The 144,179-nt window shown below is 39.8% G+C and overlaps 1 protein-coding gene across 15 annotated transcripts; it reads left to right on the plus strand.

Moving 5' to 3' along the window:
* The first annotated feature begins 2,748 nt into the window (after window positions 1-2,748).
* On the plus strand, window positions 2,749-99,543 carry adgrl2a (adhesion G protein-coupled receptor L2a). 15 transcript variants are annotated; one of them, XM_078258854.1, is made up of 23 exons: window positions 2,762-3,668; window positions 24,850-25,035; window positions 41,881-42,094; window positions 55,824-55,933; window positions 62,564-63,364; window positions 74,069-74,365; window positions 75,104-75,207; window positions 75,784-75,969; window positions 76,566-76,604; window positions 78,594-78,777; window positions 79,527-79,649; window positions 80,094-80,329; window positions 80,953-81,126; window positions 82,311-82,517; window positions 83,247-83,467; window positions 84,222-84,288; window positions 88,123-88,214; window positions 90,667-90,835; window positions 91,053-91,181; window positions 91,940-92,036; window positions 95,063-95,080; window positions 96,320-96,358; window positions 96,999-97,090. In XM_078258854.1, exons 2-22 carry the CDS (start codon window positions 24,960-24,962, stop codon window positions 96,355-96,357), a joined length of 3,582 nt encoding a protein of 1,193 aa, XP_078114980.1. In that variant the 5' UTR covers window positions 2,762-3,668; window positions 24,850-24,959; the 3' UTR covers window position 96,358; window positions 96,999-97,090. The 15 variants fall into 15 exon arrangements, with proteins under 15 accessions (XP_078114984.1, XP_078114980.1, XP_078114981.1 ...); XM_078258855.1 differs by having other exon boundaries at window positions 96,320-96,372; window positions 96,999-97,089; XM_078258852.1 differs by having other exon boundaries at window positions 95,063-95,114; window positions 96,999-97,059.
* The last annotated feature ends 44,636 nt before the right edge of the window (window positions 99,544-144,179 follow it).

Consider the following 144,179-nt stretch of genomic DNA (forward strand, 5'->3'; position numbering starts at 1 on the left):
AAAGTATTAAAAGTCTCCATTAATAAAGCCTATTGAATGAAGGTAGTATTCAGATGTTAAAATCCATATAATCCATATAAGAAAGACAAAGAATTAAATTAGAGTAGAGAGCTTTAAATTCTATAGTATTTATTGCCAACCACAGGTTGAAATGCAACACCCTCATACACAACTTACAGAAAAACAGTAGTATTCAAACGTCCGAAAATAACATTATGCACAATGATACCTCTTTTTCTTTAATAAGCCCCGTTGCTTCTCTCAATAAGCTCTGTACCCAGTTCAACCAGTGCAGGAACAGGGCCGCGCCTCGAGGTGCTGCAGAAGTGAGGTAAAAACTCCACGCTACATGGTTGCCCATGGCTACATAAATATTAACCAAGTCTCCACTGTGTAGAGAGGCCTTTGATTATGACTCTACTCCGAGAGTTTGATATCCAAGGAGACCACTACAGCCAGCTTTACTAAATTGATGAGAGAATACGGAGTGAGTCGGTGTAGTTGTGATGTTGCGGAGTTTCACTCAGTTTGGAACAGATCAAGCTGCTGGGTTTCATGAAAGAAGAAGCAGGGAAAGAAACATTACTAGTTCGCAGTTCACATACTTGAAGCTTCACTTTGAACTTTTGCTCTGGTGGCTGGGAAAGATGTGACAAGAAGAAAATAGGAAAAGTGGATTCTCTGCGATTTGCACAGTACAGTTGCGTAAACCATAAGCTTAAATGACATGAATTACAGTTCAACACATTTTGATTATTTTGGTCACGTCAATAACATAAGTACATGACACAAGCAAACTCTGTTGGTGTATGGCTAGGTCAAAGCCCAGTAAAATTGAATAGAACTTCAAAATAAAGTTCAAAAACACTTAATGAACAAATGATTGAGTGATCAAGTTTGACGTGGCTTTGTTAATTGTGCTCTGAAGCATATAACCTGGCCAAATCTTTGTCCATCATCAAGCGAAAGGATGATTTGTTGGAGGTCAGCAGCAGTCCTGTGACTGGTCATGTGTGCCTGAAATGTCAATCATGTGCAAATATTTTGGGAAGGAACCAATAAGCATTGTTAGGCGAACAATTGAAGGTTAAGAGGCAGGCTCAGAGCCACATGGGAAATGGGGAGACATGTTTGCTCTCACCATGGATGACTGAGGTCTGTCCAAAGCATCTGCCATCTGTTTTAACTGGTATGAACACAGAAAAACACTGCGGTAACATCTTCACTATCCTGCAAACACACATTTGAAATTGTAAAAATGTTGGAGTATATATTTATTTTAAATGCTGCCATAATTTCTGTCCTTGTTTTTCACCTTCTGAATGTTTTTCGGGCTGCGCAAAGGAGCCAGCATTTGTCATGCACCATTTGGTAAATGATTACGTGCAATAATGTACCGCCTTTGCAAGATATGATATCACAGTTTATCATAAACACTTGCACATAAACAATTTATGTGCCACTGCTGTGATTCGTCAAAGAAATGACTGCACAAGCTGGGGTCATACACACAAGGTGGCCTTTAATTAGCAAAATAATTTTATTCACTGAACTGATATCTCTGTCTTCACCTGTTTATATTGAATGTGCCTATGGTTTTTACAGTTTACTGTTTTTGTTCATTAACAAGAATTGCAATACAAGTCTAATGCCCTCTGTTGACAATCTGAGGAAGCAGATTCAAATGAATTCATGCAAAATGGCAGTTTAAGCTGTTCAACGCTGCAGCCATAGAGACACCACATGTGTTTTTAGTCTCGGCTTATAAATAAACATTTCTACAGATATGGATGCCTGCCACTGGGTGACCTTTTATTACATCTGTTTTCTCTTTTTTGTCCCTTGCAAAATCTGTATTATTATGTAAAATTATGCTTATGAAAACATAAGTCTGCCCCTCTGCTGCGTTCACCTTCACCTGGCAAGCATGACTCAACTTCACATTTCCACATCGTGAGTAAAAGACCGTTTTTATTGAAGCCAGGTGTGTACCCACGTCCTGCCTGATAATGTCTCTGGACAGAATTCCTCAACTAGATCCTAACATGTTCCAAGTCTTTACCAAATACAGAAAGAAACCTGCATGGTTTGTTTATTTCTAGATATTCTGATTTTAAAGATAGAGGCCCGGATGAATATATGAAAAAAAGCAGCTGTGTTGAAAATGAGATTTCTAACTTGGAGAAAAAATATTTCATGAGGGTTTTATAAAACTTTAAACCATATATTACAACTGGGAATGTCCCGTCAAAATCTTACCCAGTGCACGTACAGTGAATATGAATTGTGGACCACCAATATAACATGCGGCTTACAGTAATGAGTCAAAGGGTCAAATCCACAGCAGCCTGACAAAAATCCCCTTGACTGCCGAATGGTGTCATGAATCATGTAGAAGAAAAGTGCAGGGGGAAAAACACACACACACACACACACACACACACACACACACACACACACACACACACACCCATACACCCATAATTGAGGAGAAATTCTCGGTTTGAAAAACATACACTTGGCTCCACACACCACCAGCACCAGCAGCAGCAGCTTGACCACTGCTGCCCGGGCCAGCGTTTTACCCTGTGGGGCCAGTTGGAGTGAGGAGAGGGGGAGAGAAAACAAAAAGTCTGCGTGTACTTCCATGTTCCTTTTGATGCTTGATAGTATTACAGTAGAATAAGTCCTCTGTCATTGGTCGAATAGGCTGGACTGCCTACTGTGACAGTGTGGGCCTTGCATGCCCAAGAGGAAGGCAGTGTTGCATCTCTAAGCGGAAAGGGGTTAAAAATGAGGGCACATATATTGATAACCTTTATTTCTGTATGACGTAGCTGAATCGTCTCTTAGTTAAAAAATAAATAAAAAAAATAAAAGCTGAGCTGATTCCTGTCGGGCATGATAATAAGTTGATTTGATTAGTCTCCTGCAGAGAACTCGACTCCGAGTCAGCGCGGATGCGGAGTCCATGTCAGGTTTTAGTGGACCCCTCCGCTCAGACAGCTCGTGCAGACGGCAGCCTGCTCTCCACTGCACTGGCGCTGTTTACTGGAAGCTCGCTCCGCGCTGCTTCCACCAAGTGTCTCAACACTGTGAGCGGTATCTTTTCCAGAGGCGAGCCGCTGAAACTTGCCCAGTCTTCACAGTCTCATTCAGAGGAGCCAGGAGAGCAGCACAGGCGGTTAAAGTAGCGGAGATCGGTCTTCTCCCCTTCAACAGACACTGAAAGCCCCACACTCTGTCCCTCTCAGTCACTCTGTCTTTTCTTTCTTCTTTTTCTTCGGGTCCCCGAGCTCCGCTTCTCTTCTTCTTGTTTGTTGTCGCTGCATCGGGCGCGTGAAAGGCGCCTAGGAGAGCCGAGAATAGACGAGCCGCTCCGAGGTGCACGAGGTGTTGATGAGTCAGGACAGCGCAGAGCAACACCTTGCTTGCCATGGAAGTGTGTGTCCGGTGCAGGGGAATGTACGGGCTGAGAGGGGGACCTGCCGCCTGATAGCCAGCCTCTGTCCCAGATAAGGGGAGCATGCAGCAGACCCGCAGACTCATTCTCTTCGCTGCAGAGGAGTTCTCATCAGACTGTCTTTCCATAATCTGACATTTTTACAATTCACATCCATACTGACTTCATTTCAGCCAGTTTGTTGCTTCACTGCTTTTTAACAAAGGTAAGAGTAGTTTTTTTTTCCTTTCTTTTGCAACGTATTAGTCTCATCACCACTTTTATAAATCAGACCCTATGCAGTATTCTTGACATGTTGTGGAGCGTAAGAACTTTTCTTCATTGCTCGGTCACTTCAGAGCCTTGTATTTGCTTTCGGCACTCGTTTTAAATAATACCAATACATTACTCAAGTCTCGCGGTGTAGTTTAGCTACTTTTTAAAAGTAGGAAAGGTCAGATTTCATTCGGAGAAAAATAATTTGGTTTGATCAGTGGTTAAGGCTTTAAAGCGCGACACCTGCTTTTGTAGTAATTTAAAAGGTCCGAGAGGTACTGTGCTTAATTGAAAAATGGTTAATTAAAACATAACCAGATGTGGATTGATTTGTTCGGTTGCCGAGTTTGGCTGAATGGAAACTATTAAAAAGTGGGGGAGCAGCGCATTTATGCGAACCAGAACATGTAAAGCACCATTTAATTGGAATGTATGCCTCCAGAGTTTAGTTTGTTGGTGGTGCTGGTCACCGAGGCTTTTTATTGTAATCCACTGATGGTCTTGTTGGCTTGAATAGGGATTTATGCTGGAAGCTGTGACCTGAAAAGCGACGTGTGATTCTTGAGAGCATTCACAAGCTAATCCATTATAATTGGGGCTAGGCTATTTGTCCAAAGAAAGAAGAAAAACAGTCAAAGCTCGCCTACCAATGTAATAATTAGGCTACTTTTAGCCAAAAAGAGAGCTTGTGATACAACGGGGCTAGACGCGTAGGACATGTCATGGAAATCAATCAAAGGGAGAAATAGAAATGAAATGGAAACAAAAAAGGGGGGATATTTGGCTGCTTAGACTTAACTCAAACCCAGTTGGCGCAAAGTGGCAGTAAAATTAGATCCTTTTACTGCGCATTTATTATTTAGGCCTACCTTCCGAACGCGTCTTGTCAACCATGTGTTAAAGAGGAGGCAGTAGGAGCGCACATGCGGTGCGGTGTGTGTGTCTCCTGGCCCGAGAAACGCACCGCGGCCAGTCGGTGATGCATGGCAGCCCGGAGCACAACAGTAATCTTCAGTGATCGATCAGAGGATTGGGATAAATTTAGCCCCAGTCTTCACACCCTTTGGTTGTGTCTGATTTTAAGAGAGAGGGAGCTAGGAATTCCTGTCTGCATTACAGTCCATGAATGTGTCTCATTTGTCTCTAATATCTCTGTAGAACACATTCATCATAGCTGTTCATCAGAGGAATATATAGATACTGTAAAATGTTTTTAATCAAATATGCATTTAGATGCAGGCCAGATTGAATGGGCACAATCTTAGAAGATACAAAACAAAAGATTAGTGTGTGGAGTATAAAGTGGCGTTATCTCCCTAGCCATACATAAAAATAAAGTGACATTCAGCTAAATACAAAGGTGGCCTATTTGTGAGTAAGTTGAGTTTTCAGGAATGGGTTGGAAACAAGCTAATACACGCTTTAATCAGGCTTCAGGAGCTACACTTCTTATTCAAGCTTCTTCAGGGGAATAGGGAACTCTATTTTCATGTGTTTTTGCATTAAAAAAAAGTTTGAATTAATGCAAGTGCAAATTCCAGTTGTTTGGAAGGAACACATTAGCATATCAAAGTGGTCAGAGGAGCCCTTACACAATGGAAGGAGTCGTATTTTCTGCCACTGGTTTTGGCTGAGCCTGAAAGGCTTGAGAATGAGTGTGTGAGCTGGTAAAACTGAAAGACTTGTGTATCTCCCCCTTTTCTTGTAAGTAGGTCCGTATGACATCTTGTGTATAACATAATCTCAATTGTATTTGTTGGTGTGTGCTGTGTGGTATAACATAATCTTACTTGTATTTGTTGGTGTGAGAGAATATGTCAAAGCTTTCACACAACAGGATAATTATACAGTGACTCAAAATCGTAAGTAGTGCAATGTTCGGGAAAAAAACATTTGGATCTTAGAGGAAAAATACATTCTTAAACATATTGGAAAGCAAAACATTTTTGAATTCTTAATACAGTAGCACATTTTTTAGTTTGTCAGCGCCTGTAAAAACAGATGCTCATTGGAAATAATACAACTTGTGAATGCGGAAGCTATCTTCTCGGATGTCTCAGTATTTGATATCTTCAGCTCGAGCATACCATTATGAGCATTTTACCGTTGAGTCTAGAGAGAGTACCTTTTTCAGTCTTTAGCCTTGTTTCAGTGGAAGTGCGTCCGGTTTCAAAGAACTGCAGCTGCTCTTGATCTGCCAAAACACCAGATTGCCCCTCTTTGCTTCTGCTTTCACCTCTCCTCGCAGATCAATACAGCCCAGCACACTTATATATGAGTTTGGGGGAGATAGAGTGCTATATATAACTCTATTTTCAACTCTTTATGTGACAATCTTGCAGCACATGAGACTCCTAAGGCTCAGTGAGTGTGATTGGGTGAGTGGGTTTTGAACGCATCAAAATTTGTGACATTACGGACTGTTGCTACATTTTCTGCTGCCATATTTTTCCCCCAACCAGAACTGCAGGTGAGGTTTTGTTGTGCTGTCTACTGATATCCGACTGGTGCATTAAACAGATCATAATGCTGCTTTCATGGTTAAATTATAACAACAAGTCTGGCACTTCCACCCTGGCTTTATTAAGGTAATTTGTTATTGATTTAATTCAATAAGAGCGCGCACACACACTGACCAGTGGCAACTCACTTTGTTTTTGTGTCGCACTCTCTCACAAGCATAGATCTGCCTGTTGTCTTTGTCTGAGCAGCGATGGCAAGTCCATATGACTGATTTAAAGGTTGCACTGTGGCTGAATGGATTGTCTGTGTTAGCGTTACACTATAGGGATGTGGTGCCTTTATTCACGGTGAACACCACCCTAGCTACTCCATAGCAAAATCAAGCAAATGGTGTAGGGTTGTGAATACGTCAGAAGTAGAGGATTGCAGGGAGCTAAATCATATAGATTTACATCCAATTGCTTATTTGGCGTGTAAATTGTGGGTTTGTGTTTTCAGATGCAATCTTTGCTGTTGCTAAATCACCTACATGGGGCCATACTGTGCGGATAACTGCTCGCCATTAAAGGGAAGAAACAAGGCTGTAAAAGAAAACTATGGCAAATTTGATATAACATGCAGGCCTTTGGTGGGCCAAGAAACCTCCCCTTTCATGACTGATTTTATTTTACGATTGGCAATCAGTAAAACGCTGTGCGCCAGCGTGTTCCCCTCCCTGCCATTTTGTGAAACATTTGTTTCCACTTGCCAAAGGCCTCTGGTGCAGCGGGGGATTTGGTGCCCCTGAAATGGCAGGTGAAACTTTCTGCTTGCCTAAATAATTTCCTAGCAGAACATTACACTGCAAGGACATAGGCGGTGGAACGTGAGGGTCAATTCAAGAAACAACATGGATATTAGCCGATGGCTTTCACATAGCATTCTGTGCACTAGTTAAGTGGCAGCCTCCCTGAGCCTATCTGGCATCTTGTTTTTGTGCTTCATTCATTTTGTGTTTTATTGAAAGATATTGAGAAGAAAAGGAAGTGCAAAGTGCAAAACTGGGTCGTAAAAACTGTCCTCTGGTCATAAAACGATTGGGTGCAACATATTGGCCTGGTTTCTCATGGTAGCTTGTGTATTTTGTCATCATGTTGAAACATCGGATAAGATATGCTGTGTGCTATTAGCAGTCTGTGTTTAGGTCACTCCCAATACATCTGTCAATAAAGCGTTGTGCAAAACACAAATATGTTTTTTTACATATTATTATTTTATAGATTCAAATTAGAGAAGTCACATCGGTTATAATTAGTTTGTATCGCTTGGATAATAAGGAAATTACAAAACATTTGTAATTATTGAAAATGTTATTTTTTATAATTATAATAAAATATAATGTATAATTATATTTTATACATGATAGGTGTTTTTTTTGCTCTCATTTAATTTGTTACATTTATTCTTTTTATAATTAAGACTAACAATACACACACACACACACACACACACACACACACGCACACACACACGCGCATATACGTATACACAATTACCCTGTCTCATTCTTTGTGCTATGTGAACATAACTTATCTGTGCACAGCTGCAACACTATTTGGGAAAATATTCAATTTCTGTGTGACAGAGGAGAACCTGGGAGGCAAGGCTCTGAGCAAACAGCAGTTATTGCGGCTCTGCCATAGCAGCCGAGAGCAAGGCCTGGCTGGGAGAGAGGGGGATCTGCGGACGTCTGCCAGGGGAAGGAGTAATGTCTCGGCTGGATTATAGGAGAGCGAAGCACTTTCACACTTAAAAGCTCCTTTTTTCAACAAGACAGGGCTGTTATTTAGGGATGGTGTGGGTAAACACACCAGAGCAATATATTTCCTCTATATAGGCTGCTGTTGTCCTTGACAATTGTGACTCAATGCAAGTGAGATAAGTTTTACTCCTTGTGCTTTTGTCTTTTCTTTTTTTTCCAAAAATAATTTCATTTTGGACTGTGGGCAATCTTCAGTATAAGCAGTGTTCTACATTAGAATATAATTTTACTTTTGTTATTTTTAATAATTCATGTTTTATATGTCTTTACCGGTCCTGTACTTCAGATGTAGCTGTGGCTGTCTATCAAATGATTTACATATCTATTGTGTTGAGTGCTATTTAGCAATTAAGTGGACTATGACACTCTACCATAATACTGAATGCAAAAGGAGGAAGTAGCAACCAACTAAATCTATTAAAAAACAAAACAAAAAAACATCAGTAGTATGTCTTCCAATAGGTGACATTGAAACGGGTTATGGTTCGCTAGTTCTTCTTATGTGTATGCATATTGATATACTGAGAGCACTTTAATTCAGAACGCTACAGTAGATGCCCACCTAAATGGAAGACTAGATCTTGAAATGCCGATTTCAAAGCAACATTTTGAATGATTAAATACACCAAACGGTGAAGTCAAACTGTAAGAAAAAAATATGAGACATGCAAGTAAATGCAGTGTGTACTTTGCAGTTGATATCCTGCCAGATACATATTACATCTAACATTTGTGCTCACTTTTTTAAGTGTATGCATCGTTGCTTATTTCATTCTATATGCTTATTTAGTTATTTGGTTAGTTTGGAAGTCTGAGGCTTTGATAAATGATATTTTACCGTACAGTGTTTAGTTGTGGGAGTGTGGAAGCTTTGTTCTTGTAATGTAGTTGCCAAGTCAGATGGAGTTGAGCGTCTGGTCTGGGAGTTTCAGAGGAATATCACAGGCATGGTAAGTTGCTAAAAACTAAGCTAATCAACAAAATAATTGTCTGTTCAATTGCTACCATGCCAGAGACATCAAACACAGCCGAGGTTGAAAAAACAATCAAATTATCTCCTAATGATTGCTCACGCTGACAGATGAGCGCTTGTGAGTTGGTTTTGTTTGTAGGCGACATATGTGAGGAAAAATGAACTTTGTGGTCGCTTGCTCATAAATTCTCTGCACATTTTCATAATCTCCATAGATATCCATCATCACCTGTAATGAAAACAATTGTATCTTATTATGTGGTTTTTGGCATTGGTACAGAGAGAACTGTATTAGTCTATTAATTTCCTGCAGTTAATCATGAATCCTGCTGCTTTTATCCTCGCGGTACCCTCCATGTGTGGTCCACAAAAAAAATTTTCCGCTTCCTCTACAGACTAAAGTTTGGCCCCTATGTCTACACTCTCTCTCTCTCTCTCTCTCTCTCTCTCCCTCTCCCTCTCCCTCTCCCTCCCTCCATCTCTTTGCCCCTCTCTCTTTCTCTGTCTTTCTCTCTCTGCGTAGATAATGTCTCTGCAAATGATTTAACCGCCCTCGTTGAGGCTCCTTCCAGTAATTGAACAAGCAGAGACTGGGTGCTTTACAGGAAAACAATGGTCATATAATCTCAGATCTCCACTACTCTGAGATTCAACAAAACACTACCTTGGATTGGACTTTGCGGACTACTTTGAGGGTCTGAATTGAAGAGAGGAATCAGGTTTGCTTTCTCTCCCTATACACACAAAAAAATACAAATGGATGCCATTCATTCTCTGTAGACGCGATGTATTGAAAGTGTCGCGTGATTGGAATGCATGTCTTGCAATATGCACCTGGGGGTAAAGTGCATTCCTGGGTGGTACTTGGTTGACTTAAGAAGCATGCGAGCGAGAGAGGCTTGGTAATAATTAACCACAAATTTGTTTTTGACAAACGGTGATAATGCTTGTAGCAATAATTAGTACGAAAATGTGTGCTAATTATATTATTGGAATTATTAGATAATTTTAAATAAAAACATGCGGAATTTACACACAACTATTATTATTGATATTATTATGCTTTGGACAGACACTTTACACGGACATATGGCTCAAACCCCCATATATTTCAGATTGCTCCAGGTTGGAATTAGTTTTGTTTTTTGGCAGAGTAAGGGGAGCTTTGATTGTGTTGCTGTGGAGCAGAATTGACATTGTGTGTCAGAATGAGGTTTTTCTACGCCTTGTTTCATACAGAGCAGTCTTAGACTGAAATGGCCTTTAGGAGGAGTTGTTCTTGACAGAGATGCATTGTTTCAGGCAGCCAATAAACCACTGCACTGAGTGGCTACATCTGTGAACCTCATCTTGACTACAGTGTGGGGCTAGCAACAACACGGCAACTGTCACAGCTGCACCTGCTGCTGTCTCAGTACAGAGCCTCCCTCTCTGTTGCCCATAGAACCACGTCACTCTCCTCTCTGACAAGCCAGAGGCAATGATCTCCGCTTGGGTCAACTGGAGAGAATCTTCTTGGGAAAACATTTCAAAACAGGGGACGGAATGTCAGTCCCGAAAAGAGATGTTAAAATAGTTGGTGGTTCAGTTGGAGCTTGGGTATAACATTTCTGTCTGTGAAACATAGTGGGGGTTTAAGTGCGCTGGCTCAGTAAAAACCACCACCACTTGAGTGTTCATTCTCCAGCACATTTGTCCAGCTACAGTAACAGTCTGGGGTTAGATATGACAGCAAGTTCTTTCTCCCTAATATTGTAAATGATGAATAGAGATTAATGGAGCGGACTCTTCTGTACACACACCGATCTGCTTGTGTATTGAGGCCATTCAGAAGATGATCTGATCAGCTAAAAAGAGATTCAGTAGCATTAAAGGCTTTTAAATCTCATATGGACTCATATTTGCTACGCTGCTGTTAGAAGTCACAGAGCTAGGATCTAGTATTGGAATTACTAAACCTCCATTTTTGCACACACTTTATTTGTTTGGGGGCAGTAGCTGAGTCAGTAGGGGCTGGTAGCTGGAGAGGTGCCAGTTCACCTCCTGGGCACTGCCAAGGTGCTCTTGGGCACCGAACCCCCAACTGCTCGGGGCGCCTTTCCATGGGCAGCCCCCTCACGCTGACATCTCTCCATTAGTACATGTAGAGGTACTGAGCATGTGTGTGTAATTCAGGCCTGTGTGTAATGTGTATAATAACAGAGTGAAAACATTGTAATTTTCCTTGTGGAATTAATAGAGTATAAATTATTATTATTATTATTATTATTTGGTTCAGGGAATACCTGAAAGAGAAAACAAGAAATATCTTGCAGGAAAAAGGACTATTGAAATATCATGCTGTCTCAGAAAAAGATTATTAGAGGAGAACAATGCCGAGAGCATTTTTAGCCAGCCGAAGTGATGCAACATGTCCACTTTCCTGCCAAATTGAACTTAAAAGTGTGAAAAGCAATGCAGGGACACGAGGAGTGGGGCTGACGAGAATGCAGATAGTGTGGGATTAACACAGGGGAAGATTGAGCGACAGTGGCCGCTGACATCTCTTTACAGCTTTGCTTGTACAGCTGTGCCAGGCCTGGCATTCACTGCTGCCTGTTGGATCCAACTCCTCCTCCACTGCCGGCAGGTTAGGTAATGAACATCTTAAATACTGCAGATAAGATGAGCTCCTGTATGTGTATGTGTGTGTGTCGATGGAGACATCAAATTAGTCATGTATTATAATGCTTAATATTGACACCTCAGTGTGCCAGTATGATTTGATCTTATTGGCATTTACACAGGAAAAATACCATATACCGGCTGCCCTATTAATTCATTATGCCTCTTTCTAAATGAGGTGTGAGGCGGCTCTTCTGTTGTGAATTCTGCCATAAATCACGCATACCCTGACTGCTTTATCCATTAGACTGACCTGTTTGTCTAATTCAGCTTCTCAGTCCCTCGCTAACTGGTTTTAGTAATTAAGACGAGTGTGAGAACTGTCGCTTCTACATCACACCTGATATGTTACATAGATGTAGAGAAGTAAGAAAATATGGAATTGGACACAAAATGACAATGCAGTTGAGTATAAGCTTCATTATGGATTCCACCAAATCAGGGCTAAAATCATTATGGTTATTATTTTAAGTCTTGAATCGCTGGTCACCTTTATTTAAAGTAATGGTAAGAATTTAAATGATATTCAATATCATTATTGCGTCAATATCCTATGAAGACCACGTATCTCCAAAACTTTTCTTTGAAAGCGTCATATCAATCAAGTCACAAAATCAGCCTTCTACCATCTTAAAAATATTTCTAAATTAAGGGGCTTTCTGTCAAAGGAAGACTCTGAAAAATTGATACACGCATTTATAACAAGTAGATTAGATTACTGTAACGGTGTTTTCACCGGCAGTCCGAAATCAACTGTGCAGCGATTACAATTAATTCAAAATGCGGCTGCATGCGTTCTGACTGGAACAAAGAAGTTTGAACATATTACACCTGTCCTTAGACTTTTACACTGGCTCCCAGTAAAGGCTAGAATTGATTTTAAGATTCTGCTCCTAGTATATAAAGCTCTCAATGGCCTTGCACCTCATTATATTAGAGACATGCTCATTATATATGAACCAGCAAGAACCCTCAAATCCACAGGCAGTGGTCTTTTAACCATCCCTTGCTGTAACTCCAGAGCAGGGGAGGCTGCTTTTTGTGTCTATGTCCCAAAGATATGGAACACCCTGCCAGTGGAACTGAGAGAGGCATCCACACTGAACACTTTTAAAAAAAGGATAAAAACCTTTCTTTTTACAAAAGTTTATGAATAACTGAGTTTGTCGCTGTTAAATGTTGATCTATTAAGTGTGTGTGTGTGTGTGTGTGTGTGTGTGTGTGTGTATATATATATATTTTACTCTGTATAACTCTGTACGAAGTGTTTTATTTATGTCGCTTTTGTACGAAGCACATTGTGTTATATTAACTTATATGAAATGTGCTATAGAAATAAAGTTTGATTTGATTTGAAAAGTGACAATGCATTTTTTCAGCTTAACCAATCCAATTAAATTGTTTGTTTTCAGTCCATAAAGGAAATCTTTGCTTTACATGTATCTGAAAAAGTCAGAATCACCAAATATTTAGAGACATGGTTTTCCTTGGACAGCTTCCTTGGATTTTTTTTTTTTTAGCTCATCACTGTTTATCAAACTATTTTTAATAATGATTTTAGGTGGCCAGGATAGCTCAGTCGGTAGAGCGGGCGCACATACACAGAGGTTCATGCCTCGACGCAGAAGGTCCAGGGTTTCGAGTCCGACCTGGGACGATTTCCTGCATGTCTTCCACCTCTCTTTCCCGCTTTCATTGCTTTACTATCATTAAAGGTGGAAAAATGCCTCAAAAATAATCTTAAAAAATAAATAATGATTTTAGGTTTGTAATCGCTGTGTTACGCCGTGACCCATCTATTTAGCAATAGACAAAGTTCCTGGATTTACTCGGACTGTGAGAGTGTAATTGTAATTTGTTAAGAAAAAGTCAGGTTTTACGGACTGTTTAATGTAGCTGACTACAACTACATAAAAACAGTCTATAAAACCCCAAATAACCTTCTGAAGAACCTTCCTAATTTGGAGATAGAGGACACTGCTTGGCCGACATTGACAAATAAATCACAAACCGAAAAACCAAAATCAGCAAGCAAATATAATTTATATAAAATGTTTTTTATTTATTTATTTATTAATTTACAATATTTTTGTTTGTGCTCTCATAACAAACAACAGCGCATTAAGCCAGACATGTCCCCTCACACACGCCACCCCCCCGTTCATGGATCAATAAAGTAAATAAAAGCAAGTTTAAATGATAACCAGACAGAAAGCTCTGAGCAAGCTGCACAAATTCTCAAGTACTGCATCTATGCCCGGCAACACGTTTCATTTTTAGCTTCAGCCTCAGCAGCTGAACCAATGTGATGAGTGCTATTCTGTAGTAGTTGATGGAAATAGAAAAAAAGCAGCGTAAAGAGGACAGTCAAATGGGGGACAGAAACGTTTGCAAAAAGTGGAGCTAGTGGCATTTCCATCATTCATCAGCCCGAGCTGATTACTAGTGAGTCTTGAGTGAGCTGACAGGATGCGGCTCCTGCAGCCATCGACATCACAAATAGGTCCAGCAGGCCCAGGGGTAGGCGTGGAGCTGCAGCTCCAAGAGGCCGAGACCTGCCTCAAGGATGGAAAAGTTTGCCATGTTTTGCCCGATAACATCGATCTAGTCATTTTTTTTTAGGATATTTAGCATGGATCTAAAAGTTTTGTCGATGATGAGCCCCGGGAACCTTTGCTCTGTAAACGGTGGTGTTGAAATGGAGCTACCAGAAACTGAAGCTGAGTCTAACAATCAGCGAGAGATAACAACGCCTACTCACTTTACTGCAAGGGCCAAAAATTTATCGTTTATGGTCTCACCTGAAAGGGCTCGTAGGCTCCTGTGCATAATGGAAGCAGTGTAGCAAAGGAAGGAGTGTGCTGAAATCACTCGGGGACAATATTCTAGAAGTCGCTGCAACAATACTCTCAGCTGAATACTTGAACAGAAGTTAAGCATTTTTGTGCCAGGACAGACATGTGTAATGAAGCTTTCACGATTCATACAACTGGAGCATGCAGTGATAGCCCCAAACAAAAGTGCTAATTGACACTGAAGATATTTTGGTATATAAAACATCGAAGAATGACAGAGATGGAAAATATTCACGGGACACGGCTGAATAATTATTAGCTAGACAAGAATATCTCCTTTTGAAGTTACAGTAAATCACTGCGTTATTCACACGCTTTCTTTTTTGTTTAGTCACATTTTAGTGAGATTTGTGGAATGCAAATCAAGACATTGCTTTTAAGTGAATCATTAGTGTATGCATTTGTGTTAGAGAGTATAGTAATACACATAACAATTCCACTTAACAAGCTGGTGCTTTTCTGTGTTTTGCAATGATATATTTTTTTAAAATGTTGCAGCAGAGGGCAGCGATAGCAACAGATTCAAATCTAAGGCTGCATTCAAACCAAATTAGGCATTGTGGCGATTAGCGCACAGCGCAGGGTTGTGCGGCGGTGTGGGAGTGTCACCTAATTGGCCCATTTGTGTCTCCGTTGTGTTCCCCACTCCATTGTGTTTTGTCTGGTTGTCGGTAGGTTACAGGATTGGTCACTGCAGCGGGATGTCGGGTTTCGTTTCTCTAAAAGTTGATTCTGTTTCAACTTTTTGCCGCAGGGACACTGCATTATTTTTTCCGGCATCGCCTGTCGGTTTTATGCTGTTTCATACTCCGATTACGACAGCTCATACAGGACAATAATTGTTGATTATGTAGTGCAATATGTACAGAAAAAGGTCAAGGAAAGGTAAAATATATTATATACTGTAATCCACTAGCCATTTTTGTCAAATAAAACATAATCTTTGATCTACACTCTCTGAATGGTACATAATGTTAGAGAAACAACCTCACAGAGACGCTTGTTGTTCAGAGGAGAATTTTCCTCCCCAGCTAGAGCCCTTGTCAAAGTATTACCTTCTCTCCCGACATGGGACTTTGTTATCACACTCACTTCATATTCATAGTGGATCTTATTCTCCTGTCATTATTTTGTGTAACATAGAGCTGTAGCAATTACACTTCAGTGGATTACCTATGCAGAGATACAGAGATTAAAATCTCTGCTCCATACTACCTCCAGCGCGGCGGTTCAAAGGTGCGACCCGTACTGCAATCTGCTATCGTTTGGCAGAGCACGAAATTGGTCAACCTTTCAGAATTTGTTTGGGAATTTGAATCCCTTTGGTATTCAAAACAGGAGAGTCTTATGACAGGGAGATAATTTCCTAGTGAATGTTTTATCGCAGTCCGCTTGACAGTCTCCTGTATCTGTCTGCATGCTCTCTCTCTCCTTGTGTTTTTAGTTTCCCTGACTTTGGTCCAGCTATTCAGAGAGAGGAGAAAAAAAAGAACAAAAAAAGAAACCCCTGTTTGTTTCCCCCCTCCTCCTGTTTTGTTATCACAAAAGAGCAAACACATATTAAACATACACAAGGTGTAGAAGCAGTGATTGCTGTATCTGCTGTCCTACTGTGGGTTGGCAGGGGACGATAACATAAGCCACATCCATTTACATACAGTGTATTTTTTAATCATGTCCAGCCTGAACCATGTTCAGCTGGAACCAGGGCATATTCTTAAGAAGAGATATTTTTGCCTATAATTAACAAACCATTATATTTTTTTAACCTACTGTTTTAATCATCTTTCTCCTGTGGTATGGCGTAGCACTGAAATATCCCAATTTGGGATCACTAAAGCCTAATCTAATCTAATCTAATATGCTTTGATTTGGGAAAAGGCAAAATACAGCAGCTTTCACTCTTATCTATTGAATGCAAGCCAAGTGTTTGCTTGATAACATCTCTGACATTGAAATTGAAGTTGAAACTTATTTAAAAATCTACTCTCTTTCTCTTTGTCTCAGTCCCAAAGAGGCTAATCCATTGTACAGTGAGCAGGCAGGAGTGAGATCCTGTAGCACCTTAGTTATTATAAGAGGGGTTTGGAATGAGCCAATCTGAGCTTGTTTGCATCACAATCCCCGCACAGTGATGATGTTATGCTAATGAACCCTGTGGAGAAGGCTCAGCCCTAAAACTGTCCTCTCTCTTTCACAGCTGAAAGTGGGGAGAGGGCAGTGACACTGAAACTGCACAAGGAAATCTAATGATGCAGCCTAAAAATTCAACGCAACTTAAATGAGTCTATTTTCTCATGTTGCTGTGTATAAATGTGGTATTAGATGCTTGCCTTTTTTTCTTCTTTTTTTTCATGTTTTTGTGCAGCCGAGCGTGTAAAGCATTCATTTCTGAGCAGCAGCTAAATGCCTTTTAGACATTTACTCTGTCTTTGAAAAAAAACCAATGTCAATATAGCATCATCAGGTTGAACAAGGACCATTACCTGTCAGGGCAGTACTGAGTGAAGATTTAGGGCTGACAAGTGATTGCATTCAAGAAAAGACTACACCCACTTCTTTTGTCTGCGCTTCCTGACAAGACACAGTGCTTTACCTTGTTTTAGGTTGACATACGCCGCTTCCCCTGTCTGACAAAAGACATTCATGCCATCTTTTAGATTGAAAATAGATACGGCAGCGCTGGGATAGAAATGCGCTAGGATCAAGTAGGCTACAGTAGATCCACTTCACTGCGGAAATAATTTGTGTAGTATTGCTTCTGCTGTAAGGATAAGGTCCTTGTGCTGTTTTCTATTTTGGTGAGGACTGAGATTATGTGGTGTCCCTTATTTTGGCTGTGTTTGTCCTTCCTCTGAGCCACAGAAAGGTTAAAAGCCTCAATTAGACACTGAGCCAAGGTCGGCCACATAATGCACACTGCCTCTAATCTGAAAGAATTAGCACCCTTCAAAAATTGAAATATCCAGCACTTTAGAAAACGCAATGACTGTTTTCCAAGCTTGCACATTTTAAGCATTCCCACGTGATTTAAAGACGGAGCCTCTTTCTTGATGCTTTCTTAAACAAATGTGTACAGAGAGAAAAATATATTACGGGTGCTCAAGTGCAATGATGTGAATCCAGGTAAAAGCTAGTATTTAGCCATTGTTAAATATACCAGTCACAAAGGAGGAGATATAGCTCAACAAGCATGGCAAACAAAGTAGAGAAGGAGCTTTTAGACAATTGAGATGTGGATTGTGCAAGGTAGACTATGACTCAATATCAGGATTGTGCATTCTGTGTAAGCCAGGGATTTAATGACACCTATTTAATTCAAGGTGGAGTTAAAACATGTTTGGTCCCAGAGATAATTGCTCTCTTTATTTTTTGTTTCTCATTTTTACAACGAGTAAAGACATGAGTAAATGGCTTGTTTTTCTTCTTGCTCCGCTCCCATTTCCAACGTGTCTCTCACAAGTCATCTTCTCTGTTACCTTCATGTTGTGTGTTGCTGCCCACTACCTTAAAAATTAATCATCCTGTTTTAATAACGCCTCACGATCACAGTGCATTATTGATGGTGAGGTCCTTAATAGAAGGATGGAGCAGGGTTTTAACCATTCAGCTGCTCACTTTGAAGGGAGGGGGAGAAATGAGGCTCACAAAAGCTGCTTAGTGGTGCGTATCTGAGTAAATACAGCACATTATTATTATTATTATAGACCAAAACCAGGCCCTGTGCATTCAAAAGGACTCTGCCCTTTTTCTGCAAACAAACATGTTGTTTTTAGATGAGTGGCAACACTAAAAGTAAATAAGTGACACAAGCTGCCACACTAAATAACAGTGTTCAATGAATGTGACCGCAATGAGCAAATCTCTGACCTCAACTGTTTATATGTTCACCAGTTTCAAGCATGCAAGCAACATGAATGACACTTTTTACCGGACACTTGTTAGTTGTGTTTTGCTGTGAATGTGCAGTTGTTCATTGTCCCCACTGCTTGACTTTGCCGGGCCACATTGTATTATTTTTGCATGAACGCAACACTGATCATACTCGTACTGAAATTGAGAAGATGATTTTGGGAGTCTGTGTGGGCCAACTGCCGTGCTCATTTTGTATAATCCCTAATTTGTTTTGTGTAATTTAGCCATGGCAAACTGGATCACACAACAAATGTTTCTTTTCTGGTGTCCAAATGTGCTCTCCCCGACCAACAACCCTGCAAAGTATTTTTGTGCACGTACTAATTGGATTGGGTTTCTGGACTGGGGAGTATACACACTACATATTGCATGCGCTCAGTGTATTGCAAGGTGAACCGTGCCGTGTCAAGGACTTATTGGACTTGATTGGCAGGTACTATCACCATGAGATGCCCATATAATGGCAGGGCTCCCATTCCTGGCCTTCCTATTTATCTAGCTGTATTAATGTCAGCCTATTAATTCCTAAGCGGAGGAACATTTGGCAAAGACACCGTTTAACGGCCCAGGCTGAATCATTCTTATCTCAACAGACCTGAAAGGAATAGTTTTGTGCTATCAGCAAGTGGAAATGACATTTTGAAATTTCATTTGAGATAATCCACTTCACTTCCCAGTAAAACATCAAAATTACAACTAAAAATGTATGGAACCTGTATTAAAACTTTGTTACCGGTGCAAATCATCTGGCTATAATCCATGTGGACAGACAGGTGTCGGTATCTTTCAGCACTAATAGGATTTTTGTGCATTGGTAAAGTGATTATAAGGCTATGGATTTAATAAACATTCAGTCAGAGGGCAATGTAGCACTGTGCGCCTAGGGATACAGTTGAAATTAATATGTAAGACTTTCAAAAAAAAACATTATATATTGACATTTTAAAATTAGTGAATACTCACTGATAAACGTGGGTTTCTCACATTTAAAACTCAACCTGCAATATTTTTTTCATCTCATATTTTTTTTTATTTTTTTTTTTTACAATGCTTCCATCTTTGTCTCCATAACTCTATTGATGAGTTGGAGTGTTCCATCGTTTGGCTCGTGATTACTTTATTTAGTAGCCATATGTCCTGACCAGTGGGGAGTACTCTAATCGATTAATTGAGTTAATTTTTATGGCTCATAAAAATGATTAATGGTGCAAACGCTAAGAGCAATGAGCATGACAAGCGCCATGCTTACTGTATGTCACACGCTCCGGCTCCCTTGCATGCTAGTGTATTTTCTGTGGAATTGTGGCTTGCATAAGATCTAGCTAATGATTAATTTAATCCACACATTATGATCTACAGATTTAAAAACAAATTTTTTTTATGTACTCTCAGATGATGAAATGGGTTGGGTAATACATGAAAATGATCAGTAACTGTGAGCCTGCAATACAGTGTAACTACAAGGGATGTTCACCCTAATCTCTGGCCATACTATGTTTAAACTATCTGAGATATTATTTTTTGCAGATGATGTTCTGATAAAATTTTATGTAACAGCTTTAACAGAGAAGCCCTCCCACCAGAAAAACCCCTCATGCAATGCTTTGTTTGCCTCTTCTCCGTCCTTTACCCCCTACATTACCACACCCTCAGCTCCCCCCAACTCCCAAACTAGCTGAGCCATCCTGTTGCGCAGCATGCATGTTTGACCTGGTATTTCTCTGGTTGATCTCCCTTCAGGGTCAGGGTCTGCGTTTGGGGCACCAGCAGTCACACAGTTTGGTTGGGTGTCATTCAGCTCCTCTGGCCCTGTGCTGCTCTCAATCATTCCCTCAGCAGAGGGGTCTCCCTGCCCCACATCTGACTCAGTGGGGCTCCATGCTCATCCGATCACTAGCCCAATCTCTCCCCTCTGGAGTGTGATTTACGCTTGCAAATTGTACATATTCAGCAGTGTCAAAGCAGGAACACAATGTCTTTTGGGAATATATTTCTTCCACAGCTGAGGCTGTGTGTTCTGTGACTGAGCCCTGTGTCCCCAGGTATTTCAGTTTTCCCCTTAAAAGTGGGTAAAAGAAACAGAGATAAGAGGAGTCTTATAGTATGTATGAATTCATGTATGAGGATGCTGTTGGGAAAACCCAATAGGAACCAAATGTGTTCCCTCCATTCAACATGTGGTGGTCTGTTGGTTCTGATTTACATTTCAGTGAATCTCCGGCCCCATATTTCCCTTCCTTTGCATCCCTGTGATGTTCCGTGACAATTAACATCCCAACTCTTTCTTGAGGTTTGTTGAAAGCATAGGGGCTAATTCAAGGGTCAAGCAAGACTTGCAAGCTGTCAATCTTTCATTGTAACTGGACGCCCCTCCCCCACTCAGGTTCTTTATTCTTGTCCCCCCCTTCATTCCCCCAGACCTTGTTTTATAGAATGGCCCAACTCTTCTTCTATTCTCCTGTGGCCTTCTAACAGCTAGAGAGGGACAACCAGAAGCTTTGTCTAAGGAGCCCGGCATTCTTTGACATCTGCCTCTTGTTTTCAGACCCCCGCTGCATTCAAATTTCAAACTGTCCTTTTCAATCAGCCCCCCTCCCCTCCGTTCTAATAACCCCCTTCCTCCCAGCTCTTAAGCCTTTTTTCTTTTCTTAAGAAGGCCGACTGGGATCCTGCAATTCACAGTTTTGTCACTCAGTTGTCGATTATAAAGCATTCTGTTGTATTGTGAATATATCAAGCACACATATGTTTAAAGCCTCTGGGCCCACGCCACTGTGGCTTCCCATTTCTCAGAGTACTTAAACACATGTCTGCAATGACTTCATATTTAGTCAAAACAGTGTGATGCCTGTTGACATTTAAGCAATCTGTGCTTAACAATCACAGAAAATTGCCGTGTCTGGTTCATTAGAAGCAGCCATGTTGATCATGATGCTCTTCATCATCTATCCACCCCCACTGTATAAACTCCAAACCCCAGCACAACAACACTTTGTAGCAGATGCTAAAACCTGTTCTGAGATCACACCCAAGTCGAGGGCTATTTAAGAAAACATTCAAGGTATGATCGCCCTCGGTTTCTGTTTCAAGGCGGAGAGAGAAAAGAAACCCCCAGCTGAGAGGGGAGACCTCAGCACATTTAATGAGAACGGCAGTCTCCCTCTACTCTGCGCCTTTGGTGTCTCAGCATGTTAAACACTCACAGCATGATACAAAATATATTAAAGTATAGGACTGTTATCATCGATTTACAGAACACCCATGTACTAGGGATCTACATTCTACTTTTTTTTTCGTGGCAGGGGATCTCGACTGCCTTGGAGGCAAAACTGTAAATTCTGTCTTTGTCTCCACATTCTGACACAGGAGGTCTGTTGAGCCTGCTGCCTCTTTTTTACACTAAGCAATGATGACAGGGAAGCAAGAATAATCATATTGATTCAACACTGTTATCTCAGGCTCTGAGACTTATAATAGTTTGTTTACATATGTAAGCAAAAGCACCTGCAGCCACTAAAGAGACACAAATATACTGAAATGCACACGCTTAACCTGTTCCAGATGTAATTAATGTTGTACTCAGGTATATGGTTCATTTGCAAAACTGAGGACTAAAATGCGACCCTGTGTTAATAGGTTTTGGGTTAAGGAGATGTGTGGTTTGACAGAAGACTTTTAAGTGTTTAACAGGTTTTGGGTCCACCACTGCATTCATCTGAACTGGGACAATCAGTGTGTGCATGTGCACTCCAATCATTATATTACAACCAAAGTAAGGCAACACACTGCAACTACCATGTAAAGACCATAACCAGGTTATCTTACTTGCGTCAAGGTCGTAAGCCGAGTAGGCATGGCATCAGTCTTTAAAATTGCACTTGGCAGGTGTATCCCATAGTGTCTGTGTTATGATTCTGTGCACGCACCACAGAGGTCACGGAGTGAACCAGATGCAAAGTGGGACTATATTTGATAAATAAGTGACAAGGCTAGGGATGGTGGGAAAATAAAACTAATATTTTTGAGTGACAGTGAAACAAATTTAATGCTGCAACTCACACCTCAAGTGATAGTGCCTGTGGGAATCTGCTTTGTAAAAATTTGATGTTAAAACAATTATCACCAAAGATGTCTCTCCATTTTTCTGCTATATTACTATTACTGTGGAAATTAGGTTGAGCCACACAAATACCGTTGTCAAACTGTTACTTTAAACAGATTTTTTACAGTAAATAATTTTGTGCATGACAATATAATGATTGAATGGGATTATCATCACTCATATGTAAATGTGTGTGTGTGTGTGTGTGTGTGTGTGTGTGTGTGATCAAAGTATTGTCTGTCTCACTAAGAGGACAAAACAATAAGAGCTAAGAATGAAGCCTATATGCTTACTATACAGCTTTATTGTGGAGACAATCTGCTTAAGGCCTTGTAATACTGTATGGACCTTGAGTTTAGGCTGATTATTTGTAGCCACTTACCCGCATAAACTTAATTGGTTCCACATATACTGATCAGCTCAAAGACAAGGGTTAGGGTTTTATTGGAATCCAATATGTTTGGTCTCCATGATCAACTTCTGTTTGTCAAGTCTCATGACTGCATATTATTCCATTGAAACTAAATACACTGTGGCTGCGTGTAGTCTGCTCCTGTTAACCTCTTTTAAATGGCTCTAAAATTAGAGGTCTCAGGTGAGGCGTAATGTCATACTAGATGAGCTGATTATGGCTGGCTTAATTATAACTTTGTTGGCTAATGTGTGCGCGCTGCATGTTTTCTCCGGGATGAATTATTACACTGTCTGAATACTCAGACAAAACAGATCAAAGACTCTTCAGGCTGTGGATACTCTCCAGAGTGGAGAAGCCAGCCTAAGCTGATTTGTGCAGCTCTGACTGTATATGACACAACAGAATTCCTCACCGTCTTTTCAGAGTTCTCTTGTTAGCTGCTGGTATGATGGATAACACTCTGTTCCTTGAATCTTAACAAACAATTGCAGGCTGTCTACGCAGAAGAAAATGGCATGTTGTTTTTGAATGTCTTAAAAAAGAAAAAGAAAAAAGTTTTCTAATGGGCTCCTATGTGCCTTGTTGCCAGAGTGATGCCGTGTCCCATGGTGAATGTGCTAATGGTTCATGGGAGTGAGAGGACTGGAGTTTAGCCCAGCAGTGTAAACACACAGACAAAAGGGAGCCGTTAGTAGTGTGAAACGCATGCCTGGGCTCACAGGTAGGCATTAGGTTTCACCCTACACAGCCCCAGCACTGTATCCATGACAGGGAGGAGGCCATTTGCTTTTGTAGCGAAAAGAGAGCAAAAACAAACATTCAAACAGACTAGTACTAGAGGGACAGGTACGGATGAGGTGGGAAGACAGGAATTTGTAGAGATGTAAGGGAGAGGGAGGGGGTGAGGAGGGAAGGGGTGAGGGAGATAAGGCTGTTTGTGGTCAGTCACAGCAGAGAGAAATGACCATTTGCTTGGTAGTGTTTCTTTATTTGTTTGTTTGGCTAGGGCGCGGGGGTGGAAAGAGTCACAAAACATCAGTGAAATAGAAGTACTGTTACATTTGAACCTCTGCTGAACTAGAAGTGAAACGCCAGTGGGAGGACATTCTACTTAAAAAACACTATATTGTAGCCAATAAAAATGTGGGCGTTCTAAAAAATAACTAAACTACTGAAATGCCATCCCTATATGACCAAACAAGACATAGTTTACATCCATGTCTATTATAAAATAGTTTTTCCATTTATTACTCAGACACCAACCAAGCTAATGCAAACCAATATGACCTTAGCAGGATGAAAAGCTTTTTGGCTAATGTTCACCAAGCTATTACCATGGATATTTTTAGTATTTAATGTTACTGTCAGTTAATTTAACATTTCCGCCATGTGGTTGCAGAGTTTTAATGCCGTGTCAATTTACAGTTGGTCAGTTCCTGTTGCAACTCTTCTGGAGAGTCAACATAATTTTTTTTAATGTAGGGCGGATTCGAATTTTCAATCTGTGGAAAGTTTTGTTCCACAATAGAGTGAATCTTTGGAAATGACAAGTCTCAGCACAAAAGGTTTATAAATATGGTCTTTGTAATAGGTACAGAAAATATAATTTGACACAGCACTGATAAGGTTAGCAATCACGAGGAGATGGACAGGGTGGGCCTTATCTGATTGATGACAGCGCTTGTCCCACCCCTCCCTGCCAGTGAAATGGTTAGCATTCAGCAGCCATTAAGGGATTTCCCTTCTCAGGATTATTGACCTTTTGGGGTTATTTTTAGTGGCTTTGCGTGGTTTTGTAGCATTTCACAGTTTAAGGTTTGTCACATTTCTGCTGTGGAATGTAAATGCAGCATCAAGTGTCTTGTGGCAAGAGTGTGACAGAGCTCACCACGTGGAATACATTTCATCCCTGAACTGAACATCTCTCTTGGTGTGCTCCACAGGTGAGAGGATCAATGATGAGCATCTCTGAGACCAGTTGGCTTGGACTTTTTTAATCCAAACCTTTTTAGTCGCAACACAAACCTGCCACAAATCATCAACACTGGGCGCCATGGCATGCTCCCTGCGGAAACTTCACACCTTCTGCTGGTTTCTCATCACACTAGCCCAAGTGCACTCCACAGAGGGTAAGTACAAATGAAACGTTTTTGTTTTCTCTAAAAACTGATTTATTCTCATGCCAGTTTTCGTATAGGATATTTTGAATGAGTACTGTCTCAATGACAGCCAGAGCCAGGAAATACTTTTCACTATTGTCTGATTCAGGAGTAAAGCATGAGCAGTGACATTGTGACTTAAGCCAGAGCTACTCCTCTGAGTGCAGGCAGTGCTTGTGTAAGTAATGCAGCTCTGAGGACAGTGGGCACAGGCGGATGGGGGATAATCTTGAGTGGTTTCATTAGTTGGTAAATTGTGATTTGTCTGAGATTTTCTGCTTGAGAGCGTCTGTTGTTCCCAGTGGCATCAGAGCTGGATCCATTTGTAAATTCCCTGCTAAAATGTTCTGTGTCATGGCAGACACACACAGATTTCACACCTCAAAAAATATAAAGCTTGAATGTGTTTTAATCATAGTGCATTTAGCTTTGATTAAATCACTCTCAGCTGTCTCGTAATTACAAGATTTGATGCATCCAAACCGTATCTCATAAACTGTATCCTGTACATGTTAGTGTTTAATCACGTGAAAAGAAGTGCATCAATTTTGATGTTTGATGATTGGAATTAGAATAAACTGAAATTGGCATCGTTGCAGTGCAATATATCAAAAGAGCCACTGCGGATTTTGTTTGTTGGTGCCAACTGTTGAAGCTGTAGCCAAATATTCACTATACCTGCTTTACTAATTTTTTAAACACTCAATAATGTAGGATTAGTAGTATTCAAGTTTGGAAGGTAATGATATATCAAGATGCTTAATTTACACTGTACTGAGTCACACAACCACAACATATGTTACCATGTGTGTTGCTCATATATCATCTGGCTTGGATTTGATCTTATAAGAAGTGTGAGCGTGTGTTCTCTAGAGGCTGAGAGTCAAAGAAAATCCCTTAGAAGTGGCTACACATAATCATATGTCTTACATATATGGCGGGTCTCTGACATAGCGTTTCAGAAACCTCATGCAAAGATAAGAGTTTGCAATTTCAAGGCCTAGGTTATAGAAGTAAACCTATTCAGGGGATGGGAAAGATAGTCGCCACCCCAGAGAGTTTCTGTTACCGGTTGCGGCGAATCTGGTTTCACCAGGCGCACCACAGAACTCAGTAATGTGTTTGAAAGGTGGGAAGCTTAGTAAGGGATCTTGATGCTCCGCTACCAACTGCTAATAGTTGGTCAGGCTGCATCTGCCAAAGGGAATATAATAAAGGGAATCTTATGCCGTGTTCTCCCTGTATGGCACAGCTCTGCTTGACTACTCTTTTGGTACCAGTACTCTTCTCTTTTTTTGTTTTTCCACTGCTGCTAGTACTCCCTTAGTGTAGGCCAGATTCTCAGCTGATCACTGGCTGAATCCTTTCATTGGCAACCCAACAGAATATCTGTAGGTTTGCGCGCTGCCATATGAAAAAAAAATCTGAGTAAAGTGAATTAAAAAAATGTGGTTGTTACTGGCGGTAGCTTGGCTTTTTAAATATTGCGGGTTAGTGCAGGATGTCCCATGTGACCCAGTGAGGGTTATCTCTGACCAATCAGTGGCCTGCAGTGTTTCAACTTAACCTTTTAGTATTGGCTCAGCTCACTTGGAACATCGGCTGAGATGGTACCAAAAAAGTACCAGGTACATTTGCTAATGGAAAACCAAAAAAGAGAGAGTCGACTTGAGTAGAGCCCTATCATGCAGTGGAAAAGCAGCATTAGTACATGTTATGACTCTTGCTGACAGGTGACTCAGTGACACTGTGATTCAGAGGTGACACTCCCCAGGCAAACAGAGAGAGTAAGCAGTGACTGTAGATTAGATTCAACTTTATTGACATTGCAGAGAGTGTAGTACATGAGGAAAGGCTTATTCCAAATCAGGTAAAGGAGTGAATGCAACAAATGAATACAGCCATTTAATGATGATATTTGTGATTCACCTTTTCCTCTTGTTGTTTCCCCTCTGCCCTCACCTCCCATTTCCCATCCCAACCGCACAGATCAGACCAGAAACAGTTCATTACAAACAATATCCCCAAGTAAACATGCTTCATTAAACTGCGTCTATCCCTAATATCTTTTTAATGCATTTTTATAATTGATATAAAGACATGATGCAACTGTTTTAACAGGCTGGGTGAAACTGAACTTGACCCCTTAAAACTGGGCATAAAGCTTTGTAGGATTACGGACATACTCCAAGAGCACTGGCTCAAATTTTTGTTCCAAGATCGTATATATATATATGTAAGATCATATGTATATAGTATGTGTGTGTGTGTATATATATATATATATATATATATATTTATTAATAAGAATTAAATGGGTTAGTGGAATGCTGTAAATAGTCTTAAGTTTGGTTCCTTTTCCCCTTATATCTGTGTGTTTGAAGGAAGTGATACCCACAGCCAAGATTGAAACTGTAGCTGTGGGGCTGTGTGACCTCCTTCTGTACAATACATGTTCCATCCTCCACATTTTACTCCATCAGTTCCACAAGTATACATAACTGTGATCTGTATTTGCTCCGCTGACTCACTGCCATTCCAGGCCTTTCATCTCACATTTCCCTTATTTTATTCACATCTGAAAAAATGTCACTGAAAAAGTCAGTGACATCCGTTTCTGAAATTGATTTGGCTTATTATTTTAATTATGCTGTGTGTGTGTATATATATATATATATATATATATATGTATATATATATATATATATATATATATATATATATATATATATATATATATATATATATATATATATATATATATATACACACGATCTTGGAACAAAAATTTGAGCCAGTGCTCTTGGAGTATGTCCGTAATCCTACAAAACCCCAGGAGGGCCTTGTTGTGACATAGATACTGTAATCAATGTCAGTATGGACATAATGATACCAGACTAAAAATCATCTGGGAAGCTTTATGCCCAGTTTTAAGGGGTCAAGTTCAGTTTACTCCTCACATGGAGTTCCACCCAGCCTGTTAAAACAGTTGCATCATGTCTTCTGTGGCTCTGGAGTGAGATTTTCAAAGTCTGATGATGCCATCAGGGGTTATCTCAACTTGGGCTTGAGACTTTATTCTTTTCATAAGACTCTTTTCTTGGCCATTTTTGTAACAGAGTTAAGTCTGCATTGCAAACTGGGATTGTGGAGTTTGAAAGAAATGGGTATTTACCAGCAAGCAGGGTCTAACAAAAGATATTAATGAGTTGCATTAGGAAAGGGGTATGAGCCTGTGATGGAGGAGCTGTACTAGGGACTAAAAGACACGATATATTGGCCTCTGCTGCATCGATTTTACCTTCTTCTTTTTTTAAACAGTGTCAAGCTTCTCAAATGTATGGATGTGAAATGGAAAAAATTGCTGATCTCAGTACACAACATTCATGTATTGAGTGATTTTTCACACACATTTTGAGGTAGGTGAGGGAAGTGCCAGACATCTCTGTCTTTCATTTTAATCAGTATCCTTTCCTCTGACCTTACCTCCTTTTTTTCCTACTGGTGTCCTCTGCGGATGTCACCATAGCAACCCACCAGAAATGAGTAATAATGTTTTTTTGCTAAATGTAAAAAAACTTTGATTCCTCCCTTGCAACACATGGGTTAAATTGGCTCACATGTCTTCCAAAATAATAGTCTGGTGGGGTTGAAGGGATTTGTCTGTATCAGCGACAGAATAACAATTCACACCTAGCTCAGCCACACGCTCTCTTCAAAAGCTTTGCCGAAGAGTGTTAGAATTACAGTGCGGCAGAATTAGAGAGCAGAGCAAGGATTCTGTGTCAAGAGGTAGGAATGGCAAAGTTTGCAACATGCAAGACAGAGTGGCAAGTATATATCGGTAGAAAATGTGTCTGTTACATTTTCTGGTTTTGATGCACCCCACCTTATTGTGATCAACTGTTTTGAAATGGCCAATGTTAAGTAGGTCATGGAGACTTTATGTAACAATGATTCAACAACAGTTGTGTGGTCTCCAGATGTTATCATTCCATTACTATGGGGCCTGTGGTGGTTGTGTCTGTGAGGTTAAGGGTACATAAAGAGTTGGCCATGATGTAAACGCTGCGTTTCACTGGCAGAACTTGTTTGAACAAGTCTGACACAGAGAATTTCTGTTCCCTCCGTACACCCTGAAACCACACTATTGTTTCTCCTCAAAGCTTGAAATGTTTGAAGTACTTGAGATTTATCAAGGGCAACAGGGAAGGGCACCTTTTAAAAGTCGTCTTTTTGTACCATGTGAAAGGAAAAGAGAAAAGACTTAAAACCTTCATCTCAAAGTGAATGGAGTGAAATAGACAATCAAGGTGTTCTGAAATGTAATTATGGGAAGTAAAAGCCCAGGGCTTATTGTGAGACAGGACCTACAAGAACAGGATCCATCACCTCCCAGTGCTGTGCCACCACCTATTTGCTCAGGTTAGCCTCTTTTTGTAACCATTAAAGCATATTTATATAATTTAAAAAAATTCTGAAAATGGCCATTCCTTCTTTCCTTTTTTACACACTTTTCCTGCCCTCATGTCACACTTAACTGTATTAGGGCAGGCTGTTAGGGGCCATGGGAAGCAGATTAGTATCTAGCAGGCAAATCCAATCAGATAAACATTTGTTTTTTGTGCATGTTATCTTAAAAAGAAAAACTTCAAAATACTATCTGTCAATGTGTGAAGCCGCGGACAGTAGGCCTGTTCTTTTGAAGTACTAATTTGTTACAGAGTTGTGTCCATGGAAAATATTAGTACCCCACTGTGGCGCCACACTCCAGTTCCCTGACTACTTAATTTGGTAATTAAGATACTTTGAAAAGGCTGGCCCTTAGCTAATTTGTTAAAAGAAACAAATCATTTCTTAGGTAATTACTATATGAAACACTTATTTGCCTATTAAGCTTGGTTTTTACAGCTTCCAATTTATTTCATTTTGGAGACAGCACTAAAACAGTTAAGGCTAAAGGGGCGAATCTATCCTTTGTCTCGTGTGTCTTTTGTAAACAACTTCTGTCGGTTTTGTCTTTCCACCTCGCGCTTGATGTCATCCTGGTTGTTTGCGGCAGACTGTGGAATCTGGCTTCCCATGGAGCCAGGCAGGCGTGGGGCCTGTGTACGAAGTCCCACCATGCTGTCATGTCTCTTTCATCGCCAGCCAGGCTTGGCCAATAAGGAGATAAGGAGACAATGACTGGGAGAGCAAGCAGTGGCGAGGTGTAACCACAGCCCCTGGGTCTCCTCCCTGCCGAGCACTTCAAATCCTCATTAGGATTTTCAGCAAAGGAAGGAGGGATTTTCTGGATTAGGGCTGTGTCACTGGTGGCTCCAGGTTGGTGTTTGTCATGCAAGAGCATAGCGGCGCTCTTGACATCTTGCCACCCTCCTCCCTCCACCCAAACACAGACCCTTCCTTCACCTGGCTACTGAAGCATTTAAAAGATGTTCCACTAACCCAGAATGAATGAAGCTCATAATTATTAACTCACTGCCCTTGCCAAAGGTTTTTAACGCCATCCTAGTGGCCTATGTTAGGTGTCTGTGGGTTTGGGCTGCTGCATCAGCATTCTTTATTTATGCAGAGATAACCTTGAGAAGCATCATTAGTTTGTTGTGTGCTGTCGCCTTCCATAACTCATGCTGGGATCTCGGCCGTGACACCGATGCGGCAGTTCAGACAGGAGATACGGTGCGGGTTTAAACTCCACCTGCTCTCCTCCATGTTTTAGTTATAGCAGGGACACTGTATATAGTATATAGTATTTGATGAGGCTATTTATCCCTTAACTTCTAACCTCTTTAAGGTTCCTGAGCTGTATGTTTTTTTTTTTTCTCTTGCAAGGATGTGGCTATTTGTTTAATTAAGTCATGAGTTTTGCAGACTGTGTTGCTTGACATGGTGCTTAACCTCTAACATGGTCCTTAATTGGGTTTCAGACATGTCTAGGAGAGTGGTTCAGCGTGACAGAGCCTCAGACTTAGTGTGAAACCTACCTTCTCCCATCATTCTCGGTGCTGATCTTTGTGGATAATGGGCATTCACATGGATCTCACGAGGCCCTTGTTGGGTGGGATCTCAGGCACCCTAGATTAGTCATCTACCCACATGTCCCTGTCTGCCTTGTATTTTACCGTCATGCTTTGTCTCACTTTGTTCTTGCTCAGGTAAAAACATGTGGGCCCCTAACAAGTATATCCCAAACAATCTACAAAATATGTTCTGATAACCCATCGAGTCTTTTCTCTGAATCACAAATACGGGAAAACTTATCAATCTCCAGTTCAGTGGTCTATAACCAAAGACGTAATATTCATGGAACATTTGTGTTGTTCTTTTGTTGGGTGTCTCTGATCGGGCCATGGCAGATGCGACTAGCAGTATGTGGGCATCTTTGTATAAGAGGCTTCAATTTGTCAGAGATATGCCTCCAGTTTTAAAGTTGTAGTTTGCTCCTGTGTTCTATATTTGTTACTCATTGTGGAATGAAAAAGTGTCTTTAACTTGCTGCAGGATCAGATTTTAAAGGTTCTGATACATGTAGCGCAAAAGGCATGTGGATTGAGAATATACAGTACCTGTATGAAAACAGAAATAGCACAGGCTCTTTAGTTGTGTAATATTTTTATGTTGCTAAAGCCTGTGTAGTGGACATCAAGGACTGCAGACAGACCTCACGCAAGGACTGCTGATGAAGTCTGCAAGGGGCAGACGAGGAGAATGTTTTTGATTATCCAGTCTAGATGGTATTTCAAACAGGAACCAGCATGTGCACCTCGCGCCAGACGAATGAGCCAGCTCAGCTGGTCAAAGGGCAAATGTAGCTTGGTTTCCTGTTTGCTACTGTAATACTGTGGAATTTTAAGGTGATTAGACTGCAGTGTTCAGGTCACATGGAGTGCAGCATTGCAATATTTACTAGTTACCTAAATAGGCCTCAGCCTTTTCTGTGAATTAAACTATAGACTGATGTCAACTGTTATGAATGAACTGTTACTGTGCATGCCGTGTCATACTGTGAATAACATGTTTTTATCAATGTGAGCAATTTAGTCCTTCTGCATCATGAATGCATTAAAGTGGTCTTACGAGAACAGCTATTTATGAAACCATTGAATCATGCCTGTGAGTTTTCCATCCCATATCAGGTGAAATACCTTATGTAAACAACAACAATCTGCAGGTGTTCAAGGGGTATGTAATCACGTTTTCATTGTGAGGATGCTGTTGAAAGGCATGTTCACTGAAGCACAGGAATGTGTGGTTATAGTTCGGATGTCATGCAATGAAAACTGATTGCAGAACTAGTAATGACAGATTCTGTTAAGAGAACATAATTTATCCAAAGGCTCAAGATTTCACAGATTTTACAGTTCACGCCCGAGAGTCAGATGCAAGATATCCCTGCTTGCCCTTAGCAGAATCCTCTTTGTCCTCTTGCTTCCAGTCCTGATTTAAAGCAGCTATAAATCCTGAAGAGGCTTCTGTAAACGAGGGGTGGTGAAACTACGCCCATAAATAAAAAGGATTTAGAACCATGGCCTTTTGAAGGAACTCTGAGTGCCCATTTATGAAGCTTGTTAACTTACAGAGTTTCACTGGTACATTTAATATTTTCCCCTTTTGTTCAAACTTCTTATAGCCTTTTCATTGTAGTGAAGATTGTCCAAAACCTGCTTGACCAAAGCCAGGCTGCTAAAATATGCTTTGAGTCAATAATAAAGTTGTTTTGGCTCATTAGGTCATTAGAGCGAAGAAGTTATTAAGTGCGGGTTTACTTGGCTATCAAACATAACACACGTCAGGTCAGGCCATCTGTGCTCTGGTAGATCACTACGACTTGACCGCGTGTGGCTCGGTTTTTGACCTTCTGAGTCATAATGACCCCTGAGTGCGTCCGTATGTCAAGGGTGTGGGCCTCTGCTCTTAAGTCCCCCTCTCAAGGGAATGATGGGCTGAAGAAAATAGTCATCAAAGACAGATTTCCCACGTGGAGAGGTTGCAAATCAAACATTAAATGACATAAGTCATTTTGAATCAACCCCAGCGTTCTTTATAATACTGACTCAGCCCAGCTGGACCATTGCCTCTTGCTTAATAGTTGCTCTTGTACCCTAATTTCCATCACACACATACACACGAACCAACAAGTCTCCAAATTGTTTTTAAATAGCCAACAAGCAATAATTAAGGCTGAGATGCATGAGAGACCTCTGATAAATCCTTAAATGAGAACTTCAAAGTGCCCCTGCTGTGACATGTAAGGACTGGAAACATATGGAGGAGTGAAGCATTAGTCTGTGGACTTGATTCAAAGGAGGTTAATCCAAAAAAAAAATGTTGCGGGGGGAACCTTCTTTTAAATGTTATAACAATCAGTTCACTGAAGGAAAAAAATATACATATGAGATGGAAGGTCATCGAGATAATATTCAGCTCTAGAGTATAATGAATAGCAGCCAATAAATCCTTGGAACGAGTAAAATTCAATTTTCGCTTGGCCAGCTTTCTCTTATGAGATTGAATCCTTGAATAGCAGGAAATCTAAAGATAATAGTCCCTTGATTAAAAAAAAATCCTTTATCAAAATAAATAAATACTACTGTTTCCTTTGTGTTGCATTTGTCAGAGAAGTACTCTGTAGGTGTGCAGAATATGTGCATAACCTTGAGTGAGTGTGTTGAAGAGACAAAAGCCTTGGAGGCCAGTGCGAGTAAAATAGCATTCTGCCACTTAACAATCCACCTAACCAAGAAGACAGCAAGTCTGCAGTCTAGTCTGAATAAGCGCTGCATAAAGAATTCAGTTGGAGCAGCAGTTGTGTCATCAGGGCATGACTACCCGGTTGGTCAGGGAATTTAAATGCCAGGTGGGGGTCAGTTGAAGCACTAGCTGAATAATGTGGCACAAATGCACACACATGAGAGCCGAGTCTCGGGAAGAGGAACCACTGCTGTGGTCTGCTTGAGGAAGTGCACTTTGGGAATGCAAACCAAGCAGATGGACCCTTCTCATTTGTGTGTGCACTGCCACTGGTGACCCATTGGGAAATGCTTCCTTATTGAATCGAGGAGCATCAAATGCTTCATTGGAGCAGAGAAGGAAGTCTATCAAATGTATCTGAGTCCATCTTTTTTTCATTGTTTGTAATGGAAGCTGTGAACATAATATGGACCAAAGGAAGAGCTGACAAGCACATAGCAAATCCAGTCTGAAATGTCTTTGGCAACAAAAGAAATATGACTCACATCTTTATCATGTTTAAACTCTGGATCTTTTGATATCTTCTGAAAAAATGTCACTGATAAGGCTGAGTAATGAGGTCCAAAGAGCTCACTGCGCCTAAAAGGCGCCATGACTCTTAGCAGAAACTGCACTTTATCCATTTTCCTTGGTAATGACTCATAGGATCAGTCCACTACTAATTAAACAAAACACATTTAAAGTGCAGCCAGCCCACTTTCAATTTGCACAATTTAAACTGTAGGGTTATATCATTTCTTAATTTAGTGTGGGTTTGAAAGATGCTCACTTCCTGAATTTTTGGATAGGAACCAAATTTATCGCTAAACGCTAAAATGAGCACAAAGCCTTGACCTATTCTTGAAAATTTTAAAATGTATTGTAATTTAAGACTCAAATTTACCAGTGACCATTTGTTAACTGAATTTACTGTTTGATGGTGATTGCAGCCATTTCATTACCAGAATATGTCCTTGCTTTTTTGTGTGACCTAAAAAAAAGCACTCCCCCATTCTCTCTCTCACGTACACAAATACACACACACGCCGCCTGGCCCCAGGGCTATCCGATATTAGACAGTGAGATGACATTGTGTGCTTGTGCGAGTGCAGTCAGCCGACATGTGCAGATGATATGAAGTCAATAATGCATTATGAAAAAAAAGTGGTTTTATGACCTTGATGAGCCCCATAGAGCTTAATTAGGCCTTAAGGTTGATTTACATACAAGTGTACATGGAATTTGATGAGGCTGTGTTTTCCTGCTGGTGCAGTGCATTTTCATTTTGTCTTACAGCACCACTTGATGCCTTGTATTTGTTCAAATATTTCCAGATTAGAAAGAAAAAACATAAACCTTTCTTGGCTACCAGACTTTTCTGGTGTCCATGTTTTTTTGTTTTTTCTGAACACAGTAAAATCAAGTACTAAGCTACAGGATCATATTTCTTTTTTGTGCAGTGATGGCATTTCCTGTGCAGTCTTATGTGTCTACAAGTGCTGGTTGAGGATGAGGAATAGAGAGAAGGTTAAGAAAAAGTCTCTGACAGGGTGAAAAAGGCTTTAAGAAGCTCTCTTTTATACCAAAAGGCTGGAATAAAATCTCCTTTTTTATGGCGTCTATTCAGAGAGAAATGGCAAGATCTTTTCCAGTCATGTACCTATATCAAAGATGCTCCTGATAGCCCCCCTGCTGTTGCTATGGAAGTAGCGGAGATGTAAATGAATTGGATGGTGGAGAATACAAATGAGGTTGGAATGCTCGTTCCCCTGCTGCTCTTTGCCTCTTCTTCTTCTCCCAATATCTCTCTCTCTCTCTCTCTCTCTCTCTCTCTGTTCCTGTCTCCCTCTCTCTGTGCAAGTTGGTTTCAAAGACCTAACATTAACTAGTATTTCACATATTTTGACACAACATAATGATATGGGATCTTATTTTTTATTTTTATCTTTTTTTTTTAATGGCTTCAGATCATTTTTCTTTAAAAATATTTTTTTAAGCAAGACCTCTATGGCTTTGTGCAAATTCCTTTTTTTCAGTCTGGCACTGTGCATTGTGCTGATGGATGGATGAAATAAGAACAGAGAAATCAATAATTTTTCCCTACAGAATAACTTTTCCCCTACAGAATAACACACTGATCATCTCTGATGTAAATACAAGCTAAGATGTCATGTCAGTGTAATCGGCGCCACATAAGTCATAGTTTCAACATCAGTTGTCAAAGAGTTTAATAATCTACAGATGTTATGGGCTGAATTACAGAGGAGAAACAAACCTCTACATAAGTGACTGTTGTATGCTGTTAGCCATGCCCAAACAATGACATCAGCTTTCAACACACAAAGTGGAAAAAAATAGAAACACAGTATTCAGTTAAAGTTAAAGTTAAGAAATTCAAAAGAATAATATCTGTCAAACCAGTAGTGTAATTCCTTTTCAAAATGGCCACACAAAGTCAGCAGTCTACCTCGTACCCTGCTGTTTGCAGGATATATGCAATATTTTCTTTTTTCTCCTCCTCTGTGTAGACCCGACTTCTTAAGAATACATGCTGTTGTAAAGGATATCTCTGGATTATAGAATCAGCACTGTGGGAAGAGTCTTGACTTAAAGGTTTCTTTTCCTTCACAGACTTCCTTTGCTTGTACCATAGCAGGGAGAGGGGGGTGGGAGGGGTGGGGGTGGCAGAACCTGGAGGACTCGAGCTGCGTTTCCTGTGGCTCCAAGCTAATGCTATAGGCCACACTTTTCTTTCACCCTAAATCCCCCCAGCAAGCGACCTTGTCGGCTCAGGAGTGCATAATAATGGCGGGCCAAACATAGATGCTAGCTCATTTACAAGCAGCTGTTTAGCTCTCGTCAGAACAAAGGAAAATCAAAGGGCTGCGTTAATGGTAGTCGACAAGCATTGGGAGCATCCCCGTCACATTTCTCATCAGCTCTCGACATAAAAATTATCTGGTTTCACATCAAAATAATCTGGATACCTCTTTTGTGCTCTGGCCACAATGATGGCAGCATGAGTGGCTGAATAGGCCTTTTGATCAGCCTCTGCTTTGCCCCTGGACTAACTCTGGAAGATGTGTAACTCAAGTTACAAAGAAGAGTCATTTTAATATGAAAACCATTTACTGGAGGCAAGACAGTTCTGATGAAAAGCAGAATAGTTTTTTATGCTGCATAATCAACAGACAACAGTGAAGTACTTTTATTTAATTGAGAAAGACTCAAGTTTGTTTCCCTCATTAAACATACGGCTGTTTCAAAAGCTGCATTTAGCTGTGTATACTCTACATTTTCTTTATGTCTGTAGTATGTATGTTACTTTGTGGTTTGATCATGGTAATGGCTAGTTTCATGGACTACATGGGAGAAGCTCCCTACCTACATGGCTCATGAAGATCCTAATGACTCCTCGTTTGTGTGAAATAGGAAGACATTTTGTTCATTACCTCTGCTTCAGTGGCACTAATATCCTACCAGATGGTCACTTTCCAATTGATTTGGCTCATCTGTGGAAAAAAATGAATTAAAACATTACAGCACCAAAGAGACGGCGCATAATGGGTCCACTTTACATATGGGAGTTTCTTGCAGTACTTCAGCTGCAGATTCTGTATGGGCCTAATGTAATCACAAATGTTACATATGGTAGTAAATGCCAGTCTGGGAAGCCTTGAATAGAGGTTCCTCATTGGTGTAATAAAGTGTTATAACCCATGGAAATAGAGGTCCTGTGTACCGATCAATGTCAATTACGACCACGTGATAACAGCATGTACAAGAAGCACGTGTCAAAAGGTTGAATAGTAATGTGCTTTAAAGAAACCCAACAGCTGCTGTCTAGCGGACAAAACAAAAATTGTCTCTAATTTTAATTTCAGCGTGTAGGTTGTAAAATATGCAGTGTTTTTCTTTCAATGTAATTTTAGTCTGTGGGTGGAAATAAAGAAAATGGGCCTGACGGCTTTGCTTTTGTGCAATGGCACTGATCATTGCTCAGCTCAATGCTTGCTACATAGCTGATGAAGAGGAATTGAAATGCTTTTCTGGTGGTTATGGTGATAGTGGGTGGGATGGGTGACCAGAATGCCTGATAAGTGTCAGTATGGCCATGATAAGGATCTGACCAGTAATGTCTCCATTGCACCATGTTGCCATTGTCACAAGATTGAGCTTTCCACATGATATTGTATTGACCATGCCTTGATCTTTTGATCCATGGCGTTTAATTAGTGCAGAGAATGTAAAACTCCTTATTTTCTGGGTGTTTGACGCATCTGTCTTTCCAGCCCTTGTCATTGGTTTGGATGTATCATCACAGAGTGAAGGTACATCAAAGCTAGTAAAATAACATCTCATATTTCGAGGAGATGTCTGAAGTATGTGCTACCTGCGATGAGGAGGGTGCTGAGTTTCCCTTTGAGTCCGTGTGCATGTGTGAGACAACCTCAAACGAACACAAGTAAAAAATCCTCTCAGTTGCAGGCATGTGGTTCTGTTTTTACACCCATGCACCAGTGGTGTGCTCTATGTGTGGTGCCATTTTGTTTGCTCAGCAGCCTTTTCCCAATGGTAGAAAGCTCAGAAGTAAAAAGGCTCCCTGAAACACTGCAACAAGTGCTCCAATAAACTGTTGAGATCTTTCTCGGTGAGATTTTAGAAGACTTATCAGGAAAAGTGAAAAGGAACATCCATCACATATTGATATTCTCGACATAGTTTATTGTTACCATATGGAAAGCAAATAATTTTCATATCATGCATTCCCTAAATAATTATGCTAATGACCCCATAAGCATGATAATGATTACTTTTCTGGCTCATCTGAATAATGAATTTATGTAGTTAACTGAGACAGTAAACATTGAATTTTGTCTATGTTAGATTCACTGTGATCACATTATTCTGTTGTAATTGCAATGCATCACTGTGCCAGAACATGATCAATGGTGTTTTGGTGGCTTCATAATATCTTAATGGCAACTGAAGAAGAGGATTTATTTGAAGTAGTCACATAAACCCTCCATTATACATTCTGGAAGAGCTTATACAAGAAGCAGATTTTGATTTGTCAGTATAGCAGTGTAAATCATTCTTTTCTTTAGCCTGTTTTGACCAATGGATATGTCTGTACATGAATGTTGCAGATGAAACTACATTTTTTGGGTATCACAAAATATTTTCTAATCAATCTGCAAAATGAAATTGAATACTTGTACAAAACATTAGAGAAAACACCCAAACATTGCTGACATTGAAATAAGGACTTGCATCTATTGTTTAATGGACTATTGTGTGTCCCTGTATAGATTTGTCTGTCACTCATCTCCCCATGTACCAAAAATACCATCCGACACCAGGGTGAAAAGTAGTCCAGCCTCGGGCCTAATCAATGGAGAGAGGCTTTTTGGAGGTTGTTTACGAGCGTGCTTTTGGTCCATGATGCACAAACCCAGCTGGCGAATAAAGTGTGCTAAGAGGATGGCAATTTTGTTTGATTTCCAGATATTTGAACACGAAAATGTACCGTATTACACGGTCTGTCATCAGCATGGTTGAAAAGTTGCTAGTGCATTTCAGTAGGAGTCTTACAGTATTCTTGAGCATACATGTATCTCCTCATTGCTCCAGTCTCTGTTTTCCTACTTAAGCTTAAATCATAAACTCAGAAACTGAGATTGCAATGGCTCTGCAGAGGGATTTCAGTGTTATAACAGTGTTCCTGGGACACAGAGCATCAGTGGGGTTGGCTGCGGATTTGGAGATCAAACTCGGAGGTCTTGCACATGGCCAAAAAAACAGTTCACTTCCAGCCACAAAATAAGCCAGTGCAAGAAAATGTATCCCACCTAGCCATAAGTAAAGGCTACCCAACTGATCCATGTGAGGTCTATTTTTCCTCTGTAGTAAGTCGAGCTCGGATTCAGTCGATTTAATAGAAAGAAATGTACTTTTTTTCAAGAGTTGAAGATACTCGTATATGAATAATATATGCAATGGATGTGTCTCCATTATAAATCTGCCATTTTCACGTCATGTTTTGAGAATAGAAATTGTAATGTGGCATTGACTGATGTTTTACATAGATTCTTATAGCTACTACACATTGTATGGCTGACTTTTGATGGAGCTATGCTGAAATGCACTGACATGAACTCAAGATTGGCTGCCAAGTCCTGTTCCTAACATGCCATGTTTTCATTTTTTTCCCCCACTTGGGCTTTTTCTTTCAAGCCAACATCACTGATAAATTGTTTATCACCTTAAGCATTTCTTTTTGACTCCAGAGAGAAAAGGGGCTGCAAAAATGAAATATGGCTGAAACCTATCATAATTGAAAGCCTTTCTTTTTCATGCTTATTGGTCACATGAGAAAGTTTGCTGTCAAAAAGAGCAAGTAGAGGAAAAAAGATTTGTCCCTGATGATTGTATGCTCCCAAACAACTAAATTCTTATTATAGAGGTTAGATAGGCAAGCTGCCCTCCTCCATACAGATATATCCTTTGTTTACCCTGAGCTCCTTAGAAGTCGGACTTTCACCTGATTGGTGCACAAACGGAGGATCAAGCAATACAAACTGACATTTATCTTTCTTTGTAAAATACCACAGAAGTATTTGCTGGCGAGGGACACAATACAGAATGCAAATTTCTTGCCATTATAGCATAGCATTTAATCAGACAAAGATAATTATATTGGTAGTTAATTGATGAAGCATCCAATAGGGTAAAATGAACTTGGCCTTTCCAGGCCAATTTAACAGAGCTGATGTCAGTGGCTTTAAGTAAACTGTTGCCACACAAAGAACATTTCACAGGATGACTCATGAAAAGAAAAAGTGCTTTGTAATTATTAACAACTCTGCATATGGATTGGTCCGACTTGTCCAGTTGCCAAACAAATTAGCGCATGAAAAGTAGGAGCGACACTCTTTTTTCTTCTTCTTTCTCCTGTGACTGTGAACTAAACCTCATTAGGGAAATAGAGGCTTTGGAAACACTAACAACAGCCATCAAACAAGTTGCAGGTAGCAACACCATTATTTAAGAGGCTCAAAGAGGTGACACAGTGAGCACTGCATGCAAGGAAGCTGTGGTTATTATTCAGTGCCGCCAGTGGTTTAGTCAAAGTCCACAGAGAGGCAGCTGGCAATATTTTTAAGGTCTATGCCGTTCTTGCCAATACTTGCCATGTCGCTCTGACCAAAAATATCCCGTATTGGGATTGCTAAAGTGTATGTATGTAGTTCACTTTACTTTTGGCATCGCAGAAAGCCACAACATTGATTTATTTTCTTTTTTCCCTACCCCCACACCCTCTGACAGACACACACCCTCCCTCAAACACACACACACACACACACACACACACACACACACACACACACACACACACACACACACACACATCTCTCTCTCTCCCCCCCAAGTGGATTAAATTACATTCATGTTGTACAGATGCTTGTTGTACTTTTTCATTTTGGGTAGAAAAATGAGTCACCACAAGGCGCTAGTAATAGACTGTTCCTATACTGAAATAATACACAGGACAGCAGTATGACAAAGAAAAAACAAAAAAGCATTACATAATGAGTCCTTAATGGAGTTATATTTTTTTCAGCTGTTGGTTTTTAGTGTATCAGTGTGCTTACTGTACATAGACAGTCATGAGGGGTTACCATGCTCCAGACATTTTAGCTGACAAACTAGACTTTTATGACAATTATTGATTTTCTGCAGGACCGGTTAGGCAAGAGATGACATACTAACACCATTAGCCCACTGGTGCGGTGGAGATCTGAAATGTTCACTCAATATACTGATCTATGTCAGGATAGTAATCCAATCCTCAGTTCACTATCCACATATCAGCGTGATTCATCTTGCTAAACAGTTACAGACTTTTCAATAAAAAGGAATGAACATGCACATAAATGCTGCTTTTATGTATATCCAGCACATCCAGCTCTGATATCCTGTGTCTTCTGCCTTCATACCGTCTTCCTCTGGTTCAGCTCAACTACACATCTCCCTTCGATTTGAACTGATAGAGCTCTTTCTTTTTCTCTTCTTCCTCAGGGTTTAGTCGAGCCGCCCTGCCATTTGGCTTAGTACGGAGAGAGCTGTCTTGTGAGGGTTATCCCATCGATCTGCGGTGCCCAGGAAGTGATGTCATAATGATCGAAAGTGCCAACTATGGCCGAACAGATGACAAGATCTGCGACGCTGACCCTTTCCAGATGGAGAACATCAACTGCTATCTTCCAGATGCCTACAAGATCATGTCACAAAGGTAAAACTGCAGACATCTCTGTGCAGCACCAAAACAAATGATTACAAAATGGGGTAGCTGCCAAAGTTACATGACCCTTAGAAAATAATTGACAGGGCTCAATAGTAGCGGTTGCCTAGTTGCCCTGAGCAACCAGATAGACCTCTGTCAACCATTTCATTTTTTTTATTGCCCCTGTTGGCACCTATTTTTCTTGTGCTTAAAAAATCCTCTGCATCCTTTGGCTTTGGACTAAAATCTTCCACCAAGGAAAATAACACGGCTGCAGTCGGATTGATTTACTCCATCGAATGTAGCAAAAGTGAATCTAAGAAAAAGGCAATAGTAGCCTGCCAGCATCAATAACCTACATGACATTAATGTAAGCACCTACTGAGACAGTCAAACCTGAATAAAAGAAAATGAGAAACTTCACCAGAACTTGGGAGGTAAGCAGGGCTGATAAATAGAAGAAAGCAGATTAAGAAAACTAAAGTAATCAGGGTCAAAGAGCAAAGCAAAAAGATCACTATGGACACCAAATTCATATTACAAGATATGAAAATAACAAATTAACCTTTCAGTGACATTCACAAAAACAAAAAAACTATTGACTGACATGACAAACTGATTTAGTGTGTGTGTGTGTGTGTGTGTGTGTGTGTGTGTGTGTGTGTGTGTGTGTGTGTGTGTGTGCGTGCGTGTGACACAAAGACAAAGAGGAAAAAAACAAGTTTGTGTAAAATATGTTTAACCATTTTTGGTATGATTAGTTAATATCTTATCAATCCAATCATAAATTATTATAATACAGCAACCATCCTCTCAAATTTGGCCACCAGAAACTAATGGCTGTGTGCCAGCTGCACGTACCTTCTGGCTTCTGATATAAAAAGTTGACTTATTGTGGTCATGTTGAAAGGATAGGTGGCAATCTGCTCTAGCTTTTATAGATTAGTAGATCAGACTCAGAGGAATACATTTTAGCCATTGTCTTGTTTAATGCAGAACATTTACAAAAAAATTGTAGTTTTATTAAACATCAACTATTTGGATTCCAGATGCAGTGTCATACCTACATCTTGCCGTTCAGTGCAAAATGTGCTTCCATCAGAGCGTTTACCTGTGGTGGTAAAAATAATTACAATAATAAGTACATTGACTCAAATACTGTAGATAAGTACAATTGTAAGTAATTTTACCGTTACTCCACGGCAATTTGGTATTCAAGTATTTTACTTTTTCCTACTAATTATTTAAAAGCTATAGTTCTTTTTCATATTTAGATTTGACTTACAAAGCTTTGGATCATTTTATAAAATACATTGCACTGTTAAAGATTAAACTACCCTGCAGTGTATAAAATAATAAAGATAAACTTGCTCCAGCTCGACCGACTACAACATTAGTTGTAGTCCTGATTACATGTTAATGCATTAATTATAATATGTAATGATATGATGTAATTTTTTTTTTTTTTTTTAATCAGCACGACTACTTTTAAATTTGAGACTTCAAATAAATGATGTTGAGAAAACTTCTGTACTTTGACAGTACTTGATTGAGTACTTTTGTCCTTTTTGTTTAAGTAAAAATCGGAATACTTCTTCCACTACTGGCATTTCCTTAACTTTAAGATACTTACCTTTGGTAAATCCTGTTGGTCAGATTAGGGGAATGCCTGATTTACAGATTGATCAATGTCACTCACCACCGAGATGTCCCACATTTTAAAGCCACTGTCTCTGTAGCTATCATCCATGTGCAAAGAAGGATGATTTATTGTGGAAAACAAACCCACGGAGGTGCATGGCACACACGCAACTCCGTAGGGTTCCACTGGTAACACTGTATACATGAGACCAGTTGTCACATAGGGATGCCATGTGAGCTGGTGCAGTGTACGGGATGGAATGACATATGAATGCCAGAGAGAGAGAAATTGGATGGTATGAGGCCGTCAGCAACTCTGGCAAGCCGCCTTGGGAAATAAAAAATAAAAAAAATGAAATAAAACAGTGGAGCCCTTGTATTCAGGGGGTTTATTGTCAAGCCCTGTTTGATGAATTCAGATAGCTGACTCACATTGTCTGTCTTGAAAGGCTGCAGCCTGCCTGCTCCCCGCTTGTGGCCCTGTGTATTACGCTGCCCAGCCTAGCTAGTACAAAAACAGTCCACTGGAGCACAAATACTGACCCAGCAGGAGCCACCTGACAACAATCCAAAACAGTCTCGTAGAAACGCACTCCACCAGCGTCTGTAGAGGACTCTGGTTCATTCCTCATATGCATATCCTGAGAGTGCCAAAGGCCATAGTTCAGATGTTATTTTAAATGTGTTTTTAGCATTTCAGTCACTGCTGAGCTATTGTACTCAGAGCAAAGAGAGAAATATGTGTGTTCCAAGATAACGTCTTGTGATACAAAAGTCAGAAGTGTGGGTTAAAAAATCTAACAAAAAAGAAACTGACATGAGTTCACATCCGAACCACAGAAATAAATCCAAAAGGCATCTACTGATAAAAAAAAGTGATTGACATATATTTACATAAAGTGGCATACATAGATAATTTCTTTGTCAGTGTAAAGTTCTTGTGATATATATCACCAAGTGTGAGAGCAGATTAATGTTATTATTTATGTGAACTTATAGATGTTAGATATTTTACATATATAATATATAGATATGTTATGTATAGGTCTATATCATAAAAGCACTGTTTTTGTAATCAGTGCAGAAATTTAAAACGGTCCACTGTCATGGAAATAGATTCAAGGACAGCTTGACAAATGTCCAAGATTGCATATGGGACTAATTAGGGATTTTTTTCATCATCTCTTGTCCATTTATTTACAGAAATAGACTAAATAGGAAGCAAATGTAATGCCTCTGCTGCCAAAAATAATTATCCTCAAACGAGAAATGTGGTGAACTTTTTTTTGTGCCTATTTGGAATGTAATGTTTGTCTCAAGGTCTGAGCCCTTCACTTCTCCACAAGTCAAAATTCATGGTCTGCGCTCTGGCTGCTGCTGTGGCTAACCCAGCTGAAAATTTCCATATGTGGGGCAACCCACTACACACACTATGTAAGGAGGGAAAAAAAGTAGTTCCTCCTGTACAGTCCACTAAGAAAGGATTGAAGAGACAACATTATTTGTTGCCCTAATTAGTCTGTCCTACTAATTTAAGTGTGTGGGGAAAAATCACATTAGCACTTGGGTGGAAAACTGTGCTCACTTTTTAAACATCCGAAATTAATGTGATCCTGAAGTGTGGAGAATTGGATTGAGGCTTCACTGAGTTTGATAGATCCTGTTGGCACTCCAAGTTGTTTTTATATCTGGCTGGCATATTATATTCATGAGCACAATGATTTTATGAAAATAGCCTTAGGATGGTTGTGGCTCAATTAGAACATTCAGCTGCAAGCAATTAGTTGCCTCAAGTGGGTGATAATCTGTACAGGAATTTTTCACATGGACACCTCCCCAGCAGATGTGAAACTGCATGTCAGTACAGTTTGAAATAATTAATTTATTGATAATAATATCCACTGAGGTGATTTTTTTTATGTTCTTCTTCAGGAATTTATTTCTTAATAATTACATTTCGTCATTTGCACTGATGATAATGATGATGATTGCAACCACAACACATTCTTACCACACGTGACATCTTCATTGAAACTGTAATTTAAATCACATTTCAATAATATTGTGTAGTACATTTAGTTGTACATGCACTATTAACCATCTGGTGCTTACTTGCTGTTGATTTAAATCTGACCACCAGTCCTTATCACAGTAGCTTGAGGAGTAGTAAAGATGACAATGACGCATCTTGACCAATCATTGTCACAAAAAGAACATATTAAGATATGCAGTATGAATAAGTGGCTTATATCTATTGATTTGTCCTTGACTAATGAGCTTCATTGTAAGTATTCGATAACATCGATTGCTGTAACATAACATGGCTGGGCCCTGCCGTGCATGTGGATCATGGGTTTTCCAAGGAGCACATCATTGACAAGAAAGCAGATAGCTCTCTAACAGACGATGCGAAAATCATTTGTGGTGGGATTAGAGGACAGCTAGTTAGTTAATAATGATCATTAAAATGATCATCACCCTTGGGTATTTGAAAGTTTTTATTTTGTAATGATATAATCAGCTTGAATGTGGCAGATTTTTTTTACAAACATTATTAAGTTAATAGAGTTGTTAACAGCTGATTTGTAATGTTAAAATGACCCAGCAATATTAGCATGCAATTGTCAATAAATGTGAGGCAGTTCTGGAGACTAAATGCTGCTGCTCACACTATTTATATCAGTGACAGGACTGCTTGCAAGGCTCTCCGAGGAGCTCCATTGCTGCCGCCTGACAGCACACTGCCTTGTTCTTCCTCTACAGAGTTAGTGTTTATTTAAAGCGCAGCAGATTAAGATTTCATAAAGATCCAGATTCAGCTTGGTGTGTACATGAGTTCATAAGCCACGAAACTGCTCTTTACTCAAGACTATGTTTGTGATGATGTGCCAGATTTAAAAGTGTATCAACAGTCATCATTGGTCGTCATTAGCCAAACAGCTGTTTATACCAACAATACAAATATAAATAAAACCCTTTTTCGCTTATTAAAATATAGGGAAAGTATTTTATATCATGATATATTATTATGACAATAGGGTTGGACAACATGACCGTACAGTATATATTGTGAACAGTCATACCATATTTGCCATAGCACATTTACCGTGGTAGTTATCATTTTAACAATTCTGGATGTACTAGGCCATTGTGGGCAAAGTCAATGTGCATGGACTGCTTCATGGTCATATTATATTTTTGCATCAATGTGATAATTTACCTAGATTTGTCAGATATTTAATTGACTGGATTTGCCCAAAACAGACACTTATTTGTCTTATTTGTATCCATAAACTCATTTAAGTTTCCAAACTATTTTATATGTCATGATATAAATCAATATCGTAATACAAAACCTGTACTGTGACATTTTCAACAATATTAATAGTATTAATAATGTAGGCCTATGTGAGATGCAATTTCTTTCACCAATGTTTTAAGTAATACCCTTTAAAACTTTGAATTTCAGATGAATCAAACTATCTAAAATCATTATTTAAATGTCCTCAATCCTGCCTGTCTTATGAAAAGGTCCCATACAGTATTCGTCTAAAGTATTCACGCCCTTCGGAGTTTTCATGTTTTATTGTTTTCAAATTAGATTTGATTTGGCTTATTTTGTTTTTACGTCTGATCAACAGAAAATGATTCTTTCAGGTCAAAGTGAAAACAGATCTCTACAAATTGATCTGAATTAATTACAACTATAAATGTAAAATATGTGTTGGCATAAGCATTAACCCCTTTCATGTCAGTGTTTAATAGATGCACCTTTAGCAGCAATTACAGTCTTGAGTCTCCATGTCAGCTTTGGTCAATTCTCATTCTTCTTCGCTAAACTGCTCAAGCTCAATCCGGTTGCACACGGATCATTAGCATCCAGCCTTTTTTAAATCCAGCCACAAGTTCTTGATCTGGAATCTGACTCGGCCACTCCAGGACAATAAAACTGTTGTTTTTAAGCCTTGTAGCTTTATGCGTGGGTGTGGTAGCATTGCATTTTGCCGTCTTATAAAGGTCACATTTAGACCTGCAAAATGTCACAATAGTATTTCCATTGACTTTAGTGCATGGCAATGTACCTGTGTTGGTTTAAAAATCAATAGGTGAGCTGGACGGATGTGAGTCAGACAGCCTTCCTCCTGAGTCTGTAAGAGCCTGGAATCCCCCCATTGAGCACCATTGGCAGCGCCAGTAAATATAGCATAAACACAAGCATATGACAGTAATTACAAGTTTCTGGGATGTCTTATCCGGATATTGGGTCAGACCTGAAGTTGAAAGCAGGAGGCTAATGGTTAATTTATAACGACCTATTTCCTGAAACACTATTGGGCCACCCCTTTTAGAAAATGGTCTAAATATACTGATATTGGAGGTGATTATACATCCAGCATGTGCGTGTTTTTGTGTGTGTCCTGTTTGCAACAGATTGTTTCTTTCGCTGCCATTTTGTGGGCCTGGAAATGATTTAATTTTTCAATGGCCTGTCTGCTATCAACAGGCTTGCCTCTTGAGAAAGATGTCTGCCTTGATAATTGTGCCATGAACCTCATCAGCATTTCAGATGAAATGGAGCTAGACGGGTCACTTTGAGTTTAAGAGACACTAATTTGATTGAAATTCAAACTGGGAGCATCAGGAAGTAGATTGTGCCTTTTTCTGTAATGTGCTCCCCTCACTCATGTCGCTTTTCTCCTCCAGTTGCACGTCGATTGTTTTCGCTGCTGATGCTATTTTTTATATTCTGAATTACAAATGGCTGCTTAGGCTTCCTGAACGCTATGGAGTGTTGAGGGATAGCGAATTGAGCAGTAGGGGCAAAACAATTTAAGGATTCAGCAATTAAGGAGCATCTTGCCCGGAGTCTAAACTGGCCTTGCCACATGAGCAGTGCATGACTTGTCACATCATGAGCGATCCCCATGACTGTCTGTACTAGTTCAATTTAAAAGCAGTGCTTTCAAACATATAAAGACAAGACTACACTATTCTCAAAGATTTTTTTGTAAAGTACCAACCCTTGCCTTGGTAGACCATCCTATTGCCTACTAAAGGATATTTAGCCTGAGTTTTGAGACCAAAACTGATATTGATATTTGAGAGTTTTAAAATCCAATAGATACATGTTTATATTGGCCAATTCTAACCAAGATGTGTACTGAGCATTTTACAGAAATATAATACATATACGTGTGGGATATGAAAAACTGGTGGGCAAACCATGTAATGGTGACGCTGTTTCTAAATTCAGATTCCTCAAACATATATTTTACCTGACATATCTGCTGATAACAATATATTTGTGATAAGCTAATACCCACCAGTGTGGCGGCTTCACTAAATAATGTAGATTTGTTCATTTTTGTTAAATGTAGATGCATATAGGGTAATTGTAGATGCATATAGAGTAATTGTAAATGAAATATATTTCAAGCTTAAATTTACACAGGTTTGTCTGTCCAAGCAAAGCTGATCTGTACTCAGCAGCATTTGTTAAAATGACATTGTATCCGTTCTTGGACATGGATTAGTAAAAAACAAATTACAGTCTTTTGTGGTTTAGGCAGGCTTTAGACTTCAGTAACGGCTTTTACTACATTTGTTAGTGGAAATAGAGTTTGTAGAATTCTACTCAAGTCAATTTATTATTCATTTAGCACATTATCTTCATGTCCAATTATTCCTCTGATATGCTTTATGATGGCAGTGGAAGAGGTTAAATTGCATTGTGGATACATGGTATCCGGAGTGCTATCACTTACACCTTGTTGGCATCTTATCGCACCCCTTCCCGCTGTCAGCAGGGAGTGCTCATTTTTAAAGGAGATTTGCATCAAATCTAAGAAGCATTTTCTGTGACACTCTAATTGTACTGATATCTGCCTCTCTCAAAAGGTCAGAGATGTGATGGGATTACATTTGGGATGCTTCAGCGTGATTAACTGGCTGGTAGAGGAAATGGAGGCAATCAGAGCAGAAAGTAGCTCCATCCTGCCCTTATTTTAAATTTAAAGAATTGGACTATTTTTGAAACTGAAAAATCTGACTATTGTTTAATTTCTAATAAATGAATCTTAAAGCAATTAATGGATAGATATAGCTTTAGGATTTTAGCCAATTTGGAATTTAAAACTCTAGTCAAATTCAAAGTGTAGAGTTCTGGAAACCATAGCTATTTTTGTTGCTTTTTAAACTGGACAACCCATTGTTAAATCATACGACAGATGTGTTAAACATAGTTGTACCAGTTTGTAAAAATAAATAAATAGCGCACTATATATTTTGTTGATATAAGCCAATACAGAAACCTTACCAAACAACTGGGTAATGTTGCTCCTAAAAAAGGCAACTTGCCTTTTTACTTTATATGGATCCTTTTTCCAACTGGCTAATTATTCTTTCTATTGCATTACAAGATAAAATAAATTAGCACTCTTTCCACTTTTTCTTCAGTAAAATTCTGTTGAGCAGTCGAGGTATTTATAGAGATAGAATGTTTCACTCTGGAGGAAAGTGGAGAAAAGCTTCCTTTGACTTAATATTCATTATGTACATGATTAATTACTATATAGCCTCAGACTATCAAAAGATAGTCAGAGATATCATATTTTACATGTATTTAATTAGTGTGCACTTTGAGACCTGTGCCCTGGCAGGCCCGAATACTGAACTTTTTATGGGAGGAATTTCAATTACATGCTCTCTCTCAAATTGAGGGCTAGGACTATGCATAGAAGAAGTCATTAGGGCTTTTTCAATTGGTCTCAGGAGATGCCCAAGGTTTCACAGATGAGAAGGATTCAGAGTCACACAATCCCATAGATCAGGGCGCTCCTGCTCCACAGCTCTAAAATTAGGACAATATATCAGAAAGAGCTATCAACACTTATGTCAACATTGTTTCAAAAGAAATATGAGGTGTTTTTTCCCCACTGCTTATGTCCTGTTGTTAAATACATTTGCCTAAGAAATTATGGCAGGTCTATGTCTCATTGGTGTCATGAATTTTATTTTTGATATCATTCTGTTCCATATGCCTAATATAAACCAGGCAGTCATTTCCTGGTCTCATTGGAATCTGTTAGATAAAGCACTGTAATATATATTGCTCCTGCATGATATGCTTATGCATGAGCAAGGGGACAGAATCATCAAAGTGACCATATAATATATGGAAAGTGCTGCAGAGTCATGAAATATTACCCACAAAAACAAGCAGCGTATTATGCGCCCAGCATGAGGTGCATGTTTTAATTCCAAAACAGTAATTCATTTCCATAAAAACAAATACAATATGCTGCGATTTTCATCTGTTATTATCACACATGAAGGTCATTAATAAAGTGAAATGGCCCTTGAGACCTCCACTAAACACAGATGCACACACACAGATATAGACCCAACTATGTGTCATTATGTCTCTGTGATATAAAACACTGCTCCAACATTGGCAAAAGTAAAAAAAATAATAATTCCCTTTTATTTATTTTATTAAAAAAGTGTTCTCTATCAAGTGTATTTGAAAAAAAGTGTATCTGAAGTATTTTAATTGGCATACATTCTAAGGAGAAATAGAACAAGAGGAAGAGGGAGATATTTGTGCTTGAAAAAAAGAAAAAAGTAATGACTAATTCTGTACTCTGCCGTTATTGTGATTTATTGGGTTTTTTATTCAAATACAGGAACCGTTTGTTTAAGTTGCTGAATAATGTTTTTGTACTGTAAACTATAAAACCCTGCAGCTACATGGTATGCAGCTAAAATGTGTGTTGTTTTTCAATCTGAAACCTAAACAATTCCCCCACCTGCATCTGTTCAGTGCTATACATCCCGACAGTAAGCAACTCTCCACTGTTCCACTGCGCTACCTAATATTATATTAATAACATTTGGACACAGAGCGGTGATTACCTCAGCGGCCCAAAACAAAGCTAAAGCACAATACAATGCAACCAGTAATACATTTTCCAATGATCTGCTGTAAATGGGCGCACTGGTCTGTGATAAGAAGAAAGAAAATATTATCTCTGGTTCTTGCTAAATCAGCAGAACAGAGTTATTGATCTGGACCCTCACGTTGCCAATAGAATTTTAAGTCCCCTCGGTAGCAAAGATGGCTTGCTGGTGGTATAGATGTCATTATCATGATTTCAGTACAGCAAAAGGGCAGTCACCTGCAATTCCCCCGGCTTCAGAGCACACCACAGGCTCAATTAGAATGTCTGCTCTCCAGATGTTAAAGGCAGTGACTGAAATAACCTTTTGACACTGCTTTGCATGGCTGGTGAAATGGAAAACAAAATGTATATATGTGATAACTAATAATTCTTAGGTCCTCCATGTGATTCCTCATAATTATATTTAGGGCATCTTGGTTCTTAATGTGTAAAAAAAAATGTGGCACACATTTTGCTATGCACAGAACTCATTCTGGTCATTTAAAAAATGTTTGTGGAAAGATGCATTAATCAGTATTTTGGTATTTCTGTTCTTCCGGTTCAAGAATTGGAGGCTGCAGTAGAAATCATTAATGAGACCTTTGATGGCATTTTGGGTGCAAATTCAAAAGCCTCATCTAGCCACTCAGCATGTAGACCCATTCAGAGAAGGAGCATGCTCAAATCAATAAGTTGGGACATTTGAGTGAAACACAGATTGTTTATCCTGTCCAAATGCGCCCCACCAAACAGATGTGGGGGGTCATATTCCCAAATCACATGAGGTCCCCATGCAATTGTAGTCTGGTGTGAATAAGTCTTATCTTATACAACAGTATTTGTCACATTGATTCCTGCTGCTCATGTACATTTCAATTTAATTTCACATTATATTTTACTCACAGATTTCCAATTGCAAGAGAGCAGCATCTACAACAACGCACACACACACACACACACACACACACACACACACACACACACACACACACACACACACACACACACACACACACACACACACACACACTCTATCAGGGACCAAATTAAAGAACTGTGTAATTGCAAGATTCATTCAGAAAACCAGGAATGTAATACCCTTTTGGCCAGTTATTGACTAGACAGGTCATTATGGCAAAGTCTTTTGTGGAATCTTTCATTGGCCTTAACACATTCAAACACATAATCCAAGCGCTTAAAAAAGACACACAGAATAGCACAACGCACAAAGGACCTCTTTTGCATCATACACATAGTGGAGAAGACCCAGACATGTATAAAGTACTAGAGACCCAGACTTGAGTAAAAGTACAAGTGCTCTATCAAAAAAGTGACTTGAGTAGAAGTTGAAGTGCTCTTTAAACCTACATTGTGTAATTTGTTTAGTTGATTCTTAGCAAAAACCCATTTGTTCTTCTACAAATATATGCTCATTCATGTGCAATTACTTCCACCAACTAATCAAAATATTCTTTTAAGCGTAGAATCTGCCATTCAGAATCATTCAGAATACATACGAGCGAGTCGCTCAAATGGCGGCAGCCAGGTTGTGCCTCCATCTTTAAAATACATTAGCCAAAGAGGGACATACCTCTGCCTTTCGCGCTTTTCCCGGTAGATTTTTTTTGGCCGCTAATCACACCTATTCTCTTTCTCAAGGACAAGTAACGGAGGCGCCAAGGAAGCGAAAAAGAGAATTAAAACGACAACGCGACAGGCAAAGCAACAAGACCAAAGTTAATATTGGAATGGCTAGAAGAACTGCGTGTAAATGATGGAGATACTAAGAGCTAATTTCGGGTTTGGCCACCGTAGGAATTAAAACGCGCTCGGAATGGGAGGGGCTATAAAGTAATATTCAGTTGGTTGTCATATACAATTTTACCACTAGATGGGAGAAATTCTTACACAATGTAGCTTTAAGCACCACATTTAAGTGGAAGTACTAAAGTATTAAAAAAAAATTGTACTTAAGTATTGCAAGTAGTTTATTTTAAAATGTACTGCTACTTTCAAGTACTGAAAGTAAAAGTACAAGTATTGTGTTATATGGTTATTAAAGAAAGCAGTCAAACGTTTGAATATCTTATTGTTTATATTATTTCAAATGTTTAGCCTAAAGGACACTCACAATTCCTTTGGCTGTAGCAGCAGTACAAGGAATGATTTGTAACATTTTTAGGGGTCCAAGCCCGAGTCTGCAAGAACCGGCGGTAGCAAGAGCTAGAAAGAGAACCAAACAAATGTTCCTAGCGAGCTACAACACACGTATCATATCTCGGCCAAATTAAATGTTAACAGCAAAGAACTTGAGATTTATTTGTTTTGGCCAATAACTCAATGCATTTAAATGGGAAAAATTGCAATTGCAATATCTCTGCCACAATAAATGCAATCAACATGAAACTTGTGATGCTCGTTCGGCATGCCGCTTTGAGTCTCTGTACCAAATTTGGTCATTGGCCATTAGGGGGCACTATAATCAACGTAGACGAGTTTTGGCCCTTTTACTCAATCAATGTTAATGGCATATTTGCAATGGGAATGTACCACAGACCTTGCAGCTCACACTTCTCAATATTTACTGATGTTTACCTCCTACCGTTATGTTTTGGTTTTTGCTTTCGCGAGCTCCCCTGGTTTTCTACAATAAACAAACTTCTTAACCCACCTGACACAGTTTCTACAACCTTCACAGTGGACAAATGCAACTCTTTTTCTCTCACTTTTTCAATCCAAAATCAACACCATTCATAGGCGCCGATACCGTGCAATTAAACATTGCAGTTGGTGCTAAGTGGAACGTATGTTATAGTGTGATTGGTTATGTTGGTGTCATTGATTCTTAATTTCCCACGAAGCACCCACGGAGGAAAACATAAATCGGCACCTATGACACCATTTGCAACAACTTGACCACCTCCTCTGCTCCTTCAACCACCACACCTGCCTCTCCCCCTCCACCCTCTCGGTCACTCTCTCACTTCTCTCTGCTGTTCCCTGTGGTCAGGGGGGTTAAGAAGTTTGTTTATTGTAGAGCATTCTTAAAGGTAGTCTGTATATGCATGGAGATGAACTTTTATCCGCTACGTTTGCTCACGCCTCTCGATATTTACCGATTTCGCGTGCTCCCCGGGGCGTCGGGGGCGACTGGCGTGGGTGGCTTGGCCCCCATTATAACTGCTTGCAGTTCTAGTTCCTATCAGAGAGCATGAGTTACCAGGTGAAGTTCAACTTTTTACTTGGTAGTAAGATGGTGCATTACAGGCAGTCACATGCTGTACATTGCTGGATATATGAAGGAAGTTTTTGAAATAAACCCAAAAAATGTACATTAATGTCACTGCTGTTATAACTACTATTATCTGATATAACAGTGGGTTATTAATCACTTATTAACAAATACTGAAATAAAATGTACAATTATCACACTGTGCAAGTAAAATGAACATCCTCTCCAGCATAGTAACAATTAAAGCCCCAAAAAATTTATCACACACTAGCTAGTAACGTGTGTGATTTACAGTGGAAAGTTAGCAAGCTAGCAAAATACAGTTAAACTAGCAGCTTCACATCACAGGGTAAAACGGTTAACATTCAGTACTCATTGCAGACTGAGACAACTCAGGAATAGCTTAATCTGCTGCAACAATAGCTAAACGTCTCTGACTTCTGAACAGGCAACCGCCGTAATGAAAAGAAACACGAGGCGATCTCGGGGATTTATTACGTAACTTACATAATTAGCGTACGTAACTAACGTAGCTGTAACACAATACGCCAGTAGAATACAGCTACAGCCTTTTAGTACTTAAGTACAATAGTGAAGTAGTTCTACTTCGTTACTATACATCTCTGGGAAGACCTAATAGGCAAGCACTGAGTGAAAAGCAATGGAGTTGGTCATTGAATAACATTACTATGTGGTAACGGCAGTACTTCTTTGTTGGGTAACTTTGAATATTTCCTATCCTGAGCATGAGTCAGATGTTTTTGCATTTCTGTGCTCCACTATCACACTCCACTGTGTTTTAACATTTATGCATTTAATTCCTGTGACTATTTTCTTTGTTTAAAAAAGACCAGCATGGATGTATTTAGGCACATTATTCATTGTTGCTAAATTAGTTTCCATCTCTTTGTTTCCCCCTTGTCAGATGCAACAATCGGACCCAGTGCATTGTGATCACGGGTTCTGATGTCTTCCCTGACCCCTGTCCAGGGACCTACAAGTACCTGGAGGTCCAGTATGAGTGTGTGCCCTACAGTAAGTCTGACTCTTCTGCCAGGAATTGAAAACTCCCCCTCCCCCCACACTCCTCTTCTATCCCCTCTCTCTCGTCTGTTTCATATCATATCCTGTCTCATTTCTTCTTCTTGCCTTGTCCGGACAGTCTGTTCTCTTTGTGTGCAACACCTTCCAGCACCATTTTCCTCAGTCTCTTCTTCCATCTGTGTCACACCATGAACTTTTCATGAAATATGACCTGTAAAACCCTTTGGTCTTCTTTCTGTACTGCCTTTATTATTGATGGGCTCACTGTGTTTCCACCCGTTCGACGAGTCTGGTTATGAGGTAGCAAAATAGAGGGAGGGTAGAGGAAGTCATGCTGACTCTCCATAATGGGAAGCAAGTGTTTCATTACTCAAGTCTATCAGACGCAAAACACAGCTTACCTTGATGGCTTAATATACATCCATACAACAGGTGTTGAAATATGTTAACAGATGCTTCATTATGTAACAGAACATAATGGCTCCACTCATAAGTGAACAAGGTAATATTTCATCTAAATAGATAGTGTTAACATTTTGTCTGTTCCTTGGATGCTAAAATATTCATTGCTCCCTCACAATCTTTAGATTGCCCTTTGAATAAAAATTCCCCATTTGTTCTTTAAGCCATGTTCATTTGCAATTTGTGAAGGAAATTCCACCACATAACCTTTACTAACTGATTAATGACAAAGATTTAGATGAATTACCAGAATCACTAATCAGGTGGAACTGCAATAATTTGAGTGGGAGTGATGGTATGATAGTATTTGGCAGCTCTTGTAGATTCAAATTAGTATTTTGTACACTGATGTTTTTAGATGTCTTTCACTTTTGAATCAACTCAAAAGGGAAGTTTAGCCAAAAATATATATAATGCATCTTTATTCTACAGTACTTTTTATATTTAACATATTTCTTCTACATTGCTCATTACCAGTATACCTGTCCAAGCTGTTTCCCTCAGTGTTGAATCCGAATGCATTAGTGAACATCATTAGATGGTGAAACTCATTACAACTTAAAGGTTAACCTCTCCGAGGCTTTGAGGACCTGTAATTAAAAATGAAATAAGCTAAAATGAGTATTTGAGTCCACCTTATTGAGCAAAGCCAAATCCTATAGCTTTTACCCTAAAGTGCTTGTATTGTTTTTTGTTTTTACTCGATTCATAGTCAAGTGACTGATTGACTATATCCCATGTCTTACTGTGTTACCTCAAATAGTAGGATTAGCCTCATGGTGCACTCATGTCCACCCACTGTTATGATTGTCTTTTGCCTCCTTCTTGCAACAAGGAAAGACTGGCTTGATGTGGTAAAAAATAAATTTCTACCCAAGGACTCTCAGTTCTGGCAAAGTCTATCTAACAGAAATTCCAAACAGGTCCTTTACTCTAAGCAGTTTCAAACATGCATGTCTGTAGCCCCATCTTTTTGCTTCTCAAGGTCCATGCCCAACCAGAATAGGACCAAGAACACAGAATGTGTCCTATCGCAACTGCCCTGGTAAGTGCTTAGTGTTCTCCCAGTCTGACCCAGTCCACACAAGCCCAGCCCAGCCTTTCCCACTCAAGTCCTTGTAAAATGTGATAGATTGTGATTTATAGGCAAGTTTCTTGTTATGTTTTTTCCCTCTTACCAGTCCTTTGTTTCCTCTTCCCCAAAATAAAATCCATATACCCTATAGATCATTTTGTAGAGTCAGAGAAAGGCAATCATAGGGGGAAATTTACTGAGCTGCTCCACACCAGAGCAAACCCTTACTAGAGTTTTCAGATGGCAAATAGCAAAGACTTTACCACAGTTTTCTAGTTTTCGGATAGAATAGATCATATGCCAAATACCAAGATTTGTGATTAAAAACCATTGCAGTGGTTCAGGAGCTTAGGATACCCTGGATTTGCTGGGATACAAGACTTGAGAAGTTGTTTTGCAAGACAACGTATTAAATCCCCATTAAGCTGATCAGCGACGGGACCGCAGACAGTGTCCTCATTTTGACTAGTAACTGCTGCCCCTCAAAGTCTATCTGTGCCATGGAAATATAACCAGCAGTTTAATAACATAATATGATTGACAGTTGTTTTCCTTCTCAATCATTGACTGAATGTAATGTGGTACTTAATTAATTTGTTCTGTTGTCTAAGCTTTTGCATAATCACACAAGCAATTTTGGATTTTTCACTTCTATGCAAGTGGCCTTTGCAACAAGTTGCCTACATTTCCACCATTTTCATCCTTTTGGCTTCATAATTTGGTTCTTGTCACAAACTGCCCTCATTAGCAACTTTTCTTCATGTTCCAGCCAAGGATGTACATTTTGTCTTCACCTGGCACTGAGTCGCCCTCTGAATTGGCACTAGTAATTGCTTGAATCAGGCAACATAAAAGCAGACATTTCTTTATTTAGACTGCTCTGTGCAAACTATTTTGAAAAAAGCTAGAGAAAAAAGAAAGAAAAGATTCTACCCTTGCAAAACTGAAGAGTCGCAGTGGGCATAAACAGTCCTCAATGCTAATATTTTCATATTTTCATCACACTCTAATTCCAGTAAACCCCCTGCTCCACGTGACACTGATGGCCAGATTATGAAAATTGAAGTTAAGCTGTAACAGCATGATTTTAGGTCCCCTTTGGTGCTGTTGTTTTTGTGTTCAGTTGTTCCCCCTTATTTATTCAGTGTAGCTTACATAATGCTTTGATTTAAATTGAACACTGGAGCCACTCGCTCGGTCTGCCCTTGACAGCAGACATCCATTCATATCAAGATGGAACACCTGGTTATTAATAGTCACTACGATTTGATTAGTGATAGTTCATAGAAAGGAGGAATTCTCTAGAAAGCCTGTAAAGTCTAGTGGAGACAGTTTAGGATGTTTGGGGTTAGTGTGGGTTGGCATGTGTCTCATGTTTGTTGGTTTTAATGTTGCTATATTAAAAGTGACTGACTCTCTTCCCTTCCCCTGTGCAATCTGCAGGAAACCTCATCGGCTATCTGACTCACTTTCTTCATCCACTGACTGATTTCTGATCACACTGATTGCTATTTCTATTTTTTACATTTCTACTAACGTCATCAGGTCTTCCGTCATGTGTTCTTCTTTTCTTTCCAGGTTTCCTTCACGCCATCTCTCTCTCTGTCTCTCTCTCTCTGTCCTCTTCTCACCTCCTCTGTTTTATGTGGCTGAGGCGTCTTCTGAGAACTCAACTGTTGTTAATTTGTTTGCTTCCTACCTGTGTTCGATCTCTTAGTTAGCTGCAACACAATGGAATTTCTTCTGCAGAATGGCGTGCATTCATTTACGGATTTTTCAGATTCTCTAGTTTCCACTGCTTTTTTTTGGCCACTGAAGCCTAGATCAGACTCAACAATTATAGCATATTCAAACTGTAATATGAACCTGCACTAATTGGAGCTGGATGGTTGCAGGAATCAAGGGGAACATAGTTTATCATTATCCCACAGTGGCCCAAAATTAGTTCATTTAGTATTCCAACATTGATCCTCAGGCCATCTGTGTTTGTGCCTTTGTATTGTGAAGCCATCTGAGACTGAAACCTGAGAAAGACAAAAACCAATGGAAGTGTAGATCAAGGGCAAAAGAACTGACGCATGCAGTCTGTACTTGAGAGATTAACATCTCCATTAGTAAACAGTTGCAATGTTGTTGAAAGAATACATTTGAAATTATATTATATATAATATTTAAAATCAATCAGCCTGAATCAGTCAAACTTAATAGAAATTACTCTTTAAGTCAAAAATGTTTCATAACAATGAAATTAAATGAACTACATTTCTTTGTTAAATATTAACTGTAGCTTCAGTACCATATAATAAGCAGTGGTTGAGCATTTTGCTAAGCTTTTCTGGACACATAGAGAAAGTCTCTTTGAATGACTATATTTTTATTTTCTTCGATGCCCTTCTTTGTCCCCTCACATTTGGCCAACGACCTCCTGATTGAACAGCAAGCAGTTCATATGAACTGTCCCAGTTGGGAAATGCATGACTTGAAAAGTCTTGTAGTCTGACCTAGGCTTTAGACTGAGAAATGTCTTTTCTAAAGAATTTATGTAAATTTGTTATCAATATGTCAGTCTTTTTGTTGCAGTTTAAACTAAGCTAGTGATTTTCATGCAATGCAAGTCTCATGATATGTTTCATAAATCAGCCATTGGACTGGGTAATGCTTCTTAGCTCAGGTACCTTGTTTGAATGTGCACATATTGGCAAATTTATAGCAGACTTTTATCGGAAAGCACAAAATAACAAATTAAGTGCAGTGTTGTTTTGTAGAATGAAATACATGTTTCAACAGTGAGTGCACATAAGCTATATCAATGTATTTTGCACCAGTAACTTACACTGATTACCTGCTTTCTTGATAAGGCCACAGTACGTTTGTTTTCTGTGTACATATGGCATAATTGTAAAAGTGGTGAAGTAAGATTAGAGTGTTACGCAGAGACTTTTGTTATTGAGGTATAAGTTAGGTGTAACATTCCAGAGTGGTAAAATTACATCTTAATTGTATTCATATCTACATGTATATTAAATATATAGCAAAGGGTTATCTACTACTCTATATTTAACTTTCTTTAGAAAAATAAAACACACCTTTTCTTTTTCGTGTAATTGGGTTTGGTTTATAGTGGTGGGTGGATTAAAACAGACCATAGTAACAAAAACCAGAGTCATGTTAAGTGAAATTATAATTAACATAAATCAATAAATACATGCCATTAATGTCACTTTTCTGTATAGTATCCACAGGATGGCTTTGATTCTCAGAAAATGTTCTTATTAACTTTATTAACTTATTTTTACAGGGTTTCCGCAGGGTTTTTAAAAGTCTTAAAAAGTCTAAAATTTCAACAACAAAAAAATTGTTTAATTCGCTGAAGTATTGTGTTCTACGTCTTTTTGAATTACGTGAAAAAAACTGAATTTAGGGCTTAATTGATGTTACGATAAAGGCCTTAAATTTCATTCATAATGGTCTCTAATTGGTCTTAAAAAGTCTTAAATTTTGCCTTTGTGAAACCTGCAGAAACTCTGTTTTATAATTAAAGGGAGATCATTCTCAATATGTCATTTATTTTCAATGTGAATCTCAAAATGTCCTACCTATGTGGCAAACAAAACTGAATGTCATTAGTTTTGCCATTTGCACTAGCACATACTTTTGGCAGTCTGTCAAAGATAAAATCCATCCACCACTATGCCTTATACCAATTGTGACGATTGGTCATTTTCGATGTTCTAATCCAACCCCTTTGTCTAAGACAGGACCTTGACGGCTGTATGTCACTTTTCTCACAACTTTCTTGTTTTCTCTGAATAGGTCTACCCATCTTTGTCAATGTCTCATAATGTGTTTCTGCATATGTAATCATAGTGATGCCAGTTAATTCATATTAATCTCTTTTTTTTCCCTTGCACCCCTTTCATTCTCTCTTCCAACGCTTAAAATAGAAGTGGAGCAAAAAGGTAAATAACAGACACGATCCAAACCCTAGCTCCTTGTTTTGTGGCATCTGGTTGTAAACTACCTATTTTTCCATGGTGGCCCCTACAAACCCATCGCAGACGTTATCTTCAGGAATCCCCCGCCCCCTAACTGTAATGTTAACGGCCAGTGTAGTGCAACAAGGGCAGTGAGGCTGGCCATAAAAAAACAAACTGCACACAAGCAGCCAAAAGATGTAAATGGGGGTGTATTGGCTGCAGTCAATAGGGGCTTCCTCTCTTCATTCTCCCTGGGTGCTTTTGCTACTCAGTAGTTTTGCCTGGCTTCCAAACCCTTTTCCATAGCATGCCATGGTAACAGTGTTTCTTGGCCCTTTTTTAAAAGTTATTGCTTACTACTGTCCCTTTTATCTCCGAGCCCTCGCCCCTCCCCTCTCTCACTCTTCTTGCCATTATTGTCACCTGACCACTTGCTGCTCTTTTCTCTGTTGATTCTTATGCCTCAAATGCCTCAGAGCACCAACCAAAACACCTCAAGAGACCCTTACTAAAAAGTTTTTTAAATTTTAATGGTTGTGACATTTGCACCAATGCGTAATGACAAGCTTCTCATGAATATACCGTAGCATAGGTGGTGTAAGTGAGATACGTCTAAGTACACACAAACATTGTGCAGACTGTGCTGACTCCTGCTCTCTCATAACCTCTCCCGTCTGTTGCCAAGTGACTTTAGTTGGCTGCATTTTTTTTGTTTACAGGACCAATTGTTTCGTTAAGTTTTGTTTCTGTTCTATTTCCCCTCATTTGTGTTCTACTCCCAACAGTAAATGTCTGTGAGGCCAAGCTTCTTTTTGTTTCAGACTACTTTATATATTTAAACATTATGCTTAATAACTTTCCTATTTCTTTTTTTCTTTCTATGCACAAAACCAAAATCCTTATATTGCTTGTGAATATTGGCTATAGCTGTTAGTTGTGTTTTGGCCACTCTTTAATGTGTGTCTGTCTCCACTCCTTGTGGACAACCTGTAAAACAAAATGAAGACATTAGCGATTCTATGGATATAACATATAGTTTTTTTATGGTTTTATTTTTCACATGTTAACCTGTGTCTGTTTCTTATTCTACTCTTCTCCCATTACTAGTTTTTCTTTGTCCTGGGACTCTGAAAGCTGTCGGTGATCCTTCCTTTATATTTGAAGCGGAGCAACAAGCTGGTGCCTGGTGCAAAGACCCACTGCAAGCTGGTGACAAAATCTACTTCATGCCTTGGACTCCTTATAGGACAGACACTCTCATTGAATATTCCTCCCTGGATGACTTCCAAAATGCCCGGCAAACCATCACCTACAAGCTGCCCCACCGGGTGGATGGGACTGGATTTGTGGTCTACGACGGGGCCGTGTTTTTCAACAAGGAGCGTACCCGCAACATTGTGAAGTTTGACCTGCGGACTCGAATCAAAAGTGGTGAGGCGATTATCAATAATGCCAACTACCACGACACATCGCCCTACAAGTGGGGTGGTAAAACAGACATTGACCTGGCGGTAGACGAGAATGGGCTGTGGGTGATCTACGCCACCGAGCAGAACAACGGCATGATCGTAATCAGCCAGTTGAACCCCTACACGCTACGATTTGAGGCTACCTGGGACACCACCTATGATAAGCGCTCAGCCTCCAATGCCTTCATGGTTTGTGGAGTACTCTATGTGGTCCGCTCCACCTACGAAGACAATGAAAGTGAGGTCAGCAAGAGCCTGATCGATTACATTTACAATACCAAACAGAACCGTGGGGAATATGTTGATATCCACTTTCCCAACCAGTACCAGTACATTGCAGCTGTGGAATACAATCCGCGAGATAACCAGCTCTATGTGTGGAATAACTTTTACATTCTGAGATACAACCTGGAGTTTGGCCCACCTGATCCAGCACATGGTAAGAACAACACCCCCCCCCCCCCCAATCAGTTCCTCTCCAGACAATATTTCTTAAACTGCATGGCTCAAATTGTGATTTTAGTTGCTGTCAAGTCACTTTGGTATTCCCAATCTATGTATCAAGTGTCACAGCTGACTGATTTTTAATTTAGAATCTAATATGTGCTAGATATGTTACGGAAGCTTTGGAGTGTAGGAAAGCATCTCGGGGGGGGGGGGGTGAAGTGAGTGGGGCTCTGTGGTAAACAACACCTCGAAGCCAGTTACCATATCATAAGGGATCAGTATCTAAGGGATTTGGGGAGGTTTACCATCCGGGCGTTCCCTGAGTCCCTAGTGCTAAGGCTCAAGGGACCTCTGCTAGCATAACCCTTTTTTTTTTTTTAGAGAGAGTATGACAGGGAGAGAGAGATATACTTTCACCCCTGGAAACATACATGCCCGGACAGGTGCAAAGTCTTGCCTGGGGCAAGGTTAGATCATTCCCCAAGTGATGCTGAAACTCCAAATCTCCATTGGCCTTTAAAAGAAAGTACTTCCCACCCTGCCTACAGAGTGTGAGGATTCAAGGTTCTGTCTAAGAAAGAAAGAGATGGTAGACACAAGGGAGAAGGATCAATCACCCAGGGTCAAATCAGTAGCGTATGTTTTTAATTTAGCTGTCAAGAGCTGAGGGGAAGCTAGCCTAGGCCTGCGATAGTCCTTACCCTGAGAATATAATAACAGTAATTATCCTAATCCCCTGCACACCCAAAGTCCTAAGTCCACGTAATGCTCAACGCAGTCAGTGATGAGCCACCGAGGTCAAGCAACTTTTCTACAGATTATCCGAGAGCTCAATATTTATTAATGTCTTTGCTCGTCCACTTTTGTATTGATAGGACATGAGCTGAGGCTGCTAAATTGGGTTCAGCCAGTGGAGCAGCATCAATCTAGCCTGACCAAGGCACGCCTCACTGTAACAAAGAAGGTAGTCCAGGTTGGAAAGCAAAATTAATATGCAGAGGGGGGGATTCAGTAGAATACTCACTGCAACAATCATGGGGAACAAGATAAAAAAGTGTTTTATTTTTTTATTTTTCCAACTCTGAATAACATGTTTGAAGTTTCTCCACTGCTAATAAGACAGATACCAGACCGCTTTTTTAAAATTAAATATTTGCATATCACAAGTACATTCAGAGCAATTGAGGAATATGCTACAGCCAAAAGGTGTTTCCTAATTTTAGTCATGCCCAAAACATTATGTTGCACAGAGAGAATTCAAATGAGCTGAATCTAAGCAGTGCCTTGCATTTGCAGACAGCTGCTATAAAAGTGGCCTTGCTATCACCCCTTCTGCTATCTAATCAAAACAAATTGGAGAATGTCTTTACATGCCATCATCTGTTTATATACAGTGAACTGATTATTAAGCAGTCGAGCAACAGCCTTCTCAACAGCCTTTATTTTCAGCTTAATTGTTATGGATTCTTGGAATAAACTGTGTATAGACAGGCTGCATGCTCAATTGATTTATTCATTTGCTGAATGGACACTGATTACTGATAGAGAAATCAGAGGCTTTAACAGGATCCGCCCTGAAATAAGACTACATTCCGGTTACACCCAAAGGAACTTCTCTTCATGTAGATTATGTTTAGAAACATACACTGCCTGACATACTGTATGTGCTCCTCGGGGCTTCCGTATTCACACATCTTTATTTGAACACCAACAAGGACTCATTCTTCTTGACAAATGAGACATAAGCGTGGCCCTGCTGCTGTGCTGACTAATGCATGTTGAGTTCCAGTCGATGAGTGCAAGGCAGAATGGTCCAGGATGATCATCAAGATGTCAATAAACTTGTCCTCCCACATGGCTGATGTTGACACATAAATGATGGCACTTTTTTCTGGCTGTCACTAGATGCCCTCTCTGTGATATCTTGATGCTTGTTTCAATGCCTCACTGGGCACTGAAACAAGCCATCAGAATGCTTTTGTAGTGTTAAAAGTTGAAGGTACGTGTTTTGAGCAGCACTTGGCGAAAGAAAAATGAAAAGAACCTTTCAGCTTTGCTCAAATAATTGCAAGCATGAAAGCTTAGCACATGCTGAAAGCATCGTTTGTACAACGGAGCGTCGCAAATTATTAATGTAGATGCTGGAGCTGTATTATAAGTTTTACTTAAAAAAAATAAAAGGATTTGCAGGTTTTTAATTTAACCACAGATTTATCTTCCTCAAGAGAGAATTTCAGAGTACATGTACGTACGTATATGGCTGTCCACTGCATATGATGCTCCTGACGGGCATGACATATATGCTCCTGACGGGTTCCAAATGGTCGGATGTTTATGTATTTATTTATTTTGTGTGTGTGTGTTTGTTTGTTTTCTCAAGTGCGCAAACAACTCTGTCACATGATTCGCTCCGTCATGAATTGCAATCACATCAAAGTGATGTTGGGACCCTGTATGGCAGACATTTGGGTTCCTGTCAAGTCCAATAACGTCGCTCGTGTCGAGGCAAGATCATCTCTTGTAGGATTATGGGGGAGTGGATGGGGTCACATCCAACATGCAGCTCCAATGAAAGTGGACATTAAATGGGTCAGTAAGTCCCACTTTTGGCTTTGACCAGCAGCACCATAATCCACTCATTTAACCATGGCTCAATGCCTGTTCTCCTTTTTGCATATAGGAGCTCATAAAAAGACATATTCCTTTGTCGCATCTTGTAAGTGAGATGATTAAATTGATTTAAATGAGGTATTCCCAGAGAAAAATCATTATGCACCCATTTCTATGGACCGTTTATTTATGCCAAGCTCTGATATTTGGCCTCAAACCACTGAGTAAGCATATGAAAATATTTTTCATACCAGAAGTATGCACAAACAGACTCTATTCACTGCCACAATGGGACAGAGGTGAGCCTCGGAAACCTTTTATTTATCCCCTGTCGCAAAATTAAATTCTGAATCACTTCCGTATAAAAGCCCCCAGCGCTGCAGTTAACACCCACACAAAATCTAGACCTCCTTTTTAATTGTTGAAATGTCAATACATTTGCATACAATTTCAATCTTTGCTGCACCCTCAAATTATAAATTTGCGAGTGGGGATCGTAAGGAAGAGAATGACCCAATTTATTTGAAATTATAAGGTAGCGCTCACTGACGCGACTTGCCAATTAGCTTACAAAACTCTGCATATGGTCAAAACAATGCCCTGTAGTTTGTGTGTTATGAAAGTGCTTTGTAATGCAAAAATGCTCAGCTGTTACAGATACTCGTGAGTCATATGCATTAGCAGTCACCCCAGAGAGCCTACCTCTTATAGTCTGATGAATATACAGCTCACTAATAAGCACCACTATGATTCATTCCTGTCTTCTGCAGTGCTTACATAGAGGTCAACTTGTGCATGGCAACATTTAGAGAGAAGGCAGGGAACACAGAGAGAGGAGGAGAGGTAGGATATTTTAAACGTCAACATCAAGCTTTCACAGCCATCTGAGGTGCTGGGGTAAAGCAGCAGAGACTTTGTCCTCCTATATGCTCACCAGTGGTGCAGGAGCAGGGATCAGGATGTGTTAAAAACGGCCAATTTGTTTGTTTGCCTTGACAACAACCCCCCCACTCCCTCTCCCCAACCCCCTGTCAGCTGTCCAAGTGGACACAGCGGTGTGAAAAGAGACTGTATTGATGTGGAAAATCACCCTTTTTGTTTTGTTTTTCAGTCCTCCTGTCATATTCTCGTTGTTTCTTTCCCTGTCTGCCTCCAATCTTATTGTCTCTCTCTTTCATTATCTCTCTATTGCATTCAGTCTTGCTGCTTGCTTGACTGTCTTGCCCTCTCTCTCTCGTATTTTTATCATTTTTCTTTTACTCTTCCTCTGCCTGTAGACTTTTCGTAGTCATCCTCCTCCATTATCATCCATGAACTGTGCCTTACATCTGGATATTTGCATTTGTGTGCATTCCGGTCTGCACATACAGTACATGCGTCTGTTTGGCTTCTCTCCTAAAGTCAAGCTAAAGACTGTTCAAATCATGCCCAAAGAGAGCAGTGCACACTTAATGACAGGATTTGAGTAAATCCTTAGCTGTGCCTTCTGGGACACTGTACAGTAAATAGGATGAAGACAGCCATCAAGATCAGGGATCACTCACTACGCAGTTTTGTCATTCAGAAATATGTGTTCACTGGGGAAACCGTTTGTAACACTGTTTAGATATAAGTGACATTATTCCATTTAAATATTTAGCATGAAGCTTATTTTAAGTTGTGATTGCACACATTTATAATTGATCCAGATCCTACTACTAAACTACCTATTTAAGTGAAAGTTGATGTGTTAAGCAACTTCTCTCTGGTTCTTTCTCACGTTCATTCCTGTTGACTCCTGTTTGCTGTTGTCGGGATCACACTGGTGTTGACTGACTATACAATCCTGGCCAGCCAGCACTAGGCCAAATCAATCTCCTCACTGAACACAGCAATCTGCAGAAAACAGCCCAGAATTTGTGCTGAAATCTCCTAAGGTGACATGTAGCCTTAAATCTGTGTAGTGGTAGCAGTGATGGGTTAATTCAACAAGACCCTTTATGTTTTTATAGCACCAAAAGGTGTGCCTAAATCACAGAGTTATGTCCATTTTACTGATAATGTTTTGAACTGTGTAAGCTGGGAGAATTTCTGGGATGTTAGGGCACTTTTGGGGAGTGTATCTTTAGCGAAAGGCCTCCTTCTTTACTGCCGGACTACAGAATCTCCGTATATGCCAGTTTCCATTCTTTATTCCTCCCATGTAACCACCATTTTATGACACACTGTGACGTTATTCCATCTACATCGTGACCCACTGGTCTCATTCTTGGTTACGATATGAGGGTGAATTTAACTGGGGGGAAATCCCACGACGGGGATTTACAGTCTTGTTCACAACGTCTCTGATATTACATTGTGGGATTATACCTAACCACCCAGTGTCTGGTGGCAGTAAAGACCATACAGCACATGAGGTCAGGAAGTCACCTGTTTTTCTTCTGAAATCTGATCACGATCTCTGCTGCTCCTTGTAAGACACGAGGACCAGTTGTTGCCAGAGAAGGAGAAACATTTAACCCCTTATCCAAAAACACACCTCAAGATGTTTTCTCATATTCCCAAGCTGCTTGTCACCACTTCTACTGGAATGTCTTACCCGCTGATGTAAAACTACTGCACACAACGCGGCCAAATGATCTTCACTGACAGCGTGCAAGTATGTGGGCAACAGCAAACCCGGGGTTATGATTTAAAATGTCACAAAGAGTTGTTTTACATAAAAGAGAAGGGGGTGGGGGTGTGATTATGGTTACAGTGAGCCCTATAGCCAAGGGGACCCACAGTCTCTTGTTTGATTACAGTCTGACTGTGAAACAAGGCGTATTAAAAGAATTATTACTCAGACACAATGGTCCCCCATCACTCCCTGACACACGCCTTTGAGGAGATTTATTTCACACAGGCCTGATTATTGTGTCTATGTGTGTTTCTCTAATCTGTGTATATGCAGGTATGCATGCTTTTCACGTGACAAAGCTATGTGCATGCTTATGTATGTGTATCTATATGTGTGTGTGTGTGTGTGTGTGTGTGTGCATATACGAACATCTCTGAAACAGACATCCTCCTGTGCGCGTGGCATTATATATCAGTCTGCTTGGCACACTTAGAGTTAATGGTTGAAATTTGAGGCACGTACAGTACAGAGAAAGCTGCAAGGAGGGAAAAAAAGCAGGCTCTAGTCTGGCAGCTGCTGTGTCTGTTCTCTATACTTTGGTGTCATTCTGTGTGTCAGGGTGTATATGAATGGGTACATGTGTTTATAAGCGTGTCTGTGCTTGCGTGTGTGTGTGTGTGTGTGTGTGTGTGTGTGTGTGTGTGCACTCTGCCTGCATGCCTGTGTCCATATGAGCCAATGCGTTTATATTGTGGGAAAGAGAAATATTGGAGACAGCGGTAAATAACGTAATCCAGCTATTAGGTTTTGTTCCCTAAGACATGGACGTATACTGTACACATCCTCACAAAGACATGACTCATGGGAAATTATACGAATTTTCACTCAGCTTTCTTCACATTTACTGCTGATACACAACCAATCATACGGCATGTTCCCCTCCACAGCTACAAATGCAGCGCAGAGTGAAAGACGTGTAATCCAATTTCCTTTGTGTATTATTGTTATTATTGGTAGATATCAAAATGCATCACACACGTATAATAAATAATCACACTATTTCATACTCAAGAACCGCTCCATTTCCATATGAATTCAGAAGGAAGGCTGCATCCAGAGAGGAATGAGTAAAATGCATGTTTGAAAATTTGATATTTCAGCGGCAGCATTAGCACAGGACATAATTTACACTTAGTTTGTTCACAGTTCAACACCTTATTTCAATTAATCTACACTTTGTGCCGAACAAATTAAAAGCTGATGGGTTATTCATTTATTTTCCATCCACTAGATTCTCTTGGACCCCTGAGCGTGGCCCCCTTCTGATGGCAGAAACAGACTAAATTGTTTGAGGCTCGACTGACTTGTTAACTTTTGCGATTCCTCTTCCATTAGGAGGTGATTACCACCCAGGAGCCACATTTCACAGTGTACAAAAGACAAAATTCGTTTTACCTTAGCAAGGAGTAGGTCTCCTACTAAATGGGAACAAAGGGGTGAATCTCCTAAGCAGTCTCGTTTCACATCGTTATGAGATTAGTGTGAGAGCTAATATTTCTTTTAACTTTTTTATGTGGCAAATTAGCTGAAACACATGCTAAATGTTTGTTCCTTTACCCTTTTTCCCCAACACCACAAGATAAACAGCACCTGCTAATGTCTATGAAACATTACCCTGATGAACAACCATGCGGTGCCTACTGAAAGTGAAGCCATTAAGCATAATAAAAAAGACACACACGCTGTCGGTTTTCGTTTGTCACCACAGCCTGACTATGGAGGTCTGGTAAAGTCTCATCTGGGCTGTGTGTGTCTGTGTGTGTGTGTGTGTGTGTGTGTGTGTGTGTGTGTGTGTGTGCGTGTGTGTGCCTGAGTGCTTACATGTATGCATATGATCTGACAACACTTGGCACGCCGTGCTCCCCTTGCCTTTTCCTCTCCTGGATTCCTGTCTCATTGTCTGTCATCAATCCCAGACCTATAACCCCAGCGGTGATAACAGAGCCACTGAGATACATTCAAGAGCAACATTGTGTGGGCAATGAATCACACAAAGAGGTTATGAATAAGTGTGCCCCGACTATTGGCGGTACTTTGGAGAATATCACTCCACACGCTCACACTCTGTGACAGCTAATTGAAGGTTCCCCTTGGGCTGAGTGCATCAGAGACGAAATAATCAGGGATCCTGTCCTGGTTTTGCTATATAACCCAAGCGTGGGATTTGCTTCTCATAATCAAAGGAATATTGCACAGGGAAGGTATTCAGTGGTGTCAGGTGTGTGTTGCCACAGTGCAAAACAGAAATATTTAGTCCATGCTATAAATCACAAAAGGTTTGGAAAAGGCTGCTGCAGCACTACCAACAGATCAATACCCATCCCTCACAGTGGCTGCTTAAAAACTTATCCACTTAGACATCTCTGTGAAGAAGTGACTGCCTGAGAGGAGTGTCCATTTTAATACCTATGGGTTAATTCCTCCCAGCTTTCATTGGATCAAATTAAATCAAGCTATGGCATAAAGGTAATACGATTATTGTGTCTCTGGCAGGATTACAGACTGACACTCTATGTACACAGGAACAGCAGTGGTCAGAGAGGCTGCATTGTTTATGCACGAATTCCCTTGGGAAGTATAGCCTACATTCACATTAGTCTCTTTTTCACACAGGAAAGAGGATTAGTGTGCATCATAGACATGAAAGGATTATTTTAGCCCTTTTACTTGTGTCCTTTTCATATTTCTTGTTAATGAAGCTCTTTAATATATTGCTGTATTCTATGACGGTGCTCGCTGAGAATTTTTTTTTAGCAATGCCAGCACAGCTTTTCTGTATCGTGCAGCTCAGCAAATCCAGCCCACAGCACTTTCCCAAAGCCAAACGTATCCAGTTTGCTATGGAGCAATCCCTCTCCAATGGAATGCTTTAGGAAAGCCAAACGCATTAGTTCTATATTAACCACGCCTAACATTAATTACCCCTACAGTTTCACCGCTGATAGCAGGTAGCAACAAAATAAATAAAAAACTTCAAAGAGATTTAATTTTAAATGTTGTAAGTAGAGCATGGAGCTCAACATCCCAGTGAGCCATGATTGAGTAAGGGGTGTAGTCAAGATACAGTTGTTAGTTGACATGCTAAAGGAATGTGCTTGGATTACAGCAGATGCCTCTTTGATTTATTGGCTGCAGTTGCGAGCCTTTATCTTAAATCATGCTGTCGAGCAGCGATTCATTTTCATTTTATTTCTGTCTGCATTCTAAACTCCCCATCCACGGAGACTGGGATCTTATCTTTATCATCTTTCATACTTTAGAAATAAAAACCTATAAAGGGCCCCAAAGGTTCTTGGGAATCTTCTGGAAGTTTGCCAAGCAACCCAGACCCAGATGGTTAAAAAGACGCAATGGTAATTATTTACACACCATGTCGACACATATTCATTATTTTTAGACCAAGCTGCAACATTACATGCCGGAGTGTCTAAACTTAACTGAAAAAATCAAAGCATTTTTTTGGCTATTACTTTCACCTCTGTGAGACTTCTCAGTGAGTCATGAAAAAACAAGGGCTATAGCAATAAAAGGGTATTGGTGCAGAATAGAGACAGTCATTTCTCCTAGCCAGCTAAATGCTAGTGCTGAAAGGACACTAAGCACAGGTTGTCTCTCAACCGCTGTGACAGGCCACACAGCCGTGAATTTCACTGTTGAGTAAAAGGATACAGGTAGGGAAGGAGGGACAAGACAAGAGGATGCTGAGGTGAAGCTAACCAGCCAGATCTGCCTTCAGCTCAGTGTCAAAACAGCCAGGTGTGTGTGTGTGTGTGTGTGTGTGTGTGTGTGTGTGTGTGTGTGTGTGTGTGTGTGTGCGTGCGTGTGTGTGGAGTTCTAAAGCCCCCAACAGGAGGGAGCACAGAGTCATCTCCTCTGGTCAATAGAACCTAATTTGCCACAGGTAGCAGCCAGCCTCAAAGGTGATTTCCCTTCAGCTGAACTGTGCTGAAGCCTCTCATCCACACTATGGGGCCTATGGTGATAGTAGGGGTGGTGTGTGTGTGTTTGCCTCCATTATCCAATGGAGGCAATAGTTATGGAGGTGTTGCTGCTGTCTCTCCCTCAATCCACTGAAAGACAGAAACTTTCTTTTACTTCTCCAGCTTAGCCCCATTGTTTCTGAATCTTCGTGTCATCATCTTCTATGTGTGCCTCTATTTTCCGCCATCATCCCCCCTCTCTCTTTATTTCCCCTGTCCTGCCTCTGACTCCCTACTCTCTTTCACTCTCTGTTGCTCTGTCTCGGATATCTCTCAGTACCGGTTTACTACTGAGTACGACTCAGCTCGAGCAGTGTAACAGCACCTCTTCACATTCTCTGCATGCTCTACAGGCAGCCTAATGGAGGAAATCAAAGTACTCAAATGCGATTAGATTCAGTATGCACGTTGCATTCCAATCAGAGCTCCTTTAAAATTCAACCAACAAATACTTTCCTCAGAGGGGGTTTATGTTTTCTTTTTGTACTTGGAGATCTGGTGCAGATTTATATCAAATAGTGTTTATCAACATTTCATCGATTAAACTTTTATGTTCGACTTTTATGAAATGTAATTACAGTCCTACCTACACTTCTCTGGTGTATCACATGAAAAATGTCTTCATAGTTTTCCTTAGTGGCTCATGTTAAATGTAAGGAGTGCACTATTTTCTGCTTTCCCGGGACTGAAACATATTGTTTTTGCCCGAGGTGTTGCATGAGTTACTGCACACCTGCTTTATCAGAGAATGAGTTGTAGCAAGAAACAACTGCAAAAATGAATGCTCAGGCACCATGGCTACATATACAGGTTTTGTGTTACTCTAGTGAAATCTAATCAGCCATGCCACAAAATCTCCCAAGGCAAGAATGATTGCCAGGCAGGAGGATGTTACTGTAATTATTGTCTTATTCACTGCAGACTGAGTGCCTTGGATAAGCCTTAGTCAACGGGAATGCAACACGCTTGTTGCACAAAGCACTTAGCAGCAATTCACACAACAGGACACTTGGATGTATAAGCATGACAGTATTGAACATGTTGGGGAATTTCTTTTAGGAATGTTAGTTACAGGGGACACCGTTAAGGTTTAGAGGTACATGAGGGCATCTGCCCACCAGAAGGTCAAGGTTTGAATACCTGACAAAGTATTCTTAGCAAAATACAAAATACTATAGTCAACATTATGCTCCCTAGGGTTGCCACACTAATTAGCTGATCTCACACTGCAACCGCAGGTCAAACTACCATTTGGTTTGTAGTTCTATATTTGAATCCACAGCACTGCATCATGTTTTCATAAAGACTGATAATAAATATGTGCACTAGGGAGAATCACACTCCATAAATCATGGAGGTGATAATGTTTTCCTCACTGGGCTGCACACCATCACATATCAGTGGCCCACTTAAACATAATGCCTCTGTACCCTCTGTCTCTTCACAGCTCCACCACTGTCAGAAGTCACCACGTACCCTCAGCCTCAGAAAACGACAACCACCACCACAACAACCACAGTGCACTGGGGTGTGGCCAACACTACCACCACAACAGGGCTCAAGGAGGGCAGCAGGGGAACGCCCAAGCCGCCTCCTGTGATTCCACAGACTACTTCCCCTCCACCCCTCGAGTCCTTCCCTTTACCTGAGCGCTTCTGCGCGGCCACAGAGAACAGAGACATAACGTGGCCTCAGACCCAGAGGGGCATGCTCGTGGAGCGCCCTTGCCCCAAGGGAACGCGAGGTAAACAGGACTCCCTCTCACCTCAGGGCCATGTGCTTGCTGCTTTCAATATGACCTAAAGCATTCTAAGAGAACATCCCAGAGTTTGTTAGATGTCTGATAATCTTGCATACAATTATACTTTTTTTTTATCTATAAAGAGCATCAGTTGAAGTAGGTGTTCAGTGAATCAGTGAAGGCAGTTTTTAATGGCGTTTTAGCTGTGTCATTCCAGGTTGAAGAATGATTATAATGGCTGGGTTGCAGAGGATCCGGCTCAGCTGTTTCTCCTGCAGCTTGCATCGAGACGTGCATCCCTCATTTGATTGTGTGTGAAATTGTGTTAGCACTCAGAGTTCATCAGACGCAGAGATAATTAGGACAGGGAAAAAATGTTGCTACTTTATATCAAAAACAGGAGCCAGCTGTTGATAATATTTTCAAAAATAATTTTCAATATTGGCAACTTTATATGTTTGGAGTTTACTGTATTCAACTATTTCAGTTTAATTTGTCGTTTGACAGCATAAAAAAACTCAACATCCTTCAAGGCTGATATTTCTGTGTGCACACACAAGCAGACATTCTCTGCCTTCGTATTTGTATGTATTTGCATGTTTGTAAATGTATTGTTTGTGTGCAGTTTCCTTATTGTATCTGTACCCTTGTCCTTTATTTCCCTGTAAAGGACTTACTGGGAAAATACATTTGATTTGACTTGATTAAACTTGACTATTCTGTTCTTGTTTTCCCTGTCAGGCACAGCCTCTTATTTATGTGTCCTATCCACTGGGGCCTGGCACCCGAAGGGCCCTGATCTCAGCAACTGTACCTCCCACTGGGTCAACCAAGTAGCCCAAAAGGTTTGTATGAGCTCTGCCTCACTGTTTTCCTTCTAAGTGGAATGTGTTTCTTAAAAACATAGAGGAGGTAGACCAAATAATGGAAACGTCCTTGTTACAAAGATGGCTGCAAAGCTGGGTGAAATCAGCTGGAAAGCTGCATTTGTCAGCTATAAAAGAGGTCTGGAAATGAGGACTTTGATATGCGTTTTCTGAAAAAAAAAAAAAAAAAAAAAATAACTGCAAAGTTGAAGACTGTGTTAAAATTGCGGGTGCATCAGTCAAAATAATTGCAATATGATATGTAAAGGGAAATTATGACGGACAAATCGGCAACAAATAAGGTATAGTATAAAGCACAGACAGAGATAGGACAGGTATAAACTGTGTATATTAGTCAAAGCAAGCATTTGTTACTGTGTGGCACACAGTAAAAAAAAAAACACTTCTCCCACGTGAAGAAAACCTTTTCATAACTGGCATTTCAAGGACTCATTGAAGTGTTGATTAGATGTCAAAAACCGGGCTGTAAAGAAATCCTCCAAGTCTGTCTTCTTGCATTCTTGTGAACATTATTCACTCTCTTTCCCCCTGCAGATCCGCAGCGGTGAAAATGCAGCTAACTTGGCAAATGAGTTAGCCAAGCACACCAAAGGCCCCATCTTTGCAGGGGACGTCAGCTCCTCGGTGCGCCTGATGGAGCAGCTGGTGGACATCCTGGATGCTCAGCTGCAGGAGCTCAGACCCAGCGAGAAGGATTCTGCAGGACGGAGCTTCAACAAGGTAACCACATCCACCAGGAAAAAAAAAATCCTGTATCACCTAAGGCACTATATATTTAACATACATACTGGAAGCATTTTCTCACCATTTCTCTCTTGTTGCATCACTTCTCACTGACATGTTAATAATGACAAATGCAGAAGGGATTACAGTGTTTCCCAAAATAATGCAGGGATATGTACAGTAGTTGTTATTTTTTGTCAGGCGCAGTCCGCCTTTCCTTCTCTTTGTTTTGAAGTGCAGGAAAGCTGGCATGTACCATAGATCTGTATTCATGGCAGTGTTTGTACATTTATGGTATTGGCCAAAATGTGTCTCTGCCAAGCATGCTACTTCTATGATATGTCAGGAGGCTTTGAGGGTAAAATACAGCATGTCATAAATGTGAGCTGAAGCACTATTACACTTTGACCTCCAGGTAAGCAGGTCAATGGCATGAGATAGGGAATGGATGGATCAGTCTTTCAGTAGTTACTTTGTATATTGACCACTCAGTCAGGGCCTTGTTTCTACAAAGCCTTTGGTTTAGCTCATGAACTTGTGCCAATTATGTGTCTCTATTTTTTATCTGTTCTTTTTCTTTTCTAATAAAAAAGCTTCAAAAACGAGAAAGGACATGCAGGGCATACATGAAGGTACTGGAGCAATGCCTCTGTCCACTCTGCTTGCTGCCGTCCCCTCCTCTATCCCTGTGCTACAACTGTATATGCCCCAGCCCAAGTTCAGCAGCATGTAACCTCTGCACTGTCATGTACTCCCTCCTCCCTGTGCTTTCTGCTTTTTGAGTAATTGCCTTACACACAGACACAATCGTACCCAAAGTGCTTTCTAAAGTCAAAGAGAAGTCATCTCCAATTACCGAGGTGGCTTCTTTACAAGGATGTGTCTCTGTGTTTTGTTTCCCCCCCTTTATGCGTTGATAGCGATGGTGTATTTTGTTTTTCATCCTGTTTTCCCTATTGTATGTTTTCTAAGTGTTTACTCAAGATTGCACGTCTGGATGCATAACACCACAACTCAAACAAAAATCCTGCTCTTACATCCCTCTCATTATTCATTTGCTAAAAGGATTTGCTGCTTTGTGTCATTTTTTGCTTTTTATACGAGAGCTCCATTCGACATATAAAATCCTACTGAATATTGCATCAAACATAGTTCACTTGTGATTCATTTAAATCTTTTTCAAGGACCATCACCCGACCTTTCACCGCATGTAAAGTAAAAACTGTAGCTCTTGCTTCACAAGGACACAGGTAGTAGGTCATAGAAGTCATTTGTTTCATAAATTAAAAGAGCAAATCTTCAGCTCTATCTGGTTAATAGGGTTAGCCAGGTCAAACCATTTCCCTTTTCTTTGAATGCTATCAGGTTGGGGTCATACATCAAAGTATTTTGGCCACATATATCCCTCAACCATTAGGGAGATCAGTGTCCTCCACCTGCCACCAAAGTCACCCCCCGCAATCCAAATCTCTCCTTCGGGAGGGTATTAAAATGGATCGAGCTAATTAGCCAGGCAACGGCCGTGCGTTCATAAAAAGAAAGGAGGAAAAGGGAGAAAATAAATACATGTATGTAGTTACTCCACCTCTCCAAAAATGCATCACCATTTGTTTTTTTTAATGTCACAACATGTAGATGTTGATGGAAGTGACAGTGTTGGAGAGGTTTTGTCTCAATGTAAATTACATCATTTATTCGACTAATGACAGCATAAGAGGATTTGGGACAGAGCTCGTTGAGTCAGCAGTATCTGAGATCTGCCACACTTGACGTAACATCACTATAGCTGCCCTCCCCCAACCTTTCCACCATGTCGCCAGCATTGATTACCTGATTAGACACATTGATTTGATTATTTCCTGAAGAAAACTCGGCGTCGTCTGAATCCCACGCCCATTTTATCTGCTGTCTGTCCTGAGCTGTTCAGGTGGCAGAATGTGTGAAGCTGGAAAAATATATAAGGATACAATTTTATTACATTATTTTGTTACACGTATCATAATCATTTTATTCCTTAGTAATACTAAGTGCTTTTTGCAGGGTGACTGCATGACTTATTGTACAGTAAAGTATTTTCACTAGAGGACAAGTTGTCAAAAGTTAAGAAAAATAAAGTTTGTACATGCAGAATGCTTTGCAATTAGAGACTTTTAATTGAGGACAGCTTTTGTTACTTTGACTTTAATCAGGCCGACTCTTAATATCCTGCTATTGGACAGACCTGATAGGCTCAATACACTCACCCTGTGTGAAGTGTCTGCCCTGATGCAGCGTCCTTGACAAAGAAACTGAATCCGCACCATCTCCAGTGATGCTCCTGTTCCTCTCCCCCTCTGCAGTTTATCCGTCATGATCAATACAATTGTAAAATTGCAAACTTTCTTATTCTGTAAATGTCTATAATTAATCGATCTTGTCATATATGCAACCAAAATATAAATAGATTATCCCCCCCCATAATTTTAATCCTCACAGATGTGATGCTTCAGCACAGCATTTCATCCATTTCAGTGTCTGCATGTCACTGCTAATGCTTGCAAACAAATCTATTTTTTATCTGAGTTGCTCAAGTATTTTTTTTTTTTGTCTGTGTGTGTATCTGTGTGTCTGCTTCGACACAGGCCATTGTGGACACGGTAGATAACCTTCTGCGACCAGCGGCCTTGAAGTCCTGGCAAGACATGAACAGCACGGAGCAAACACACGCAGCCACCATGTTACTGGATACTTTGGAGGAAGGGGCCTTTGTCCTCGCCGACAACCTCATGGAACCTGCCATTGTCAAAGTTCCCGCAGACAATATAAGTAAGTAAAACAAGAGTTTGTGGTGAGCAAATGACAAGAGTTCGTGATTGATGTGAGCTCAGTTAATTTGATTACTTTCAATTCATTGAGAGAGGAACTCTGTGATAGGAAAACAAGGCCGCCACATAAAAAAGGACTTTGTTTTCATAATAAGCGTTTAAACCTCGGGGGAAAAGAAAAACAACGCATATTAGGTTTAACGAGTCGCTTACTGACAAAGTGATGAATATCAGACAATTAAATAGACTGGAATCTCTGATTGCGCACGCTTAGTTTATAAATGTATGCGTCTAGACCTTGTAACTCTATACATTAATGTGAACATTAGCCTGCTGTGGAGTCAGAAAAAGTACATTGTTTATTCACAGCCTCATTCTCTCATTTTCTTCTGCTATTAGACCATATAAGGAAGGCTTCTCCTTAGTTGTTCTATGTTTCCTCTGCAGTGTTGTTTTATTCATATTAGTAAGAGTCTCACAGGGATTAAATTATTCCTTTGTAACTTGGTTTTTTTATTGTGCAGCCCATTCTCACAAAGATGTAGCGTTTGAGTCATTGATATGTCATTTGGTCTTTGCCAACAGTTTGTGTAGAAATGTCAGGAAGAAAGCTTTGGGATCAATATTGTCCACTGTTTCGTTTGTAGGCCCTTGTGTTTCAGTTAAACAGTCTGCAATGTCCAATGTATCATTCTCTTGTCCTTTCTCTTTTCACTTTGAACCAATCCTCTGCCTTTCTGCACCGGGCAGTCCTGGATGTGTATGTACTCAGCACCGATGGCCAGGTGCAGGATTTTAAATTTCCACAATCCAGCGAAGGCAGTATCTCGATCCAGCTGTCGGCCAACACTGTCAAGCTCAACAGTCGGAATGGTAAGCTCTCTTAAACATAGCAGGAGAAATGAGAGACACTTGTCAAGATCGTTCGGCTAACTTTAAGAGAAATTAAGTGCTTAGTCAATGTGCGTGTGTGTTTGCCTTTGGCTCCCATTTTTGTTTCTGTGAAAAGGTGAAGAGTCTGTACTAGTGTAGGAGCACAACAAAGGAGTTAATCTAAAAAACTCCGAACCCTGAATAATGAGAGGCTTGTAAAAGCTCCCTGTCTCTATCTCTCACTCATCTTTCACTCGTCCTTGCAGTTCCTTTGTTGAACATTTTAAATGGAATTACATTGGAATGAATTGGAGTGTTTAAATATTTTTAGTCCTCTTTTTGTCACCACAGTTTTTTCTTCTTCATACATTGTCGAAATTGTTCTGGAAGCTTGATTTTATTTCTGTCATCCTCTGATGTCTGTCTACGTCTTTCACTTTACAGGAGTTGCTAAGCTGGTTTTCGTGCTCTACAAAAATCTTGGCCAATTCCTCAGCGCAGAAAACGCCACCATCAAGATGACCAATGAGGCTTACGGCCGCAATGTGTCGGTGGCTGTCAACTCTGACATCATCTCCGCCTCAATCAACAAAGAGTCCAGCCGTGTATTCATTAATGACCCAGTGATTTTTACCCTGAAGCACATTAATGTGAGTCTCCCTGCTGGAGTGAATGGACAGGTAATATTAAAAAACACCAGGAGGGAATGTCCAGAGTAGACAGAGATCTGCGATTTGAATTGTAAATGTCTGGCTCGGTCAGTCGGCAGTTTATTTAAGTCATTGAACATCAAATTAAAGGAGTCTTTAGAACCTAAGTGAATTCTTAATGAAAACTAATTCTTTAATCAACATTGGGATATAAATGATACCCATTTTCTTTTATAGTGGGGGAAATTAACTCCTAGATTAGCCATACAATCTAGGATGAAATTACTGGAGCACCAATTATCTTTCGTCTTTTAAAGTTGTCACTAGAGTTCCCAGAGGGCCATGCGGGACTCCATTCTTTATCAGAGAAATTGTGCAATTCCAAAGACATGCCGTCAAACAATTATGCTTCTCTGTTATTAAGGCCTCAAATACCCAACTATGCTTCGGTTGATTTGGCAAGCATGTGCCAAATGAGATACAACATATGAATTGCTTCATAAGAGCTGTAAAGTGAAAAATCATCCTCCATAACCGTGCGGAAAAAAATACTTTGTATGAGTAGGGGGTAAATGGCCTTTGTGTTCTACATGTACTTCAATTTCAGGCAGTCAATTATTTGGACACTTAACCATATCTCTTGTTATCTGCAGATGGAGCACTACTTCAACTCCAATTGCTCCTTCTGGAATTACTCTGAGAGGAGTATGATGGGGTACTGGTCCACCCAAGGCTGCAAACTCTTGGACTCCAATAAAACACACACCACCTGCTCCTGCAGCCATCTCACCAACTTTGCCATCCTCATGGCGCACCGTGAAATCCCAGTATGTCACGTCCATTTTCTTTATATCCACCTCTAACTGAGGTTTTCTTTAAACTCACCTGTAGTATTTAAGACTTTTTTCCTATTTCATAAGCAAACCCCAAACCCCCAAACATCCTTGTTTTTGTTTAAATAGCAATCTTACAAGATTACAATAATCACAGCGAGGTTCAGAGAGAAGTCACGTGTATACTGTTGTTGCAGTGTTGCAGTCACTCTACTGCTTTCTTCATTCGCGGCTTAATTTTCTGTCACACACACACATTGCATTTTCCACCTCAACAAACTAGAGGCATTTCCTAAAAACTACAAAACCCTCACAAACCCTTCCCTTACAAAAAGGTCCTACAGGAATCCTGCAGACAAGTGTGTACACTTAATTACTACACTACTACACTACATGTCATTTAGCTGACGCTTTTATCCAAAGCGACTTACAATTGCTATATATGTCAGAGGTCGCACACCTCTGGAACAACTAGGTTAGGTGTCTTGCTCAGGGACACATTGGTTGATGTATCGCAGTGGGAATCAAACCTAGATCTCCCACACCAAAGGCATGTGTCATATCCACTGTCCCCCCAATTAAAATGTAAAGACTGAAAGTAACGTTTTCTAGCTTTGTGGTCCGCAACACTTTTGGCTTGCGATTCCCTAAAATAAAGGAAAGTCTACTTGTGACCCTCCATTACAAGTAATGACCTCAGTATCAACATGAGTTGGGACCAGTTCTCATGTTGATTTTTAGGGCCTGAAGAGGTGAACGTATTCCGTACTTAACAAGAAAAATATAGAAAGAAGTCATATTAAAATACACATCATTTTATTTAATCATTTTGTGGCCACCTCAGATATATATTAGGTCCCCTTTTTGGTATTGGGAACCTGTTGTGTACACAGACAGTAGAAGGCTTTTCCTCTCTCGCCAGTCTCAGTGGTAGAAGATTCAGAAGACAGGGAGATTGCAGGTAGATAAGCAATTTTGCAATTTTAAGGTAACATAAATTAGGTAATGTTTTTGGCCAATTTTACTTCCCCAAGTTGTTGTTAATCAATATAATGTATAAATGAAGTTTAGTGCTTTTAATTAGCGATTTTAGACATTCCTCGCAGAGGAGAAAGAAAAACAGATTTGCTTCTCTCTTTTCACAAAATAATTCCCTGTTAATCTTTTATTTCTTCCAGATTTCAGATTTGCCTGACCTGATTCTGACCATCATCACTCGAGTTGGGATTGTGGTGTCCCTCGTCTGCCTCGCCATCAGCATCTTCACCTTCTGCTTCTTCCGAGGCCTGCAGAGCGACCGCAACACCATCCACAAGAACTTGTGCATCAATCTCTTCATCGCAGAGTTAATATTCCTAATTGGTATCGATATGACGGAACTCGGGGTAAGCTGGAACGATTGCACCCCATTGATTTGGTTGTGATTCATTCTCTCTCACTTTATCTCCTTTCAACTCCAAAACAAAAGACCCTTTCAGAGTAAAATGGATGACACGTTAAGCATTGTTTGTTTCTAACCTTCTCTGCTTGTCCCCGACATGACATGAGTGGGATGGCACCATTAATATAGATTACTAAGGGGCCATGTCTTCCGCTTGACAGGTCTTTTTTTCTCTTTCACTTAAAGCTACTGTTGCCATGGCAGTCTGCATCCACAACATCTATATCTTTTTTTTTCACCTACATTTTCTCTAGAACCACAAATCGATTTCCTGCGTATAGCTGAACTGTATGATTAGATCTACTAACTCTAACCTTACAATACAAATGGTATTTAAATCTCTGCCGTGCTGATAGAAAGCTAAACCTGCTCATAGTCAGAGCCCATGTGGTGGATGAATATTCATTACTTATTTCATCAATTTTCCTGAATGGGTGAGGCAGCAGCGGTGTCTTTTCAGTGGGTATATAATATACAATTTTCAAAAAAGAAAGTGCTATGGAGATTCTTTTTGTACTAGAAGTTAATCTAAAAAATTTGAGATTATTTTTGTACTAGAAGTTAATCTAAAAAATCGGCCCATTTTATGGAAACTGTGATTGCATTGTTTATTCTTATTTTTTCCTGAATACTTATTCATTGATTGTCTAAATCGGTTATTGTTGTCACTCAGATTGGATGTGCCATCATTGCGGGGATCCTCCACTTCTTCTTCCTGGCTTCCTTCTCCTGGATGTGTCTCGAGGGGGTCCAGCTGTACCTCATGCTCGTGGAGGTCTTTGAGAGCGAATACTCACGTAAAAAGTACTACTACGTGTCAGGTTACCTCTTCCCAGCCATCGTGGTCGGTGTCTCCGCAGCTATCGACTACGGGAGCTACGGGAAAGGGAAAGCGTAAGTGCAGCTTTCTGAACAAATCCTTGGAAATACAGAGCAGACACGCTGGATGCTACACTGTGTGGGCTTACCTGCTGTGACTGTATGTGGCAGCTTTTGAAAATAAATCTCCTCATCATTTCTGCCAGGGCTGTATGTGCATCCCTGGAGACTACACCAAAACATTTGAGCTCCTTTTGCCAGGGATGGGCAGCTGTTAAATTTTTTATGTCATTTCAAAGTGGCTGACAGACTCAACACTGTGGTTTCAGGGGGGCCGCAGCTACATTAATGCTTTTCTGCTTAAAGACCCTCCTGTGACCTCTTGTTTGTAAATGCTTTCTTAAAGAGAAGAGCACTGTGCCAAAAAAGCCTTTTACATAGATTAATGGCCACATCGCCGCTAAGAACAAGCTATCAAGAGGGGCTACTTGGGGTCTTCCCTCTGTTTTGTACATCTGTTTTAATGTTCAACCTGTGAAAGGAGCATTTGAAAGCACTCAAAGTTCAATATTGACAATAAATTACACACTCAATCTCAACTGGTAAATGTGTTTGTTTTCATTATATTTGCCTTTTTAACTGCATTTCTGCTTGTTTTAACTGTAAGGTGTCCTTCAGTGCTATGAAAGGCGCCCATAAATAAAATGTATTATGATTATTATTCAATGTCATCAGCCCATGTAACCAAAAATGAAGACATTAAGGAAAGTTGATATTGTTTTTGTAGTGTGTGCTGCCCCAAGCTGAATTGTATGTTTATTTGTCATAGGTGCTGGCTAAGTGTGGACAATCATTTCATATGGAGTTTTATAGGACCCGTCACCTTTATCATCATGGTAAGCTGTTTTATATTTCTTTGAATACTGCAACTGACAGAGTAAGGAAGGCACTGAGAGGGTGGGATGAAAGAGATGAAGGAGAGAGATAAAGGAGCAGGATTTTTGCTCCTCTGTCTCGTTGGCGATGACAGGTTAATTTTGCGCCAAAGACAGATTTCGAGGCATCCGACAATTTTCTCTGCCTCATACCACCTGACAAAGATCAGGATTTGTTAGTGTACTTTAACCTCACATTCACACAATTCCCATGAAGTCTCACATTACAGGCATCACCTAATGGCCTTCCAGTTACACTTTTTATGATAAAGGAACAAAAAAAAGATTAAAACTGGCCTCAAGGTGTGCATACTGTCAGATGGCACTATTTTTACAGCTCCATTTTTCCTCCTCTGCATCAGCCTCCTTGTGTGTTTGTCTGCCTTCAGTAAATAGCAGATGACAGTGTTGGGGAGAAGAAGAAAAGCAAAGGCACCTCTCTGTTTGGTCAAGGACCATCAGGGGTGAAGGACATATAGCATCATAATGACATATGTCCCATTGAGCCATGCAATTATTTACTGGTCATGACATTATTATCTCCTGCTCCATCAGAGAGGCTCAGAAGAATGAGACCTTAGGGAGTCTCCCCTCCCTGCACAAAAAAAAGAAATAGCAGGTGGTATTCCTAAGATATATCCTCTCAGGTACCGCACCATGTATTGCTTTGCCCTAATGCACACCAAGGGATGTGGGAGCTCTGCAAACTTGTCTTGCTTCTGTGCAGGAGGACGGGTGGTATTTGTTCAGCATGTTCCTTATCCAGCATAATGGTTGGTACTGTATCTACAGATGCAGTGACCTCTGTTGAACATCAAACTGACACTGAAAATATACTGGAGAGAGGGGGCATCCATGTCAAATTCCAGCAAGTCTCTGCACACCACTGACAGTAGCTTTCAAAGTAAAGATATAGTCAAGCTCTGTGTCTGTGTGGTAACAGAATAGATAAAAGACCAATCTGCTCACTGGACTGCATTTCACAGTTTTCTCAAAAAGAGACATTGCCACTCAATGTAGCATTTTAAAATGGAGCAAAAAGAAGTGCACAGAGTTCTGTGTTGGAAAGAAATGTCTTTGAGCTAATGGTAAAATGCCTTTCTTTTTTGTTTCCATTGATTTATTTTTGCTCTCAGCACCCGCTTTGAATGTGTGAGCTTATAATTGAGGGAAAGCAAACATTGTATTTAAACAAACATACATTTCTCCCTGTCTCAGCAAATGCTCTGTCAGCCACATAGGAATATGTTTTCTTCCCCTAAATTGGGCCCTCATTGTTTTCCAATCGTGTGTAGCTTCCATAATGATTTGCATGAAAAATGCATCTGCAGTGGAAATGATGATCAGGATCCCGGTGGTGATGACCGGAGAGATAGAATCATGACCCTGTGAGGAGCTAATGTATTGTAGCAGAGCTAATGTGTGACAGGAATGAGGTTTTTGCAGCACTGGCTCAGGCATCGCACACTGCTCCTCTGATTTTGTGCAACAATTGACTCAAAAAGACAAAGTACTGTGGAAAGGGGCATCTCAGGGGAGCATGCAGGAGCAAGGTTTGTCTACACCATCCGTGACCCTGGTTTCTCTACAAATTGGCTTTGTCCTTGTCAATGAGGGAGAGGGAGAGGAGGAGAAAAGGCACACGAGCAAGAGAAAAGGAGAGAAAACAGTGCTGCTTTGGCTCATGTCTGGATCCCCACCCGCCACCCAAGTCATGTTCGTGCCAAATAACATTGGTTTTGACCTTGGGTGGTCATGCTTTTTTTTCTCATCCTTTTTTTTGTTTGCTGTCGCTTTCTTCTTACTTGTCCTGTTTTTATTTTTGCTCCTGGCTGAAACAGGCCCTAACTACTGACTGAAAACAAAAGCTGGTGGAAGGCATTTAGATCCTTGTTCTTTGGCAGAGGTTGCCCTGTCTCTGGGCACAGGAGGTATTAGCTCCATGAAAGGGGAACATGGAAGTAATGAGTGGTGGAGGGAGCCATTAGTATGCTTGAGATAGCTTCAACACAAGGCCTCTTGTATCATGACACGTCGGGAGCAGTTCTTATCATCTGGACAGCTCCATCTGCACCTTTAATATTTTATCCCCAGCAGTTCATTTAGAGTTCAGTGTGTACACACACAGTCCACTTCAGTTAAAAAAAAAGAAAAAAGGAAAACCTTTTTCCTCAGTCCCAGTGTGGCGAGGTGCTTCTGCATGGCTTGCAGTGATGATTCAGAGACAGAGTGAAGGATAGAAGCAAGGCAGCCACGCTTTAGCAAGGAGGATCCCCCAGGAGAGGCTGCGAAAGCATGTCGGTGGGGGTGGGAACATGTGCCGTGCTGCTAGGTTACTTTAAAGTACTTCGTCCCTCGCCTCTGTCTCATTGGATCCATGTCACCACTCCAGGCTGTGTGAAAGGGTTTTTCAAAAGTTCTGTCCCTCGTCCCCTCCCCCACTGTCTGACTCATGCAGTCGGCTGATAGAAATAATAGCTGATAGCTGCGAAACAAAACATAGTTTCAGTGCTGTCTGTGATATAAAAGAAGGTTCACGATTCAGGATTTTTTCTCTCATTCATCCCTTTCCTTTTACTGCCTGGGTCATTGTGAGCGGCTCCGTGAGTTGATTGCATGTGGAGGTGAGATGTATTGATCACAGGCCCTCTTTTGATAGCAGCGTGCACCAGAACACAGACAATTTCTGTTCAAGAGTGAATGGCCATGGTCTGAGTCCAGCTCACAAAGGTCATTTATTTATTTCATGCCCTCATACTGGCATGGCATCTGCATTTTTTATCTATATCTCTAAATATTACAAGATAACAGGCTCACCTGGAGAAAAAAAGCTTTGTTATTGCAACATTTGTATGTTGTTTTTGTGTTACTCGCATGCCCCTGATGGCGTAGCTGCTGTGTTTTGGTGTGTTTGTGATCCTTTGATATGCACTATTGGAGATACACATTTAAATTTCTGTTTCTTAGATATTTCTTGACATTATTTATACATGCCTGGCTTGCAGTACAAACACAGTCTGGTTCCTCTGCTTCGAGTGCACGTTCATGCTGTGTCAGAGACTAGTTTGCCCAAGAATAAATGTTTTTGAAGTAAATTATTTGGAGTGGCTCCTTGCTGGCCCATCCAGCCTTTGTGTCTCTAAATCACAGTATTGATTTTTAAGATACCGTATAAATGCGTTCAGAAACACAGCACATAGCATCCTTGTCTCAACCTGATATGTGCCACTGGCTCCCTTAAGATTTAATACATTAAAACAAGCAAGCAAACGCCATCTCTTTCTCCTCTCCTCCGCTTTTCCTCTCTCTCTCTCTCTCTCTCTCTCTCTCTTTCTCTCTTTTCATCTGTCCACAAGCAAGAATCGAACAAATATACCATGTTCCCTCAAGCTTTTTGTAGCTGGTTACACCTTATAATATTTCACTATGTGCATAAAATGATATGCAGTTGTTTTGTACAACAAAAGGGTCTCTTATTTCTCCTGCTACTTTTCATTCCCTTCTGACTTTGCCAGACTTCTGCTGTGTGGCTGTTTCTTTCTTTCTTTACTGTGATGGATTTTAATGCGTTTCCATGCTCTTATTGATATAGAATGACACTAAATTTGGCGCCAGTCGGCCCGTCTGAGCCCGGCTGGAACGATAGATGTTTATTGGATTAGTCTGTGGACATGCAGAGATTTGAAGGCTCTCCTCTGTTAATACTTATAGACAAATTAACAGTTTTTTTTCTCTGTCTGCTATATCTTGCATCATGCATCTTCATGTATTAACACTGCCATTATGTTTTGACAGCTCAATCTCATCTTCCTGGTCATCACAATGTACAAAATGGTGAAGCACACTACCACCCTGAAACCAGACTCTAGCCGACTGGAGAATATAAAGTAAGTAAAGGGTTGTATGCTGAACTCCAACATTCTGCTGCTTATCAGCAATTTAACACTGGTGCTATGCTACCTTCAGGGAAACTAAGGCTCTTTTACTCTTAAGGTAATGCTATTGTTTTTGTATTTAATAATGTTTCATGGGAAAATGCATCACCTCCACAACATCCAAGCCTAATTGCAGAAATACGTTTATTTTTTTTATTTTTTAAATCTGAAATTATCCAGATTATATGTAACTTTTATCAGAGGGATTCATTATTTTGACTCTGTAATGTAAATGTTACACAGTTCAATGAGACTTTTTGGCATGATTTAGCTGTCATGACGATTACACAGACTTTGTGAGTCGTCTTTTCGTCCTTTGTTGTTTCGCTCCAAGCCACTAGCCACAGAATCGCACTGGCATAACACACACACACAAACACACTCACACACACATGCACACACATCACTCTACGGTTGCAGCCTAACTGCCGTTAGCTCTGCAAGGGTGGGGTACAGTGGAACAGCTACCATGTGTGTGTTTGCCGCTGGAACATGTCAAACCTTTTTTTTTTATAAATCCCAGAATCTAATCCCATGAAAGAAAGAAAAACCCTTCCCTACAAAACCACACCACCATCTCCTTCAAGCTTTCTGAGTCGCTTCAACATTTATGACGTGTTTTGCTTTGGGAAGGAAAAAAAATGTTTTTCTGAAGCACTTATTGTTGGCTTGGTTTTTTTGCACTTCTGTGAAAACAATATATATTGCAGGCTGAATGTCAGTGCCTTGCACGCAGTAGCACAGGCCCATGTCAGTTTGCACCATCATATATTTTAACTTCCACCACTGTGTGCAGGAGCGGTGTTTGTTATTTTTGATTGTCCTTAAAGAATGTGTGCAACATTACAGCACTGTGGTAAAACTGCAATCAGAAGAACAGTCAGAAAAGGGGTTTATTTAGACTTCTGGGTTTATTTGCAGTAGACTACTCCCTTATCAAGGGAACCACAACAGAACACATTTACTGAACATGGCTCCATTCAACATGGTGGGCATTTGTACTTATCAAATTATTTGTCTTAAGCTTCTTTATACTGCAGAAATACATTGTGTATTGATACCTGTTCCCTTGTGGTCTTTTTCTTTGTTGTTTTTTGTGCCAGCGTTTGGTCTGAAAGTCAGTTTAGCACCAGTGTCCCTGCATGTTGCATGTGAAGGCTAAGTTAACGCAGCCCCTTCTCCTTTCTCTTCTATTATTCTCTTCCTCTCTCTGTTCTGCGATCCGCACCAGTAATTATCGCGTTTGTGACGGATACTATAATACCGATTTGCCTGGGTAAGCTTTTACGATATACAGTATACATCAGATAATTTCACCAACACACCACCACCCATGCATACAATAGCAGAAATGCAAATCCAACCACAGACACGGTGCTCTGACCAAATGCTTTACACAGACTGTTGAATCATCAACAGCAAAACATACAACTCTCAGTTCTTGTTAGACATTACCTCTCGTGATTTCCCTTTGGATCAAAGTTGAAGATATCTTACTCAAATAACGACTAACCCACGCTGTGATGCGCTCTGATCTAACTGTGTTTCTCTCTTCCTGCTTATCATGCTCTCTAGCTATGAAGATAATAAACGGTTTATCAAGTAAGGACATGTTGCCCAGAAGTCTCCTCTTGCTCCAGCTTGTAGTTTATCCTCTCTCTCTCTCTCTCTCTCTCTCTCTCTCTCTCTCTCTCTCTCTCTCTCTCTCTCTCTCCTCGTTTATTCTTTCTTTTCTTTTCTGTCTTTCTTTTTTCCCCCGCTGGTTCATCCTCTCGCAAACTGCAGCTTCAAAGCTACTCATCCACTGCCCTTGTGACTGTTCACTTTCGTGTCCACCATCTTGAATTCCAGTGGTGTTGTTGTTGTTGTTGTTGTTGTTTTTGAGCGCTGAACTGTGTCTGCTGCTGGTGTCTGAAGGCTCCATAGGACCTTCACACACAAGGCGGGGAATCTCCTTTTTTCCTTGAACTTTTTCCACATCTGCCTAGTTCTCCAGCTCTGATAACACACTCACTAGATAACTATTTAGTACATGATAGTTTTAAACAAGCTGTGCTTCTGAATATGATGTTCTGTATGTTCTAACACATAAAAGTTATTTACAGAAAACCAGATCAAGCTTCTTTTCTTGTCTGTTTGACGGCAGGAACTGCATTCGAGTTTGGGCTGAGAGTGTGTGTGTGGATGGAGGGGTGGGGACAGTGGGGAAAGGGGTTGTGAGGATAGCATAGGTGTCGTTTGTCATTGTATTGTTTTTCTCTCACCTAGTTTACAGCGTTTTTCCTAGTTTTTCATCGTTCTAGTAATTGCAAATTCCACTCATCATCCTCGCAGATCACTGAACGCCTCTAATGCTGGATTCGTCCACTCCTTGTGTTTTTTTTGTTTTGTTAACGTCCTTCAGATCCTGGGTCATGGGCGCCTTCGCTTTGCTGTGTCTGCTGGGTCTCACGTGGTCCTTCGGTCTCTTCTTCATCAATGAATCCTCGATTGTCATGGCATACCTCTTCACCATATTCAACACCTTCCAAGGAATGTTTATCTTCATCTTCCACTGCCTTCTCCAGAAAAAAGTAAGTTTCCCGTCCACCGCAGTCCTGAAAGACAAGTGATTTTTCCTTTCAAGGTGAAACGCTCCTGAATTTGAACAGACCTTTGCACCAGAATGCAGAATTCACAGAGCACCACATGCTGATATGAAAAAACAAACACTGCTTGCTTCGAGATCTTGGCTCATATGTTAAGTCAACAATGTACTGTAAGTAAACACTCAGCTGTTTGCTCACGCAGGTCCGCAAAGAGTACAGCAAGTGCTTCCGCCACACGTACTGCTGCGGAGGGTTGCCAACCGAGAGCTCACACGGTTCTGCAAAGACTTCGACCACACGGACCAGCGCACGCTACTCATCTGGTACACAGGTAGACCAGCAGCTTCATTCAGTCCAAGACTCACTGGGTGTCACAACACAGAAGAATACTTCTGCACACACACTCTCACCATACAGCTCATTTACATTGTTATGAACCCCAACGTCTAAACAATTGCTCATGAGAATGTACTTTTATCACGAGCATGACCAAAGAGAAATGCACATCATGCATTTTAGCTTCAGAGCTAGATCAAGTGACACAACCATTAGGCCACATTTTACAAGCAGCATCTGCTGTACTGCATGAGTACCTTTCTTCTGCTCTGCCCCCTTTAGCACTTGCTTGTATCTTTTTTCTCACTAACGTCATGTGCATGGGAAATAGTACTACACTCTTTAAAGAGCATTGCAAGCACATTTTACTACGGGTAAAGCCGAAATTGCAAAGAAAAAAGACATATTTGCTCTATCCCTTATCTTATTTAAGGCTAATAGTCCTTATTCGACAATACCTCCAGATGTACTGTGCTTATAGAGAAACATCCCTATTATGCTTTAACCTCCAGCCTTATTCAAGATACTCTTAACTGGAGCTGAAGTCGTTCAAAAGTTGACTTACATTAAGTAGTTTTTAATGACACACACAGAGAAAGTGTGCATTAGTGCTACCCTTACCTCACTGCATACTAGTATACATTTGAGGAGTGGTAAAGTCAGTGGTATGTACATAGAAAATAAATGAAAGTTAATCTGAAGGTGAGCGGGCTTGTTTAAAGTCCTAATGACTGTCCCTTGTTGACCTGACAGAGTCGTATCAGGAGAATGTGGAATGACACCGTAAGAAAGCAATCTGAGTCCTCCTTTATCTCAGGTGACATCAACAGCACCTCCACCCTTAACCAAGGTCAGTTCACACCTCATTTCTCTCCACATGCACACCTATGCACACATCATCCAGCTAAAAATACCTCCTTCAAGTTCCAATGATCTCACACCGCCATAGAGGATTCTAATCAGAATAAATGCCCTAGCTTGAAAAGACCAAGAAGTACGGTTTAAAAAAAGAAAAGAAAAGATGTGTGCCCTTAGTCTAGTCTTCCTGTTCTGCCAATGAAGGATTACAGAAATCCGTCCTCAAATACTCTATGCACTGACATTCTGGCTGCTAACGTCAGTTTTAAATGGGGCAAGGCTAGAAGAGAGTTTTTTATTTAAGTGCTGGCTGCCCAAAGTTCATACCCAGGCTCAGGGGAAACGGAGACAAAACTAAAAACAGGGAAGGGGAAAAAAGTTTTATTTCAGGAAAATCTTATCACGCAAAGAGATTGTGCCATTTGTTGCCTGGCAAGTAAGGTGACCTCTGTTACTTTACATGGGGGTTTATAAGGGAGGGAGGGGAAAAAACTGTCATTTATTATTTAGCTTGAGCACAAATATGATGATGAGAAGATGATGTTCAACTCTGACTGACCTGGAGTGCTTAGTGTGTTGTTAGGCTTTCTGCTGCCTCTGAAATGGCTTTCCAAGCATGTGAGGGAAAAGAGGGTTTACACCGAGGTGGTTTAACTTTACTCCCTCCTCTACCCTCTGCTGACTCCTGTCGCTGCCGCTCTTTGCCTTACCTTTCTTTTTTTTCTATCGCTCCACACAAGGTAAAACATCACACAGAGGGCTTTGAATCAAATTTTGACTTGCCGATACAACGGCTGTAACAATATAGAAGTATTGTAGGACGTTTTTTTTCTACTGTGCCGTTTTCTGGAGATGTTAATGTAAAGGTTGGGTATTGATCACTCCGGGGTGTAGTAGCCTAGTTACCCTGGAGAGTCAGTGCACTAAAAGAGGGCTCTATCTCCTGGAAGCACTTCCCTGTCATTAAAAACATCCCTGGAGACCTTCCAACATGACAGATGGCATTTAACACAGGTGATAAATGGCAGTGGAAATACCTCAGATCCTTAAAGCACACCTCAAGCTGAGAGAAAACTGAAAGTAACATTAGGTTTGGAAGGAAATGGCCAAGTTTGAGTCTAAATAAAGATTTTGACATGAAAACTTGGAAGGATTTTGCTCTTTGTCTTAGGGGAGATTTTATATCTGGACCTGGTTCAAACAGTAAAACGTTTGCCCAAGGTTTGTGCTAGTTTTGAAAAATTATATTTTCTCGAAATAAGTAAATATGACTTATTACTGTATGCAGTAATGTGCACAATGGGTTGAAAATTGGTTTAAAAAAAGTAATGGGTTATGAATGATCCACAACACATAAGAAATTAACCTGAAACTTGAAAAGAAAGTACCTAAAAGCTGTTAAATGTGAGGAAGCAAAAATTTAATGTCTTTTGGCACATGCAGAAGTAGATGCTTTCTTTCTTCTCCCCGGTTGCTTTTCAAACTTTAATCCACATTCTAAACTTTAAAATAAACACCCTAGTTTCAGATTTTGGCAGATACCACACGCCGCAAAAGACAAACTTGCTCAAAATGTCTTTATTTTATTTCAATCACTGTCAGCTGACTGCGCCAAAATTAACTCCTCTTCTGTCTTGCCACTCCAGGAATGACCGGGAATTATCTACTAACAAATCCTCTCCTTCGACCGCAAGGCACTAACAACCCTTATAACACCTTACTGGCCGAGACAGTCGTATGTAACACTCCCACGGCTCCAGTGTTTAACTCGCCAGGTGTGCTCACTTAATACTTTCACCTGCATTCAGGCTTTTCTTCTCTCTATGCCTCCTTTCTTTCTCTTCCTCTTTGTCTCTTTAGTTGAGTATATAGCAGGCCAAATGAAAAGCAGGATGTTCTGCAGTATCGCCTTTCCTTCTGAATCATTGTCTCCCAAAAATACTTGATACAGTGCATACTGTGTGCACACATGTTTTGTGGCAGGTCTCGACCCACCCTCTGTGTTCTCATATTTCGCTTATCCAAACTCTGAAAGGGACATAATGATTAAGATGGGAAAGAGATACTACATGTTATGCCTTGAGATAATGTAAACAGTGGTGTAGACCTAAAGATGTAGTATAAACTGCATGCTTATTAAGATTTATGCTCCTGAATTTGTCAGGTGATTTGTTATTTTTTTCTGTTTTAAAGGGAGCTTTCCCCTAAACACATGTTAAAGTGCAAGCAAAATCTATGTTGCTTAATGCAAATCGACTTAAAGGGGCGTTATGCAGTTTTGGCCATTTCTTCGCCATTTCTTCGCTGTTTTCTCGCTTTTTGCTCGCAGGTTTCTCTATAGAGCTCCCCCTACAGCTTCAGAATAGATATTTGGCAGGTCCTCTGTTAACTTGTGTCTGACTCCTCGCTCGGTCAGTCTGCCATTTCCTCTTTCTCTGTTCCTCCAACAATGCTTTCCTAGCTTTCTGTTTCTTTTTTGCCATATCGTCATTTTTGCCATGACGATAGTGTGAAAAACTCCATCACTACCTTGTTAGCCGGTTCCTGAATGGGCGTATGTGTGCAGTGCCGTGAAGCAATTAGTTACATCGCGAGACCTGATATCACGCGATGCTTCCTGACGCTGCGGCCGGCGACTCGCCGGCCAAAAGTTGCAAGGGTGGTTTTTCCGCTCACAGGCGCTAGGGGGAAGCGAGACGACCACCATTCAACTCGAAAAAAGTCATATAACCATTCCAATGACTCCGAAGCTGTTCAGTTAAGGTAAATTAAGCTAAAAAACAAAACTGCATAGTTCCCCTTTAATGCAACTTTTGCATTACTTTGCATTCTGTGTATAGATATATTTGGTAATATTGGATACCCATAAAAACGTTTTAAAAATCACTTTATCTCAATTGCACATTTAAGCATATATTACACTGTAAAGACTGCTGCGATTATGTGTGCTATTCTGTTTTGAAACTGAAATGGCATCTTTTGTCATGTTTTGTGCTTTTCCCCTGTGCTTCCCTCTAGTGACCTACAGAGAGACAAGTATGGGAGTAAAACTTAACTTTGCCTATCAAATGTAAATTTTTTTCAGCATGCTTATTAAAAACAACCAAAACCGTGGCACAGTCACTTGGTTTACTTTAGGCCATTAACACACACTCAGTGAGCAAGTGGTTCACAAAATTATCCACCCAAATTCTACTCAAAAAGATTTCTCTAGTCATTTGAAGAAATCCTCCAAGATCTGACAGCTTTATTGCAAATGCCCATTACTCTGCTTCTCTCTCTTCTGCTTAATTTTAACCGACCAAAAATGTGTTGCTTTTTTTCTGGCAGAAAGGAGCATTTTTTAAGAGAGGTTTCTTTTTCTTTCTTTCTTTCTTTATTTCTTTTATTCTGTCTTTTCTTTTCTCCCAAAATGTCTGTCCTCCTGTGGCATTCGGCAGTCTCAGTGTCCAGTAGTATTCCCCTCACACCTTTCCAAACAAACACCTGTCTGGACACTAAATTACCTCCTAGCAGGCACAAACACATGGATGTCATGGCAGCAGCTGTTTAATTTTTCCTTATTCTCTTTTTTTTCACGACGTTGTCATTTTCTTTCATTGCCAATAGGCTCTGTAAAACTACACTTTTAACATGCCTCCTACAATAACAATCACTCCCTTTTTAATTTTTTGGGACAAAGACAAATGTTGCTGTAAAATATCCCATTAGTCTTCTAATTTAACATTTTTTTTTTTATATCTGTTGTTCTACAAGGAGGCATGTTAGCCATAGCAGAGCACATTTTTCCTTTATCTCCTCTCTCAATCATGGCATAGCTAATATTTATCCTTTTCTCTGCTGTTTTCCATGACCTCCATGCTTTGAGAAATTCCTAACATAACTGCGTCTGACCTCTGCCGCGGCTGTGTTATTCTTAAGCTGTTCTGCTAGTGACCGGGGTCTCACTGGGAACTGTCACTGTGACGGATGCCAAGTGCTGGGCTGCGGGCATGCTCTGACCTTTGCCAGCTTTGGGTACACAAGCTGCCAACTAATAGACAGAAAGTGTACCAACACAAGCAAAACAAATGGAAAAAGAAAAACATCTACAAAGAAGTAGCTGTTGTCATGTAATTTATAAAAGTAAAAGCTATTTAATGCTTGTTTGTATTATTTGCTGAACCCTTGCTCTTGCTAAGTTGCAGTTAAGACTTTTACTTTACGTTTTGTTGTTCTTTTGAGTGATTCTTCTTCATGTTACAATAAATCATTTTACTTTCTTTTGTACATCAGCTGCTCTTAGACCAGATAGCCTGAGCAGACAGACATGATGTGAGTTGTCTAAAGTGAGTCTTTTCACCTGCTGTGTGTGGTGATGGTGGAGTGCTGCTTGTGGGCTCCCCTTGTAGTGAGAACAAAGATGGCTGTCCCATGTTGATACATGACTACTTCCCCTCTCTGTCTATGTCATCTTTTCCCATCTCCGTCCTTTTCTTTCCCTCAGCACATCCAACCTATTAGTTGCTAGAAAACCTCTAAGTGTTGTAGCTTGCCCGTTTGTGGCTTCATACTTGTGGACATCTACTTTTGCCCGGTGTGTTGTGATGGTGATTACTGTTCCAGTTTGTTTGTTAATGTTGTTTGGGATCCTTTTCATTGCTTTGTCACTTTTGTGGCAGACTAAAAACGCACAATGCTCTGCTTATTATAAAGCAATTTCTAAATGGGAAAGTCGAAATGTATATTTAATAAAGTAAAATGATTTTTCATTGGAAATAATGCATGCATACACTGTATATGTATCGTATGTTGAGGATTGTGCCTAACTAACAGATTTACGGCATGGCTTAATTTGACCTGAGTCTTCTCTGTGAAACTGCATCCTAAACAGCATTAAACCTTTGTTCCTTTATTTTATGGTTATTTGTGTTGACTAATGTAAAATCCCCTCACATGTCCCATCTCTTTCCAGGGCACTCACTGAACAATGTGGTGAGGGATACAAGTGCAATGGATACTCTACCGCTCAATGGTAACTTTAACAATAGCTACTCGCTCCGCAATGGGGACTTTAGCAACAGTGTGCAGGTAGTAGACTGCGGCCTCAGTCTGGACGATGCTGCCTTCGAGAAAATGATCATCTCCGAGCTAGTACACAACAACCTGCGTGCCTGTAACAAAAGCCACCATCAGCAACAGCAGCAGCAGCACCACAGTTTACATCATCCTCCCCACCACCAGCAGCCCCCGCAGTACCACCATCACCACCACACGGAGCGGGCTCCGCCCAAGGTGATGGTGGTAGGCGGCAGCAGCAGCGAAGACGACGCCATCGTAGCCGACGCTTCGTCTTTGGTGCACGTGGGCGACACAGTGGGCCTTGAGCTGCACCATCAGCAGGAGCTGGAGGCGCCACTCATCCCCCAGCGGACTCACTCGCTTCTGTACGCACCACAGAAGAAGGTGAGGACCGATGGGGGAGTTGAAACCTTTGTCAGCCAGCTGACACCCACCAACCCCGACGATAGTCTGCAGTCCCCAAACAGAGACTCCTTGTACACTAGTATGCCTAATCTTAGGGACTCTCCATACCCCGAGAGCAGCCCCGACGTGGTGGAGGACCTGTCCCCCTGCAAGGGGAGCGAGAATGAGGACGTTTACTACAAGAGCATGCCTAACTTAGGGTCTGGCCACCAGCTCCAAGCCTATTACCAGATAGGCCGAGGGGGCAGTGATGGCTACATTATTCCTATAACTAAAGATGGCTGCATCCCTGAAGGCGATGTACGGGAAGGACAGATGCAGTTAGTGACAAGCCTTTAAATGTATTTAAATCATCCCCAAACCTCTTCCTGCTATTTTGCATCCCTGACCTCTTGGATGACACACTCAAGAAGGGAAAGGAAGTGTTTTATTTTTGTTGAGAGCCTAGAAGCCCCGTCATGCACCCTCGCCATTTACAAGTGCTCCTCCACCTGCTGCATTGCCATCTCCTTTTCACCAGACATGCCACTCTTCCTTCCTTCCCTGTAGACAAACAGACTTGGTGCACAGCGAATGGCAGTGCAAAGTTTTAATGAGACTGTACATAAAATGCAGAGTCAAATTTCAATTTTAAAAGACAAGCCAACTATGTATTTAAATGTGCTGCTGCTGTTGAGTAATTGAGAAAAATTTAAGGTACGAAAATAAAAAAAAAAGACAAAAAAAAACAAACATTACTGGCTATATCATATCAGCAATTTCCCAGTCAAAAGGTTGTACATACACTCCCCAACATCCTTGTTGAAGCCTGGTTTTTCTTATTGTAAACAAAACAACCCCCCTGGACCAGGACGTGGACTCTCTTTGTAAAATATTCCTGATCAGACTGTTGGAAAAGGAATATAAGGTCCTGGTTGCCCAGAGTTGCTCTCCGTCACCATGAAGTTTGGATTGTATAACCACTAGCAATCAAACCCCTGGCCTTATATTTTCTCAACTGTACATTGAACTGTTGTCAAGGAAAATGGCTAAAATATATATTTTGTTGTATTGCTAGTGTAAAATAAAAAATCATGGGAGACCGTAAATATGAAGAAACCTTTTGATTGCAAAATGTAATGTTTGAGAGACTATTGTGTAGAAGTTGCACATATGTGATACAGTGTGTTTATGGTTCCAACACTTCATTCATGGTAGTATCTTTGAACATAAAGGCTTATGAAAAGAAAGGAGGATTCAACAAATTACAAAGATGCATTATCACTTTTTTTGTGAACAGTGTTTTTTGAGTTCCATTGATATTTGATTTGGTTTTGCCAAAGTGGCATTACCTTAGGAGAATGGGAATGCAAAAACCCAGTGAAAGTGATTTATGCATTGCACATTTCTTCATGTAATTCTGAATGAAATAGATCCTTTCGAGTGGTGGGCAAGCGCAACTGAAATGAAACCGACTTTTGACAATAAAGTTTCTATCATAAATGTAGTTCTTCCGCCTGGGTTTGGACATTTTATTTATTAAAACCTTTCCAAAAAATGAATGGGAAATGTGTGAATATTTTCCAGCACTGGTATACATGCTCTACTGTAGCTCATGTTTTTATGTAAACATGTTACCAAGGGGCTCATCACTTAAGACTGATGTAAAGTTCAACACTTGTATAACAAATAAATAAATGTGAGATTTTTTGTCAAATGCCAGTTGCTTTTTAATGGTTTGTTTTTTGGTAATATTTGAGAAAACAGGTTTAATTGTTTTGCTATGGGTAAAATACACTTTTGACTCAGGTTATAAGTAAGTTCCGAGCACCTTGAAAGGTAAAATTGGTGAATCTGTTTTCTGGGGGATTTATTTGCTTTCTGTTCTGCTTTTTTCTTCAATCGCTGCAGAGTAGAGAGCGAGCTCATTTCACCGTATGTGTTAGAGAAGTTAAATCTTTCCATGTGATTCAAAGATGAGATACTCAGGTAGGAAAATTGCATTGTAAATGTTCCTCTGTGTGGTTGTAACACTAATAAAGGATCAAAAATGACACTGGTTCACAGCATTGTCCACTTAGTATATTATTGAATGAGCACTATAGTCCTGGCACCATTAAAAAGCCCGGCACTACAGACCTCTTGTAAGATGTTGGCTTTAATGCCGCGTGGGAGTAGAAATATGTCCACGGACCTAACAAGGGGTCAGTGTTACACTTGGCTGTGGTTGTAGCAATATATATCACATAATATGTCCGAGTGTGACACATATTTGCTCTAATTAATGTCTTCTGCTGCTGCTGAAGCCCACAGTCAGCTCCTGTACAATTTATGCCTCAGGTTATGCTAATTTACGGAGCATTTTAATATAACACCAGTTGAGGCAGAGTGACAGCTCTCAGCGGGGTAGCTGGAAATTGCACTTTTTACCATTTGGCATTGAAGGAAATGACTCAGAACTTAGCAGAAATGCACTTTATGTCAGAGCCGGTGCACATAATGCTGTGTGGGCTGCGTGTTGTTTTGACTTTTTCCACAATTATGTGACATTTTGTGCAATTATCTGAGGCTACATATTATCAGAGAAGAATTATGTTCTTTTTCTTGTGATCTCTTGTACAGAACCCTTGAATGTTAGTTAGGAATCAAGTGTTGAGGTGATTGTTGACTGTTGAAATGGCAGACATAATGACGTGCATAACAATGAGAAAGAAAATCATTGTTCAAATTCTGCATTATTAAACGTGCAGCACCATTTTATGTGTTTATCTGAATATATAATGTCTTTTTCAAAAAGAATCCATTTGAAATAATTACAAATATAAAAAAAAAATGTTTGACAGAGACACATTGTACTGTAAATAGGAACAAAAATAATTAGAGCCAAATCATGTTAACAAATAACCTGAGACAGAAAAATATTACAGAAAAGAAATAGCCTTTTTGTGTACATAATGATGTGGTAAACTTTAAAATCGTCACTGCAGTAAACACTAAAAGAAATGTGTCATTGTCGAAAGTTATTCTAACCTCAGAGTTTGTGTTCATTGTTTTTAAGAGTACAGATCACAAACGGTACCTCTCACCAGCATTTTCTATTTACCTGAAATACAAAAGACAACTCCTCAGTTCAGGATTTCACATTAACAGCAGAATCTAACATTTCTACACCATGCGTAGGTAGTCACTCTCCTCAAATATAGACAAACAAATAATTGCCAACCCTTTCCTCACCCCTCTCTCCAACTGCAGTTTGTTTATCCTAACACCATGACCTTAGACATGGATAAACCCGGCTGGTAAGCAGGTTTATTTTCATTATTAAGGGCCAGGAAATAGGAGCTTGGATTGGCTATTTGTCTGTGACAGGGAATGTGGACTCTGCACCCTCTGGCTTTGCGTGTGGCCTTCTCACCAGGCAAGAGCCTCTCTAATTCCCCGTCTTTTGCTCAGGGAGAGACTCGCCCTTTGTCAAACATTGATTCAGAAGTAGGCCAGGAGCCAAGGGGCTGAGAGCTCGGCTGCTCACACAGAGGAGCAAGTCGGCCCCTGGAAACCGACGTAGGGAATACTGTCAGCAGAATGTGGGTGAAACTGCTAAAGACAGATGTGTTGTTGATTATACTGAGGCATGAGACTAATGTGTGACCAAACACTGATATTTGTGAATGTCGAGTCAGAGGTAATTTTCATGATGTAAGGCATTTCGGTAGGATATGATGCAATTGCATGAAAGAGATTTTCCTGTTGATGAAAGATTTCATATGTGGGTATATTGTCTCCAACATTGTGTCTGTGTCCTCTCAGGGAGACAGAAAATAACGAGACTTTTTCCTAAAAGCACTTGGTGTTTTGGTCACACAGAGATTTAATAACGGTTAATGAACTAATCATCTGTTTAAGATCAACTGTGACAAGCTTCATCAACTTAAATTAAATAATAATGATGTGCATATCTTCCTGACTTTTTGAGTCAACATCCCTACATTATACAACAAAACATGAATATATATATATTGTAACCCTCTAGTCCAGAAATAAATCAATATTTCATTCAAATGTCTTTGGCCATATTTTGCAGTCTATATTCATGTATTTGTTGAAAGTTGAGAAGTTAAAAAGTTCCATTTCAGACCCTTGAGGATTTCTGTGAGGTTTTCAATAGTGGCTGCAATAGCAACTGCTGCAGTAACTCCTGTGAGCGGGAAACACAGTGCCAATTATAGATGCCATCAGTGTGGATGAAAGTGATTGTGTACAAGCAAAGGAAAACCTCTCAAGCCACAAACAGTAACTGGCAGCCCAAAAGTAACTTCCCAAACTCTTGAAGTCAAAGGGGACCCTTTAACGGCTCACTCTTTTCTTCCCCCAGCCTCTTTTGTCCTGTCCCCAACTTCAAATGTGCAGATTTGCAGCCCATGGGCGACTTAGATCCGGTCTCGTCGAGGTGAAAAATCCAATTAACCTGCAGCTCCAGCTGCCTTCGGTATAATTCCCTCCCATAATTATGAAATTACCAGATGCAGGATTTCAAATGAAAAAAGGATGAGAGTGACTGGCTCAAAAAAAAAAAAAGATGAAATAAACCGTTCACTGCCAGTATACAGAGTTCCAATTTATCTCAAGGGGGAACAGCTAATTCTGATGACTGGGTTTGAAGGTGAGACCTGCAGAAGCCCTTGTAATCAGAATAAGAAACATCCTAACAAAAACATGAAGATGGTTGGATCTTGAAATAGCCATTAATATACTCTTGCATGTTATGCATGTAGACATTGGAGGTGACAGTATATAAATACACCATACAAGTCTGGATCATAGGAATGTATCAAAAAACAGTGGCACTGTGAGCACTACAGACGCTTAATTCTGGAGGACTGTGAGTATTGTCACTGTAAGAGGTGAAGATGAAACAAAACACCTACACCCTTCAGGGTGTTCTAACTACAACAAGATAATGAGCAGCACTGATACAAAGTATATGGCAATGTATGAAGTTTCTTTATTGAATTTAAACTATTTAAATGGTGAAAAAATGAATGAGGTTCGATGCATTAATTGCTCATCCATTCACAAGTAGGTGTGAATGTTGCTCCAGCCTTTCAGCCAAAGATCTGAGAAAGATAAACTCCATTTGTACTGCAAAACAAGACACATCACAGGGGGATCCCTAGATTTCATATTTTTCTAAGAGCTTCTGTGTCTTACCTTGCCCTTAGTGCAGGCCCTTTCATCTCAATACTTCAATGGCTCACGTTAAACGTTAAAACCCTGAGCTACTGTAGCACACAAAACAAACGTCATTGCATCCTTTTCTATTAATTCAGATTCTGGTGTCTTGCAAACACGAAAATAAATCATCCTGTAAGACAAATACATTGTCATCTTGTGACTAATTGAGACACATGATGATTCAAGTGGCTGTACTGTCTGAAAAAACACATTTTAGAGACCTGCATATTTCACTGTTTATTTTTAGATCACATAATTAGTCACATCTAATCTTTTAAACTTGCTCCTTCTGTCTAATACCTATGGACGCATTTGTCTGGAATATTTCTGATTAATACATGCAGTACAGTTTGTACGTCAGAAACATCCAATAGCGTTTTTATACACAATTTCACAATTTCCTGAGGTAATGGCATCAAATTGTTTCTCAGTAAATAGGCACAATGCATTCTTTACTTGATATTCAGTTCCTTCGCAGCAGAGAGAGACTCTGTCTTATTAGTGAATCTAACATCCATCTGATAAACTCATTGGCACTCACTGGAGGGAAGCCTCGAGCAACAACTACAGGAACTCCTGCCGTGAACAAGCTTCTGCAGGCCAATACAGATGATTCCCACTGAGACAGCACCTATGCTGAGACTTGTGCGAATGAATACATTATGCTGCTGTATTGCACAGCATCAACATCTCCGTTCATCATTCAGAAAGAAGAGAAGGAGCATGTAACAACTTAGTGGCTGCTCACCTACACTATTTGTGTATAATAAGGTTAACTACTTCCATCTTTCCATTAAAAGCGATAGTGTTATTATAATAAGCAAATTGAGCAAAATGCTGAGCCTCTGCCTGTTCTCTCTATGAACTGAAAGCCTCCATAAGAGCAGGTAATGCTTAGAATATTTATAAAATGATTAAATATAACTCACAATCATATATGGATTATGTAAACAAAGCAACCACACTGTAGAGTTCTGACTAGCAGCCATTACCCACCATTTGGTTTGTCCTGAAGAAAAAATCTTACTTGCTAAATTTAAAGCATCAGAGAAACATTTCAGATTTCCCCTGCTCGCTGCTGTGCATCTTGTCTTACGCTTTAGCCAAATAAAAGAGAATCAATAACATGTTAATACTAAACTAATATTTTAATACTGCATGCTTGTATAACGTGTAATGAAAACATGAATTTGTGAATTGTAATTGTTGGTAAATCTGCATTATAAATTGAAATAATGAAGGCGTCAAGATGTATTGATTGCACTGTGGCCATGTCTAATCGAAACACCTTGCCTAGGAACCACAATCATTCGCAGAGGGACATAAATGAGATCCATAAAGCTGGTACTGTGTTTATAATTGATAAGTAGAGGGAAATCAGTTACCTTGAGTACAGGTGTGCATTGCAACTGAATATTGATTCTGAGTTTCCTTGCTGGTGGCAAAGGTGCAAGGAGACTATGAAGACAACATATAAAATATATTATGAATGTCTCTGTTGGACTGTTTCTCATTAAGATTCAGGAGAGCCTTTGCAGGAGGACCCTTGTCATGCTAATCCTGGCCAAGTGGTTCCACAGCGTTCCGGGCAACTGTGAGCGGGCATACATCTTGAAGAACAATTTTTTGTCTGTGATCTTTGTCATATTGCTTTCATTGCCTTAGTGTTGTCATTGTCCAATTTGTGTAGTAGTTTTTAGTAGTCAAATAATTGGTTAAGACACCAAATGCACAGCTTGCTCCACTTCTTCTCTTCTCAGTTAAAAGAGCACCGAAACGGAAAGGATTGTCCAAACGAACATATATTCTTTTTAGAATTAGTATTCAACAAGTGTTTAATGACAGCTTCATTTGGTTATGAAATGATTTGGGTTCAGGTTTTCTTTTTATTAATAAATAATCATCACATGCTCAAATACCTCTACCAAAGCAATGAAACAGTGACAGATGAACCCATCTGAGCAAACTCAGAGAGGAATATACTGTATGCTGTATAATGTAATGTCTACTGAACTGCAGGTCACTTTCAATATAGCATGAGTGAAGTGTTGTGAAGTCTAATCAGATTTCATTTTATTAAAATAAGAATGCATTTCAAGAAATCAATTGCACTTTTTTTTATTCATATCAACAGTTTATTTCACCCATGGCCAGCAGTACCAGCACACAGCACCTCTCTGTTGCATGACTATTTGTAAATATAGATTTGATTGAAGCGCTGCAGATTTGATTTAAATAAATTATAATTTGGAAAAATTTGGAAACAAGAAGCAGCTTCGAGTAATGATTAAAAACTGATCATATACTGAAGCTCCTGTATTGTGAAATCAGTCCAAGGGTCTTCTAAGAATGATGGTGAGTCCAACACAGTTTGTGTATTATATGCTAAATCATCCTGAAAATATGGCTGCAAAAGTGGTAAGATGGTTCTCCAGAAGAGAATGACAGTGCAGTGCTATTGTTTCATTGTTAGAGGCAAGCACTCAAATCAGTTGACAGTAAATTTCTTCGCTGATGAAATTACTGGCATGACCTTTAAAGCTTCCTCTTTAAACTTTTTGTCTGATGTCTTCCAAATGACAATAGGATGTCTTGCCAATCATGTAAATTACATCTCAGATTCAATGGATCACATTGCAGAAAGGAAGATGGGGAAAAGCATTATGTTGACTGAAAAAGGGAGGACAAGCAATTAATGATATCTGAGCTGGGGTTTCATATCTCCAACAATCAAAAATAGATTTAAATGATCAGATGGTCTAATGTCAGACAGGGGTCCGCCTTCCCAGACATTTCTCTGTTGCTACAGAAGGTTAAATTGCTTTGAGCTTATTTGTGATAATCATAGTATTGACACTCGGAACTATGAATGGTGCCCATTACATGTTCGAGCAGAAGCCCTGGAAATAGACTTTTAATTTGAATGTATTTCAATAACGTTAAGTGTAATGGATTATGGAAGCCCTGCCGCCTGATTGATTAGATTCCTCCTTTATGTACAGCACAAGTCGGGCCGCAACTGCAGATGTCCTTCCTGGGATAGCATTTTAATGACAGTCTGTGGCCTGACTTTGCAACTGGATGCATGAGCCTACGGTGCAGTGCAATCATTATGCTAAATGCTCATTGTGCTGTCTGTCTTGTGGGGACCTACGATATTTCTTCCCTGCACATACACTGTTGCATTAAAGCAAAGCCAGGGGGATCCCAACAGATGTTGAATGGTTGTTTTGTCTTGAGTACATCGGGGGCTTTTCAGCTTGAAGGTGATATCAAGTAGGAGCCACATTATGACTCACTTTGATGTTATAGCTTACAGCTGTGGCTGGCAGATCAGTGGAATTTGATTTTGAGTAGATATTTGGAAGGACCATAGGGTGGCCATATTTTGTCTGTTTTAAATGATGTTGTTGTTGTTGTTGTTGTTGTAAGAGAAACTAAGTTTGAAATCAAATATTCATATAAAAACTGTAGGTCATTAAAGGGGTTAATTGGGGTTGGGCAGGTACAAAGTGGAAAAAAGACTAACATACAGCTTTTTAGCCCAGTAGGCACACAAGGTTAAGCACCTAAATTCCAGAGGCCATAGAGGCCAAAAACCAGATGCTATCACTGCCCACACTGAAAAGTAATGACTGATGGGCATAGACTGTTCGCTGGGTGATTGTGAACTGTGCTTTCAATGGGGCCATTTTGTAGCACAACTGTCAATGCACCTTTGGCATTAAGTTGGTAGAGTGGCTGATGTCATGTTGAGATTTTTCCTGGGATGGAAAAGCTCAGCTTATATTTGTATTCACAGGGCAGCTCCAGTATCTACAGGGTCTGTCTTTATGGGGCCAGCATGCCAGAAGCATTGGAGGACAACCAGATGCAGAGAATCATAAGTTGAACCGAGGCAACAGCCAAGGTATCAACATGTGTCATCTGGATAGACGTGTCAATTTAAGTGTGTCGCATGCGATGTGTTGTGCCTTGAGCTGCACTCCCTGCATTAATTTCCTGTTGTCTGAGTTCAAAGTGTTTGTCACCCGGTGTCATTCACATGGGCAGCTTCTCTTTCTCTGCTCAGGGACCTCGCCGCAATTGCAGGAAATGTAGTTTTCCCTTAACAGTACACTGGGTCACTTGGTCGATAGTGGCAGAGATCCGCTGGGGTCAGGGCAGCTGACAGGGCTGCCCACTGTCGCAACTGCATGATAAAATGCTCAGAGGAATTGCAACTCTTAGTCTTAATGCGCCTAGAGGAAGGAAAGATGTGGAGACAGATGAGTGAGGGAGGACGTAAATCGCAAGTCAAGTTTAACTGAATTTCTTTTCTGCAGAATTTCTCACTCTGCTGTAATCAATACATAATGGCCATGTGAACGTGCAAGGCTGGTGGGCAAACTAGATTGCTGGACAAAACAAAGGTCCACTTGATTAAAACAACACTGCAGAATAACCAGACCCTACATATTTGCTCAGAGGCATTAATCAACAGTGGATAGACTACTCTGAATAATAAGCAAGGTGATTATACAGCATTGAAATGCTGTTCTTGTTAGTGATTCTTGGCATAAGCTGGTTTACAAGCCACTTGTTGGTTGAAAGTGATATAACAACACCAATTGTGAAACACAATAGTAAATCAGTGAGCAATCAGTGTGTTTCATTTACTTAGAGTTTTGCACCTTACATGAAAACATGATTTGATTAATGGCTTCATTTAGCATCTGTGAGAAAACCCAAGAATGCTAAAAACGAAAAAGAAAAATGAATCTAAAGGAAAACATCTGAGTATTTCATTCACTGTGTGTTGAATGTTAACTTAATCAACAAATATGACCAAATTGCTGTGCCATTAACTTTTTTTCTTTATAAATAAATAAGTGAATCTCAGATCTAAAAACACAATTTTTCAGCTGAATATTTTAGCAGCAGCATTACTGTGCACCACAAACTACGATTATCATTGCATGATTTATGAAATTTGTTATTTTCCTAAGTGCTAATTGTATAAATGATTTCATGCCTGACATTGCTGATATGATTCAACCACTGAAAAATGCTCGGCAGTTGAAAGTCAATATTATGAATGACTTTGTATTCCTTCACCTTTAGCCAACAGCTGTCCCAACCACCCAAATTCAAGCTGATTCACAGTGAAGGTAAACAGTAAATAAAAACACTCTCTGACAGCAGACTCGAAACAATTTACAGTTCAATAACAGCACAAACCTGCCAACCTGAGAAAAAGCATTGACTCGTAATATCTATATAATTGGCACTGATTTGTATTCTGACACCTTTCAGTGCTATTTGCTATTTGACAGTGGGCATGATAATGAACAGGTATATCATTTTAGCACATCCTGTAATTAACTTCATGAATATATATTGGTTTGTTAGTTTTTTTCCCCAGCATCTTAGATTTTCACCTTTGCATCTAATCAACACCCTCAGCAGCAACTCAGTGTTGTTATTAAGCCACAACCCAGAAAAAGAAACTGCTGACTTATCCTTTCATAGTAACACCACATTTCTCAGTATGCAAAAATGACTTTTTATTACGAGTAAGCCATATCTCTCAAGATAAAGTTGACGGACTGAGACAGTGTCATTCTCAAAGTTCTTTGATGTCTCATACTGACTGACAATGATCGTTTAAAATCCTCCGCACGGGATTGCAGCGCTCAAAGAAATGGAGATAAGCGCTAATTGGGGTCATATACTCCATGCTTAATTCCCCAGCCTTTATAATATCATGTACATGGTATCATGAGTCTGCTTAGAGTCAACCTGGAGAATCCATTACATCATTTAGAAAAAGTTGACAGCAGTCAATTAATATTAGAACAGCCATGTAGTGTGCTAGTCACTTAAAAATTTTTTGCAAGTGAAAGTATTAGCAGGGATTAGGAAATTAATCTTGTAACAGTGCAAAAAGGTGACATGGCACTCCTACTCATCCTGCTCCCACTCATTCCTAAAACATTTTAACTGGTCATTAAAAGAAAAGTTACACATTTGTGCGTTTCGGAGTACTTGGCACATAACATTTCTGCTTGTCATCTTGTCTGTCTTCCTGTGATGTACAAATGTACGATGGATGTTTACACAAAAGGGACAAGAAGGGCAAAAGTTTCCATGTTTGTAAATCCAGCTATCTCTGGAGTAAGCACTCACTCACTGTTGTTTCGGAAACTCTTTGTATTAATTTTACATTTTAATTTGATAGTTGAGTGTGACCAAATGTGATCAAATGTGCTGACCAATGGGGCAGATATACAACATCTAAACTTTAGACGATTAATGCGCCTTAAAACGCCTTAAAACTTGTGTTTGTGTGTTGTTCTGATCTATCGTTGTGAGGACCAACGAGTTTTAGACAAACAAAGTAAGAATATTTTGTATTGCATTTGGCTGCATAATGCTATCTAACTTTATGTTAAAACTTAGGGAGAGATTTAAGGTTTTGAGTTATTTTACTGTCTTTGTGCTGCAACTTTATTTTGTTTGTTGTGTTCGTTGGCTCCTTGAATGTGGACAAAAGACGGGAGACGGCCCCTTTTGGCTATGAATTACCTCTCTGATTCTGATGATGTTGATGTTGATTTTTAAGACACATCTAAAGACAAAAATGTTGGTTTATGGCCTTTGGTTGCTCCTAGTGGTTTTAATATTCTAGTATTTTATTGATCTTTTATTTTTAAATTAATCTTACAAGTTATTTGTTTAAGAAGAAGAAGCAGAAGAAGAAGCAGAAGAAGAAGAAGAAGAAGAAGAAGAAGAAGTGACTTTTTGAAAGTGAATCATATAAAGCTCAAGTCTCAGATGTCTACCTGCAAGCCAGCACCTTAGAAGAGGTTTGTGTTCACCTTTAGTTCTTCATTAAACTCTCAATTTATTGTCAACCCTTTTGTTAGTTTAGTTTAGTTTTTATGTCATATTTTCCTATAGCAGTATTCAATGTATCCATCATAGACCCTAAACCAAAATATAAACACTGACAAACTGAAAACTTATCAGTTCACTTTTCTTCAGATTTGGCTGCAAATCTAAACTTCCCCAGGTAGCTCCTTGGGGTCATTCAGTGTCCATCTCTTCCTGCTGCGTGTCCAAAACCTCCAGATTCTCCTTTGTGCCTTTCAATCACTGTCTTATCATGTTATCATAGACCTATGGCTATGTGGATAGTGCTGCAGCTCCAAGCAGGTTTTGCTTACACACATCATGAAAACTCTCTCTTCACAAGGTATAGAAGCAGAATCTAAAATAAAACGGGCCAGGAATGAGAATGACAAGACGTTTGGAATAATACATTTGTTTCATAAAATATGATTTCATTACTAGAAAAACCTGTGGCTTTAATTTTAAAATGTAGTATTGAGAGGGGCCATTCATTTGTGTTGAAAGGTAAGTCTGGTGATATTATGTATTTTTCTCATAAAAGAATCCAACAATGATTTGATTCTATTAAGAAGTATGTGATAAGCGTGATACAGTAAAGCTTATTCTGTGCTTCCTGATGAATATCAAAAACACATTAGTGAGCTGCAACGTTGTGACAAGTTCGTTTATTGATTTATTAAATCCCACATAGATTGTCCTGCTGCCAAAAATACTCACTAGAACACCAGATACATGGCTGAAAATAGTCCCTTACAAAAGCACTATTTACTCCTGTTTAGAGAAACTAAAAACTACAGTGCCCAGCTGTTGTACTGTAGGAAATGATTGTCCTTTTTTATTTAAATGAAGGTCATTCATGACATTTGTTGACAGTTGCAAACAAATACAGGACGTCGCCAGCCTTACATTTTCTTTAAGGTGGAATTAGATAGACATCCAGGCTAATCACAACATTTTGCATACCTTCAAAATGTACAACGAGACAAAAAAACACTGATGTGTCTTTGTAAGTAGGCAAAATGTGACCAAATCCAAACTACCCCTTTAACGTTATAATTAACATTAGGTAACATTAGCCACGTGCGAAAATATCACATGTGGCATGATGCAGCTTTGCTACTTTACGTTGCATTGCTGTTAGAAAATAGCTTGCACTGTTACACTGCCACAAGCCAATCACAGCACAACCTGAAAGCAAAGATTACACTGTTTTTAAGATTCAAGAGAAAGTCATTGACGGTTGATGGATGTGACTTGTTGTTTGCAATGCATTTCGGCTGCAAATAATAATAATAATAATAATAATAATAAATTTATTTTTTATCGCACTTTTCTAGACACTCAAAGATGCTTGTAAATGTCTGCAGATGCTGGATAGAGAATACAGCCAGTTCTCATAAGTATATTAATGAAAACATCAGCGTGTGTATGTGAGCCTGTCACAGGACACAGATGAGCGGGGAGGATCGTGTCACTGTGAACCCACAGAGAAAAGTGAGGAGAGGAAAGGGGGGAGGCTAATGTGGAAATGAAGTGTCATTGTGTTTCACCTTCATTAGCCAGAGTCACCACATACTCTCACCCGGCCTTCGTGTAGTTAACCATCTCAGCTGCTGCCTTGCATAATGACTAAGTGCAGTAAATGGAGAGAGACACAGGGTGACACTCGCCTTGGGAGGGAGTAACTGTTGGAGAGTATCGTCCCTCATCAGTCATTTATTAGCCATTTTATCACTGCTGTCACAGGAAAAAAAAAAAACTACAGTAACTTTGGTTCTTAGTTTTTGTGTTCTGATTCAGACTCGAGGATTAAGGTCACAGTGTACTTGCTGCACTAAAATATTTGTTCAAATAATAAAGCAGAACTTTGGTTTGGAATAGGATCCGAAATATAATGTGATTGTTGGCTCAGTGGTTAACACTGTTCCCTCACAAACAGCCAGGGTTTGAATATGTTCTGAGTGTGCGTTCACACATTTCCACATTTGAAAGTGACTTTCCTTCTTGTCCACTCATACTCCAAGAATATGAACTCCTAGTGAAATGAATAACTAGCCAGTAGATATGACTTCAAATGTGTCTGTCTGTTGTAGGTGTTAGCCCTGCGATGAACTGGCAACTGGTCCGAGGTGTTTTCCTGTCTCCGGCTGAACGTGGATTGAGATAGACGCACAATAAATAAACCCTGATGAGGCATAAGCAGGTAGAGAAAATGTATGAATGGAAAGATGGTTTTGTGCAGACACCTCATGGTCATGCTTTTCTTCTTGACCTATCAAATGCTTACAAGATTCTCAAATTCCTTCATCTTTCCTTGTTATCCTTTTACTACAACTGTGTCACTACTGCTGCTCTTCTAAGTTTGTGTTTCATGTTTGACTTGTTTTTAGATATAGGCCTATTTCTGCCTTTGGACAGTGACCGGAAGGCTGTAATAGGCAACATGTACTGTAGCATCATTACATAGCTGGCTGAGCCCAAAATCCATGGTTAGATTTCAAAAGGCCCATAAATGAGAAGTAGATGTATCACTTTTATAAGAAATTCCAACTCCTGTTGTTGTTTTTTTACTTTATTTAAATGTGAATGTCAGACACATAAAACATAAACACTGTTAAACAGTACTTCACAAAGGGCTTTTTTCTTTTTTTTTTACTTTTCCAAGTGTCCACTTGTCCACATCCTAGCATTTAGACAGTCAAGTATAACATAACTGAAGTCTTCATTTGTAGTTCTGCTGTCATATTGTATAGACTTGTTTCAGTCTCTGAGTCCATTAAGTTTGCGGCGGCAAAAGCGCTTTCCTCCAATTTACAGTTATCGTTTTTCTAACAATCAGTTGAAGTATGTGTAGTGTAACTTTGGTCTTTGCCCGTTACATTTTGGAGTGGTTTTCCAAATTATCATTATACATTATACATACTCTTATTTTCTCAATCTCCTCTTTTATATCTTGCCAAAATCCCTGCAGTACTGGACTGTCCCAGAAGATATGTGGATGAACTCCAGTCAGCCTAAACTACTGTTTAAAAATGGCAAAAAGTGGTGCATTCAGTGGCTTAGTGGTTAAGACGCATACAACCGCAACTTCCCCAGTTAGATACTGGCCAGGGTCATTCCCCTCTTCCTCTGTCCATGTTTTCTGTCCTTATCTACACTGTAGCTGTCCAATAAAAGAAGAACCCCCAGATGGCAAAAAAAAATAATTGTTGGGTAATTATGTCGGAAGTGGAAGAAGTTCAACAACTGCACTGTCACTGTGTGCCCTGTTGCTCTCAGCAAATGATGGTATTGTTTTTCTCTTTAACCCATTTGTAAAATGGAGGAAACATGCAAGCCGTGCTGAATCGGGCACGAAAGCATTTCACTTTACCACAACAACAAACAGTGTACATTTTACATAGAAGAAAGTCCAAGAAAGTGACAGCCCTATAGAGGACCTACATTTCTTTCGAAACTCTTCTTACTAAAAAGAGGTTTCCATCTGCTAGCAGCGTGTGGTAAACTATTAAGCCAATGTGTCTTTCTTAGTGTACCTGGGAATATGCTGTTCATGAAAATACCATCATTATTAAAATGTGTCACGTTATGACACCTGGATGCTTGAGAAGTACGAAGCTGTCACATAATGCAGTGCATCTTGTTGACTGACTGACTTTGGGTTGTACAGTACATCACCACAAGGCAAGGTAAGAAAAAAAACAAACACTTTACATGCTTTACAGACATGGAAACAATAACAGTTAAAATCCAATAAGATACACATAAAGATGGCATGAATGAGATAAATGAATTAGACAATTGAGAACACAAGACCGAAACAAGCAAATGCAACAATAAAACAGGCATCAAGTCATTGAGATGACATTGAGATACTTCCAGACGTGTTTGATGATGAGCCCCGGCTTTTCCTTTTTGTACATTTATTTATCCTTCTTTTATGGCAGAGCATTTTATTGCTGCAGCTGTTGTTTTCCGTGTCATTTGTATTAGGGAATGAGGAAGCATCCTCTCCCATCATTGGAAACACTGACACTGCCGTGATTTATAATCCCTGTGAATAATTTGCAAAACATTCAATCTCTCTCTCTGTACGAGATGCACTGATATAAACCTCCTCATTTAAGACGACCCATGGGATGTTTAGGACAGAATTTCTTTCAACACGGTTGCTGCAGGCTGGAGGCACGGGCGACTGCTCTGGATTCGTTTGAGCATTGTCATTAGTTGTTAACTTTATTTAGAAAAAAAAAATCAGCCACTCTGGTGGTAAAGTTATGTTTCCAATAGTTATACAAATTAGGGGTTTTTGCTTGCTTCGGTGCTATGCATCATGAAACTGTAATAGGAAGTGTATTTCAAAATGACATGGAAATGTTTGTGTGGACAGATATGCAGACCTCGTCCTCAAGCTGTTGGGTATGTTTTTCTTTATTTGCATTGCCGCATAGATAAATCACTTGACACCTTTACAGTTTGTGCTATGGACTACAGAGAATTGCTTTTCCTGGAGAAATTCAGTACCTTTGTGTACATAACGGTGTGCTAGTCGATTTATCATCAGACAGTAATTCAAGTAATTAGGGCAGTTATAAATCAATTTATTTAAAGGGTTCAGGGACAATCGTGCTTTTGAATAGCAATTCAAATAGTGTTTTACACTAAGCACAACCGTATCTGCAAGGCGTAAATGCTATATATCTTTTATTTATCCTTTTTTTTTTAATAAAAATTTCAGAAAAAAATGTTTAAATTTACATAATTCCTTTATTTGTGTCTCTTTCTGTTCAAGCAAATGAGTAACTATTTAGTTTACTATACTGAAGAAAGATACATCAGCTCAAGTGTTGTATCTAATGTGGCATTTTTCTCCTACCCTATATTTTGGAGGCAATTCGTAAATACAACAGTCCTGATGTCCTCTGAGGCGTGCCCCAGATGAAACAAAGCATACACCTCAATAGGTCTCCATGGGACTGGCGGCTATCTGACTGGCTCTTGAAGATTGACAAGTGAGCATTATTTTTCACAGGAAAGTGGCAGGCAGTCCCTTATGTGATATGGAGGCATGTGGAGGGCTGCTCTCTAGCTTTCTCTCCATGTGTCTTTTTTTTTAACACCTCTGCTATTCAAGCAGGCCTCTGAGCATTTAAATGATCAGAATTCTGCAACATGGCTGTCTGCCCCCGTGCTGTCAAATTTGGACGGATATGTTTCAGCAAGTGAGAGAGGTAGACATGGACGAAACACATACACTACACAGATCCTGTACATACGCACACACACACACACACACACACACACACACACACACACACACACACACACACACACACACACACACACACACACACACACACACACACACACACACATTTGCCCACAAGTCCAGCGTCACTTCTCCAGACAGACAAACGCCTCTCGGCATACCCAACAGTTGAGCCAGGCAGAAAAGTGGAAAAATTTGCTCCTCAGTGGAGATGCAGTCAGTCATACAGCTGTCCAAAACCAGCAGCTATCTGTTTAGTCAGAGACTAGAGGGCAAAAAGGCCAGAGTCTTTTTATTCGACTTTCACTCATTCCTCAACTAGGAAATCTAAAGTGAATGTATCATTCACTGTTTAACAGGAAATACTTAAAGTACTTAAATGACCCTGAATAGTTTTATTTAACAAGCCCCCCTTGAGTTTTCAGATCATGTTCTTTGTTATAAAATGTTTCTAAATTGTGACTTATTGGTTGGACATAAAAGACTGTAATAGCTGTAAGAACATTGATTTGTGTTGAAGTGGGTCAAGACAGATCCATTAAAACACGCTATTTAACAACATATGTAACTATACCCCAAATTAGATGGTCAATTGTCTCTTTAAACACAAATTTCCAATTAAACACTACAACCATATGACACTAAACAACACAATTATGTACATGGATCTTTACCGGTAGCATTTGGATATTGCTGAGCGCAGATGTCACTGTCAACACAGACTGATTAAAGCTGATAAGAAAATAAATAAGCCACAGGCAGTCATTGTTATTGACAACACCATAGTGTGCTTCTAGTGAGCCAGAGCTTGCCAATTTTCAGGGGAAAAAAGCACAATTTAGTCAGCGGGGCTAGATCTATCTACATGCCTGCCTGCCGGCACTAAGCGGAATATGGCTTCCTCCCGTGCTCTTATCGCCTGTCATTTGAATAAAACATGTTTATGTTACTATGCTAAATAGTGGCATGCTCAAGAACTCATTTTAAGTGGAGATGATCTGTCTAGATTTGGAGTCGATAAGAGACTTGTGGAAAATGAACACTGACAGAGAGCTGGACCACGACAATGGTTCACAGACACGTCACAGCTGCGGCAGCAGGTGTCATCTTTCAACATTAACTTTGAAGTGATGTGACTAAACAGGGAATACTGCAAATATCCCTTTATTTTAAAAGGGATTTTAATGAAACCTGGCACAATAAACAAATTCTGGGAGGTACACTTCTGTCCCAAGCAAGTGATTTAGTTTTCGGAGCCAATGAGTCCTGTTTTTTCTCATGTCAGACAGAGGAACAGAGAGCGACACAGAGGAGCCGACAATGACTGCATCTGCCTGCCTGCTCCCATTTACATCAGTCTGAACAGAAATGCCTTGTGAATAGTAGATACGCTTACTGAGTGCTGGGCTACTGCCAGCACTGATCGATCTGGAAATGTTATCTTTGGGTGATTTATCTGGAGGCAGCTATTTTTGTCTGTATTTTTTAAATGATTATTCTAATACCTTAATGAAATCTGGAACATCTTTCATATCTTGCCTGACTGAATTGAATTTTGGCAAATATAACACTGACCTGAGATAGCAGAGTGCATTTCAGTTCATTACTAAGTCTTTTTTTATATTTTATCTCATGCATATTAATCACAACCAGCATAATATACTATAATATACTAATATATACTGTGGATTTGTGATGCAAATCTGATGGCAGGGATCACTGCCACGCTTAAATGTGCTCCAAATGTGAGCCGGGTCTTGAGCTGACCCGGCCACCTGGACAGGATGTTACTAAATTGCCACAGAGTAATCTCTCCATATCTAGACGTGAAAGTTTTGCTGGTCAGCAGAACATGTGTCTGTTAAGGCTAAGAGATGTCAGAACCTGCCTTCTCTGCCCGTCGCAAACAGACTGTAAATAATTGACATATTGGTCACAAATAGTTTCATCTGCCGGGGAAATCCAATATCCCCAGGATATCTCTGGGAATCATCCGTTTCCCCGTGTGCATGGGATTCTGAAGAGACCTTAGAGTCCTGAAGCAGGATATGTAAGCATTATGATGGCTATGATACACAACATTGACATTCTGAAAACGGGCTGTTCTTTGGATTTTCACAGGGGTGAAATTGAACAAATCAAATATACTGTATCTTGACAGTGATCTAAATCCTCAGAGCCCTTTTCAAACTATTTAGCTATGAGATGCATCACTAACATTCTGCAGAAGTGCCTCCACATGTCATGCTGTTGACTTTGACCCTGCTGTCTAAAGGGATAGATTGAGTTTTATTTAGTGGAAAAGTTCAATTTTGTGGATGTACTTCATTTTCTTCTGGAAGTTAAAACACACCATGTTAATGGCTCTGTATTTGTTAGACTTAAATAAACAAGGAATACATTTTCTTGCATAAGCCTAAAGCAACCAAGTGTTAAGTTTCAGATCCATCGTAATGATAGTTGGCAGGGTTGAGGGTAGGGAACAGCTGTAGGTTCCCCATGTGTGCCCAACTAGCAAGCAAAGTATGTGTGGGGAAAATATATGCACACACGAAGGATCCTTTGGTGGCTGGTGAAAACGTCCTTCACACAGTCTAATTCACAGATAGCCCACAAAGGAAGGAAGGTCTGACATGACTAATCTTCTAATTCTCTGACAAATAGATAATGTGTGGTACATAGAGGAAGAAGGAGGATATAGTACAAAGACACTCCAATAACACTCCCAATAGATTTAGTAGTGTTTCTTAAAGTGTTGCATCAAGGAAAACTATAATTGTCTTTTTTTAGTTTCTGAAGCGAAAGGCTAAATTGCTTTTCAAGGCCACATTAATCCGTCAGAAATGCAGTGAAACATACACCAAGAATGGTATTGTTCACAGATGTAACTCCACGTGCAACACTGAAAGCAGCCACAGCTGCAATGAGACGGCTAAATTTGGGGAAAATAGCAAAGACCTCAATCCATAAAAAGTGGTGTTTTTCTACACTTTTTATTCAAGAGTATCAACACTGCACATGTCCTTGTTAGAAGAAGATCAAAGACTTGATGCTAATTAATATTGTGTTCAGGAGTGTGCTTTACCTGGATGAAAGGCTTGATGATTAGGAATTATCCTTTTTTCATGTGGAGGAGGGGTAGAGGTACATTCAAAACATGTTGCACGGCTATGTTTACTGGTAGAAAAAAAACCATGCTTTTGTGTTTTAAAAGGAGCCACTTGGTAAAACAGTAGAACTGCATTTAAAATAATTGTCATGAGTTAATTATGGCTAATAAGTGCTTCTTTTGCCTTAACTATCTGATGTTACAGTTCCAATCATATAGTTAGAAACCTCTGCAACGACAAAAGATAATTTTGGTTACCTTCATTAGCCAAGCTACAGTAGCAGCGTGGCTCCAGGGATGCCAATCTCAGTTTGTCGATCTGTCCACCACTTTGTTCAAGACTGAAATATGTCAACAACTATGATTGGCATGAAATTTGAACAGACATTCATTGTCCCGGATGATCCTACTGACTCTGGTGATGTATTGACTTTTCCTTGAGCCATGTGGTTGGCGTTCATTGTGTCAAGTGAAATGTCTCAATTATTGGATGGATTGGCATGCAAAAGATATGTTCATGTCCCCCTGAGGATGAGCTGTAACAAAATTAACAATCCCTCAATTTACACTGTTCAGGTCAAAATTTGATTTGTCCAGTACTTTATTTTATGCAATACTGACATTCTCAGCCTCAGCTGCACTTTGTGTTCTGTGCTTATTATCAAATGTTAGCATGCTTACATGTTAAACTAATATGATGAGCATTATACCTGCTAAAGAGGCATAGTAGCAGTAATCCATATACAAATCCATATACAGTACATACTTATCTTCATCGTATACTGTTTTAAGTATACAACACACTTTACCATTTTACACTAACAGGAAATTATACTATATGTCTAACATTGGATGTCAATCAAACTGCAGCTTTGGAATGTATGAAATAAAATTGATAGAAATCAAAATATTTTTCCCAAGATTCAATACTTAAGTGTTTCCAGCTGTGAGCTACTCTTTCATTTCCTTCGTGCATTACATTGTGGGAGAATAGTGTGCATCAACAGCACACCCAACAATTTATCGCATTTAACACTACATACTCAAAACCTGCTTAAGGCCCTGACACCAATCCGATTATTGGCCGTCGTACAGTCTGGCGAGGTCAGTGACTCGAGTCTGTTCGGTGTGTTCCGTGCCGTCGTCAGTCGGAGGAGCCGTCGGCCTTCATTTGGGCCAATTTTACATGTTGAATCGGAAGGCGGGCAGTCGGACTCAATGGCCAATCTGATTGGTGGAGCACTAACCCGGAAATGACGAGCGGGTTGAGCCTGACTAACGCCTCTCAAAATGAAAATGAAAATCTTTTAAACTGATCTTTGTCCATGAAATGAAGACAGATTCAGCAACTGCATGTCCTATTTCTCGCTTAAAATGTTTTCAGAAACACGTTTCGGTGAACTATCTTCGTAAAATATGAGATCATATTCCGAATGAATTTGCTCAGTTATGCTCAGTTGTAAAATCCGGGAGCATCCAGACCCACGTTACGCGTTCGTCCAATCAGCTGCCAATTGTCATTTTTTGGGCGACAATACAGATTAGCGCCGCGTGCTGTTATGGAGACGTATTATGTCTCGCGCACGCACAGAACATACGCTCAAGTCGTTTTTTCACTTTTTTTACCAACTCAGGGAGGCAGTCAGTCCGAGTGGGGTCAGGTTGGTCTGTCAGAGCCTTAGAATCAGTATGTAGTGTGGACTTGTTAAACAGAAGAGGCCCCAGAATTTTAGAATCAGTATGTAGTGTGGACTTGTTAAACAGAAGAGGCCCCACAATGGAGCCTTTGGGAACTCCGCATGTCATATTTGTCTGCTCAGATGTGTAATTACCTATAGACACATAAGTAGACACAAAGTAGTCTGTCCTTTTAAGTAGGATTAAAACCAGTTTAGTACTTTGCCAGAGAGTCCAACCCAGTTTTACTATCGGCCTAGTTATATTTGTGGTCAACTGCAGCACTGAGATCATGTAATACTAAGACTGACATTTTGCCACTGTCTATATTTAAGTGGATGCCACTCAAGACTTTAACAAGAGCCGTCTCTGTGCTGTGGTGTGGTCAAAAACCTGACTGAAAGGCATCAAAACAGTTGTTTAGTGACAAGAAAAGGTTTAGCTGTTGAAAAACTCCTTTTTAAAATGATTTTACTTAAAAATGGAAGATTTGATATGGGCCTGTAATTGTTCATTAGTGACATGTCTAGATTGCTTTTTCTTTTTAAAGTGGCTTGATGACTGCAGTTTTCAGGGCCTGTGGGAAGATACCTGAAAGAAGAGACGTGTTTACAATCTGTAGATCTAAAGCCGAACAATTTGAAAAGATTTTAAAAGCCCGTTGGCAAAATATCAAGGCAACAGAAGGATGATTTCAGATGTTGTATAATGTCCTCCAGGTTGTTATGGTTGATCGAATAAAATGACGTCATGGTATTTGAAATGGTTTTACATGGACAAAGGGACAACACATATCCTCCACCTGATATGGAGGCACTGACTGCTTGTCTAATTTTCAGAATTTTGTCAGTGAAGAAAGATGCAAATTTATTGCAGGCCCTGGTGGATAAAAGTTCAGATGCTGCAGATAACCTGTACAAATGTCTTGCGGCTTCCTGCTGCTCTGGTCTAAAATCATCTGGCCAAAGGACTACAGTTGAAAATTAGCCAGCTGGCTAACACTGGCACATTTACAGAAATGTTGATTAATGTGTGTTGTCCTTTATAAATGAAGAATAAGAATAAGATACTGGAGGGTTTGTTAACCTATAGACAGTTGCAAATAAGGCACGTGCATTATTATTGTTTTTGGCGATAATGTCAGAGAAGAAGGATTGCCTTGTATTTCTCAGTTCCAAATTATAAATGCAAAGTCTCTCTTTTCAAGCTATGTATATATGTATATGTATATATATGTATATATATATATATATATATATATATATATATATATATATATATATATATATATATATAAATAAATAGGCAACAAACTATTGTGGCTGTTGTAATTATAGCGAGAGCAAATAAGAAAGTGAGGTGACAAAGCGTCAAATTCTGCATTAGGAGGGAGGTTGGGGTAGTGGATGGGTCAAACACTGAGCTTTCACTCAGGAGACTGGGATTAGTGTCCCATATGAAACCAAAAGTCATCTGAGTAAGTACGGATTTAGTGTGGGACACAGTGACGTCCTTGAAGTTATGTCGTCATTTTAGCAGTTTTACGTGACTCATTTTAAGCCAATCCTTGATGTTTTTGTGTTGCCTAAACTTAACTACCGTATTTTCCGGACTGTAAGTTGCTCCGGAGTACAAGTCGCATCAGTCAAAAAATGCGTCATGAAGAGGAAGAAAACATATATAAGTCACACTGGACTATAAGTCGCATTTATTTAAAATGAAGCGGTAACACCAAGTGGAGGCGTAACTGCACCATTGACAAGCCTCTCCCGGCAGCACGTTTTTCAAGCACCCATCGGTGGACTCGTTCCTCCAGCTCTGGCCATCTTGCTTTCAGCCCGCAATTAGCTTTCTTTGTTTTCGTCATTGCAGTAAGAGTAACCTCTGCTTTTCGCCAGTCCCTCACAAGTTTCTCACTCACTCCAAACTTTCTTTCTTTCTCAATTGCCGTTTTCAGCTGCATATTTTACTACCTGCAGTTTGTAATCTGAAGAATAGGACTTTCTTTTTGGGGGCATTTGGTTTGTGTTCAGTCTTTCTCAGTTGTCTTTAAGGGCGTTTTCACACCGACAGCCTTTAGTTCGGTTGAATCGAACTAGAGTTTGTTTGCCCCGCTGGTGCGGTTTGTTTGGGAAGGTGAGAACGCGGCAATCAAACTCTGGTGCGCACCAAAAGCGGACCAAACAAGCGTTCCGAGACCTGCTTGAAGAGGTGGTCTCGGTACACTTTCAATCAAACTGTGGTTCGTTTGTGGTGAGAATGTGATCCATACTAGAACCGCACCAACTGTACATACTCCGCAAGTCTGAGCTAATGTCTCCTGTAGTCAGGTGTGTTTAGCAATCTGCGATGCAGCAGAGCAGAAACTGTAGCAGCTTGCAGTGTTTCTATCAGAGAAAGAGACTGCGGTCAAGCTTGTTGTCCGTCACTCGTATCTCCATGGTCAAACCAGCTGCTGCTAAAATTGGAGACAGAGCAGAGCGAAGTCTCTGTGACCAGAGCAGATGTAGTAACGTGGAAAATTGACCTGTAATGTCGTTTAAGGTTAAGTTTGTGTTGCAATTACTTTCTGTTACGAGAGAGTCACTGTGGAGTTACACACACACACAGCTACTGTATGCACACTGTCAACAAGCGCACATACAGAGAAAAAACATAAAAGGTTTCACAGGCTGTGCAGCAGGTGACTTTTCTACATGTCATTAGGCCATGTTGAAACATATTTTTAGAAAGAAATGCTGTAAGGAGGCACACATTCATCACCCTGTGCTATCTTCTGAGTCATGCGCTCATATGCTGAAAGACTATACCGCACAGAAGCAGCAGGGAGGAAAAAACATCTTCAATTTACAGCTGCGTGTCTCCCCTGCTGGGTCTGCATGTACAGCATCAATCCATTCACTGTAGGGAAATATTACACAGTCAACACACAAGGAAACAGATAAACAAACATGCTCAATATACATATCAGAGATTTCAACCATGTCGCTAATAGAGCCATAGCTCCCCAGCTTCTTTTTCTCTTTTCTTGTTCTCTGTTTCTTTCCCTCGCTCCATGTCTTTCTCGCCATGTGTGATATTTCAAAGTCTTATTTCCATGTCCTGGCGCCACTTATACTCAAGGCAAACACAGGGCGGTATGTGTTGATGATTGTCAGCAGTGGCCATTTATCATCTGTCAAGCTTCTGTCCTCTGAGGAGGTAAATACAGCCAGTGAATTATGGTTGTTTTAGTCTGCAGGCGGAATCCCACATGACAGCCAGCACAAGACCGTGACAAAATCGTTTATGAGGAAATAGTTTATCATGGCCATGGTAAACATTGTCCATCACACATGAGAAGAGCAATGGATGTACGACTTTGACGGGGAGAAACTTGGATCGGAGACATTTGGGAGCTGAAGTGGAGGCATGAAAGATATAATTCAATGTGATGGGGGGAAAAAAACAACATAATCATCATGTTTTTGTTGTGTCTCATTTGTTCAATGTTGGATCCATCCATGTGTGTGAATATTGGTGTATCTGTCTTGAAAATAGGGACGGAGTACGGTAGGGAATATAATTCATATCAAACTCAAAGTTGTGTTTTCCTCGTCAAATGGAGGACTGTTTGTGCAGCTTAAGTATTCCTTGAGTTTCCACTTTACATGGATCACAGATTTGACAGACTTTTATTGTCTAAGATTTTTTTGTTTTTCTATTCCAGTGAATTATCTAAAATTATTCTTGCAGTGGTGGAAGTAGTATTAAAATCCTTGACTTACATCAAAGTAGAAATGTTCTAAGTAAAAGTCATCTATTCAAAATGTTACTCAAGAAAAAGAAGTATTAGCAGCAAAATATCATAATATAATTATAATATAATATTATTATTATATTATAATAAAAAAGTATCACAAGTATATCTTGTGCAGAATGACCCCTTCCAGAGTGTCACATTATTTTATGTATATGATTAGTATCATCATTAAAACATGGGATTTAATGTGTAAACAGCATTTTAATGTTGTATTTGGTCAACGTTTAGATAATCTTAACACCTTTTTTATACTTTATTTTTATATATTTTTTTACAACAAATAGAACAAATAGTTTGTCACTAATGCATTCATACAAATGTTATACTGATGGAATTACATGCCAGTTCATACAATAACTTATCAGTTATGGTAGGTCACAAACACAATCCATTGTTTCCAGTACTGCAAGAATGTATTAACACAATTTATGTGGCCATATTATTCTCATTTTCAGGTTCATAATTGTAATTTGAGATTGTATCAGAATAGGTTCACATGGTTTAATTTTCAAAAAACACCATATTTTTGTTGTACTGCACATTGCTGCAGATCCTCTTTTCACCCTGTGTGTTCAGGTCTCTGTTTTAGCTACAGAGTGAGACCTCGCAACTTCTCTAACATCTTTGTTGTCAGTCGCACATGCCCAGTAGCTAGGTAAGGATTACATGAGCTAGCTAGCTGTTTGTGCAACTTCGGCCTGTACAAGGCAGGATTAGCCGGGAGACTTCTTCTAAATGAGGGCGCACTTCCAACTTTGTATGGAATACCTGCAGAACAGGGACATTTTATTTAATTTATTTTGTAGATTAGGGTGAATTTGTGTGTGTTGTAGCAGTGTTTTGCCATTGAGAACGAGCTAGCATGCTAACGGTTAGCCCCCTAGGCCCCAAAGTTTATATGCGTGTAGAAGCACCAGCGACACAAAATAACACCCCAAATCCCAGAAAAAGTGTTTTTTTCATAATATGGGCACTTTAAGTCATTCTCTCCATACTTTGAATATTAGTCACAATATCTATCCAGTCTTCGTTTGAGGTTCGGTCTGTATTCTTAACTACTTTATTCACTGTTGTGCAGTTCATTTACATAATATTTTTAAGATGATTATGTATTTAGTGTCTTGACAGACACAGTAACCGTGGCTGTCAAGTAGATATTTAATAAATAGGTAGCATAAAACTGCAATACTCAAGTTAAAAACCCAACGAAACATGTTTTACCGTGTATTTACCTTGATGTTCAAAACTTCAGTGTGTTTCCTAGTCTGATTTACGTAACACAAACATAACAAAAGTAGCTTATATAATGTATAGAGAATAAATTATTTCCAGTTGAGGTTTGCAAAGCAGAAACCTGAACAATGATCCATTGTGTTTCCCACAGAAGTATAAGCCACATTCCTGGTGGAAAGTTGTTGAGCGGTTCAGCCAGATGGACAGCGTATTGAAAAACATGGGATTGTGGGGGCAGCGGGGGCCAGTTCCACACCTCCGCCAGCCAAGTTGGCCAATCATTAACAGATTTGACCCCTCTTTTCTTGACTGTAAGGGAGAGTTCTGGCTGGTGCCGCATTTCTCTGTGAGCCCTCGGGCGATCCAGCACACAGCCTCCAACATATGGAGAGACGTATGTGCCTGAAAGCAAAGAGCTTTAAAATGATGTCTCTAAAAGCACTAAATGCTGTGAGGTGCAGTTAGAGATGGCACGTCACACTTGTGGTTCAGGAAAGGACATTTGGAATTTGCAGTTGTTAAATTCGGTAATCTTCTAAATCCACGTAAGAGCTGACATTGAAACCCTAAACTGTTGCCAGCAACAACTATATGCTGGCAGTTGCTTGTCAAACTAGGACACAATATGGTCTGGTGTGACATCCAGTCAGCCCACAGTGAAAGTTGTTCGTCATCGCTCACCATACAGTACGAAGCCTCATACAAAGTTCTGTGACCTTGATAGGTTCTGTCCTAAACTCCTGTTAGGCACCAATTCAAAATATCTGGGCTCGTATCCAGGGGATAAAATAATGACTCTCTCCTGCAGTCCTTCCTTCATTCACGCAGTCATTTGGACCTCACAAGTCTAACATGTCTTGCAGTGCCATTAGCTTTGGTAGAAGTGTTAAAGTCACTGTTTCTGTTTCGACAGTCTCCCTAATAACGTGTTGAAAATTGATGCACACACTGTCAAAGTCTTGAAATGATATTTCAGATGACGGGATCATTAATGACGATGGAGGCTAATCAGGAGGTGACCCGTAAATGTCCAGGTATTGGTGTCTGCTTTGGCTAACAGCAAATGGTGTGTTCAGGCATTTGAATCACTTTATATTCCATTTGGAGAATAGGAGCACTCATGCATCAAAAAAGATCTTGTTCCAGTTGCTATTGAGGTGTCTCCTCTGAGAATTGTGAATGTCTAAATTGAAAATTAAAAATAATTTCACAATCTATTTCACTCAATTTAAGACATAATTGTTTTGTCACATTAATTATTTAGAATAAAAAACGTTTTTATTTGACTCCTGTCTTTGGCCACAATGAAACATTAAAAATACACTCACTACACTAAGTCTAATTAATAAGTCTGTAGTTAATGCCACTATGTTTACGTAGCATTTATTTATTAATAACTATTGCAAAACAAGTGATGATAATTGACTCAATTAGTATTTGTTGTCATTAGTAAATATATGAGGCTCAATCACTGACTTTATAAATGGAGTCATATATATTCACCTTCAAGTTTTAACAGTTTTTTTCTTTCGATCCCTCTCTCTCCGCTTAACACAGGAACACTAAGTAAATTAAATTAAATTAAATTTACTTTCTTGTTTGTTTCCTGTGCTGCAAGTAGTTCACTTGGGAAATGGATAGCTAGCTAGTTATTACCATTTATATGAGGTGTTTTAATTGTAAGGTCTGCTACCCTCAAGAGCACTGTCACAAGTCAGCTTATTGTTGAGCCTTTGTTAATGGGGATTTCAGCTGTACAACACATTTGTTTCTTTGCACATATGTTGCATGGTACATAATGTGTACACAATAAAGAGAACAAAAGGAAATAAAAACAAATGCTGTAGAAGTGTGGTGGACCGATGAAACCCATTAGTGTCATCACACCAGAAGAGAAGAGAGAGAAGCATGTCTTCATAACATGGAGTTTAATTTAAAGAACACATTTACACAAAAAAACAAAGAGATTTGATGGAATAATTTGCATCAATATGGAGAATAATAAAAAATAAAAGCAGTAAACTGTAAGTGTGCATGATTGTGAGTTTGTATTTCAGGAAACTGAAAAGGCAAACAATTGTAACAAATTGGGAGGTCCGAGTAATGAAACCAATTACGCTATTTCCTCTTTCTGTATTGCCTATTATTGGAATTGTGATGTTGTATACAGGTCATACTAAACTTGTACCTCCAATGAGCTCAAAGTTGTTTAGTTTTTCTTGATTCAGCAATGCAGCGTTGCAGTGGCTCACTGTGCAGCCAGCCTTCTTACACTCCCTGAGGTGCAGCAACTTGTTAAGATGTGTAGCCACCTTGTTGTGCTTTTTACTGTGACTGTGCAATCATCTTTTCTATATATCTGCCTTTTTTTAAATGTACCTGGAAGTAAAAGTTTTTGTTATTCTAAAGACAATTGGAATGTGTAAACTTGTGATAATATCTGATTCTGAAAGTAAAGGCTTTTTGGACAAAGACTTCATTTGTTTGCATCTTTTCTAGTGATGTCATGGCACAAAAGGAAAGAGAAGATAAACAACTTGCCAACTCTGCTCAGTATGATTTTCATATTGCAAAAGGTGCTGTTTGGTTTAAGTTCTTAGGTTTGTCAACCGCTAATCAGGACAGTTAGAAAGGAATTCCTCATGATTTAAAGTTTATTTTTGGACATTCATTTGATGATATAAAGTTGGAGTTATTGCGTTTGAAGCACCAAAACATGGACAGAGTGAGTGTGTGGATGCTCATCGTGTAATCAAAGGTTTTTCATCAGACTCCTCTCTGTAAACATTGGCATCCCTAAGCAAACCACGCAGTGATTAAGAGGAGTCCGCCATTTTCACAGAGACTTTTAACTTCTGCCAAAAGTTTCAAAATGATCAAGAGAGGCATGTTGTTTTCTTTCTTTCTCTATCTAGACAGACAGTCATCAGTTGATGACTGAAATTAGCCCATAACCCCCCGACGATCAACTCTTGACTTGCTTTTTAATTCTCGGTTAAATATATTGTAGTCATGGAGTGACAACTACAACGTCTCACTGATTTTGCAGCTTTTCTGTTTCCTAAATGTGTTCATGGTATGGGATTGCAAGGGCCTTTGGTTTTATTCTATGAATCTATTTTTTTTATCTGAGTGGAGTAGTCTGTGTTGTAATTCTTGGCTGCAAACCCATCTTGATGTTATATCACGAGTACGAGTACGGGTGTTGTATCTAAAGCCCTTGCGTGTCTGACGGATGAAGACTGAGCTGAATGATGATTTAGATTTGTGTGCAGGTCAGATGACTACATGACCACAACCTGCACTTTGATTAAAATTTAACAAAATCCCTCACTCCTCCCACAGAAACCAACAACTAATGTCACCTTTTGACCTGACGTTGTTGGCCTCACTCCTCCTGCAGACATTCAACAAGATTAATGTCGGGCTTCACTCTAATCTGCTTTGTGTAGATAAGAGTGGACTCAATTGAGCAGGAAAAGCCACAGATACAAAAATTGTACGCTGGCTTTTCAACATCTTAAAGTGGTCAAGGTGACCGATTTCATTTTTTTTCTTTTAAGAGGAAGTAAGGAATATATATATATATATATATATATTAGGGCTGTCAAAATAACTAATACATAATTTCGATTAATTAATCTGAGAAAAAATAACGCGTTAAAAAAAATAACGCAGATTAATCCATTCCATATTGACGTTTGACCCAGAGTCGTTCTAGCCACCATTGTACTGTAAAATGAAGGAGGGAGACGAGAATGTGCTGCCTGGATCATTAATTGGAACATTTACTTGTACAAATCGTCTTCCTGCCAACCCTGGCTACCGAAATCTGGTGCCACTGATATGTCTGCGCTTCTCTCTGATGCTCTGAAACACAAACACTGCTGCACATGACGCTAGTTAACACTATACTCGACAGCAGCTAACGTTAGCCTACCGCTAGCTAGTAGCTGGATTAAACACGGTTAAAAGGTGTCCATTTAGTCTGGATCAGGAAAAACATCTTGATTTTTACTGCACGTCATTCTGTGATCTTATTTGTGCCATGTTGACAGAACAGCTCATGATACATCGTAAATACACATTGCAGCAAATATATCCACTATGACTGTGTGTCGAAAATAAATGTTGCTTTTATCATTAAAGCTAGAAAAAGCTTTTTATTGAACGCCAAGTTTCAGTTTCGAAGCACTGCAAGAAAAATGTGGTGAAATCAGATCAAAGGCTGCTTATATTTGAACGTTGACTGCTTTCATTGAGTAAGTGTTGTTTTGTGTGAAAAAACTGAGTTCTGCTAAACATTTACCATGTAAATAGGTAGATAATTTGGCTGCATCCTGTAAGAGTGAATGATCTCACTTGCAAGATTATTTGCAGTTGCCAGGAACACTGACATTTCTGAGTATGAAAACACAATATGTCATCTAAAATATGCAGGCATTTACAGGATAAGATAAATGACATGAAGTTAGACTAATGGTCCCTAACCCGAAAAGATGAGTGTCTTCATCAGTCAAGGCATTGTTGATGAAAGCTTAAGGCTCTGCGAAGAACTTTGCCATTGCAGCACGAAGGCCATTTGTCAGGTGAGGCCGATCAAACCCCTCAGGACTGGGGCCCCTGCCAGCGCTGCTATGGGCAGGCCTCTGAACAAATGGGTGCAGAAAAGCCGGGCAGGATTTATGTTGGAGAATGTAGGGAGCCTGGTTGACTGTAAAAGGGAGAAAAAAAAAGAGGACAGATTTTCATCCATTTTAGGAGGAGGTGCTGCTGCTGAAGTTGTGTTGTCAGCAGGAGGAGGGGAAGCCCTGGCAAGTTGCCGTTCCTGGCTGAGAATGTTCACACAAAGTGATCAATAGATCTTTGATAAGGCTAACACGCCCTGGCATGTGGTTGTTCTTTCAAGTTGTGCATTGGACACGCACTCGTGTCATCAAGGGCACGCATCAGTGAGCTGACCCCGTTGTGAAGATGACTGAGGCACTGTATCCCTTTATGGTAAAGCCTTAAACCCTTTAAAACAACGAAGACAATACATATTTAAAGACCCTGAACTTTTCTCAATTAGCTTCTCACTATGGCCGACAACACCGTGGCATATACTGTCGAAGTTAGAACTGTTTTGGTTGTCTGTATTTGAGGTTTTCTTTGTATAGATCTACTTAACATTTGAAACCCTGTTTTCAGGGTCTATAAAAGAGAACACTTACATTGTGCAGCATAAACTATGTAACAAAACAATACATTATAAACACCAGTTTTTTAAAACAATTTAAACAACCTGTATCAGTCAACATTTCTTCTTTATGCTTCATCTTGGTGTATTTCTACATCGGGTGCTAGAATAGTTTCCAGTGCGAGTTCCAGCGCCTGTTTCTGATCATTTGATTAAGTGAGTCAAATTATCCACCAGCCATACGTCAGGACAAATTAGACAACTGAGTGTGGAGAGTGTTATAAGACCAGTTCTGTTATGAAACTACATTTTTTCAATGTGACAGAAGTTAAGCTGTGGTTCAGTCATACAGCATAATGTATGTTCCTCACTGTAATTTAGATACAGTGTTTTTCCAACTTTCTCCAACAGAAATGTGTAAATGTTGTGTGAATGGAAATACAGTCACTAGACATGAGTTCACTCCCATTGCTGTACATAAATAGCACATGTTGTAGGGAACCATAAGCCTCTGCCCTGAACCGTTTCATATATATGGGTCTCTCTGGAGTATTTAAATCCAGCTGAGATGACTGATGACCGCGGCTGCCACAGCAGCCACACTGACATGTCCTTCTTGGTTAAAGCCAGCATTGCAGGCCTTTTGTAAAAGCAAAGATTTGGTAAATAAGTGCAGTGAAGCAGTGAAGATAAATTGGTCCTATCACCCAAATTCATTTATCTCTTCAGCCAATGATTTATTTAATTCCTTATCTACAAAAAGGGGCATTATAACATTGTGAGCAGCCACTGTGCATTTTCACAGTGATGATGCCCACCAACTTTGCCAAGAATATGACTTCAATTCAACTCATCATCTTCTGGACATGGACAGGCAGTTCTCACGAACCAGTCGTACGTTTAGCAAAAAGTAAGGTACTGGAATTTGTATGTATTCCACTTATTTATAGCTGTATGCTGTATCACATGTATCATGTGACTGGCCAGCGCTTGCCATCATTTCGTAGGATATCTTACAAATTGTTATGCATACGTTTTCGTTAAATATCAAACGAACACGTTTATGAGAATGCGTTGATATGGAAACTATTTTCATGTGTCAAGACTAGCACTATTAGTGGGAAAATCTCAGAAAACGATGAGGTGAGTTACACAGAGATCTTTAGTCCCTCGTAGTCTATATTCACGACCTTCCATTTCCAGGATTGCTCCGTTGCAACTGGAAATTCCGCCGTATGTCCTTCTTTTTGGCCGGATGTCTGTTACCTTCCACTTTCTTTGTGTTGGAATTTTAGACTCCGGTTGATTTATTAGGGCTATGGTTAACTGCTGCTCAGATCTCTGCAGGGTAAATCGAGATAGTCAGCTGTCCAATCTGAGTTTTCTGTTGCACGACTAAAACTACTTTTGTACATCACATATGTACACATGTTCCACAAAAACAGGTTCCTTCCCAAGACTATTTTGCATAGCACCGGGGCTCCATGCGGCTTTTAGTGCCACCCATGACGATTGTGATTGGTTTAAAGAAATGCCAATAAACCAGCACGTTTTTCTCCAATCCCCGAATGCTGTGTGGACTAGCCAGACCCTCTTCTGCAGCGCTGCGGAGGAAGGTCTGGCATTGCGAGACTAAGTCCCTCATAACCAATACTTGCCAAAACTTGACAATAAATGCAATGTGTAAAATGTTTAAATCTACTTAAAGTGATTGCATTTTTAACAACCCTCCCTCGCAGGCAGACAAATAAACATATCACTATTACATTTGGCCCCCCTTACTTTATATACAGTAGTTACCAAATTCTTTCCAGTTAGGCCTGTTTGCAGCATTTGAACTGACAACCCCCCCCCCCCCTCCTAGAAAGCCTCTAATCAGGTTGACCATATTTGAAATAGAGAAGTTGTTTCTGTCAGCCTCTCAGAGTTCAATATTGTGACTGTTACCCCTGAGACAGTTATTCAAATTCACTCAGTGTGATTCATTTAACTCTTTGGCTAACAGTGACTTCATGGCACAGCATGTTGTTTCCACTAAATCTGGGGATTTAATTGGTTCTCATATTCCAACATGCAACGACCCTCGCCAGCCAATCAATTTATTCTGTACCTAAAAAAAATGCCAGAAAAAACAAGAAAGGTGGCCAATGCTACTGAGGTAGAATGAATTTCAATAAGGACTTTTGCTGGTACTAAAACAGAGGAAACTGCCGATAGTCATAACAACACTGTGGTTTCAATTATAGATGAATCAGGTTTGATAGATTTCAAATAGGTTAACCAATCAACTCCTAAGCCATACCTTAAAGGGGAAGTGTGCCGATCAAAGTCCGTTTACACAAACTCTGTTTGCACCATGCAGGCCTCCGGGGCGGCCTCTTTGAGGCTGGGAGCGACCCCTATTTTTAATGCCCAGTAGGGTTCTGCCAAAATGGGCCTTTTTGTCCCTTGGCCCCCAATGGATGTGCATTGCAAATGTCCCAGTGTCCCTAGGTGGGGAAAGGGACCTTCATTGTTCTGATTGAAATTATAACTAGTTCAGGTTGGGAGAGAGTCATGGTCAAGGTTAAAAGTCGGTAGGAAATGGTAGAAAACGGGAAGAGAATATTTGTTTTCTGTGTCAAAGTATGACTGTTGACCCATTCATCCAACCTGACCTCCTCCCTCTGCGGACCTGGTACTGGACTTGGTGTGGATCTATAACAGCGTCACACTATTTCCTCCTTTGCTCCCAAAACACCAGAGTCATAAAACAACCACTTTGTCACTTGAACGTAGCCATATAACAACTAATGCTGTGTGCAGGGAGGACAGACAACTCGTTATTTGTGTGATATGATGTTTGGACATTTAATTTTTTTAACATGCATTTACAAAAACAGAAGAAACAAAAACAATAGAGGAATTTAACAAAATAACACACAGATTTACTGAAGTGTCAAAGAATAGATATAGCAGGTGTGATGTGTCGTCAGAATACTGCATAAGTTACAGCGCTGCATCTCTCATCTCTCATAAATTCCCATGTAACTGATAATGAACAGAAAAATATAGTTAATATCCCTACAAATTCTCTGTTCATTATTGCCTTTGTGACTTTGTAGAATAAGGAGTGTGTGTAATCTATCAGAAAGTGTGCTTCGTACAATTTTAGGGGAGGATTTGCTTTATAGACGGAGGATTAATGCCACACATTTATTATGTGTTAGGCCAAGATTTTCCTTCCTGTTATTACAGACAATTTTGTCTGACTGTATCATCTGGTTTATCTGGTATAATGTGGTCATCACACAGTTTCAGATAAACCTTTTTATCTAATTACTCTGCGTGAGAGCTGCATTTCAGGCCACCTTGGTGGACCAGCAGACACAGGTTTTAAAGGAAATCTTGACTGCTACTTCTATGATCAGTCCCAGAATATCCAAATAGACTCCAGTTTTACAGCTTCCAGGCTCAATTGGAAGTGCACTTAAACAAGATAATGGTCCGTGGTAGAATAAAGGCCAGGAAGTTCTTCAGGTTTTGTTTGGTCTAACAGAGCAGTGCCTGTTTGCAGCATGGGAATGTAGGTTGGAGGAATATCTCTTACAGATGTTTACTTTATTGTTTGCATCTGTATGATGATGTGATATCAGGCATCTTCTGTACTAAAAGAGATGTTTGGGTGTTTCAGTCCACCACCTCTGAAGTAACATGTGCTCCCTAACTAGCCTGGGTTCAGATTCCAGCTGTTTGATCCCATGTGTCTCCCCTGCTTTTCAAATTCTGGAACAGATAAGATAAAATACAAAACATATGCCTCACCTATTCAAAGTGAAAAAAAATAATGTGAAATTTTAAACAAATCATTTTATTTTACATTGTCTGCACCTTAGGACTCACAATTCAACAATAATGCCTTGGAAACATCTCAACTGATTGCATCAAGTTGTGCTGGTAGGTGTACATAAAAAATTCAACGAATAAAACTATCACAGGATTCCCGTAACATAAATGTACTGTTCTTTCCTCAGCTGATGCCTTACTGCTTTACACTCCGGTCCCTCCTCATGTTTTGCCCCAAACCCCTGATCCAACATCTTGCTTCAACATGAAACATGCATTATCAATTTCAGATATAGATCCTCCAAATGCTGTTTTATCATTTAATGACATGCCAGCTAGAAGGCATTAAAAACATTTCTGCATCAAAATGTCTAAAAATGAATAGACGTCTTATATTTTGTTGAGTTGTGTACTTATGTTATCCCAAATGTTTCCAACTTCCAGACAGTAATTGTAAATACAGGTCACAGAATTATTCTCAGTAACAGCAATGCAGCAATTGTTGCTATACAGCATACTTTTTATTAATTGCATGCCATTTTGCAACATAGTATTCAGTAGAGAACTTGTTGAATTTGTTGATATTTCAACTATTTACTTTGCTTTGGTTTTGAAAATGAAATAATGTCACTAAATATTGTAATAAGTTTGTAATTTGTTCCTTCAAAAGAACTGCAGCTGAGGTCAGCTTGATTTCATCTTAGTTTTGGCATTTGATACTATTAATATATCCCTTTAAGTGGACCATTTAAGTTACAATTTGCAATAATATTATGCATATGTTAACTATAATGGTGCTAATCCTAGGAAGACATTACATCTGTTTTTCTTAAATTGGCAAGAGGTGCACATATTCCGTATTAAAATATATTTATCCTGGAAGAAACATTTCTCCATGAATCTCTATAAACGAGACTTATAAGCTAAGCAAAACAACAAAATGACTTCCAATTTGAAAACTCAAGTACAATCATCTATACCCAATGACTGCAAAGTACAACTACGTAGTTACTCTGCACCCACCTGTGATTGTGACACTATCACAGAGTCCAGCTCTCTGCATCAGGTACACTTCATAAAAAATTCTAAACACTTTCCAAGACAGTTGTAGCCTGAGGCTCTCAAGGTTTGTCTTTGTAACAATTTGATAATACTGGTCACACTGCATTCTGTGTCCTTGAGTTGCACCAAGGCCGAGAGATTTGTTTCTCAAGTCCTTATAGACGCAAAGCAGAAAAGAAGAAAAAAAATCCTGGAAGCAGAAAGTCACTGCGATTGTTTTGAATGACAAGGTTGACAATTCTCAGAGTGCATTATTAAATACTACCTTTGAAAGAAGTGAAAGACCAATGGAGCAAGACATTTGTTAGAGTAGAGGGTAGAAAGTATATGTAAGTAACAACAGACGTATTTAATACAATCATCTGCCATCCAGGGTGCAAGAGAAATGATTCATACCACAATACACAATACAATGAAATGTTGTTGGGTATATGAAATTCGAATACATACACATAATATTTAATAGTCTCTGCCATGTAGTCTACTTATTGTGTTTGTGTGCACATAACAATTCCTCTGTTAACCCTTTCACTATTAGCTACTAGACCTGTTATCATGGTAACTGATGACTTGCGGAATCCACTAAGTAAGCAGCTTAGGGAGAAGCGTGTGTGCCTACGCTATCTGTAATCTATTTATCAATCAGAAATTGGATTAATGTTCAACAACAAAACAAAAATGGATAGTGGAGCTTGGTGAAAATGACAAAACAATACTGCACATGTATCTTTGAAAGTTATCAAGCTCTGGAAATGAGAGAACATTTTTCATTATACTCCTCTCCCACATCCACTCACCCACCCTTTTCTTCTCTACTTGTAGCTCTTAGCTTTAGGTTAAAACTTAAAGTTTTCCTGGGCGCCTGAGTACCTCACCTGGTAGAGCGCATGCCCATATATAAGGACTTTACTCCTCAACGCAGCGGGCGCGGGTTTGACCCTGACCTGCGGCCCTTTGCTGCATGCCATTCCCCCTCTCTCACCCCTTTCATGTCTTCAGCTATCCTATACAAATAAAGTCCTAAAAATGCCCAAAAGAATTAACAATTTTACACAACTGCTACATTTAATTTCTGCTCTGTCTTTAACTCTTGCCGTCCCTGTTGATACGGATAGTAATGACAATGGACAGAATTTAAGGTTATTTGACAAAGGTTAATGTTTTAGCATCAGATACAGACAGTAAAACTTCTATTAATTGAGAAAGCTATTTGAGATTCACAGTTTAAATCTCACTTTATATTTGTCCAAGTCATATTAATTATTTCATTAGATATTTACTACTTTAACATTAGCTGGTAACATTCAATGCCACGATTGTGCCATACAATTCAAACCATCCACACAATAAAAGTCATGTATAAATAGACCTAGCAGTTGTCACAATGCACATTGTATGTGTTGTTACATTCAACAGCAAACACATTCAGATTGAAACACAATGCTGCCTGAATTACATTTTCTATAAACATAATGAGAAAATGTTGTTAATTAACATATTTGCCAAGTCACAAAATGTTGATGCTGAACGGATCTGCAGAATATTCACAGTGTATTTAATTTGTTTTCCTGACAATATTCGCTCTTGCAGGAAATTTCCGCTTATACTGCAACACCAACAAGAATGATTTAACCTTTTTAGGTTATGTTTAGGCCCTCATAGCACTTGGTTAAGTTCAAGAAAAGATATTGGTCTTAAAAGTCTACAAAGTCAAAAGTGACTATAAGGATGAGACATGACATGTTAATGAAATCTTTCCCTAACCTTAACTAAAGTGTTTTTGTTGGTCAACCAAACACACAGCGCACGTTGTATGCACTCTGTCCACCCTGGCCTCCTCCCTACCACTCACATGGGTTACATAAATGTAGAGTTTGCAACAACACAAAAATAACCTTGCCAAGGAACATTATGCAGGCAGCAATTACATTCCCGACCCATCGGAATTAGGAAAACAAATATGTAGTTTATACAGTAAATGTAGTTTCTAGGACACAGGGGTGTGTTGTATTAAATCCTGTTTGAAGAAAAATAAAACTGTAACTACTGTAAGCTCCTATTGTCATTGTTTTCATTGTTTATATGACGACAATTGACAACATTATTATCCCTAAATTGGTTGTTGGATATTTTATGTTTATGTATATATACCACAAATGTGCTGTCCTGCTTAAAATGCAGAATGTGTACCAGCAAATATTGTATTGCCCATACACTGTATTCCTTTCAACAGGACAGCAACATGTACTGTAGCAACATCATCATCATCGCTCTACAGTAACTTTTCTAGAAGTTGGGTCAAATCCGTCTGAAGTTACGATATACAGTACGTGTTATCAACTGTACTTTATCTAACAATATCTATCTGCCCAGAGTGCAGAGCCAAAAAATCAATGTGGCTGAGAGCAGTTGTGAGGGGTTGATCACCTTACGTCGACCGGAGCCTTGTTCTCAATCAATGAGTTTGATGTTGGTTCAGTTGCTGGGAACGATTGATTGGTGGGAGACTTAATTGGTCTCATTTGACACTGTAGCGGGTTAGATTCAGAGAGCTAGACCGGGGAACTGCAATGCAGGATATGAAGTGGATCATGTGTGCACCTGTGCCCCGGAGAAAAGAACACAATCTTCCACTTGAGTAAAGGACGGAGTTTAGATACTTGCCCTCGTAGCTTTGATCTATTATTTGTCTTTCTTTTTTCTAGGATTATTTTTTGAGCATTTTAGGCCTTTATTACATAGGAGAGCTGAAGATGTGAAAGGGAAAGAGAGGGGGAATGACATGCAGCAAAGGGCCGCATGCTCTACCAGGTGAGCTATCCAGGCGCCCCATTGTCTTTCATTTTTTTTAAGTAAAAACTTATTTAATTATATATATTATATTATATTATATAATTATACCTGGCATTATACTTGAGATGTTCTGTAAAGATTCATAACAATGATAGGATATACTATAGGATGAAGCTCTCTGATCCAAGTGTTCCTATCTAATAACAATGTAGCATGTAGTTGTTGTGATGTCACAACTATACTACCGGTGTATATATATATATATATAGGTAGAAAGTGCTACTACAGTGCCGTTACAGTCATTCCCCGGTTGCAATGAGGATGCAGAGACTCCAAGAGATTTCAGATAGAGGGTGAATACAGGTACATTCAGACAGACAGTATGAGAAAGATTATGTTTTGTTTAACAATAAAGCATGTATATATGTTCTAGTAGAACGCCAAAATACAAGTATGAACCTACCTAAGTAAGGGACCTTTAAACGTTCTTAATCACATTGTATACACATATAGAATTTGCATTACAGCATTAGTTTAGATTATGAAGAAAGGTTTATAGTGTACACAAGTTTTGATTTTGTCCTTTGTTTTAATCATTCTAAATGAAGACTCAGTGGTTTGATTAGCAAAGGTCAGGGAGTTAAATATCGGATTCAGAGAGGACAGAGTAATTATGATAGTGAGTAATGGTGGACTAATGCGAATTTGGACCTTTTTTAGAAAATTGTCTCTGACTTCAAAAGAGCACATGAGCTTGCCTTTTCCTGAGCTCAATTTGTCAAACAAAGCAAATAAGAGTGATAAAAGTCAAGGTGGATTACATATGAAAAAGTTGAGATGCAATTAACCTCTGACAGTGACATTGGTCTGACTTTATGGAAATTATAAGCATAACAGTTTGTTAAAAGACGGGCCTTTTCAGACAAACAACTCAACAAATGATGTCAAAAGAAAAGAGAAACAGGCCTAAATACATTGGAGATGCAAGCTAAACCAGTTTTATAAATAATTTGTGAAATTATTTGGGGATGGCAGACAAAGAAATACACTCTAAAACAAGTATGCATTTCAATAATTGTGTCATGATGTCAACCATTTTGTGTTAAGTGTAGTTTTCTGGTTGTTGAGCAGATTTAGTTATACCTTGAATTGGTCTTTGCAGGAGTTTCCGTGAAATGTCTCTAATTTTTGTGCTTTGAGTGCAAATTCTGCAATGGCTTGGTAATTTTCTTTCTAATTCCCTCTGTCCTCAGGCAAAGAATGTTTGTACGTGCATAGCCCTCTCTCTCACTCTTCCTCTCTCTGGCTCTCTCAGTCTCTCTCTCCCTCCAAAAACTCTCTCCTTCCTCTCCCTCTCTCTGCACATATCCAGCTAATTAAACAAAGCACACGATTTGATTAAACGAGTAAATTGTGCTAGTCTGTGTTTGCGATAATTAGGATAACCTAGACTTTCCTTAAGAACATTAACTGTGATGGATGTTTCATCCCCAGCTTAGAATAGCTGTGCCTCGACGACACAAGAGGATAAGCGCTGCTTTTGTGACAAAAAGAGAGAGAACTAAGGAGGAATCTGTTTAATAATCTCGGACGCAGATGGCCCAGTGATGCCATTTGGTGGAGATCAGGATTTTAAACAATGTATGTGTACAATATGTATGTGCTTTGGGATGGCCTTCTTCAGGACTTAACATTGGGATAATGGGATAGTCTTACCCTCCTTTGCAATGTTGTGACATGCAAGTGAGTGGTTGTATTTACACATTGTGAGAACGATAAACAGTGTTGGAAGAGGAATTCATATTTTATTAATTTCACTTACGTAGAGTTAGAAGTATAAGCACCAAAATGTACTTAAAGGCACAATGAGTTGAATTTTCCTGAAATTTTTTTTTATAGACTAATACAAAAAGAATCCCTCTCAATCATCACTTATGACCCACTAGTGTGTGGCAGTGTCTGTATCAGCAGAGACCCTGCCCTCTGCCTGTATTTTCTTATTTTGTTGTTTTCAGGACATTTCTGGACATCAACCTACTATAAAAATGTAGCAACCAGGTGCCAGATTGTAGGTACGCATCCATGAGGCAGTTATGAAAATGGCAAACACAGCACCAAAAAACGCAAATATAGCAAGGCAAAATGCCAAATAGACAAAGCTGGTGCCAAAACGGGAGTGAATCTGGGGTTGGCATTTACTCACTGACTAGCACCATAACCCTCATTGAGCCGGAAAGGAGGGGCCAACTAGAGCATGAAAAAGAAATACTCAAGTGCATGTATCTGCAACGTACACAAGTAGGCCTAATGTATATGTTAATGTACTTTCCATCACTGCCCATAAGCAGAGATTAAATTCACATTCAGGTTCTCCAGACCTGCGTATTGGTTAATTTTCACAGAGGGTGATCATTTTGAGATATGAAGGGAAAAGTAGGTGAGGAGTGCTAGGATGCTGTACAATAAATTCTTTAAAATAAATTGTTGTTGTTGTTGTTGTGTTTTTTTGTTAAGTTTTATGAGAACAGCATAATGAGTTAGAAGTGGCTCTGTTGTCCCAAAGACCCAAATGAACCTGATAAGCGCCTGGAGGGTGAATAAATGGATAGATGAAAGGCTTATCATTTGTAAGATATTTCTTTGGTGTATTATATCTGCAGCAAAAAAAATCAAGGACTTTACCAACAACTTTATTTACTTTCTCTTCAGAAAATTCACCAATTCAAAACCAATTCTATTCTTCCAGCATTTTCTCCCATTTATCTGTGGGGGTGGAAAAACAAAGGACCTTTACCAGTGGACGTCATTATTAAAAACACCCATTTCTGTATCGATTGACAGCCCTAATATATATATATATATATATATATATATATATATATATATATATATATATATATATATATATTTACATATATATATACATATTTTGCTATCAAGGGGTAAAATAATTATATTTTAATATATAAAGGACATCACAAACAAAAACCTGATAGAGAGTTGTTGCATCATTTTCTATGGGTAAGAACAAAGAAACAGATCTCACATGTTCAAAACTCTGTGCTGTTTGGAACCAGCTCACACAATTGATTTCATGTTTCTTTTTTTTTTTAATGAGTAGGGTAGTCTATAGGCTATAACGAGCTAGCCAGTCGACAGCAGCGTGGCTGAACATGAGGAAGAGCAACCACTGGCCTTTTTTCCTCTTAATTTTTTCTTGATCATCTCACAGATTGCATGAAACTGCAGTCTGCGAGAGTATGAGAAGGGGAGATAGAGGACAGAAAAGGAGGAGGAAGGAAGCTGTTGGGGGGTGGGGGTAGGGGAGGGGACAGGGAAGACCTGATTAAAGACTTTCTTTGTTATGTAATTAGCTTCAAGAGAAGAAGGCCCCACTGCTGCAGGGATGGAGAGCAGCTGGCCTGAGGTTGTCTAATTGCCTGTTCGGAAACTTTCCAGGCCTCATCCTTTGGAGCTCACACCCGTAATGGCACAGATGTTTACTGCTGGGTACCGCAGCGAAGGCTACATGGTAACCACTGTCTAGTTCTACTGTTGTGATCCGGTGACACCTCTCTCTCTCTCTTTCTCTCTCTTTCTTTCTTTCTCTCTCTCTCTCTCTCTCTCTCCTGGGACCGTTGTTTATCCATGGTGTTTAAATGGGCTCAGCTGCTACAGCAAGGAAAAGTGGCTATTTATAGGGCTAACACTGACAGGATTGCGTGTTCATCCTTGAATCAGTGTGTTCTCATTTGAAATTGAAAAATTATTCATCCGGTACTATTCCCCTATTTTGGACTCTCCTAACTTGTGACTCAGTTTTTGATTTTAATTTTGACCTCAAGTGTTACTGACTCTTGATCATGTTTGAAGTTGCACCGGTAGACTGAGGGATATTAAACTACATTACCTCAGGGCTCCTAACTATATTAAACACCACATTTTTACCGTTATTTTTCCATGTCAATGAGGGATAAAGGCTCCTGTGAATTTGTTGGCTTATATTATTTACCTATATACCCAATCACAAAGTAGTGAATTTGGTCCCAAAAAATGTGTGAAGGAAATGTTTAAAAATTTATATTTCTATTCGCACATGACATGTTTTGCATCTAATAACTCACTGCAAATTATACTAGTTTAAACTAGGATTAATTATCTAATAATAATGATAGAAAAAGAAGGTAAACCATAAAGCTAAACTCTCCTGAACCTTCCCACCTGTGTACAGTACAGTTTGTATGCACCTATACTTAATTCAGGCTATTCTGTGTGCATTCTGTGTTCATAGATATTTAATGACTTTGTTCATTGACATTCAAGACACATTCTTCAGGTCCATAATGGGACAAATGAGCTCTAATTTATACGTTCAAAGGGGGGCACCAAAAAATAAAATTAACAAACGTTAGGATCCTTTTAATCTATTAGCAACTCTGGTTTTTCCTTCTACATCCTCCAGGCCACCTGCACCCAAGTATGGGTGTGTGTGTTAGGGTTTTTCTTTGTGCATCTGTGTGTGTGAAAACAGAAAGCAAGAGGCAAATCGAGGGAGCAGGAGCATCCACATCTATCTTCTCTGTGTGTGATGGAGCTCACCAGGCTGGAGCTGTGCAGGTGTTGTTTTTTGAGAAAGGACTCAATGCAGAAATCATTTGCAGTACTTTGTCAAAATTCTTCTACTCAATCTGAGTGGTGTAAGTGCTTATTTCAATATTTCGCTGGCTAGCATTACCTTTATGCCAGAGAGCGTGCACACACACACACACACACACACACACACACACACACACACACACACACACACACACACACACACACACACACACACACACACACACACACACACACACACACACACACACACCTGCTCCACAGAAACCAGCCAAACACCTGCATCTTCTTGTCTCCCCTGGTCTGCCCACACTTCCCTGATGGCCAGTGCACCTCCTCTTCTTCCCCCTTTTCTCATTTCTATCTGACTCACAGCTTGTGGGACTCGGAACACATTTTGATGACCAATACCCACCTCCTACACACACACACACACACACACACACACACACACACACACACACACACACACACACACACACACACACACACAAACACACACAAATGCACACCTCTTGTTCTTTGTAGCTTTTGCTGATATTAAAAAGGGGACAGCAGCTGGGTCTATGCAGAATAATGAGGTCAAAGCCATTCTAATAAGTCTGGGGGATGAGCCCAATGTGAATAGGGAAAGAGGAATGAGAAATGAGGAAGAAAAGAATAAAAGGAGAGCAGTACTCTCGGACAAATAAAGCCGTGGTTGGAAGCACCATGGCTGGCTGGCTGGTCGCTCTAGGTCGGCATTGGACAAATCTTTGAAACTACTGATTCATACGTAGCAAATGCAGAATTGGATAGGGTTGGAAAAAAATTCATTTGCTTTTAAATTTTATTAAAAATAAGATTGTATGTTTAGCGCAGTATGAAAGATGCCATCTCACCTAGATGTGCTGTGTCTGACAAACAATTAATTTACACATTGTTTAAGGTAAATGGTGTATTCTACATAATCTCAGCATTCCTTTATATCAAATCAAAAGATTGCATTATAACAGTTACAATTTATATTCAGTAATATTTTTTTATAAACTTTATTGGAAGGGGACATAACGCTGCAGTACCCAGCAGCGAGATGTATGTACATACAGTATATATATGACGAGTTTCAAAAATGTATAGTATAATAGCATCCACCCACCAGTTGTCATCCTATTGCTGGAATAAAGTACCCTGTCAATGCCAGACATTGAGCCAACAGCCTTTCAGTTGTTAGACAGCCTTGCTACCTATAGGCCAATCTGCCACCCAAAAGTTATACCCTCATAGGGTTGATTCCATCTGAGTGATTTACCCTGTGCAATGCCTGTAAATGCTTTTGAATTCAGGAGGTAGGTAGAGGCTGTCAAATCCATCCCTGCCATGATAAATACCCATTTACTTTAGAATGGCAGCAGGATAGGGCAGGTATACACGCTGAGACACTCACAATGTCTCTCTAAAAGTGTTTTCTCAGACAGCCAGCGTAGTGAAACCCAGCCTCAGCCACACATGTCTTTGCTACACACTTGGCAATTGCCATAGAGCTTGACAGACTACCCAGGTCTTGGCAGGCGTGTCTGTAAATCACAATACTGTGGTGACATCTGCAGAACTTTGCACTGTATACAGTGTCAATTATACAGCACATCCAAAGAACGTAGCTCTGTATGTGTTGAAACATCACACATATGTGTAAATTAAGTAATGCAAAATATTTAACACATGTTTTCTAGGTCTAGTAGACAAGGTAGCACTTTTGAACACATAACATGGTACTTAGTGAAGGATGAGAGATGTAAATTGGCTTGTGTGTGAGAGAGAGTGAGACAGAGAGAGAGGGCATGGAAATTCAAATGGAAATGCTGACACTCAGTATAGAGACACTTTATGCTTTCTCCTCATCAGAAAACAATTTGCTGGTGCACAGTCAATAATAAGACATATACTGATCTCCACTGCAAACAGAAGACAGAAACACTACCAAAAACAGAGCACAAGGCATTTCATTTTACCCATGTCAAG

This window comes from Sander vitreus, chromosome 9, assembly GCF_031162955.1.
Source record: "Sander vitreus isolate 19-12246 chromosome 9, sanVit1, whole genome shotgun sequence".
Taxonomy (NCBI): Eukaryota; Metazoa; Chordata; class Actinopteri; order Perciformes; family Percidae; genus Sander; species Sander vitreus.

What these genes read in the sequence shown, in the direction of transcription:
- adgrl2a (XM_078258859.1), top strand. Translation starts at nt 24,960, where the DNA reads ATGGCATGCTCCCTGCGGAAACTTCACACCTTCTGCTGGTTTCTCATC. An exon ending in CCCACCTGATCCAGCACATG is followed by an intron (nt 63,365 to 74,068) that starts GTAAGAACAACA and finishes GTCTCTTCACAG; the next exon opens with CTCCACCACTGTCAGAAGTC. An exon ending in CACCTCCACCCTTAACCAAG is followed by an intron (nt 92,037 to 93,690) that starts GTCAGTTCACAC and finishes TTGCCACTCCAG; the next exon opens with GAATGACCGGGAATTATCTA.